Raw genomic sequence first — 144,179 nt, 5'->3', positions numbered from 1 at the left:
ACTTCTGGTGACTGTACAGTTTGAAATATTATTGTTTTCAAGTTTTATAAAAATGTAGAATTTTGTTTTAATGTTTTTAAGCTATGTTGTCAGCACACAGAACATGTCATTGTCGTTTTGGAGGGAAAGGGCATATGTCATTAATAGAACGTCTCTAAAGCTGGATTGATGTGGGGAAAACACCTTTTCCTTCTAGTTTTGAGAGACTTCCTCTTGGCTCCCAGGAGAAGGGATTCCCTGACTTTGACACACATGGCCATCTTAGCACAAAAGCCTTGTGGTATAGAAAAACAAATTCATTTTTATGTGCTCTTCTCCCTTTCTGTCTTTCAGCATAGACTTAACTCCCTTAAGCCCAGACATCTGTTGGGACCTGACCCCCAGTCATTGGTTACCAGTGTGTCAGGCAATCTGGACTTGCCAGTGATGCCACTGAGATGGCACCTGTCAGAAGAGCAGTGGTTCCATCTGTAAATTGTGGATCTTCAGAGAAATTCTGCAATTTTCATTTCACTTCCTGAAAGTCAAGGTCGGCTTGTGAAAAGCTGTTAAACAACATGCTGAATGTGAAATGTCAACCCTCACTCTAAACTTTTCCTGTTCAGAGCATCGAATGAAGACTTCAATGAGTTTTGTAGTGGCTTTCTGATTTTTGGCAATCTGTCGAAGAAGGGCGTTTGAAAGTTGTTGTATACTGTTAACAATTGTCTGCCCATGTCCTGTCTGAAATACCATGACTGTTTATGGAAAGCATCTTTAATAAAGCTGGATGCGCCGGGCACGGTGGCTCAAGCCTGTAATCCCAGCACTTTGGGAGGCCGAGGCAGGTGGATCACATGGTCAAGAGATCGAGACCATCCTGGTCAACATGGTGAAACCCCGTCTCTACTAAAAATACAAAAAATTAGCTGGGCATGGTGTCGCATGCCTGTAATCCCAGCTACTCAGGAGGCTGAGGCAGGAGAATTGCCTGAACCCAGGAGGCGGAGGTTGCGGTGAGCCGAGATCGCGCCATTGCACTCCAGCCTGGGTAACAAGAGCAAAACTCCGTCTCAAAAAAAAAAAAAAGCTGGATACAGTTTGGCTTGGAAAAAAAGAAAATGAATGCGAATGTATTCTCCAAGAAGAGCCATGTCCTAAAAGAAAAAAAAAAAGCAGCTATTTATTGCAATGCAAGACTTCAAAATGTAGTTAATGGTTATGAAAGTTAGCTCTTACGGACTTCCTTTGTGTAATTGCCCATCATCTACCCTGAAATATGCATTTTCATATGTCAAACTTTCATTTTAGTTTTGTTTATTGTTTTTAGTTTTTTCTCGCAATTTTAAATTGCCAGCATTATTTTTTACAATTCCCTATGCTATGTAGTTTATCTTTGCATCATTTCCAATACTGGAAGTATACATTTTGTAAAGATGTTTAGTGAGTTCTAATTTATTGTATGCATTTTTTACAAATTTGACCTCACAAAAGTGCATTATTGCAAAATTAACTTTGTGTGTAAGCATTGTGCGTAACATAAAAGTGTTAAAACTTCCTCAACAAATGATGACATGTCCTTTTTGTACATCTACTTTTGTGAAAGGTAAAATTTCTCAAGATCTCAGCTCTTGGAGTGATTGCATGAGCAATCACTGTGGTTTTGGGTCCATCTCGTCAAAAGACTTAGGTTGTCCCTACAATATTTCAGATGACTGAAGTTACACGAGCTATTTTTTTATAAATATGGTTCATCTGCTCATAACTGTCATACTCATGTGATTGTCATTAGTGCACCTGAGTGCTTGTGCTTGCAAAAATATGTATCTTACTATTGCCTATTTTATTGTGTAAAGTGCCCTATTCTGTAGTGCTTTTATGTTTCTCAAATAAATCTCCTGTTACAAAAGTAAATAATTATCTTTTAAATAATTTTGAAATTCTTTTTTCAGAATTATCTTTTTGGGATTTTGATCTTTCAAGATTTTTGGATTGTGTCTTTGGGATTATGACTGGCTCCCACATGCTCCACTTCTTCCTTCTTGTCTTTGAGCTTCCTGTCCCTTAGATCATGTCCTTCTAGTTTGGGGAATATTTTTTAAGAAGGAATATTTCTGGCTTTTCAAACAAGGACATTCTTGCCACATGTCTGTCTAGTGCATGTTACCTCTTGGTTCCATATGATCATAGGATTCTGCACAAGGAGAAAAAGGTGTAAACAACAGATATCTCCCAGCTCTCCTCTGATGAGTAACTAGAGCTGGGGCAAAGGCAGATGAGGATGCAACACCAATACTGTAGGAGAGCCACAATGAGGTGGGAGGAACTGGTGGAGAAGGCCTGGTGCTTTCTCTTAGCTGAATGCATCCTCAAGATGGTGGCTGCAAGGCAGCCATAGGGGAAGCAGACAAGGAGGAAGGGGACGATGACAGTGCCCACAATGGCAGACAGCTGCCTCATGCATGTGGTGTCTGCACAGACCAGGCACTTACTTTAGGCATGTCACAGAAGAAGTGGTAGGTTTCATTGGGCCATGGAATGGAAGGTGTCAGATCAGAATAGTCAAAAACAGTGACAACAGGAATTCCAGCCTTAAAGGACCCAAAATCATCTGCCCACAGGGCTACCCACTTGCGATGAGATTATAACTGAATGGATGACAAATAGTCATATACCTGTCATAGGCCATGACAGCAAGCAAGACACACTCAGATCCTCTCAAAAGGATGACAAAGAGCATCTGAGTTCCATAGCCAGGGAGAGAGATAAGTATCTTCCCCATGGAAAGGATGCTAGCCAGTGTTGCAGGAGAAATGTTGGTGGAGTAGCCAATTTCCAACATAGTCAATGCCAACAACAACAAAAAAGTACATTGGAATATGAAGGAAGTCATCTTGTCAGACTGTGGGCTCAGTGGTGAAGTTTCCAACAAGGCTTCCTAGGTACAACATCAAGGCTGCAATTATAAAGGAAGCCACCTCCAGGTCTGTTGAAAAGGAGAAGAAGTGGAAGTGTACCACTCCCCTCTGATTTTCGTCTTCCATTAGACCTGGTACACGGAAAAAAAAAAATCATAGGCATTACTCTCCTGTGTCACTGAGCCTGAGCAGGTTCAGATATGTTAAAAACACAGTATGCAACCACTGCGTACGTATCCTCATTGCTTCCTTCGGAGTTCAGTCAATGTTCTGCCACTCCCACGGCTTAATCTACTGGCCATGTGACCTTGGAGAAGTTATGAACATCAGCATTCTTTGTGAAAACATGGGAAGAGTGTAACACCCATCTCAGAGTCCTAGGGAAAATGAAATGAGATTTTATGTATCCAAGTGCTAAGCCCAGTGCCAGACATGCAGTAGGTTCTCAACAAGTGTCTTCTGTTTTTATTCTTTGGTCTTCATTCCTTTTTTTTTTTTTCATAGCAAACTCCTGATCATTCTCATGCCTCTTCATTACTATGATTATTCCACCATCCAGCTTAAAATATATACAGCTTAAAAGTATAGATTTCTGGCTGGGCACGATGGCACACTCCTGTAATCCCAGCACTTCGGGAGGCCGAGGTGGGCAATCACCTGAGGTCAGGAGTTCAAGATCGGCCTGGCCAACATAGTGAAATCCCGTCTCTGCTAAAAATACAAAAATTAATTGTGTGCGGTGGCACATGCCTGTAATCTCAGCTACTCCGGAAGCTGAGACAATCGCTTGAACCCAAGAGGCGGAGGTTGCAGTGAGCCAAGACCACACCACTGTGCTCCAGTCCGGGTGACACAGCGAGATTCTGTCGCAAAAAAAAAAAAAAAAAGGTATGATTTCCACAAACAGCATGTGATTCTCATATCAAACCCAGAGGAAAGAAAGCACAGATGTTTCCTTTGTTCATCTTACAAATGTGGGAACCGGAAGCCCAGCAAAATTAAATAACTCATGCTGTTATCCTTCCTCTTCTTGAAACCCAGAATTTTGGTATTATATTTTTTCCTTGAAACTTCAACAATCCTGTTTGTTTTGTGTTGTGCGCTCTTATTTTACTTTATATGTCGACCTTCATTTCTGTTATGGTGTCCAACCTAGGAAGGATTTTCATCCCCTCACGTACAGCTCATCCCCTCAACAACCCAACTTATCACACTCTTAGATTAATCTTTCTTAAACACTTGTTAATTTGCATTACTCCATTCCAACCATAAGTTTAAAAACTAAAGGGACCTCTTCTTCTTATGGTATCACATTCGAATATTACAGGCTGATTCAAAAAACATTTTTATAAATGAAAGTAGCACAACTTCCTGCGAGTATAACTTCAGGAAATAGCTTAATGAGCATGCTTCACTGTCCCATCCCACCCACCACACATTTGTTGATTTTTTTTTTCTTTTTTTGAGACAGGGTTTTACTCTGTCATTGCAACCTCCGCTTCCTGGGTTCAAGCGATTCTCCCACCTTAGCCTCCTGAGTAGCTGGGACTACAGGTACATGCCACCATGCCTGGCTAATTTTTGTATTTGTTGGTAGAGATGGGGTTTCGCCATGTTGGCCAGGCTAGTCTCAAATTCCTGACCTCAAGGGATATGCCCGCCTTGGCCTCCCAAAGTGCTGATTACAGGCATGAATCACTGTCAATTTTTTTAAATGTTATTGAGTTTCAATTGGCTGCAAGGTAGATTTTTCATGTGCACACAAACATTTCTCTATGTTATGGCTGACCTTTCCAATTTGGTTCAAATGGCCAAGGGCAGCAGCCTATGGAGTGACGTTTGCATTGATCTTTTCAGGGGATACTCAGCGAGAGGCTGCGCCATGCCAAAAAAACACTATTCTGCTAAAATTGAAGGATGGGAGTCAAAAAATGCAAATTAAAACATTCAACCACCATTTTGTTTAAGTGAGCCAAGATTTTTGTTGTTTTTTTGGGGGGAGGTGGGGGCTAGAAGGGACTTTTTATTGAAGGGCGGGGCTCCGGCGTCTGATGACAGCTACAGCTGGATCTCGTGTAACACCCATTTCTCCATCAGCTTCACCTTGTACTTGGGCTTGAACTTGGCTCTCTCTCCAGGCTAGATCATATTCCTCCTCTGGAAGCTCTTGAACCGGTCTCCAAAGATGTTTGCTGCCCTCGGGCTTCAGGGTCCCGAGCGAGTCGGTCAGCTCCGACCTGAGCTGTAGGTCCCTGTCTGGGTGCCTAGCACGTGATCCGCCCCAGCCTTCGGGGCTGGTCCGTCTGGGCCTCCGGCCGCCGCAGCAGCTCCGCCAGCCTCAGGGCCACCTGGGCCTTGATCAGGCGCAGCCGGAACAGCTCCTGGTGCCGGAGCCAGGCCGCCCGCAACGCGGCCTGCTGTGCACGCAGCCTCCTCCCACCGCGGCTGCTGCTGCTCGGTCTTCCTCGTGGGCCGCTGGGAGCAGGGTCTGGTGGTCTTCAAAGGACCGGCTGCAGGAAGCTCCGGCAGGCGCCACCTCCAGGGCGGGGGCCTGGGACCGCTTAGTGTGCAGGCGTGGTGGCCGCTTCACTCCTTTCTTCTTGGTCTGCTCCAGGAAAAGCGCATCCTGGCCAACCAACGGCCTGGCCAGCGGTGTTGTCTGGGGCGCGGAGGTCGTAGAAGGGCCGCTCCACGGTGTCCTGGGGCCCGAGCTTGGCCGTGGTGGCTGCAGGAGAGTTGAGGAGTTGGGCCTGGGCCCTGCGGGACTCCCCGGGGCAGCTCGCCCTGCTTGGCCAGCTTCTCCCAGAGCTGCTCCTTCCGCCTGAGCTTCTTGGCGTTGGGGACCTGGTGGGCGAGGACACCTTTGGGGGCAGGGACTTTGGATGTGTGAGGATGAGGTCAACCCGAAGGGGTTTCTTGAAAAGCAGTGACTTCTTCTGGACTTTGGTTCTCTTCTTAGCCCTTTTTCCTGGGAGCCAGTGTCCATTAAGAAGCGTTTTTCATTCGGGACCTCTGACAACTAGCCACGCTCATGCGCTCCTGCAGCCGCACATCTTCCAGGAACTGGTCAACCTCCAGCCCCAGCGAATCCTGAGCGAGCTGCTGCCAGCCGCACTTATTTCTTGGGCCTCGCCACTACTGCCTCAGTGCTCGGTCCACTGAAGTGGGCCACAGCCCCAGGAAGCCACAATCGTCATCACTTTTCGAGCTTACTTCCCACCAGCGCCACCGCCTCCCACCACCGTCTTGTCAAAGGAAGAATCTAACCCTAAGTGAGCCAAGTTTTAATATTGTGTCTTGTTTTGGTTGTTTTTTAATAATGATCCTCAGTGCCGGTGAAGTTGAGGTGAAAGGAGCAGTTGCAAGGTGCCTGGTGGGGAGATGAAAGGTTATGATTTTCTTCAAAAGTTGTCTAACAAAAATTTCCTGAAGTTTTTGATACCGAGCAAATAATCTTACCTACAACTACCACTTAGTCTTTCCTTCCTCCCTATTTAATTCCTCATAGTAAGTGATCCAATGTAGTTTATATCTATCTATCCAAAAACATGGGGCATGGATAGCTGTGCTGAAAGTGAGGTTGAATTGGATCAGTAGCTCTCAACATCCTCTGCAACATAGGAATTGCACAGTGTTTTCCCCATGATCCGCACTGTAGTAGTGATAGGACTATAAAGGGTTAGCTAAGATGATATACACTGTACATGCATATTTCATTCAATGCCCACAACTACTCTACGGCGCGGGAAGAACAGCCCTATTACCCCAATCTTAAGGGTCAGGAAACCGAGGCTTTAAAGGGTTTATTAACTTACTCAAACACACAAATGCAGTGAGTAGCTGAGACAAGGTTGGAATCTATATCTGCCTGAATTCAGACCTGCTCTTTTTTTTTTAAGCTATTTTTTCTAATTTATTCTTTTTTATTTCAAATAGTTTTGGGGTACAAGTGGTTTTTGGTTACACGGATGAGTTCTTTAGCAGTGAATTCTGAGATTTTAATGAACCCATCAGCCAAGAAGTGTGCACTGTGCCAAATATGTAGTCTTTTATCCTTCACGTCCCTCCCAACCTCCACCCTACCCCAGGTCTCCAAAGTGCACTAAATCACTCTGTATGTCTTTGAGTCCTCATAGTTTAGCTCCCACTTACAAGTGAAAATATATGGTATTTGGTTTTCCATTCCTGAGTTACTTCACTTATTATAATGGCCTCTAGTTCCATCTGAGTTGCTGCAAAAGACATTATTTCATTCCTTTTTATGGCTGAGTCATATTCCATAGTGCCTATATACCACATTTTATTTATCCACTGGTTGGTTGATGGGCACTTTGCTTGGTTCCACATCTTTGCAATTGCAAATTGGGCTGCAAAAAACATGCATGTGCATGTACCTTATTCATATAATGACTTCTTTTCCTTTGGGTAGACACCCAGTAGTGGGATTGCATGAATGAATGGTGGATCTACTTTTAGTTTTATTAGGAATCTCCATACTGTTTTCCACAGTGGTTGTACTAATTTACATTCCCACCAGCAGTGTAAAAGTGTTCCCTTTCACCACACCCATGCTACCACCTATTGGGTTTTTGTTTTTTGGTTTGGAGTTTTCTGTTTGTTTGTTTGTTTGTTTTTGAGACAGTCTTGCTCTGAGGCACAATCTTGGCTCACTGCCACCTCTGACTCTTGGGCTCAAGCAGTTCTTCCACCTAAGCCTCTCAAGTAGCTGGGACCACAGCTGCACACCATCACACCCAGCTAATTTTTTGTATTTTTGGTAGAGACAGAGTTCTACCATGTTGCCCATGCTGGTCTCAAACTCCTGGGTTCAAGTGATTTTCCTGCCTTGGTCTCCCAAAGTCCTGGGATTACAGGTGTGAGCCACTGAACCCCACCTACATCTATTGGTTTTTTTGCCTTTTTAATCACAGCCATTCTTGCAGGAGTAAGGTGGTGTCTCATCATGGTTTTAATTTGCATTTTCCTGATGACTCATGATGTTGAGCATTTTTTTTTGTATGTTTCTTGGCTGATTGTATATCTTCTTTTGAGAAATGTCTATTCATCTCCTTTGCTCACTTTTTAATGAGCTTATTTGTGGTTTTTTTTTCTTGCTGATTTGTTTGAGTTCTTTATAGATTCTTCATATTAGTCCTTTGTCAGATGCGTAGTTTGCAAATATTTTTACCCACTCTGTGGGTTGTCTGTTTACTATGCTGATAATTTCTTTTGCTGTGAAGAAGCTTTTTAGGTTTAATTACAAACCTACTCTTTTCATTGTTTTTCTTTATTGCCTCAAACTCCATGCTTTGAAAATTATCCTGCCTAATCATTTATTTTAAACAGCAAAATAAGAAAGTAATAATAATAAGTAAAGCATGTGCAGTATAACCTTATCTCAGAGAAATGTATGACTAATACTAGGGCTTTTGAAATATTAAAATTACCTTGAAAAACCCGTAATAATCTTGAAGGCCCTTTGAGATTTGGAATTCCAAAGTGGCAACCACTAAATGACTTCTAAAACTTCTCTTAATTCTATGATTTCATGAGTGACTTTGAAGAAGAGGAAGATGAAGAAGAGCTCTAGATGATCTCTCATTTCTCCAAGGAATGTTGGAAGAAAAATCATCTCCCCAGATCATTTTTTCTCTCTTGAGACGAGTCTCAACTCTGTCACCCAGGCTGAAGTACAATGGTGCAATCTTGGCTCACTACAACCTCCACCTGCCAGGTCCAAGCTATTCCTTTTTTTATTTTTAATTATACTTTAAGTCCTGGGGTACATGTGCAGAATGTGCAGGGTTGTTACATAGGTATACATGTGCCATGGTGGTTTGCTGCACCAATCAACCTGTCATCTACATTAGGTATTTCTCTTAACGCTATCCCGCCCATAGCCCCCCACTCCCCAACCAGTCCTGGTGTGTGATGTTCTCCTTCCTGTGTTCATGTGTTCTCATTGTTCAACTCCCACTTATGAGTGAGAAGATGTGGTGTTTGGTTTTCTGTTCTTGTGTTACTTTGCTGAGAATGATGGTTTCCAGCTTCATTCAAAGAACATGAACTCATCCTTTTTTATGGCTGCATAGTATTCCATGGTGTATATGTGCCACATTTTCTTTATCCAGCCTTTCACTGATGGGCATTTGGATTGGTTCCAAGTCTTTGCTGTTGTGAACAGTGCTGCAATAAACATACATGTGCATGCATTTTATAGTACATGCAATACGTGTGCATGCGTTTTATAGTACAATGATTTATAATCCTTTGAGTATATACCCAGTAATGGGATTGCTGGGTCAAGTGGTATTTCTGGTTCTAGATCCTTGAGCAATCACCACACTGTCTTCCACAATGGTTGAACTGATTTACACTCCCATCAACAGTGTAAAAGCGTTCCTATTTCTCCACATCCTCTCTAGCATCTGTTGTTTCCTGACTTTTTAATATTTGCCATTCTAACTGGCATGAGATGCTGTCTCATTGTAGTTTTGATTCGCATTTCTCTAATGACCAGTGATGGTGATCTTTTTTTCATGTATTTCTTGGCCACATAAATGTATTCTTTTGAGAAGTGTCTGTTTATATCCTTGGCCCACTTTTTGATGGGTTGTTTGTTTCTTTCTTGTAAATTTGTTTAAGTTCTTTGTAAATTCTGGATATTAGCCCTTTGTCAGATGGATAGATTGAAAAAATTTTCTCCCATTCTGTAGGTTGCCTGTTCACTCTGATGATAGCTTTTGCTGTGCAGAAGCATCACGCTACCTGACTTCAAACTATACTACAAGCTATTCTTGTGTCTGAGCCTCCCAAGTAGCTGGGATTACAGGCGTGTACCACCACACCCAGCTAATTTTTTTGTATTTTTTAGTAGAAATGGGGTTTTGCTGTTGGCCAGGCTGGTCTCGAACTCCTGTCCTCAAGTGATCTACCCACGTCAGCCTCCCAAAGTGCTGGGATTATACATGTGAGCCACCACACCCAGCCCTCCCCCAATGTTTTACATGAAACATTAGTATTCACTAATTTTTAACAAACATTTATTGAGAGACCACTGTCAGGATCTGAATGATTCAATAGATAATACTCAAGTGGATGACGGATTAAAAGTCCTATTTTAAATATGTTAAATGTGAGATCCTTATTCATGACCCAAATAGAGATATCAGGTAGATAAGTGTCTGTATAAGTTTGGAGTTCAGGAGCAAGGTTACACTGGCTGGAGATCAGCATGTGAGAATTATCAGCATACTTAAAGCCAAGCAACTAAATAATAACACTACAAAAATATGTCAATAGAAAACAGGACCTGGGACCAAGACCCAGCTTGTGTAGAAATTAGGGAAATACAAGTTGGCAAAGCAAATTAAGAACTATCAGACAGGATTAAAATTAGTAGGACAATATGCTAATTATCCTGATCTGATCACTATATATTCTATGTATTGAAGCATCACTACGTACCCTATGAATGAGTACAATTATTATTCGTCAATTAAAAAAGAAAAGAAAAATTTGGAGGACACTATTTCCCAGAAACAAAGACAGTAGAAAATAATGTGGAATATGGCAAAAAAAAAAAAAAAAAAAAAAAAAGAATGCTGCATGTGGAAATTTTTTAAAATTAATTTTAGATAAATAAAATGAATACAATAATTTTTCTTTCCCCCAACTGACCTCATCATTGAACTCATGAACAAGTTATTAAAAAAAGCATTCCTAGGGGAGATGTACCCATGGAATAATCCTGATGCAATGTTAACTCTTAGACTACATTTAATCATGTTGATTTTTGCTTTCCAAGTGACCTCAGTCATCTCAGGAGACCAGCAATGACTTGTTAGGCAGGTTAGTTACAAATGTCATTATTTGATGATAATTTCAAGTCTGAATACCAGTGCAACTTTAAAAGTAAGTTTCAAGCTACAGAGATGTGATAAGCCCAGATGTTATCTTGTACAAAGAAGAAAGAAGCAAGATGGAATATAACTCAAGAGTTAATCTGAAAGAATTCCAGTCTGGTTTAAGAAGCATTTCAACGAAGTTCCCTCAATCAGTGAGATATGTGATCTAGCAGTGGTCTGCATATCAGCCCAGTGATCCTCTGAGGACAGGTAAGACCTTGAGGCGGGCCCTTGGGGTCCACAAAGGATCCCAGTAAATCTGCAATGAACTGTAGTCCACTTGAGCTCAGCAAATGGTCAGAATCTCCTCCCAGACTCCAGATTTTAGAATATTAGAAAAATCCCTTGTCAATTACTAAGTTAGGAACAGAAGCGAAAAGTGGAGCTTTACACAGAAAGAGTCGAAGTCAAGTTCCTACTCAGAACCGGTATTTTATACCAGACAACTTAAGGGAAACTCAAGAATACATACTGTGAAATTGTTGCTCCTCAAACTGATGAAAGGCAAAGAGAAAGGGCTGTTTAAAATGATCCAGGGAGCACACTCTAGTCCAGATTAAATGAGCTCAACACTAACCAGTTCTGAAATGCAGAGATGTGAGTACTTTCAAGGAGTCCTCCACTTTAAAAAAAATATTCATCATTTCAATTTCAAATTTAAAGATACTGAAAACTTAGCAAATATCTATTCTGCTATAAAAGGAATTACTAGAAGTTTCCTTCACATAGGAGCCCCCTTATGCCTTAAAAATAATTGTAATTAGTTGCCATTCTTCAATGGCATTATTGCAACAAGAGAGATATGTCTGTGTTCCCCTAGCTTGTTTTCCTTTTATGACAGCAGTACCCTGAACTTGTATTATGTGTGTATGTATGTATATATATATATGTGTGTGTATGTGTGTGTGTATACATTCTATATATACACACACGTATCTGTATATATTTTCACTGCAACCTCCAACTTCTAGGTTTAAGCACTTCTGCCTCAGCCTCCCACGTAGCTGGGATTACAAGCATGTGCTACCATGCCCAGCTAAATTTTTTTGTATTTTTAGTAGAGACGGGGTTTTATTATGTTGGCCAGGCTGGTCTCAAACTCCTGACCCCAGGTGATCTGCCTGCCTCAGCCTCCCAAAGTGCTGGGATTACAGGCGTGAGTCACTGCACCCAGCCCTATATTTTCTTTTTTGGAGACAGAGTCTTACTTTGTCATCCAGGCTACAGTTCAGTGACACAAACACGGCTCACTGTGCAGCCTCAACCTCCTGGGCTCAAAAGATCCCCCTGCCTCAACCTCCAGAATCGTTGAGACCGCAGGCACATGCCACAACACCCAGCTATTTTTTTAGATTTTGTGTAGAGATGAGATCTCACTGTGTGGCCCAGGCAGGTCTTGAACTCCTGGCCTCAAGCAATCCTCCAGCCTCAACCTCCCAAAGTGCTGGGATTACAGGTATGAGCCATAATATCTGGCCTGACTTGTATTATTTTTATTACTATCTCTCTCATTCAATTTTGAGCTTTTTGAACCTTAACATCTTTCATTTTATACACTTCTTTCTTTTCCCAGAGACTAGAGCTATGCCTTATATAGAGCAGGCCCTTAATAATGTGTGTAAAAGGAATTTCTTTAAATCAATATTGTTGATTAAATGAATAAGTAGTAAGAGAGGAAGAAAATGAGGAACAAAAAGGAAAGAAAGAGACTACAAATTAAAGCGCTGAGCACTGCCTCTGTAATGCTCTGAGGAATGCCTGTGGCACATCATTTTACAGTGATAAAGTTTGTTGATAAAGTACAATTAGAATTAAAGAATTTTGTCCCTCTAAGGCAACTATCATTCAGCCTTGCACATACTGCATTGCTCAGTGATTTACAGTTTGCTTTAATAATAGAAACAGATTCGCTTTCAGATCAACCTAGGAATTAAGTCCTACTCTGCCATTTACTAGCTGGGCAAGTTCATTAAACTCTGAAGCCTCAATTTCTTCGTCTGAAAAAAAAAAAAAACTGTAAACAATGAAGATACCTATTGCACAGAACTGAAGGTCCACTTTAAACGAAGATGCCTGTAAAATAATTAGCACTGTGCACAGATCTTGGAGTACTAAGGCTGCCTTTGGAGTGCACAGCACCCAATAAATGTTAGTCATTATTATTGCAGTAGGAGTACAACAGTCTTTCTTGAATGTCTGACTGTTTCATATAATATACTCACAGTTCACTTACAAAAGTATATCACATTGCACCATGTTCAATAGCCTATATGCTACCATTGATGTTTTTTCTTTTTCCCCCCAAATAATACGCTACCATTGTTGACCTTCAAAAACAAATTTCATATGATCCAACATATTTCATACAATTTTGGCTCTCTTTCTTTTGAGATGCTGCTGCCAAAAATACTTACATGAATTTCTTCCAGGAAGTTCTCATGAGAATATCATCAGACATATAAAAAATGTTATTCAAGGATGTCTTTTGGGTGGGCGCAGTGGCTCACGCCTGTAATCCCAGCACTTTGGGAGGCCAAGACAGGAGGATTGCCTGAGCCCAGGAGTTTGAGATCAGCCTGGCCAACATGGCAAGGCCACCATCTCTAAAAAAATTTTTTTAATTAGCCAAGCATGGTGGCATGCACCTGTGGTTGTACCTATTCGAGAGGTTGAGGCAGGATGATTGCTTAAGCCCAGGAGGTTGAGGCTTCAGTCAGTCATGTTTGTGCCACTGCGCTCCAGCTTTAGTGACAGAGAACTTCTCTCACACACACAAAAAAAGAGTGTTTTCTAAGAGCAAAATATGTCTTTTGTTTGAGTACCTCTGATACTGGAACATTTTCTTTGAATAGATATCCACAGATCTTCCCTGACTCTGCTACAGCCATATAAGTATCTTCAGAAGCCACAAATACCTACTGTCTGAGCTGGGCTTTTGCCCTGTGAATTATGGTTATAACTTTGTTCTTCCTTCTCTGTTCATCCCACAATCAAAAATCCCCAAGTTAAGACTTTATTTTCTTCTCAGGTGTGTCCAAATTTGTGCCAATTGACCTAAATGTAGGTCAATTCAGCCATAAAGATATACCTAAAGTCAGTACATTTTATAAACTATCTTTTTTGTTTGTTTGTTTGTTTTGCATTTCCTTATTTATATAAAGTACCTTTTAACAATAACTAGTTTGTTAAAAGTTTAGCATCATATGTTTAGCATCAACAGTTTAGCATCATATGAATGAATAGCAAGCATTCTGGGCCATCTTTTGAAAGTTGTGTCTAGTTGTCTTCTTTGCAATAAAAAAAAATGCACTTCCATATTATTCTAATTAGTAGATTAAAGAGTTGTCATTCTTCACCCTACTAAAAGAGAGATTCTGAAGTATAAGGTAACATCGTTGACTAGGAGTAGAGTCAGATGTGATATGAAACCTGTCCCAGAAATTATTAGATAGACCTGCCAGGTGTTCTACACATTCAACATTTTTTTCAATCTTGGGATAGATAATGAATAAAGGAATCAATGAATCTCTATACTTTACTGAGTAAGTAATACACACAGGCATTTTACTAGGTTCTTTCATGGACAATATTTCATGAACATTCACCTCACAACAACATTGTAAAGTAGTGAGGTGTTACTCTGAGCAAATAGGATCTTAGAGAGGGCAAGTGACCTCACAAGACTGCAAAACTAGTAAGTGACAAAGCTGAAATTTGAATACACTTCATTTAATTTCAACGTAGCCTACTTTCCTGGAAACATCATTTCCCCCAAATTATATGTTTTTTAAAATATATTCATTCCCCTAAAATTTGGTTGTATAACCAAAGAGGAAGTTATATAGACTTAGTTAAACAGCCACTCAAACTGAAGTTCCTTGCAAACTACCTTTTCTCTCTGTGATTAAATATCGTCTGCAAATTTAAATTGAGAGAAACTGACAAGAAGTGCCAGGGGTACAAAGGTGTGGCAAACAAAACCAGAATAAGGGGAATTCTAGCTGACAATCTTGTCCCTTGACTCCATAAAGTAGATGGCATTTCATTTATATTTGGATCTCCTAGAGCACTTTGTATATTTAAATGATGGATTAAAAATTGACCCCATGGTGCAGTCGCGGATAAGTCAAGCAGTCTCTTTGGAAAAGATGGATCCAGGTGACCTGGCAGAGCTCTGACTCTGATCATCTGTGACTTCTGGGGCAACCAGTCAACTTGTATAGGGATTACATGAAGGACAAAGAACTTATGGAGTCATGTTCTTAGGTGCATGATGGTAAGACAATAAACTATTTTTCCAAAGACTAGCTGTCTGCTGGGAGTTTTTCTCTGGACCATACTTGTTTAGTAGTTGGCTAGTACTTTAATTTTTTTTTTTTTTTTTTTTTTTTTTTTTTTTTTTTTTTTTTGGCGTAATAAGGGAGGAGCTATTCCAAGTCATGATTTGAGACTTGGGGACTTTGGGAAATTGTATTTTCAATTGAGGATTAGCCAGTCTATGGTCTAAATTAACATCTAAGATTTTTTAACTTAAGTAATCTAATTAGCATGAGAGACAATTTACATTTTTAAGAACTTTGTGATCAGCCACAAGAAATTTCTTGAAAATCTTATGCTTTTATTCCCCTAAATCATGCAAATCTCCCCACTATCCTATATCATCTCCATGTTTGTTTTGATATGAAATCATTCTCCAAATTTTTTCAAGTTAAAATAGACCTTTTAAAAAAAAGCTGTGTCATATTGATCCTGGAAGTTCACTTTCTCCCAAAGCACAGCTTTGTACCCTCTAGATTCTAGAATGTACATATTCTAGTATACAAAGCAAGCATGGATCCAAATACCTGCCACCACCTGTCCAGATTTATGTAAAGACTGAAGTCAGAAAAGCATGCTGCTATTTGTCTCCATGATGCCCAACATTTGGTTCAACAGTTTAGCATCATATGAACGAATAGCAAGCATTCTGGGCCATCTTTTGAAAGTTGTGTCTAGTTGTCTTCTTTGCAATAAAAAAAATGCACTTCATACTATTCTAAGGTTGATATAGCTTCTAAATAGAGCCTAACTTACATCTATATCTTGTCACAATGGCAACAGCAACAATAACAAGCATCTTTTGTTTTTGCAATAAATTTTACTATAGACCTAAAAATGAAGATACTTCCTTTTTTTTTTTTTTTTTTTTTTTTTTTTTGGAGGGGAGGTTCTTTTAAGAACTACCTGGGGTAGGGTGGAAGGAAAGATCATAATATAGCGAGTAGAAAACTTTTTAATAAGGAAATTAAAGGCCAAGAGCAATGGCTCACGGCTGGCTGGTAATCCCAGCACTTTGGGAGGCCAAAGCAGTGGATCACTTGAGGTCAGGAGTTCGAGACCAGCCTGGCCAACATGGTGAAACCCTATCTCTACTAAAAATATAAAAATTATCTGGATATGGTGGCAGACACCTGTAATCACAGCTACGCAAGAGGCTGAGGCAGGAGAACTGCTCAAGCCTAGGAGGTGGAGGTTGCAGTGAGCAGAGATCGTGCCTCTGCACTCCAGCCTGGGTGACAGAGTGAGACTCCATCTCAGAAAAAAAAAAAAAAAGAAAGAAAGAAAAGAAAAGAAATTAAGAGATTGGCTAGACCAAATACTATAATGAATATTTTAGGGCTTGAATTTCTTATACAGCATTCTGGATTTCACAGTATTACTCAAGATTTGATTTTCCCTTCTCTTTTCTAAACCTCGTTATACAATAAAGCCAATGCAGACCCTGTACTGCATTGAGACACAAGTGCTTTGAGGAGATGAGGTTGATTTATGCCCAGAAGATAGGATGGACTTCACGAGTCTAAGGAAATTGAAAAGAACAAAAACAGAAGCCACCTATGAAACTTTTTATTTCTAGTGTCCTAATGAATTGAGTAATTCATTTTGTTTTGACTGTATAGGCTTGGTTTAGCTCCTAGCTACTGTCCTGGTTTTGGGACTAGACTCTAGAGCCACCAGAAGACAGTCACTTAAAACTGCAGGCACGTATGAAAACTCTTAGGCTATCGCACAGGACTTCAGGTCATGGGTCACAGAGGATTCTACCTTCTCTTTGTCCCCATTCCCTCTCTTGTGAAGAAATGAATCAAACCACTTTCCCTCCATCTCCACTCAAAACGTCACAGTTTTTAGCCAGACGTTTTCCCTCTGCTCCTTAGAAAAGAAAGAAAGGAAGTTCTTTCTGCTTCATTGCCAGGGGCAGCATTTACTAGATAGCCATAGTAATCACATATTGTAATTATGATTATAATTACATCTCTCAAGTCTGGAAATACTATAATCTAACATTTTTACCCCTAGATCTTAGATGCTCTTTTTCCAGTAGATCATCTAGAGTTCTGAATTGTAATCAATTAATAGCAAAGCTACTTAAGAGATACAAAGTATAGAGGGAGAAAGTAGGGTATAAACTAAGGTTAAGCAAACGAGCACTATAATCAAACAGACTGTTCAAACCCTGGCTCTCCCACTCTCTAGCTATGTGAATTCAGAAAAATTTAAAATCTCTTTAGTCTATGTATCTTCATCTGCTAAAAAGGGATGATGACAGTACACCCCTACTAACACAGTTTTATAGATTACGTGGGAAAATGCATAATAAAGCACTTTCACCATGCCTTGCACTTAGCATGAAATAAATGATAATTTGTCATAAGACAGAGGTTCAGCCCCCATCCTTGGGGAGCATAAAGTGTAATTGGGGACAGGACATGCAGATACAGTAAAAGACAGTTTATTAGCACTAAACTCATAATACTGAGCAACAGAAAACATCAGAGAAAGGAAAGAGAGTGACCTAGGGAGATTTCATAAGAGAATAACGTATCCTAGAATTTGAAAATTGGGGGGTAGGATTTGGATTAAGGAAAAGAGAGGAGACAGTATTTCTAGTTGGAAGGAGAATGGTAGTATATGAAGCAGGAAGGAGAATCTGAGTAAGAGGCTGGTGAGTAGACCATGTGGTCTATAACAGGGATATTTAAGCTCCTAGCAGGATTAGCCTAAAAAAGCCAGCTCCAAGAGGGACTGGGATATAGTAAGAAGACTGAAGGTCAACATTTAAGCAATAGGAAGGCACTGCGAATTCCTAAGCATATGAGCAACACGATAACAGAGAGCAGGATGGATTGCAGGGGAAGGCGAAGGGGGAGGAGAAGAGGGATGGGAGAATAGATAGCTGTCACAAGAATCCACGTGGAGGAAAGCAATGGAGAGAGCTGATTAAGGAAATGGGAAAGGACCAAAGCAACAGATATGAGAGACCCTGTGTAAGATGAACTATCAGTATGTATGGACAAATCAGATAAAGAAAAAAGTAAATCAATGAAATCTCTAGGTTTTGAGATATATTACAGAATTTATGAAGCAATTTCATAATGGGCCAGCAACACAATTTTCTTTAAATTACAGCATACATCTGCCAATACAATCCTAAAATTTTTAATTTTTAGTCTTATACAATTAATCGATACCCCATTTTATAACATTTTGTAAATTTGAACTTCAAATTTGCCTTATTCATTAATTTGTTTAGCAAACACTTCTTGGAAATCCTATATAGTAGGCACTGTGCTAGGCACTGGAATTAAAATAAAGATTGTCAGACCAGGTGCAGTGGCTCACACCTGTAATCCCAGCACTTTGGGAGGCAGAGGCTGGCGGATCACCTGAGGTCAGGAGTTCGAGACCAGCCTGACCAACGTAGTGAAACCCCGTCTGTACTAAAAATGCAAAATTTAGCCAGGCGTGGTGGCCAGCACCTGTAATTATAACTGTAATTATGTCTCTCAAGTCCAGAAATACTATAATCCAACGTTTTCAGCTATTTGGGAGGCTGAGGCATGAGAATCACTTGAACCTGGGAGGCAGAGGTTGCTGTGAGCCAAGATCGTGCAACTGCACTCCAGCCTGGGTGACAGAGCGAGACTCCACCTCAAAAAATAAAATAGATCATTAAAGTCCCTGCCACTGAGGACTTTTGCACTCTTTGGTACTTTGGAGGTGGGAGAGGAAAGAAGAGGAGGTGGCAAATGTGTAAATTATAATGTTATATAATCTGCTATAAAATGAAAATATGCACATCGTCCCTGAGGTTTCTCAGCAAGTGCCTGAACACTGAATGGAGAAGTTGGGAAAGCATCATATGAAACAAAAGATGGCTTGAGATTCATGTCATCTTTTCTCTTAGGTCCAATACTCTACCCATGGAAGGACTAAATAAAACTGCAAATATGCAGTTTTTCTTTCGTCCATTCTCACCTGACCCTGAGGTCCAGATGCTGATTTTTGTGGCCTTCCTGATGATGTATCTGACCAGCCTCAGTGGAAATGCTACAATTGCAGTCATTGTTCAGACCAATCATTCCCTCCACACCCCTATGTACTTTTTCCTGGCTAACCTGGCAGTTCTAGAAATCTTCTATACATCTTCCATTGCCCCATTGGCCTTGGCAAATCTTCTTTCAATGGGCAAAACTCCTATTTCCATCACGGGATGTGGCACCCAAATGTTCTTCTTTGTCTTCATGGGTGGGGCTGATTGTGTCCTGATAGCAGTCATGGCTTATGACCGGTTTATAGCTATCTGTCACCCACTGCAATACAGCCTCATCATGAGCTGCTCCTTGTGTGTGGAACTGCTAGTAGGCTCCCTTGTGCTGGGGTTCCTGCTGTCACTGCCACTCACCATTTTAATCTTCCATCTGCCATTCTGCCACAATGATGAGATCTACCACTTCTACTGTGACATGCCTGCAGTCATGCACCTAGCTTGTGCAGACACACGTGTTCACAAGACTGCTCTGTATATCATCAGCTTCATCGTCCTCAGCATCCCCCTCTCATTGATCTCCATCTCCTACGTCTTCATCGTGGTAGCCATTTTACGGATCCGGTCAGCAGAAGGGCGCCAGCGAGCCTTCTCTACCTGCTCTTCTCACATCTTAGTGGTCCTCCTGCAGTACGGCTGCACCAGCTTTATATACTTGTCCCCTAGTTCCAGCTACTCTTCTGAGACGGGCCAGGTGATATCTGTGGTCTACACATTTATCACTCCCATTTTAAACCCCTTGATATATAGTATGAGGAACAAGGAACTGAAAGATGCCCTAAGAAAAGCACTGAGAAAGTTCTGGGCAGGATGATCCTATGATTTACTTAAATTGGGACACTTTTAAGAGTGAAATGGGATGCTACTAATAGTTTTGCTGAAAGGACATACATAAGCCAAGAATGTCCTCAGCAAACTAAGACACGTGGTCCATTGTTTTGGGAACTCCAGAGGAAATGAATGCTACTGTCTTGTTGAAAATAAAGCTATATCACACAGTGCAACATGCTGTCCTGGGCATGGATGAAGAGAGAATAATCAACATTTATTGGAAAGCTACTATATGCTAGGTATTTTATGTGAATATCTCACCTAACCCATAGTAAGTATCATTGTCTTCATTGCACAGAAAATAAAACTAAACTCTTTCTGCTATAGGCCTGAGTGGTTGCTGTTGAAATGGGCAAGTTCATGAAACCTGGGAAAGTGGTGCTTGGTCCTGGCCTAATGCTACTCCTAACACAAAGCCATCATTGTGATGAATATTGTTGATGGCACCTCAGGTTGTCCCTATAGCCTGGTGGGTAGAATTGACCACTTTCCCTGCAAAGTGACAGCTACCATGGGCAAGAAGAAGATTGCCAAGAGGTCAAAGATCAAGTCAAGTCTTTGTGAAAGTTTATAACTACAATCACCTAATGCCCACAAGGTACTCTGTGGTTATCCCCTTGGACAAAACTGTCATCAATGGGAATGTCTTCAGAGACCCTGCTCTTAAATGCAAGGTCCAAGGGGAGTCCAAATTCTAAGAGGTACAAGACGGGCAACAGGCCAAGTGTGGTGGCTCATGCTTGTTATCCCAACACTTCAGGAGGCCGAGGCAGGCAGATCACCTGAGTTCAAGAGTTTGAGACCAGCCTGGCCAACATGGTGAAACCCCAACTCTACTAAAAATACAAAAATTAGCTGGGCGTGGTAGCAGGTGCCTGTAATCCCAGCTACTCAGGAGGCTGAGGCAGGAGAATCACTTGAACCCGGGAGGCATAGGTTGAAGTGGGCTGAGACTGCACCATTGCACTCCAACCTGGGCTACAAGAGCAAAACTCTGTCTTAAAAAAAAAATTTAAAAAAAGAAAACTAAAGCAGCTAACGAAAAACATATGGATGTTTATCACTATAAACTTCCCTTCTACTACTGCTTTTGCTGCATCCCGTAAGTTTTGGTGCATTCTGTTTTCATATTATCTCAAGATACTTTTTGCTAAGTTGTAATTTAATTTTCACTGGTCTCAATATATTATTCAACTCTCTTTTCATTTCCCATTTGACCCAGTATTTGTTCAATAGTATGTTATTTAGTTTCCACATATTTGTGAATTTTCACATTTTATTGCTGTTACTGATTTCTAGTTTGATTCCATTGTGTCACAAAAGATAAGTAGTGTAATTCATTATCTTCTTAAATATGTTAAGGCTTGTTTGGGGACCTAACATATAATCTATCCTGCAAAGGGTTCAATGTGTGCTTGAGAAGAATATGTGTTATATCTTTTTCTCTTAAGTTTTTTGTCTTTTAACTTTTATTTATAATTAAGAGAGATTTACCATCATCACTGTAGAGGTAAAATATACTGTATTTTCCAATATTTACCTTTACCAGTGAGTTTCATCTTTTTATTTTAACTTGAAAAATTCCCAATAGCACTTCTTTGTAAGGCAGATATGGTGATAAAATCCCTCAGCTTTTGATCATCTGAGGATGTCTTTATTTCTGTTTCATTTTTGACAGGCATATTTGCCAGATATAGTATAGTTGGTTGGTTTGTTTTTGTCTTTGTTTTTGTTTTCACATTATATATGTCATCCCATACTCTTCTGTCCTGCAAAGTTTTTGCTAAAAAAATCTGCTGATAGTCTCATGGAATTCCTTTGTACATAACAAGTCACTATTCTCTCGGTGCTTTCAAGATTCTCGTCATTTTTAACTGTTGGAAATTTGATTGTAATATATCTCAATGTAAGCCTTTTTTGATTCATTGTATTTGTAGTCCACTGGCTTCCTGGATCTGAATGTTTTATTCCCCAGCTTGGGAAATGTTTAGCCATTATTACTTTGAATAAGCTTACTATTCCTTTCTCTCTCACTTGTCCTTCAGGAACTTCCATAATGCATATATTGAATTGCTTGATGATATTCCATCAGTCCCTTAAGCTATCATCACTCTTTTTAATTCTTTTTACTTATCTGATTGGATGACTTCCGACTCTCCAATATTTACTAGTTTGGTAATCTTTACTTGCACATAACCTAGTCTTCTATGGAAACCCTCAATTAAAATTTTCATTTCAGTCATTATGGTCTTCAGTTCTATGGCTTCCCTTAGGCTTGTTGTTGTTGTTGTTGTATGTCCTATCACTTTGTTGAAGTTCTTACTTTGTTTATACATAGCTCTCCTATACCATCTTTTTGACCATTATTTTGAATTATCCTTTATTTCATATATATCTTATACACATCTTATATATCATCACATATCTTTTATTTCCAGAGACTTATTTTGGTCTTTCATTTGGAATGTATTTCCCTGTTTCTTCATTTTCCTTGATTCTTTGTGTTGGTTTCTGCACATTAAATAAAACAACCATCTCTCCCAGTCTTAAAAGCCTGGGAAAGTCACGACATTATGTGTGCAGTCGAGACTTTTCTAGGGAGTAATTGTAAGCTGGGTGTTTTTGCCTGCTCACTCTGCATTGAGCCAGAACGATTAGCTGCTGGAAGTACTCACACACTCTTTTAAAACCACTTCTTTTTCTCTGGCTATGAAGGATACATAAATGCTAAACCCCATCAGCTCCCAGAATTAGGTGATATAAGAGCCAGTTTTTTTTGGGTGGGAGCTGTAAAAGTTGTGCTCAATGTGTGGAAGAACTCCTTCCAGGGATAAGGTGGACACTTGATTTTAATGCTTTAGTAAGCCCGGGAAAGAAGACTCAGAAAGTGCTTTTAGCCTGGACAACATGGTGAAACCCCATCTTCACACAAAAAAATACAAAAATTAGCCAGCTGTAGTGGTGTGCACCTGTAGTCCCAGCTATTCAGGATGGGGAGGCTGAAGTGGGAGGATTTCTTGAACCCACAAGGTCGAGGCTGCAGTGAGCCAAGATTGTGCCACTGTACTCCATTCTAGGCAACAGAGAGAGACCCTGAGAAAGAAAAGAAAAGAGGAAGGAAGGGAAGGAAGGAAAAGAGTTGAGATGTTATTATGTCCTCCAGACCCTTTACTTCTCAGAGAGAATCTGGGAGTTTCGGATTCACTTGTAATTGCAAGGTATTGTGCCCAGGGTGAGGTTTGTGGCACAAGTGAATTTCAACTTTTCCCATACATTTTGATATTTCAGTTTTTCAGTGTGTAGGAGACTCTCAACTACTTTTTTTGTTTCTCTCAAAAGAAACTGATCTTGGTATAGCTGTTTACTCACGTGTCTGTGGAAAAAGCCAAAGTCAGAAGCACCTTATTCCACCATCTCATTGACATCATGCTTATGGATTTTGATTTTCAATAACATAACAATGACATAGAGCAAAGAAATAACATAATAATTAATTAATATTTTAATATAGGATGAATTAAAATATGGAGAGACTTTATGATTGTATTTAGAGGATTTACAATATAAATACACATCATGCTGGATGCATTAAGTAAACAATAGTATTTTGTCCACCCAAAAGAGCTTAACTCATGTAGAAACAATTTGAGTACATCTGATATATGAGCATGGTACAAATTTATGTGGAATACACAATAGATTAAAACAGAATATCCTCTATAATATTATAGATCTTTGGTTTTTGTTTTTAGTTTTTTAGATAGTCTCATTCTGTCCCCCTGGCTGGAGTGCCACAGCTCAATCTCAGCTTACTGCAAACTCCACTTCCTGGGTTCAAGCCATTCTTGTGCCTCAGAGTCCCAAGTAACTGGGATTACAGGCATGTGCCACCACACCCAACTAATTTTTTATTTTTAGTAGAGATGGGGTTTCACTATGTTGGTCAGGCTGGTCTCGAACTCCTAGCCTCAAGTAATCCACCCACCTAGGCCTCTCAAACTGCTGAGATTATAGGCATGAGCCACCATGCCCCACCTCTAGGCCATTCTATAGTGAATGATGTAGTAAAATTCTCAATTTCTATGGGATCAATTTTTTAGAGTCCACATATGAGAAAGATGATGTGCTATTTGTCTTTCTATGCCTGGCTTATTTTCCTTAACATAATGTCCCCCAGGTTCATACATGTTGTCACTAGATTTTCTTTTTATGGCAGACTAATAGTCCATTTTGTATATATACTCTTTATCCATTCATCCACTGATGGATACTTAGGTTGATTCCACATCTTGGCTTTTGTGAGTAGTGCCGTAATAATCACGGGAGTACAGATGTCTCCTCAACACACTAATTTCATTTCCTTTAGAAATATACCCAGTAGTGAAACTGCTGGAGCATATGATAGTTCTATTTTTAATTTTTTGAGGAACCTCTATTCTGTTTTCCATAATGGCTATAGTAATTTATATTCCCACCATGAGTTTGTAAATCTTCCTTTTTATATACATCTTCATCTTTTTTTTTTTATAATAGCCATTCTAAGGAGTGAGGTGATATCTCACTGTAGTTCTGATTTGCATTTAACTGATGGCTAGTGATGTTGAGCATTTTTTTTCATATATCTGTTGGCCATTTGTATGTCTCCTTTCGAGAAATGTCTATGCAGGTCTTTTGCCCATTTTTAAATTGGGTTGTTTTTTTGCTGTTGAGTTGTTTAAGTTCCTTATATTTTTTGGATATTAAGCCTTTATCAGATGTATACTTTGCAAATATATTCTCCCATTCTGTAGGTTGTGTCTTCACTCTTGAGCATTTCCTTTGCTATTTAGAAGCTTTTGTCATTTGCTGTGATCCTGTTTGTCTATTTTTGATTTTGTAGCCTGTGCTTTTGAGGTTTTTCTTTAAAAAAAATTCTTGTCCAGACCAAGGCCATGAAGATTTTCCCCTAGGCCTTCCTCTAATAACTTTATATCATCAGGACTAACATGGAACTCTTTAATCCATCTTGAGCTGACTTTTTATATGGTAAGAGATAAGGGTCAAATTTAATTCTTCTACATGTACATATTAAATTTTCCCAGCACCCATTGAAGAGAATATACTTTGCCCAAGGTGTGTTCTTGGCACCTTTGTTGGAAATCAGTTGGCTGCAAATCTGTGGATTTATTTCTGGGCCTCATTCTGTTCCATTGGTCATGTGTCTGTTTATGTCAGTACCATGCTGTTTTGGTTACTATAGTTTTGTAGTATATTTTGAAGTCAGGCAGTATGATGCCTTCAAAAACTTTGTCCTTTCTTCTCAGGGTTGATTGGGTTATTTGGAGCGTTTTGTGGTTCCATAAAAATTTTAGAATTGTTTTTATATTTCTATCAAGAATGTCATTGGTATTCTGATAGAAGTTGCACCGAATTGGTAGATTGCTTTAGGTAGTAGAGACATGTTAACAATATTAATTCATCCAGTCCATAAAAATAAATGGAATATCTTTCCATTTATTTGTGTCTTCTTCAATTTCTTTCATCAGTGTTTTATAGTTTTCATTGCAGAGATGTTTCACCTCTTTGGTTGAATTTATTCCTAAATATTTTATTTTGTGTAGCTATTATTATTAGAATTGTTTTCTAGATTTCTGTTTCAGATAGTTTTCCATTATCATGCAGAAATAATACTAATTTTTATATGTTTATTTTGTACCCCACAACTTTACTGAATTTATTAGTTCTAATAGTTTTTTGGTGGAGTCTTTAGGTTTTTGTGTATATAAGATCACATCATCTGCAAACACGTAAAATCTAACTTCTTTATTCCCACTTTGGATGACTTTTATTTCTTTCTTTTGCCAAACCGTTCCAGCTAAAACTTCCAGTACTATGTTGAATAGAAGTAATGAAAGTGAGAATCCTTGTCTTGTCTTATTCCAAAGCTTAAAGGAAAAGCTTTCAACTCTCCCCCCATTCAGTATGATGTTAGCTGTGGGTTTATCAAATATGGTCTTTATTGTGTTGAGCTATATGCTTTCTATACCTAATTTGTTGAGAGTTTTTATTAGTAATAGATGTTGGATTCTGTCAAATATTTTCAGGCATCTGTTGAATTGGCCATATGGATTTTATTGTTTGTTTTGTTACATTTATTGATTTGTATATATTGAACCATCCTTGCTCTCCTGGGATGTATCCCTTGATCATAATTCACTTGATCATAATGAATTTTTTTCACACCAATTCGTACTTTTATTTCTTATTCTTGAGGTTAGATTCTAAACCCTAAACATATCCAAACTAGCATTAGATCTACTTATCTATAGCCAGAGACAGCCTCCATCATGTTGTCCTTAGCAGCCAAGGTTATCAAAATGTCTTTTCCCCAGGAAGATCCAATAAGAAAAAAAAAAAAGAGAAATCTCTCTGATTAGGCTCCAACCATATCCCATCCTCCATAAAATTGACTGTATAGGCATGATGGAAACCAGAACATGTGATTTCCAAACAAGAAAAATCCTTCGAGGGAGGGGAAGAGGGGAGAGGAAGGATTCTGCCAGTGCCCAGAGTGAAATTGAGTAATATCAGTTCCACTCATCTTCACACATCTTCAGGTTACATGTTCGTGGAGTAGTTGAGGAACAAATCCATGGTTTGTGGAGTACTAATATACCTAGTGGTCTGCTGTATTACATTATGGCTTTCCCCAGCAGTTTCCAAAGCAGCCTGCAAGTCACTGGCAGAATTGGCTGTAATTGCAAGCAGGACTGCAGAGATTTCTCTCCAGAGTTATAGAAGGGATTGTTCCAGGCCTTATTATTTAAGGACTGGGTGCACCAGGTCTGAGTGTTCCAGGAGTGATTGCTCCAGGACTGGATATTCTGAGTCTGGTTGCTCCAGGGTGAATGCTCCAGGTCTGGTTGCTCCACATTGAAAGGTTCCCAGTTGTGTTCAGCAGGCATCCCTGGTGGTAGAAAGAGTAGAGGCTGGGGTAGGCAGGTGCTGAGGCCTTCTGAGTCACACCATTGCTATTCTTTAGTCAGTTGTTTTAATGCCACCTCTTATATTTCATTCTCTGGTTCTGGAACCAGGTCTTCACCTGTTTGTAGCTAAGGTTCAGGCTGTTGGAAATTCTTGCATCTGCTGAAGGCTGAGGTATTTCTGTCTCTGAAATATATCATTGAGTACACATAGCTGGGTAAACAAGAACACAGTTCTGGTCTTTTATTTCTTGACTGCGACCTTGTCTTCCTTTTTTGTGGTGCAATTATCTGCAGCAGTGGGTTGTTTGCCTTTGGGACTGGTGGAAAAATCAGGGCTGTCCTAAATAAGCAGATCCATGGAGGAAGGAAAAGGAGAGACAGTCTCTGTGTGAGGCATTTCAGCTGATGACATTTCCAAGGATCCACAATGATTTATTTTTAATGTGCTGGTGAATTTGTTTACCAGTATTTTGTTGAGGATTTTTGTATCTATTTTGATCAGGGTATTGGCCTGTAGTTTTTTGTTGTGTCCTCATCTGGTTTTATAATCAGGGTAATGTTGACTTAATAGAATGAATTTGAAAGAATTCCTTCCTCTTCAATTTTTTGAAATGGTTTCAGAAGAATTTTACTAATTCTTCTTTAAATGCTGGTTGAATTCAGCAGTAAGGCCATCGGGTCTTGGACTTTTTTAGATAGGAGACTTTTTATGACTGATTCAGTCTCCTTATTCCACATTGTTCTATTCAGAGTTTCTATTTTTTTATAGTTCAATCTTGGTAAGCTGTATGTGCTAAGAAATGTATCCATTTTTCTAGGTTATCTAATTTATTAGCATATAATTGTTGATAATATTCTCTTATAATTCTTTGTATTCTCTGGTATCAGGTGTAATTTCTCCTTTTTCGCTTCTGATTTTATTTGAATCTTCTCTCTTTTTCTTAGTCTAGCTAAAGGTTTGTCAATTTTGTTCATCTTTTCAGAAAACATCTTTTGTATTTTTTAGTCTCTATTTCATCATCTCTGCTGTGATGTTTACTATATACTTCCTTCTATTTATCTTTTTTCCTTCTACTCATTTTGTGTTTAGTTTGTTCTTTTCTAGTTCCTTGAGGTGCAACATTAGGATTATGCATATAGTTGTGATATATATAGATATAGATATTCAGCCACTTTGTGTTTTAATTGGATAATTTAATTCCTTTACATTCAGGTAATTATTGATAGGTAAGGACTTATTACTGCCATTTTGTTAATCATTTTCTAGTTTATGTTGCATACTTTTTATTTCTTCCTCTCTTACTGTCTTCCTTTGTCATTAAGTGTTTTTCCCTGGCAGTCTGTTTTGATTCCTTTTAATTTGTAGTGTATCAATTACAGGTTTTTGTTTTATGCCTACCATAAAGTTTACAAAAAACATATTTATAATATGTTATATTAAACAGATAACTTTGATTACTGATGTCACAATTTACATAATTTTATATTGCATATCCCTTAAAAAGTATTGTAGTTATTATTATTATTACTGTTTTGAGACAAGGTCTCACTCTGTTGCCCAGACTATAGAGCAGTGGCACAATCTTGGCTCACTGCAACTTCTGCCTCCCGAGCTCAAGCGATCCTGCCATCTCTCCTTCCTGAGTAGCTGGGACTACAGGCATGTGCCACCATGCCCAGCTAATTTTTATGTTTATTATTTTTAATACTTGTTTTCCCTTAATACTAAGGATGTAAGTAGTCCCTCCACCATTATATTATTAGAACATTCTGAATTTTATTATATACTTACTTTTACCAGTGAGTTTTGTACTTTTAGATGTTTTCATGTTACTCATTGGCATCCTTTTATTTCAGCTTGAAGAATTCCTTTTAACATTGTAAGGCAGGCCTAATGGTGATGAACTCCCTCAACTTTTGTTTGTTTGGGTAAGTATTTTCCTTCATTTCTGAAGGAGAGCTTTGCCAGATACACTATTGTTGGTTGACAAGGTTTTTTTTTTCCTTTAGTACTTTGAATATATCATCCTACTGTCTCCTGACCCACAAGGTTTCTGCTGAGAAGTCTGCTGCTAAGTGTATTGAAAAAGTCCCTTTTGTGTTATTTGTTATTTTCTCTTCCTGCTTTCAGCATCCTCTCTTTGACATTTACCTTTGACAATTCAATTATAATATGTCTTAGGATGGTCTTAGTTGGATTAAATTTGATTGGTGGCCTATGACTTCCCTGTACCTGGATATTTGTGTCTTTCTCCAGGTTTGGAAAGTCTTCTGCTATTATTTCTTTAAATAAGTTTTCTACTCCTTTGTCTTTCTCTACTTCGTCTTGAACTCCAATGACCCATACATTTGCTCTTTTGATGTTATCCTATGAATCCCATGAGCTTTTTTCATTATCATTATTTTTTGTTGTTTCTCCTCTGGCAGTATATTTTCAAATAACCTACCTTCAAGTTCACAGATTCTTTCCTCTGCTTGATTAATTCTGCTATTGATGCTCTCTTCATTATATTTTTCAGCTCCTAGATAACTATGGTTTTTTTTATGTTTTTTTTTTAACTGCAATATCTCTCTTAAATTTCTGATAAATTTTTGAATTGTTTCTCTGTGTTTTCTTGAAGTTCCCTTTAGGGTCAGTCACTGGCATCTCATTTTGTTTGGTGAGGTCAAATTTCCCTGCTTATTCTTGATGCTTGTAGATGTGCATCGATGTCTGTGTATTAGGTATTTATTCCAGTCTTTGCAGTCTGGCTTTCTTTGTGCCTGTTTCACTTCAATAGGCCTGTCTAGAAGAAGTTCCAGGTAGGCTGACTTGTGTTTCCGAAGCCTGGGAGTGTTGCAGCTACTTCAGCACTAGAGGGGGCCCTAAGCCCAGGTTCACCACAAGCTTTGCAAGGGCTTTGAGGTTGACAGCACCCCAGCCGGGATGGACCTGAGGAAGATTGAAGGAAGGTACCTAGGCTATATAGATAAGCTAGCCAGGGACCCAAGCCCAGAAGCCTGTCCCAGTGGCCTGGATAGACACCCCTCCCTGCAGTTCCCTGAACAGGCAGGACAATCCTCACATGCGGCAAGAAGGGCTGGAGCTGAGACTGGGCTCAGGGCTCCCCATGGAATCAGCAAACCCATCCCATTGGCTTAGATGGGTGAGGGGCCAGACTTGAAACTGGGTCTCAGAATCTGCTGGAAAGCCCATTGCAGAGGCTCAGCTGAATGGGTAACTCCTATGAGATATGGGCAAGTTTCCCTTTGGGAAGCAATTTCCCAGCAGCAAGCAGTATTAAGCCAGGACCACAGCTGAGGAGGGGTGGAGCTGAGCCACAGGGCAACTTTCAGGTCCACTGCCAAGACCAATGTTGGCAGGCAGAGAAGCCTTCCCTGCTGAGGCACTGGTGTGCATGATTCTTCCTGAACACCCTGGCAGATGGTTTTGGTGGTAGCCTCAAGGCCAGTAGGGGCTATCACCAAGCCCCCTGGGGAATGAGGCCATTTCCCCAGGCTTGAGTCTGGAAGCACAATTGATGGGTCTGTCAACTGGTTATGAGTATGCACTCTAAAAATCACCCTCCTAGGTCTTGGGCTCCATCACACTTCCACAACCTTCTACCTGAATCCTGAGGCTTCCACAAAGAGACTTGTCTGGATGGGTGAAGAATTCTTATTGTTGGGGGATAAAAGCAGGTGACCTCCTATATTACCATCTTGCTTGTAAGGCTGGTTGCCTTGCCGGGTGTTCAAACACGCCCATCTCCCTCCCTCGCTTGAAAATTACCTTATCAGAATATGCCCATCATCTAGCTCCGCCTTGGAAATCCCCTCTGCACTCAGCACTTAGCCCGCTCACTGGAAATCCCACCTACCTACCAATAGCAGCTCACCCCGTCCACATCCTGTTTCTCCAAATCCAATTGAACGCCTTCACTTCCTATAAAACCCCACTCCTGAGAGGAGTCAGGTGCAACTTCCCTGGCCCCTCCCCCTGGGACCACAGAACCTCGACCGGGAGCTGAATAAATTGGCATCTAATTTTCTTGTGCTGGCCTCAGTTTCCTCATTTTAACTGGGCAACAAACCTACAGAGAATAAACTTTACATTGCTGACATCGTTCCAACTCTGTAATCTATTTATCTGTCCAGAAAAATTTGCCATGATTAAAAGGTCTTTTGTTTGTCTTCAAGTAGGCTGTGGTGGTTCTATAAAATAGGTCCACAAATTATTTGATACTCCTCCTTTTACATAGTGGGGCCTAATTCCTCTCCCTTTCAGTGTGGGCTGTACTTACTAACTTATTTCTAGAATGTGACAGAAGTGACCGTGTGTGACTTCTGAGGGCGGTTCATAAAAGATATTGTGGCTTTAGCTTCTACCTCAGCTCATGCACTCTAAAAGAAGCTACCACATCCTGAGGACAATCAAGAAGCCCTATGAGATGTTAATGAAGCAATGTAGCAAGGAACTATGGTCTCCTATGAACAGCCTGGGAGGAACTGACACCTCTTGCCAACAGCCATGTAAGTGAACCATCTTGAGGACAGATCCTCCAATGCTAGTTAAGTCTTCAAGTGTCTGGAGCCCCAGCCAACATTCTGACTGCAATCTCCTCAAACACCCTGAGCCAGAACCACCTACCTAAGCTGCACCCAATTCCTGACCTCCAAAATCTATGTGAGATAATAAATTATTCTTGTTTTAAGTGCTTGCATTAGTCCATTTTCACACTGCTATAAATAACTGCCTGAGACTGGATAATTTATAAAGGAAAGAGCTTGAATTGATTCACTGTTCTGCATGGCTGGGCAGGCCTCAGGAAACTTAAAATTAAGGCAGAAGGCTAAGGGGGAAGCAAGGCGCCTTATTCACAAAGTGGTGGGAGAGAAAATTAACGCAGGATCAACTACCAAACACATAAAAACCATCAGATCTTGTGAGAACGCACTATTGTGAGAACAGCATAGGGGAGATCACCTCCATTATTCAATTACCTCCAGCTGTCCTCTGCTTTGACATGTGGGGATTATGGGGATTAAAATTCAAGACAAGATTTTGGGTGGGGACAGAGCTAAACCGTATCATTGCTAAATTTTAGGGTCGTTTTGTATGCAGCAATATATAACTAACAGCATGTTAGTGAACATAGCCCTAATTGTCTTGGAAGTTACTAAAATGCACACAGAAACCCTGGACATGGTTCACCTAGTAAATCTTCATTTTTCATCTCTAAGTAGCACATAAAACACAAACTCAAACTTTAAAATTTTTTCTCATTATACTACCAGAAATCACTTTGTATACCCCAAAGACTTATATATAACACATGCCATAAGCTAAAAATGGACTCCCCAAATATTTCCATGTCCTAATTCCCAGAAGCTGTGAATATATTATTTTACATGGTAAAAGGGATTTGACAGGTATAATTAAATTAAGAATTCTGAGATGGGGAAGATTATTCTGTATTATCCAAGTACACACAATGTTATCACAGGATCTTTGTAACAAGGAGTAGAAGAATGAGAGAGAAAAATATGACAACAAAAGCAGAGAGAGAAAGAGTTTGGAGGATGTATGCTGCTGGCTTTGAAAATGGAGGATGGGGCCACAAGAAAAAGAAACAGCAAGGTGGTGAAGCTAATTCAAAGGAGGATACAAGAAACTATGAACTATATAGAGTGAGGAAAAATGCTGGATTAAGACTCAAAAGTTAAATATAATGTTGGTTAATGACCTGTGTGGCAATAAAACTGTCTCCTTTGAGATTATCTATCACATCAAAATGAAATCATCTCCACTGGACAAAAATAATTTGCAACTTGTTAATCTTCTACAAATTAATATCTAACTACTGAGTCTGGGATCTCATTAATAATAAACATTAAGTCAAACAAGCTTACCTCTCCATAGAACTTTAAATGACCTTTACACAGCCTTGTTAGATAATGCTCTTATTACAACATTGCAAGGCATACAACAATTCCTTTTCCTTATTTCTAAGTTTTGTATAATTTTTCTAAACGAACATGTTCCCACTATTAGTTAGCAATAAACTACTCTAAAACTATGTGGCTGAAATGTACACATATATATATAGCCACATGCGGTGGCACATGCCTGCAGGTTTGGCTACTGGGGAGGCTGAGATGGGGGGATGGCTTAAGTCCAGGAGTTTGAGGTGGCAGTGGGCCGTGATTGCACCATTGCACTGCAGCTTGTCTCAAAAAACAACAAACAAACAAAACAAACAAACCTTGTGGCTTAAAACTACAATCACTTTATTATATATATCTATGTATCTATAAAATACTTTTATGGGCCAGGAATTTAGGAACAGCTTTGCTGAGTGATTCTTCTGCTCTCCGTAGCATGGAATGGAGTCACAATGTTTGGTTGATAGCTGAGCAGGTGTGGAGAGTCTGAGACAGCTTCATTCACATACCTGGTGTCTTGACTGGGATGATTAGGTAAGCTAAATACAGCTGGACCCGCCTTCCTCTTCATGTAATTTCAGGGTCTTTCCATATGATCTCTTCAGCAAAGCAGCTGGGTATTTTACATGTGCTTAAGACGGTCAGTCTTCTTAAAGGTGACTCGGAAGTGGCAGAGCATCTCCACTCCCATATCCCATTAGTCAAAGCAGTCATAGTCCAGTCCAGATTCAAGGAAAAGGGAACAGAGAGCCCACCTCTCAATGGGAGAAGTAGCAGGATGTGGTGGTTTGCACCTGCAATCCCAATTATTCAGGAGGCTGAGGCCAGGAGTTTGAGAACGGCCTGGGCAACATAGTGAGATCCTGCCTTTACAAAAATAAAAAATAAATAAGCTGGGTGTGCCTGCAGCCCCAGCCAGAAGGATGAGGCAGGAGGATCTCTTCAGCCCAGGGGTTTGAGGCTGCTGTGAACTACAATCACACCATTGCACTACAGCACTGCTACTCTAATCCTACTAGAGTGAGACCCCATCTCTGAAAAATAAATAACAAAAACCAATCGATTAATTATTAAATGGGAGAACTGTCAAAGAATTTGTGGCCATGTTTAGTCCATCAGAAATTTTGCCTTGTAAACAGTTACTTTCATTATATGGGTAATTCTTTTCCACTAAGATCTGTTGTACTAAGGGTTCCCATTACTTTCTAGGAGGTCTGTCATAACTTTTTCACTACATGAGAAATGACCCTGGGTGCAGCTCACTACTCTTTTCTCCCTCTATAACCATGCAAGCACTAATGGACAATGTAGGATTTCAAAATGTAGTCACCGAACTAGTAGCATCTGCATAATCTGGGAACCTGTTACAAATGCAAATTCTCAGGCCTGACTTCCCACCTACCGAATCTGAAACTCTGGGGTTGGGGCCCAGTAGCCTATGTTTTAACAAGCCATCTTGGCAATTCTAAATGTATGCTAAAGTTTGGAATCAGTGTTTTGGAGATGTAAGTCACTTGATGAAAATAACTGATACTAGTCTCACAAGAGAGTAAATTTTATGTCGTGCTTTTTTTACAATTAGAAAAGAAACAGGCCAGGTGTGGTGGCTCATGCCTGTAATGCCAGTACTTTGGGAGGCTGAGACAGGAGCATCACTTGAGACCAGGAGGTCGAAGCTCAGTGAGCTGTGATCATGCCACTGCACTCTAGCCCAAATGACAGAGACCTTGTCTGGCTACAAAAACAAAAACAAAAACAGTAAAACAGAAACAATGTATAGAGTCTGTAAATACTATACTGGCTTTATTTACAGCACTTTCAGAAATCACAGATAATGCCAAAGAAAGCTGGTGTGGTGGCTTTCTCTAACTGATGGCCTTCCTCAGCTGTCAATAACCTTTCCCATGTACTTGAAATGCAGGAAAGACTCCCGTTCTCCCACACACCATAGGGACACTTCCCGGAGACATCACACCTTATGTCTAACGAATCACTTGTGAAAAGAACTTGTACCTTGGCCGGGCGCGGTGGCTCAAGCCTGTAATCCCAGCACTTTGGGAGGCCGAGGCGGGTGGATCACGAGGTCGAGAGATCGAGACCATCCTGGTCAACATGGTGAAACCCCGTCTCTACTAAAAACACAAAAAATTAGCTGGGCATGGTGGCAGGTGCCTGTAGTCCCAGCTACTCAGGAGGCTGAGGCAGGAGAATTGCTTGAACCCAGGAGGCGGAGGTTGCGGTGAGCCGAGATCGTGCCATTGCACTCCAGCCTGGGTAACAAGAGCAAAACTCCGTCTCAAATAAAAAAAAAAAAAAAAAAAAAAAAAAAAAAAAAAAAAAAAAAAAAAAAACTTGTACCTTTTCCATCTTAATAATGGGCCTATTAAGTAACTAGATAGATAGATAGATAGATAGATATATTCTTTTTTGTTGTTGTTGTTTTTTTTAAGACAGAGTCTTGCTCTATCACCCAGGCTGGAGTTCGGTGGTGCAATCTCGGCTCACCACAATCTCCGCCTCCTGGGTTCAAGTGATTAGTGATTCTCCTGCCTCAACCTCCCAAGTAGCTAGGACTACAGGCATGTGCCACTATTGCCCAGCTAATTTTTGTATTTTTAGTAAAGACAGGGTTTCACTATGTTGGCCGGGCTGGTCTCAAACTCCTGACCTCCTGATCCACCCACCTCAGCCTCCCAAAGTGCTGGGATTACAGGCGTGAGCCACCATGCCTGGCCTAAAAATACATTATTCTTTTAAAAGGACTTTCAATCCCCCTTACAGACAGGTGTTGTGTAAGAGAAAATGGGAAATTTTGTTGATCCTGTCTATGACACCTTGTTTTCTCATCCTTTAATTCCTACTCTGCAGTACTTCTTTCTTTGTACTTTCTTTGAGTTTACTCTATAGTTCATTTATCTTCAGGCTTCCCGATCGTCCTCAGTCTCCCACGTTAACTGCAGGGACTACAGGAACAGGCGCACACCGCCAGCACCAGAAATAATGCAGAGCAGCCAATAAAAAAATTAGCCCAGCTAATTTTTGTTTTTGTAGAGATGCGGTTTCGCCATGTTGCCTAGGCTGGCCTGGAACTCCTGAGCTAATACAATCCACCCACCACAGCCTCCCAAAGTTCTGGGATTACACGTGTGAGCCACCACACACAGCCCCTATTTTCTTATATAAATACTGTTTTGGCAGTGTCCTAAAAGTTTTGATATATTAATACGTTTATCACTCCATTTTAAGTATTTTCTGCTTTCCATTATTTTCTCTTATTGATATTTCTGAAAATATAAGACTTTTTTCCTAGTCTGCTTCTACTATTGATATCTTACATAGTGACCAGAAAACATAACCTGCAAGATCAGGAATCAGCAAACCCTGCAAAGGGCCAAACAATAAATACGTTATACCTTACAGGCCACATGGGATCCATCATAACGATTCAACTCTGACTTTGTAACATTAAAGCAACCACAGACGATATGTAAATAAATGAGGTTGGCTGTATTGCAATAAAGCTTCCCTTACAAAAAGAGGTTGCTGGCCAGATTCAACTGTGAACCATAGTCTGCTAACCCTTGGTCTACATGGCACCAATTCTTTGGTAATTATTAAGATCTACTGTTACTTAGTACCTGATATTTTATAATGTTCCACGCATGCTTGAAAACCAATAAAACATCTTGTCCCTGGCCTGCTCCACTTCTTTAAAGTTCAGGCCTGGCCCATGTCCACATTTGATCTCAGCTGCCAGTTTTGCCACCTGCTATTGGGTGGTTGGAGGCACATTAGTTAATGTCGCTAATCCTCAGGTTCCTCAACTACAAAGTGAGAAAACAACAGTACCTACCTCATGGGAAGCACATAAGGAAGGATTCAATGAGATAATCCACATAAAGCACCTGGCAGAGTCCCCGGCGGCCTTCAATCGTCAGTAGTAGTGTTAGCATCATGAGGCAGGTGTAATTATAACCATTTTACAAGAAACTAAGGCTTACAGAGGTTTAGGTAAGTTGCCCAAAGTTTCCCAGCCAGTAGCAGCAGCTCCCACCCAGAACTTTTCTTTACAAATTCAACGTGTCTGCTACTCAAAATGATCCAGACACACTAACATTTAGGGAATTTACTGTATGCCATTCCGAAGCGAGGCTGCATTTTAAGACACCCGGGGAAGAAACGGATTGCGAAACCCATAAGAATTCATTCTGTGTGGTGCAAGTTTTGTCTGAAGGGAAAAAATACTGTTGCATGAGTTCAAACGGATAACAAACCATCTAACAGAATTCAGGAACCAGGGGGCCGAAGCTTCTAAGCAGGACACATTCCTCTCCGGGCTCGATCATGTAAGGAAGTGGCGTCACCCAGCGGCGCACCCGGCTCCGAAGACCCTGCTGCTGCGTGGCCCGCGACCCACGGCCGTGGTGCCCTTCAAGGCTCCGCAGCTCCTCGCGCCTGATGAGCCCAGCGCCTAAAAATACTACCCTAGTTAAACCTCCGGGAACCTGTATTCGGCATTTCAAAATAAATGGGCGCCATCATCACCTTGAGCCACATAAATCACAGCCCTGACCTGCTGTGAATTCAGCAGGCGACGAGCCGCTGAAAGTGGCGACGAGGTCCGCCCCTTTCGAAGACCAGCAACTTTCCTTTCTTTTTGCCCTGCAGAAGGCGCAGATCGTAACGGTGAGACCCCCGAGCAGCCCGAAGAGTCGGACTTTGGAGAAAACAGCCGGGGAATCTCCACGTCTCGCAGCCCAGGCTAAGCCCAGGAATCTTCAGAGCCATACCCTGTGACAATCACAAGGGTTTTCTCCGCCCCGCGGGTGACGGAGAACTCGTGACCGGCCCCTCAGCTCCGAGCCCAGCGCCGGGCGGGCCAGGAGAATGAGGGGGCGGAGTTGCAAGCCCTGATCGCCAGGCAGCCCACGACGGTAGCGCGTGCGCAGTCTCTCGCCACGGGACCTCCTTCCCGCCGCTGAGACTAGGAAGCGGGACACCAAATCTGTCCCCGCGCAGCCGCCGCCGCCGGGCGCAGAGCGGGGTGGCCGCCCTGCCTGAGGCGCGCCTGCGCACGTCCCCACGCACGCTCCGGCGTACGGCGGCGGCCAGGGGTCGCGAGCCGGTGGAGGACCCGCGCGCGGAGGAGCTCGAGGAGTCAGCGCTTCTTCCCTCCCTCCCCTACTCCCCTCCCCGCTCCCTGCCCCCCCCTCCCCAAGAATGTTCCGCTACGAGGTGAGCTGTTGCGACCGGAAGTGACCCCTCCCTCCCTTCCGCGCCCCTTTCTCTCACTTACCCTCCGCGCGCCCGTCCGGAGTTCTTAACGGGGCAAGGGGCGGGCTGAGGGAGTCCCAGGATCTAGAGGGGCCCGACTGGCCTGGGGTCGCGGGTCTAATCCTAGGGCTGGGAGCTGGCTTCAGGGGTCGAGACAGTCCCATTAGTTGCCGATGGGGAAAGTTGGCCTCCGTTTTAGGGTAGGGAGGGCCCGTTAAGTGCTGTAACCAACCAGACCACACCCCCGCCCCCACCCCTAGAGGAGCCGTGGAAGGTAGAGCGTGGCATCTACCCTGGAGCTTTTCTTAAGAGTCACTCGGGAATTCCCAGAGCCGAGTTTCCCGCCCTGGACCCGGAACCACCCCACCACCCACCCCCACTCAAATTACACTGACACACACCCTATTCATACAGGCTACCATCAGGTCAAGGGGTCCTGGGCTTGCCCTTGGACTAGGGCCCCAGCCCGTTTACTAAAGAGGGCTCCGAGTTGGGAGGGGGGCGTGTCCTGCTGAAGTTCCTTCGGGGCTAGTGCTGGGAGGCGTGGGTTTGGTGAAGGTCCCGAGAATGTAGCAATAGCAGCAGACACCACTGACCCTGTCACCAACTCACTTTATGACCTTGAGCGACTTCTAATCTCTGGACGTAGACTTTCTGGATTTGTAGCTTGAAAGAACTGATGTAAATGATCCTTAAGAATTTTTAATTTTGAAAAGCAGTGATTTGGTTAAGAAGATCATTGTGACCTGGAAGGGAGTACTGCTGGAAGTTGCCTCTGATAAGGAGGCAGTTGCATGCCTGATTTGCATGAGTCTGGAAGGGCTCGGGAGGATGAGAATAACACCCTTTGATCTCATCTGTCTTTTGTAAACAGGGTAGCAAAGAGGTAGCCTGGTGAGGTATATCACAAAAGTACCTACTGATAGAATATGGAATTCTGATTCTGAATTTTTGAAAATTGAGGACAGGTATACTTGATAGGAATGATCCAAGAACAAACTGAAAGGAAAACTTGGAGAATAAACCAGTTGAGTAAAATTGAAGTCGGGGGGGAAACAGAACACACCTAAGATGTGGTGACTTTGTTCGATAATCCATGTTTGCCTGCTTTGATCATCACAACTCTCTGCCATAGTTGGTATTGTCTTCGCATTGCAGTGTAAGAGACTGAGCCTTACAGCCTAGCACAGAGCCTTAGACACAATAGGTTCTTCAAAAGTATTTGACAAGTTAATTAGAAACTTTCTGAGTTGCCCATGTTCACACTGATTGAAAGAATGGAGCCAGAACTTGAACTTGCATCACAGCTTTCTAGAGTTCATTGAATTGTAGTTGAAGACCTAGCTTTCTGTTTAATCACTGAAGTTTAGGCCTATAGGAAAGATAAAAAGATGGAAAATGAAGACAAAGTTTTAAAAGGGACTAATAGTTGAAAAGATGGTACGAATATAATGAGAAAGATGAGAATTTTGCTGGAAAAGATACATAAAGATTCAAGAAAATAAAGGGTTTGTTATTAGTTGTCATCACTATTCCAACCAGTGATGTTAGGGAAGTTGTGTGCTTAATTTCTTGGTTGAGTTGAGCAACTGCTGTTGGTAGATTCTTAGAGAAGTGGAATGCTGTAGGGGGAGGCAAGAATTAAATGAAATAAGGAATAGGAAATAGAAAGTGAAAGAAAGATGATGAAATCTTCAAGTGTCAGGGAAATTGGGAAGTAGAAAAAAATGCCATCTTTACAAAAAGTCATAATGAAGCAATTATGTTCATCGAGAAGGTAAGATGAACATTTTTAGAACCTTTTTAAAATGAGAGTGTGAATTTCATAAATAACTAATGTCTTTTCTCTTTTTTTAGTCTTTGGAGGATTGTCCTCTGGATGAAGATGAAGATGCATTTCAGGGACTTGGAGAAGAAGATGAAGAAATTGATCAATTCAATGATGATACATTTGGGTCAGGTGCAGTTGGTAAGTGACATCTTTCTCTTATAATACCATCTTGGCCTCTTGCTGTTTTCAAGTGCTGTCTTTTAGAATTGCTTTATCTTAATAGAGGTAACTTCATTCACTACCTTGGCAAGATATTCTTCTGTTCCTCATCTTAGTCAGAATAGTTCATTCTTCACTGGAAGCAGCATCTACCCTGCTCCTTTGGGTCTCTTTTTGCCTCACCTATAAAATCAGGTATTCTGTAAGCCTTGCCCCTTCCAGCTATGTGATCTATCACTACAGGTTGTGCCTATGAGGGATTCAAATGTTTAGAGAAGTAAACATTTAAGAGAGATTTAAACTAATCCTAGATGAGAGGAATTTTTATTTGTATAACATATAACTTTCTTTTTTTTTTTTCTTTTCCCTGCCTCCCTCCAACTTGTATAACATATAACTTAAGGAAAACTAGTGTACTAGTAGAAAACTCAGACTCTAGTATGTGAGCATATGTGTTTTAAAATTTAGTCTATCACTGGTATATTATATAAGTTTGCAACTTATAGTATCTTCAACAAAATACAAAGCTTTTTATACCAAGAATTTTGGTGGAAGAAAGGCCTCATAGGTTAGAAAAGTATGCACAGATGAAATTTTGTCCATCCCTGGATATAGATACATATTTTTATTTATTTATTTATTTATTTTTTTTTTGAGATGGAGTCTTGCTCTGTCACCCAGGCTGGAGTGCAGTGGGGCAATCTTGGCTCACTGCAACCTCCACTTCCCAGGTTCAAGCAGTTCTGCCTCAGGCTCCCAAGTAGCTGGTATTATAGGCACCCACCACCACACCCAGCTAATTTTTGTATTTTTAGTAGAGACAGGGTTTTATCACATCAGCCAGGCTGGTCTCGAACTCCTGACCTTGTGATCTGCCTGCCTCAGCCTCTCATAGTGCTCGGATTACAGGCCTGAGCCACTGTGCCTAGTCTATAGATACATATTTTAAGAGCTGAAAAAAATTTAAACACTAAAAAGCCAAACTAAGCTTACAATCCACAGAGTTATAAACATCAAGATTGAAAATTTAGGAAGCAAGCTTATATGATAAAGTTTAAGGAAACATGTTACTTAGAACAGGTGTAAAACAAGTAGAGTAATAAGTTAAAATTTAAACTTTTAAACTATATATATAAATTTTTTTTTTTTGAGGCAGAGTCTTGCTATGTCACCTAAAAGCTGGAGTGCAGTAGTATGATCTCTGCTCACTGCAGCCTCTGCCTCCTCAGTTCAAGCAGTTCTCCTGCCCCAGCCTCCCAAGTAGCTGAGAATACAGGCACCTAGCTAATTTTTGTATATTTAATAGAGATGGGGTTTTGCCCTTTTGGCTAGGGTGATCACGAACTCCTGATCTCAAGTGATCCCGCCTCGGCCTCCCCACGTGCTGGGATTAGAGGTATGAGCCACTGCACCTGGCCGAAACTATATTTTTAAGCAACTGAATAGGTAAGAGTCAATGCAGATATGTTTGCTTAGACTTGGTGCTGAGTGCAGCAGTAACAGTGTTTATGTTCAAATGTATAAATATGTATGATTCCTTTGGACTTGCAGCACTTTTGTCTGTGCAAGAAAACTCCAAGTTAAGTCATAAGGGAGAAGAGGAAAGTTAGCAATAGTTGGTAAACCCAAGATATTAAGTATCAAAAACAAATAAGAGGCTTTAAAGTATTATAATGGGCACTGGTTTTGCAGGGACCTAATAAATTTATTAAAGCTTATACTGAGTTGAATAAACTAGCAAAAATAAAGACGTTTTAATATTGTCAGTCATTTGTAAAATTCAGTAAGTAAAACTTTGTCGTGATTAGAAGCAGCGAGAAAAGTGTTGAAAGTAGAAGCTAGATTCGTATGGAAGGGAATCAAAGACCTTTTGGATTATACTCATGGGTTAGGAGAAGAGTTTGTCCAGAAGTAATCATGATCCAAGATGCTATTCTCTCTCCATGGAGATCACAGGCAAAGAGATGTAGAGTAGAATTAAAAAAGCAGGAAACTGATGTGAATTGCAAATTATATTTGGAAGATAGTTTAGTGACAACCAGTAGAACACAGTAAGCTATTTGTGGTGGATCAAGCCCATGGCTCCCCAGCACTTTGAGAGGCCAAGGCAGGAGGATCATTTAAGGCCAGGAGTTCAAGACCATCCTGGACAACATAGTAAGACTCTTTTGCCTTTTGCCACAAAAGTTTTTTTGAAAAATAGCCAAGTATGGTGGTATGTGCCACTTAGGAGACTGAGGCAGGAAGATCCCTTGAGCCCAGGAGTTCAGGGGTACAGCAGCTATGATGGTGCCACTGCACTCCAGCCTGGGTAACAGAGCGAGACCTTGTCTCTAAAAAATTAATTATCAAATAATTTAAAAACAGAATACCGTAGAAGCTACCAACATGTGGTCGTGTTACCATTTTTTTTAACACGTTCCTCAATATTAAAATGAATTAACCAGAATTGATTTATAAACATTATTAAAATGAGGCAGAATAGTATCACATTCTTAGTTTTCGACCTGGACAAAAGAGGAGTCATGCCTTCTCATTGACTTCCAGAGTGCTGTGGACAGTCTTTTTTCCTGAGTTTCTATTTTTTCTCATAAGATGGGGATAACATTGCCTTAAAAGGATGTTAGAGTGTGCAAAACTATATTTTATATGATGGGAAAGAAGAAAAGTGCACACATGCTGAAAAGCCATTAGTTTTGCACAGTAAACGAACAGATGGTACAAAGTAAAGGCAGTGAAATGGCATATGATTAGCCCACTTTGTACCTTAGGGCCAAAGGATAATTAGAAAGGACTTCCACCAAGGAAGTTTATAATGGAGAAAAGATTTCCAAAGGTGCGCCCTTTCCCTTGAGAGTATAATGTACTTGAATTGCAAAGTGAAGATCTTAATTCCTCATAACTGCTTGGTATAAATACTATAAAAAGAAAATTGTTTTCCAAGTCAACCTGTGACTTCTTTGGTACTCCTCTGCAGTTTGACATAAGCTGGTATAGAGAGTTTAAATCAGGAGATGAAATGTCAGATCTTTGACATTTGTTTTGATTTTATGATTTTTAATTCATATAGTAGGCATCTTGAATACCTGCTAGTACAGTGGACATTTTAGGTCACTAGCTACAAATGGTGATCGTCCCTTAAGAAACTGGTTACTGTCTTCTGCATGAAAAAATGTTTGGATCATCGTAGAGCAATAAATAGTGTTGCGGTAATCCCAACTCATTCTCTAAAAATAAAAGCTTACACTTACATGGTGCTTATTATGTGCTAGGCACCAATCTAAATGTTTTACATATATTGTTAATCCTCACAGCAACCTTGTGAGATAGGTACTATTATTATCCTCATTTTAACAAATGAGGAAGAGTGATGGGTTGAATAACTATAAATACAATTACTGTAAACTACCAGTAATGTTAAAATAGTTGTTGGGGAGTCTTTGGAAATCTGCTGCCTCCACTTGGAAGGAATCACCCTTCTTTCTACCTCCCTTTTATTGACAGCTACTATAGTCTTTAGAGATTGGGATTGTCTTAAAATTAAATTACTTCTACTTGCTTTTTATTTTGTTTTCTTTCAAAACCATCCCTGAGACAGGCTTCAGGGGTTGTTATTACAAGTTTAAGTTTATAGAAGCAACCAGAAATTCAGTAACCCACATCAGGGTATAGGTTAGTTCATTACTAAAGATAATCTCTTCCCTTCATTTCTCCGTTATTCTTTTGCCCACCTTTTATCATTTTGACCAGTAATGGGTTCAGGTCAAGTATTGGCATATCTAAGTAACTATATTTTTCAGTCATTTGAAAAAGATACGGTGTGAAATACTCTTTTATAGTAAGGGCATAAGATCTCTGAGATACTACTTTAGATAATTTTCATGATGATGGTATTTTATGGCATAGATTCTTTTGCTTACATGTTTGAAAATGTAACAGTCAATTCACCACAGATCTAGTCTCACAGGATATGGCTACTTAACCAATATTTTTAAAAATGTTATTATTAAGGAGAAATAGATTATCCATATTTGATAGAATTTGGTAAAGTTAGCAAGCATGACTGTGGGAAGTAGTGATGGAAAAGCATGCAAATTAGAGCTCTGCTGCATTAGAACCAATCCACTAACAAATGAACTTAAATTTGGGAAATAAATGTTTTTACAAATTCCTCAATTCTAGATGATAGATTCCCATTCTTATGACATTGCTAAGTTGGTAAAATTGCAAAAAACAATTTATCCTGTCTCAGCTTACTATTCCTTACCATGGTTTTTAATTACATTATTATTTAAATATTTTCTTTCAGATGACTAGTCATTTAGATTAATACTGTAATTTTCATTTAAAGTGCATTTTTTTCATTTTTTGGAACACAAACAGGGTATGCTTATCAGAGACCATCATCATAAAATGGCTACTTAAATTCTTTTCTGTAAGATGACAGTTTAAAGGAAGAGTGCTACCTGACTAGTCACTCAAGTAAGAGGAAGCTGTTGGGTGGGAAAGAAAATACCACATAATTAGAAAGAAGACCCGTGTCCCAGAGGCTTAACTAAGGATATTTTTATAGCTTTTGCCCACAAACTTTGTCCCAGTCATGGCAAAGTGATCCACAATTTAAGGAATCCCTTTACTGCAACTAGTAAATTCAGTCCACCTCAGTGCCCCCAAACTAGACAGTGTGTCCTATGATACCAAAATTAAACATTTGAAAGCCTCAGTTCCCTCACTCTTTGGATCACTAGTGTTATGTGACACGTTGTCGTATGGTTAAAAAATAGCAAAATTTAACTGTTACTATAGTCTGATTCTAAAAGAAAATTAGTCTATTTAAATAGTCACATAAAATGTTAAGATATGTTTGTTTATTACAGTGTTAATTATCATATTGGAAAATTGTAAATAATCCAAATGTTTACCGGTAAGGGATAAATTACATTATAGTTTAGCAATAAAATGAACTCTTATGTAGGTTTTAAAAAAAATGAGATAATATCAGTAGTTATACCTGTGTATGCATGCATGAAAATATGTCCAAGACATATTGCTTAAAAAAGAATCAAGTTAACATTATAAACTTAACAGCTTAAAAGTGTTTAAAACTTAACACAGCTATGGAATTACAGGGAGCTTTCACATAAAAGTATGAAAGTGTGTTTATGGTGTTTGAATTTTTTAACATGTATTTTGTTTGAAAGCAGAAAAAATAAAGTCTCTGTTTCTATGTTGGTTATAAAGGGAATTATCTGTTATCCCTGTCTGTTGAATTTTATAAAACATATAAAACATGTAACTAAAAAAAGAATGCTAGCCGGGCACGGTGGCTCAAGCCTGTATTCCCAGCACTTTGGGAGGCCGAGGCGGGTGGATCACGAGGTCAAGAGATCGAGACCATCCCGGTCAACATGGTGAAACCCCGTCTCTACTAAAAAAATACAAAAAATTAGCTGGGCATGGTGGCACGTGCCTGTAATCCCAGCTACTCAGGAGGCTGAGACAGGAGAATTGCCTGAACCCAGGAGGCGGAGGTTGCGGTGAGCCGAGATTGCGCCATTGCACTCCAGCCTGGGTAACAAGAGCGAAACTCCATCTCAAAAAAAAAAAAAAAAGAATGCCATATAACATATATAAAATAATACTTTTTATGGGTTAGAAAGTAGTTGTTTAGATGAGGTAAAGGGAAAAATGAAAGGATTATTTAGGAGTAGATCCAATGAGGAAGAAGAAGTTTCATATTTGAATACCTGAAAATAAAGTCCAATGCAGTGGCTTCCGCCTATAATCCTAGCAGTTTGGAAGGCCGTTGGGGGTGGATTGTTTGAGCCCAGGAGTTCAAGACCACTCTGGGCAACATAGGGAAACCCTGACTCTACAAGAAGTACAAAAATTAGCCTGGTGTGATAGTACACACCTGTAGTTCCAGTACTTGGAAGGCTGAGGTAGGGGGATTGCCTGAGCCCAGGAGGTCGAGACTACAGTGAGCCAGATCATGCCATTGCACTCCAGCCTGGATGACAGAGTGAGACCCTGTCTCAAAAAATAATAAAGGATACTGAAAGGAGCAAAACTGTGAGTATAGCTTTCATGATGGAAGCAGAATGGAATGATAAGATTGGAGAAAACTGGAGTAAGATGTAGTGGAAGTAAGGTCTAGCTCCAGAGTGGCTGATAGAGGATTCTGAAGATTGTAATCTGTATGTAATGGGATTCAAAAAAAAAAGATACCAACATGCCAAATGCAAAAACAACCTTAGTGTCAGTGCTACAGACTGTATCGTAGTGTGCGATAATAGCAGACATAGTTAAAAGAGGAACTACCCCTTCCTCTTGCTCAGCCTGTTTTCAGCACAGCAGCTAGAGTGATTCTTTTAAAAGTTAAGCCAAATGAAAACTTCCATTGGCTTCTAATTTCAAACATAGCAGCCCAAAATGAGCTTCCTCCACATGACTTTTTGACCTCATTTTCTTGTACTCTCCCCACCTTCCTCATTCCATTCCAAACACAGTCCTCCTTGCCTTTTTCAAAACCATCAATCGCGCTAACTCTCTTACACTTTAGAATCTTTGTTCAAGTGTCATCTTCTGAATGAGGCCTACCTCTGACCATCTATTTAAATTTCAATCTAGGCCGGGCGCGCTGGCTCAAGCCTGTAATCCCAGCACTTTGGGAGGCTGAGGCGGGTGGATCACGAGGTCAAGAGATCGAGACCATCCTGGTCAACATGGTGAAACCCTGTCTCTACTAAAAAGATACAAAAAATTAGCTAGGCATGGTGGCACGTGCCTGTAATCCCAGCTACTCAGGAGGCTGAGGCAGGAGGCGTAGGTTGCGGTGAGCCGAGATTGCGCCATTGCACTCCAGCCTGGGTAACAAGAGTGAAACTCCGTCTCAAAAAATAAATAAATAAATAAATAAAATAAAAATAAAATAAAATAAAATAAATTTCAATCTGCCTTTCTTCCTTTATATTCCTATAGCAATTTCATCTTAGAGTATAATATCTAATCATTATGCTATTGTCTGTTATCTCTCTCTTTCCTACTTGAATCAAAGTTTTATGAAGGCAGAATCTCTGTCTCTTTTTGCACATAGATATATCCCATGCATCTAAAACAGGGCTTGTAACATAATAAATGCTTACCAAATATTAATTGAGTGGAATGGATGGATTTCAAAAGCATGTAAAGAAGACGGCACTTATAATCTAAAAGAAAGTTGTATGCTAATGCTATGAGTTTTAACTTCTCTTTAAGTTTTTGCTTGAAATATCATAGAATCTCAAAATCAATAAGTAGTATATATATATATATATATATCTCCAATTTAGGAAACAGTTTCAGAATATGGTTTGGACATAATTGAAAATGTTTTAAGCTGTTAATCCACATGCTTGAATTTTATTCCTGGTATGATGTTATTTGCTTTTAATAGCAAAAAGCACACTTTATATGTCCCTTAGTTTAAACCTTATTTCTTGCTTCTAAGTGGAAACTTAACTTTCTACCTGTCTTCTGGAGTTATTCATTTGGTTAGCAGAAGAATTGTATAGACTAGGCACAGTAGCTCATGCCTATAATCCCAGCATTTTAGAAGGCCGAAGTGGGTGGATCATTTGAGGTCAGGAGTTCAAGACCAGCCTGGCCAACATGGTGAAACCCCACCTCTACTAAAATTACAAAAATTAGCCAGGCATGGTACCAGGCACCCATAGTCCCAGCTACTTGGGAAGCTGAGGCAGGAGAATCACTTGAACCTGGGAGGTGGAGGAGGCAATAAGCTGAGATCGCGCCACTTCACTGCAGCCTGGGTGACAGAGTGAGGCTCTGTCTTAAAAAAAAAAAAAAAAAAAGAAAAGAAAAAAGAAAGAAACAGAAACAGAATAATTGTGTAAAACTTTTTTGTACCGCTATAAACTGTTTCTTACATGAACTGCGTTAATTTATAGATGATGATTGGCAGGAAGCACATGAGCGCCTGGCTGAATTGGAAGAAAAGCTACCAGTGGCAGTTAATGAACAAACAGGCAATGGAGAGAGAGATGAAATGGATTTGTTGGGTGACCATGAGGAGAATCTGGCAGAAAGGCTCAGTAAGATGGTGATTGAAAATGAACTAGAAGATCCAGCTATCATGAGGGCAGTGCAGACCAGGCCAGTTTTACAAGTAAGTAAGTTACTCTGATTTGAGAACTGTAGCAGACTAAAAATTAAAGTGAAGTAGTGAACTTTGCCATTTTATTTTATCTACTCAAATGAGAGATTTTACATATGCCATAGAAAATTAATAACATATTTCCTGATGATAGCAGTTAAAATTGGCAAATAATGTATATTCTGGAGCACTGTAATTTCTTATTCTAAAGCAGCTTGAGGCTGTTTTGGAACCTTGCTCCCCAACAGCAGATAAGTCACTCAGAGAGTATACAACATTTCAGACTTTATATATATGTTTTCCTTTTTTGTTAGCCCCAACCAGGAAGTCTGAATTCCAGTATCTGGGATGGATCTGAAGTTCTGAGGCGAATCCGAGGACCGCTGCTTGCTCAGGTATTAAATACTTTCTCTTTATATAAAATTTCGAGTACCCAAAAATTTTAAGTTGGTTTCTGTTGTCATCTTTTCCTTACTTGAAGGGGTTTGTAGGTCTTTCATTTGCTAGAATTATGTTAACTACTGCATCCAGTACTTACCTATACCTTTCTTCAGCCTCCAGGGTAAAGTTTGCAAGGGAGCCATTAGAATTTAAATTTGTTAGTGTAATATTATGATTTGAATCACTTAAAAAGTCATTTCTGAGCCAGGCACAGTGGCTCATGCCTGTAATCCTAGCACTTTGGGTGGTTGAGGCAAGTGGATCATTTGAGGTCCGAAGTTCAACACTAGCCTGGCCAACAGGGCAAAACCCCATCTCAACTAAAAATGCAGAAATTAGCCAGGTGTGGTGGTGGGCGCCTGTAATCCCAGCTACTCAGGAGGTGGAAGCAGAAGAATCACTTGAATCTGGGAGGTAGAGGTTGCAGTGAGGCAAGATCACACCACCACACTCCAGCCTGGGCGATAAAGTGAGACTTTGTCTCAAAAAAAAAAAAAAAAAAAAAACAGCAACAGTCATTTCTATGCAAATCTATAGGGGTTGGGCATGGCAGAAGGGGTTAACTACAAAGGAACAATACAAAGAAATTTGGGGGGAATGATACAATTGTTCTCTCTCTATTTTTTTGAGACTGGGTCTTGCTCTGTCACCCAGGCTGGAGTGCAGTGGTACAATCATAGCTCTCTGTAACCTTGAACTCCCAGGCTCAAGTGATCCTCCCACCTTAGCCTCTTGAATAGCTGAGACTACAGGTGCATACCATCATGCCTGGCTAAGTTTTTTATTTCTGTACAGATGAAGTCTTGCTATGTTGCCCAGGCTACTCTCAAACTCCTGGCTTCAAGTGATCTTCCTACCTCAGCCTCCCAAAGTGCTGGGATTTCAGGCATGAGCTACTTACCAAACTCAGAGAACCATATACCAAAAAGTGAATTTTGCTGTATGTGAATTAAAAGTAAAAATTTTAAAAATAATTTCTTAAGGTATTCTTGGCATCTGTAGAGCTTACTAAAACATATCAAGTTAGTTAATTTCTATTTTATTTTACCATTTCTTCAATTAGGAAATGCCTACAGTTTCTGTATTAGAATATGCCTTGCCTCAGAGGCCCCCCCAGGGTCCAGAAGATGATCGGGACCTTTCTGAACGTGCATTACCAAGGCGGTCAACTTCACCTATCATTGGGAGTCCTCCTGTTAGAGCTGTCCCCATAGGCACCCCACCTAAGCAGATGGCTGTACCCAGCTTCACCCAACAGGTACCTCTCATTAACAGGCACCCAGCCCAGGATGTTGGGAATCTGGGCAAAATTATTGGGAAAATTGGTGATGTTGGGTGGAGGGTGGAAATTTTGGGTAGGCATTAGATTAGAAAGAAAAATAACTAGTTAGAGGAGAAATTAGTACAAATAAGAGACACATTCCCTGATACCCTTTGATGCTACTATTGCTGCTGCCATTTAATTGGGGGAGAAAAAAGGGTAGTTAGCCACATTTAGCACATATATCCTTTTTAAAGTGTTTTGCTGGCTCTCCAAAACATTGTCAGAGAGGTAACTGAAAGCTGGGGGGAGTGGGAACACACAGCTTTGTCCACATCCCTTTTTACCTTTAAGATATCCCTGCTTTCCCTAGAGCCTGTGCAGTCCTGTTCCATAGACTTTCCTCCACCTGAAACCAGCAGCTGAAAAGGAAGGCCAATTTGGAAGGTATGGGGGGAGGGTGGTGTTGGTATGGCCTAGTTAGGCTCAACATCCTATGAAATGGTGGAGTCACAATGTATCACAAAAGTGCTGAGCATGGCGGCCATATCACAGGGGCTTCAGAATAGGACTTAGTTAATCCTCCAGCTTTCTTATCATTCCTTCTCCCTTGGTGCTACCAAAATATATCCTCTTGGAGAGAATTTGCAAGTCAGAATATCTGCTGGTACCTCCCTCAGACAGCATGGAAGGGTGGGGATAACTGGAGAATTAGCTAAATCTTCCTGAGTTGTTACTGACACTTTTCTTGATTTGTGAGAGAAAGTGGCCTAAGGTTCTGTATTTGAACCTGTAGCCATGGCCATTTGCTTAGAAGTAGGGCTTTGCATTGAGTTCTGTGTCTCTACCAGTACTTGAGGGGAGGGAGTGTAGGTGGAAGAAAAACTGATTTCATTGAGTGTAGTTGTATATATGTTTGTCCTGATAGATTCTGTGTCCGAAGCCCGTCCATGTTCGGCCCCCAATGCCACCGCGTTATCCTGCTCCCTATGGTGAGAGGATGTCTCCAAACCAGCTCTGCAGTGTTTCGGTATGTCACTGTAAGCCTAACAAAAATGTGCAGTATGTATTTTCTGATCACTATTTGTATGATCACTGCCACTATTTAGATTTGCTGTTATCTCCAAAATTATACCTATTCTTCATAATCTCCTTACTTAAATTTCTGGATCTAACTGTCCCCAGGTCAGATGACTGTTGTTTCTTTCATCATCTCTTTTCCTATCTTTAAAAATCTAAACTCATTATGATCATCTGGTTCTCTACTGTTTCAGTCCCACATTCTACTGCTTTATTTTCATGTCACATGGTCATAGTGTTTTTATAATTTCTTTTATTATATTCCAGAGCTTGACTCTATAATTTGAGAGTTTTATATCCAAGTTTATACTGCATTTCTGCTGAGTTTCCTTATTATATTGATGTACCCCCTGTTTTATAGTATATTCTTTTTTGTGTTTTTTTACCTTAGAACTCTTCCCTCCTGGGTCACCCTTTTCCTCCAAGCGTTCCTCCTGTTCTCAGCCCCCTTCAGAGAGCACAGCTTCTTGGAGGAGCACAGGTAAGCCTGTGATTAGCCCTACCAATAAAGAACTCGCCTACTTTCCTAAAGTTTATTAGATGATAGCCCCGTTTTTCTGCTATTAATCACAACTATTTTTGCCTTTACTTTTTCAAACAAAGTTATTGATAGAAATGGTATTCACTTTTCTGTAGAGAAAAGCAGGGGGACCTGCTGATTGTCTGAATCTAAAATCTTGTTCCTCTTTGTAGCTACAGCCTGGACGGATGTCTCCCAGCCAGTTTGCACGGGTCCCTGGATTTGTTGGTAGTCCACTTGCTGCCATGAATCCCAAGTTGCTGCAAGGGCGAGTTGGGCAGATGCTTCCCCCAGCACCAGGCTTCCGTGCCTTCTTTAGTGCTCCACCCTCTGCTACACCACCTCCACAGCAGCACCCTCCTGGTCCAGGACCTCACCTGCAAAACCTAAGGTATGCAAAAATCAATGCTGCTGCTTATTGATTGTCAGCCACGTCTCCTGATTGTGGATGTGTAGTTTTGTAAGTCTCTTGATATTTGCTAATAAATTTTAAGATGTTATCAGATCCTCAAGTTAGCAAACACAGAAATGTTTGACAATCTCTCAGCTTTCTTGTGAATCACATTTTTCTCACATTACCAAAGGGTATAGAACCGAGAGATAGATGCTAAAAAGTCAGATAATCTTCATACTAGCTAAGTCGTTTGCTTTTATCCTCTGATTTTATAACAACAGGGGTTCGAGTTCCTGCTTCAGTGAAGTTGTATTTCATTACATATCGTATTGTAGCAGTCAGGATTTTTCAAGAGAAACACAAGAACCAGTAGAGGAAAGAGAGCAAGAATGTTCATGTGAGCAGATTTTATTTTAAGAAATTGGCTCATGTGATTGTAGAGGCTGACAAGTTCAAAATCCATAGGACAGACCAGCAGGCAAGAAACAGGTAAACACTCAAGTTGCAGTCTTGAATTTGAAATAAGTACGGCAGGTCAGCAGTCAAGACGCTCAAGCAGGACTTCTGTGTTCTAGTCTTGAGGCAGAATTCCTTCTTCTGGGAAACTTTAGTTTTTGTTCTTAAGGCCTTCAACTGACTAGATGAGGTCCACCCACATTATTAGGGGTAATCTCTTTTGTAAGGTAAACTGATTATAAATGTTAAACACATCTATACAAAATACCCTCACAGCAACATCTAAACAGTGTTTGACCAAATAACTGGGTATTAAGGCCTAGCCAAGTTGACATGGAATATTAACTGTCACACATGTATCTTTAATGACATTCCCACATAGTTGAAGCTGAGTACATTAAATCTACTTAGACGTCTGTTAAACAGTTAGAAGCAAAAAGAAAAAAAATTCTACTGCTCTGCTGCTAATTCACTCAGATTTCATGAACATCCTTTTAGATTTGGTCTTTGTGGAAAATATGTAACAATAGGACTATCTTTTGCTTCTAAAAGTTCTCCTTAGAATAGACTTTTTTTTTTTTTTTTTTTTGAGACAAAGTCTCACTCTGTCTCCCAGGCTGGAGTACAGTGATCCACGCAATCTCAGCTCACTACAAACCTCTGCCTCTCAGGCTCAAGTGATTCTACTGCCTCAGCCTCCCAAGTAGCTGGAACTACAGGCACCTGCTACCATGCCTAGCTAATTTTTGTATTTTTAGTAGAGACATGGTTTCACCATGTTGGCCAGGCTGGTGTCAAACTCCTGACCTCAAGTATTCCACCTGCCTTGGCCTCTCAGAGTACTGAGATTACAGATGTGAGCCACCGCAACTGGCCCAAATAGACTTTTGTAGTCCTTTAAGTTAACCTGTATGAAATTATCCTGTACTGACACATTCTTTAAAATTTTAAATCATTGGGATGACAAAACTGAGAACCTCTTTTACGTTTTTCTTAGATCTCAGGCTCCAATGTTTAGACCAGACACAACTCACCTTCATCCACAGCACCGTCGACTCTTGCATCAAAGACAGCAACAGAATAGAAAGTAAGTACTTATCTGACTCCTTTATGGCTTCTTAATTCAGCTTTTAATTTTGACAGTATAACAACATGCTATTTAGGTGTTTTTTTTAGTAAGTTTGCTTCATATCCATAAACCTGTATATATTATCCACATGTATAAATATGAAAAGCTTAATATTGAGTAAAGAAGCAAGGATCAGAATTACATGTACCATTTATGTAAAACTAAAAGGGATACAGAATAATACTGTGTAATATTTAAAGACAGATACACAAGTAGTAAAATTATAAAAACATTTCATGGAGAATACTTACCAAGGGCATAATAGTAGCCTCTATGAAGGAAGAAAAGCTGAAAACTGGATCTGGAAGGGTACAGCAGGAATGTGACTCTCAATGTAACACTGTGTTATTTTAATATTACTTTAAAATATTTGAAACAAATTTGACCAGACATATATTTTTTCTATTAGGTCTAGGTGATGGGTAAAGGGATATTTATTTTAGTATTTGCTGGGCTTTTTTCCTGCATTTGAAATATTTCATGATTTTCAGTGAGTTAAAAAAATGTATGTAGACTTCAGAGCCAAATCAGCCTGTGTTCAAATCCCTTAGTCCACCACTAGCTGTATGGCTTTGGACAAGTTATTTGATCTCTCTTGGCATCTGTTTGTTATCTTAAGTAGGGAAGAGAAGACTACCTACCTCACAGAGTTATTCTAAGGCTTATATAAAAGTATCTTAGCATATGGTAAGATACTCAGATCTTAGATTTATTTCTTGATTATTTATTGCGTAGCTCTTTCCTCTTAAATTCTATTAAGACGTGGTTCTTTTTCACTCCCCCTTTAAGAAAAGCAAAGGGGAATCTTTTTTTTTTTTCTTTTTTGTGAGACGGAGTCTTGCTCTTGTTGCTCAGGCTGGAGTGTAGTGGTGCAATCTCGGCTCACTGCAACCTCTGCCTCCTGAGTTCAAGTGATTACAGGTGGGTGCCCGGCTAATTTTTGTATTTTTAGTAGAGACAGGGTTTCACCACGTTGGCCAGGCTGGTCTTGAACTCCTGACCTCAAGTGATCTGCCCAACTCGGCCTCCCAAAGTGCTGGGATTATAGGCAGGAGCCACCGTGCCTGGCCAGGGAATCTTTTTTTATTTTTTATTTTTTTAAAAAAAAGGTGGCCTGGTTTATTCATCTGTTGTTAAAAATCGTAAGTAATTTGCCCACTTGGAGTGAATATGGTGTATGTTTTTCAGTCAGCATCGGAATCTCAATGGTGCAGGAGATAGAGGAAGTCACCGGAGCAGTCATCAAGATCATCTCCGAAAGGATCCATATGCCAATCTCATGTTGCAGAGGGAAAAGGATTGGGTCTCTAAAATCCAGATGATGCAACTGCAAAGCACTGATCCCTACCTGGATGATTTTTATTACCAGGTAAGTACTCTGCTAGTTTTGTGGATAATAGTTTTATCCCTTACACTGGTAAGGATACTCATTTAAATATTGGTACAATTAAATATTTGTAAAATTTTCTTTTGAGGTACTTAGTCTCTTGCACTATTCACTACAGTTTGCTTATATGCCTTTCACTAATATATAGAGGCTCTCAGACTAGTATTTTCAAATCCCTTTTGGCATCAATAATATGTGGTTTTGGTTAGGGGTAGGATTGCAACAGGATCTCTGTTGCCAGGCTGGAGTGCAGTGGTCCAATTATAGATCACTGCAGCCTCGAACTCTTGTTTGGGAGGCCCATTTGGGCAGATGACTTGAGGTCAGGTGTTCAAGACCAGCCTGGACAACATAGGCTCAAACAGTTTTTCCACCTCAGCCTCCTGAGTAGTTAGGACTATGGGTGTGTACCACTACACTAATTATTAATTTTTATTTTTGTTTTTAGATAGGGTCTTCCTCTGTCACCCAGGTTGAAGTGCCATACTGTGGCCTCAACCCCCTGGACTCAAGTGACCCTCCCACATCAGCCTCCCCAAAGGGCTGGGGTGGCCCGCGCCATCACACCCAGCTATTGTTTTTGTTTTTTGTAGACATGATGTCTCACCATGTTGCCTGAGCTGGTCTTGAACTCCTGGGCTGAAGTGATCCTCCCACCTCGGCCTCCTAAAGTACTGGAATTACAGGTGTGAGCCACCACGCCCAGCTCAATTTTTTACTTTTTGTAGAGACAGGGTCTCACCATGTTGCCAGGGCTGGTCTCAAACTTCTGGCCTCAACTGAGCATTTTGTCTGAGCTTCCCAAAGTGCTGGGATTAGATGCTTGAGTCTCACCCAGCCTGTTTTTTCAATTAAGAATATTGGCAGTCTAAAGAAATTTCCATTGGTGTTACCTAACTTGAAGGCTGGGCTTTTTTTTGGTAAAGTAAATTTGTAGCAATCTAACAAAATTAGAGATCAGTACATTTCTAGAGTTGAACTTTTGTTACTGTCACTGGTATAAATTATTTAATGGTAAAGAACAGCATGTTCTATGCTTGTGTTACAACTGAAATCATCTTCTCATGGTAGAATTACTTCGAAAAACTGGAGAAACTGTCAGCTGCTGAAGAAATACAACGTGATGGCCCTAAAAAGGAGCGCACCAAGCTTATCACCCCTCAGGTGGCCAAACTGGAGCACGCCTATAAGCCAGGTAAGGTCCTCATAGGAAAAAATGCCCATAATAAAAGCAATTTAAGAAGCTGCTGATGTGATTAAATATAGATATTTGTATAAGTGGAAGGATGTATAAAGATGTTTCAAAGTGATTTTAAAAGTATTGTTGTCCTTAATAAATACAAAAGTCAGCCTTTATTCAAGCCTGGACTGAATGATTTGACATGTGCCCTTTTAGATCCTTTTCTATTTGAGATTTCATGATTTTTTAAATGTATTATAATTTTCAGTACTCCTAAAATAAGTAACAGGGAAATACTTTAGATTTTTATTATGATAATTATTGCAGCAACAAAAAGAGAGAGAGAAAGGATAGATTTTAATAAGGGGTTGCTTTTGTCTTTTTTTTTTTTTTTTTTTTTTTTTTTCTGTTTTTGAGAAAAGATTCTTACTCTGTCGCCCAGGCAGGAGTGCATTGGCGCAGTCTCAGCTCGCTGCAACCTCCGCCTCCTAGGCTCAAACAATTCTCAGGTATCACCTTCCTGAGTAGCTGGGATTAAAGGTGTGCTGCCATATCCAGCTAATTTTTGTATTTTTAGTAGAGATATGGTTTTGCCATGTTGGCCAGGCTGGTCTCGGACTCCTGGCCTCAAGAGATCCACCTGCCTCTGCCTCCCAAAATGCTGGGATAACAGGTGTGAGTCACCACACCCGGCCTAAATAATACATTGACTTTTGTTGTAAATTATTAGATTATGAATAAAGGACAGAGGAAAGTAAAGATCTTTGAACACTGCCTGCCTGCATTGCTGACTTTTTATTTTGTTGGAACTTTTTTTTTTTTGTCTTTGCAGTACAATTTGAGGGCTCTTTGGGAAAGCTTACTGTTTCTAGTGTGAATAATCCCCGAAAAATGATTGATGCTGTTGTGACATCTCGGAGTGAGGATGATGTAAGTGTTAAACAATTGTCATTTAAGAATATCTGATTTGTGACCACTTCTTTTAGGGTCACCAAGGAATGAGATCAGGCATCATAGAGTTGTTTGTTGTCTAACGGGGCCTCCCACCTCGTCATGCATTCTAGTTTTCCAGAGATATGCTGCGATATTAACACTTTCATTTCTAGGGTAGCCAGGCAGAGATTAGGGTGGCAGGAGTCTTTGGACTGGGTAGCTCTGGCTGCAAACAGCATGTATTTACTACAGTTTGATGTTTAAAAAAATTATGATTTCCTATGTGTTTTAAGATTTTCAGAAAGAGGATCAGAAAAAAATAATTATGGGATACTAGGTTTAGTACCTAAGTGATGAAATAATCTATACAACCCCTGTGACACGAGTGTACCTGTGTAACATGTGCCCTATAACCTGCACTTGTACCTTTGAACCTAAAATTAAAGTTTAAAAACAAAAAAGATTGTTAAATTTCATATGATTTCTTTATCCAGATTACCCTTTGCCTGTCTATGAATGTAATTTGATAGTTTGTGGGTTGATTTAGTCAACTCTGATCTTTGTTCATAGGATTGTTTAAGATTATTAACTTTCAGAGAATCAATTATCTTCTCAAAGTATTGTCACAAATGAACCTACAGATGCACACTTGGCAAATTATTTTAACAGAGGTAAAGAATTTGCGTTCAAGAGTCTTGTCTTTTTTTAGGAGACGAAAGAAAAACAAGTTCGAGACAAGAGGAGAAAAACCCTTGTCATAATTGAGAAAGTAAGTTTTAGAATTTGTTGCTATAATTTGTTTCAAATATGGAACTGTCAGATGTATGTATACACTAAAACCAAAAGCGTGAGCAGTCAATCAGTATTCTTTGGTTTTAATTAATGAATATATTCCTGTAAGTGACTATTGTGTACCAGATCACTCTGAAAGGATTATGGTATGCTTCAACTGTTGGCATCATGGAAAGAGCACTGCAGTTGGAAGTATACTGGGTTTTTGTCGAAGCTTACTCAGCTAATAGCTGAATATCTTTGGGCAGGTCACCTTTCTAAGCCTGGTAAAACGGGAATAAAAATTACATAGTCCTACCTATGGATTAATTTAGTTCACAGATGTTTATTGGGTACTCCCTGGTTACAGGGCTTTCCTTTTCAAGAAGGATGCACAAGATGAAGTGACTATGCAAGACAGGACATCTTTCCTTTGAGTCTTTATAAGTGATAAGATTTCTAGAATCCAAACTTCTTTGGTGCTGAGGAAAATAATAGATACTGATAGTTGATTTGTGAAATGTCAATACCACATTGTAAGCCGTACATCATAGTGGTTAAAAGCATGGATTCTAGAACCAAGCTGTAAATCATGTCTTTTCCATTTCTGAGTCTGTAACTTAGGGTAAGTTATTTAACCATTCTATGCTGTCCTCAGTTTCTTTATCTGTAAAAACACAGATGATAGTAGTTTTCTCTTTGGATTGCTTTTTTTTTTTTGAGACGAAGTCTCACTCTGTCTCCCAGGCTAGAGTGCAGTGTGATGGTCTCAGCTCACTGCAACCTCTGCCTCCCAGGTTCAACCAATTCTCCTGCCTCAGCCTCCTGAGTAGCTGGGTTTACAGGCTTGGGCACCTTACCTGGCTAATTTTTTGTATTTTTAGTGGAGATGGGGTTTTCCCATGTTGGCCAGGCTGGTCACGGAAAGTATAATTATTTTACTATCTTTGCCTGCTAGAATAGAGGTCAGAGAGAGACAAAAAATGGTGGTTTCAGGATTTTTTTTATACTTTTAGGAATTTTCATATGGTTTTCTGCTTTTTTTTTTTTTTTTTTTTTTTTTTTGAGATGGAGTTTTGCTTGTTACCCAGGCTGGAGTGAAATGACGCGATCTTGGCTCACTGCAACCTCCACCTCCTAGATTCAAGCAATTCTCCTGCCTCAGCCTCCCGAGTAGCTGGGACTACAGGCGTGCACCACCACGCCCAGCTAATTTTTTTGTATTTTTAGTAGAGACGGGGTTTCACCATGTTGACCAGGATGGTCTCGATCTCTTGACCTCGTGATCCACCCGCCTTGGTCTCCCAAAGTGCTGGGATTATAGGTGTGAGCCACCGCGCCCGGCCTCTGCATTTAAAAAAAATAATGTCTGTCTTTCTATAATTTTCATTCTGTTGTCTTTACCTAGTAGTCCTAAACTGTGAAATTGTTTAATTAACACTCTGTGGTTCTGATCTAGCATGCTATGGCCTGTTTTCATCTCCCTTCTTAGACTTACAGTTTACTCCTTGATGTAGAGGACTATGAAAGACGTTATCTCCTAAGTCTAGAAGAAGAGCGACCTGCCCTAATGGATGAGAGAAAGCACAAAATTTGTAGCATGTATGACAACTTAAGGGGGAAATTGCCTGGACAAGAGAGGTAAGTAAGCATTGTACACTTTGAGGAAAACATTAAACTAACTGGACTCTTTCCTCTATAAAACTGGGCTTCATACATTTCTGCCTTTTAGGTACCTTTCCCTATCATCTCTATAAGCTCAGAATCTATCCTTTTAGCCTAACTCAAATGCCACTTCATTTAAAATATGAATGATCATTTCCAGTGAGGAAAGAAAAAAAAAACCTCTTTATCCTGAATTTATTCATTCAACAAATATATATTCAGCATCTGCTAGAGACAATGCTAGACACTAGAGATACAATGGGTAACATTATTGGGTTTTTGTTTTTGTGCTTAAAGATTGTACCTGATTTATGATTACTATTATCTTTAACCTTGTAATCTTTACGTATTTTTCCTTTATTACTAAGATCAGATGTACAAACATTTATACTTCCTGGTATTTCCTCAGAATATTTATATCCTGTTGAAACTATTCAGTCTTCCAATGAGGAATCCCTTTCCTACCCCATTATCTGCAAAAGAATCTTGCTAATGTTAAATGTTTCATAAATCCTAAATACTTATTTGTTGAATCAAGAGAACTAGGACTTCTGATAATTCCCTTTTCTTTTACTCATTCAAGAGAATTGCTGATCCTTCTAAGCCAGGACATACACAAAACCAAACATAACAATAAGCATTTTTCAACACACCTTATCTGGACTTGGGCTGACAGGGAACTGATTGAATGAATGGTTTATCCATAGACTGGAATGTTATACAGCCATTAAAATGTATGTAGTTGAAATACATTTATTGATATGGAAACAAGAAGTTTTTGAGTGAAAAAAATCAGGGTACAAAACCATATGAGTTCTATGGGCCCATTTTTTTAAGAAAGAAAAATTATGTAATACACAACAAAATATTGTTTAAAATGGTAACACTAACTCTTGAGTTGATGAATATTTTTATCTTTGCCCTTTTTTTTTTTAAGGTATTGTTCTGTTAACCATGTGGTGTTTGTGTGGTTACTTAAAAGCTAAGAAAGGAGGCTGGGCACTTTGGGAGGCTGAGGTGGGCAGATCATTGGAGGTCAGGAGTTCAGAGACCAGCCTGGCCAGCATGGTGAAACCCTGTCTCTACAAAAGTACAAAAATTAACTGGTTAGCTGGTCATGGTGATGGGCATCCATAATCCCAGCTGCTTGGGAGGCTGATGCGGGAGAATTGCTTGAATCCAGCAGGTGGAGGCTGCAGTGAGCCAAGATCGCACCACTGCACTCTACCCTGGGTGACAAAGTGAGACTGTCTCAAAAAAAAAAAAAGTGTTGGCCGGGCACGGTGGCTCAAGCATGTAATCCCAGCACTTTGGGAGGCCGAGGCGGGTGGATCACAAGGTCAAGAGATCGAGACCATCCTGGTCAACATGGTGAAACCCCATCTCTACTAAAAATACAAAAAAATTAGCTGGGCATGGTGGCGTGTGCCTGTAATCCCAGCTACTCAGGAGGCTGAGGCAGGAGAATTGCCTGAACCCAGGAGGCGGAGGTTGCGGTGAGCCGAGATGGCGCCATTGCACTCCAGCCTGGGTAACAAGAGCGAAACTCCGTCCCAAAAAAAAAAAAAGTTAAGGAAATTAATGCGTACAGTTTGGCCAAGTTTTTTTAAAGCATATAATTTGTAAAATGATGATTTTTCTACATTTGTAAAACCTGCAAATTTACTTTTTATTTGGTTGAGATTTGAAGTAATTCTTACTGTTTTATAGTACAAATTATTATAGAATGAAAACGAATGTAGTATATTCATTCAGTGACATCTAAGAGGAAACAATGAGGAATTCTTAATTGATCTTGCTAATTGACCTAAGTTGGCATTTTTCTTCCGTTGCAGGCCTAGCGATGACCACTTTGTACAGATCATGTGTATCCGAAAAGGGAAGAGAATGGTTGCCCGTATTCTTCCTTTCCTCTCCACAGAGCAAGCAGCTGACATTCTCATGACAACAGCCAGGAACCTCCCTTTCCTTATCAAGAAGGATGCACAAGATGAGGTGACCATGCAAGATGGGACATCTTTCCTTTGAGTCTTTATAAGTGATAAGATTTCTAGAATACAAACTTCTTTTCCCCTCCTCTTCCCTTTTGTAGTTTTGTCTAATCTTTGGCCGTGTGATTTGATTATTTAAAACAAAACCTTTAGTATTTCAGGCCTATATTTTTAATCCCATATTTGGTCAAACAGACTCTGTTTCTAAACATGAGAAAAGCAGCTCTTACTTGACATAGTTGTGAAGTTGTGGTCTGTATCAGAATTACTTGTGTAGATAATTCAGCTCCACCCCAAACTGCCAAATCAGAATTTACAGAAGGATTAGGGCTTTTGTATCTTTGTCTCCAGCTGAATCTGATGTTCACTGAAGTGTGAAAACTTCTAGTGTTGATTACTTGGCTAGATATAAAGTGTCATTCATTGGTCTGTTATCAGTAGCTTAACATTGGCCTGTAACTTAGTTAAATGGTATCCCACAGCAACTGAGCTAGCCTTTTTGTTTTTTTTTGGGGTTTTTTTTTTTTTTGAGACAGAGTTTTGCTCTATCACACAGGCATGAGTGCAAGTGCAATGGTGCGATCTCTGCTCACTGCAACATCCGTGTCCCAGGCTCAGGTGATTCTCCCACCTCAGCCTCCTGAGTAGCTGGGACTACAGGTGTGTGCCACCACATTTGGCTAATTTTTTTTTACTTTTTGTAGAGATGTGATTTTGCCATGTTGCCCAGGCTGGTCTCAAACTCCTAGACTTATGCAATCCTATCTTCTTGCCTTCGCCTCCCAAAGTGCTGGGATTACAGGCTTGAGCCACTGTGCTAGCCTGAGGCTAGCCCTTTAAATAATTTTTATCATGATCTAAACTAGGCTGGAATTTGAAACATGGCTATCATATATACAGGTTAATTCTTGGTTAGAGTTTATCTTTCCTTATCTTTGTCATAGCACACCTGAAAGATGATAAGAAGTTCAAAATAAGAAATTGATAAAAGTAGTACAAAGGATGAGTATTAGTGCAAGACTCAGAATAGTAAAATATATGGGAGTGAACCTGTTACAGACTACAAGTTGAGTAATAACCATCCGGGTAATAAGTCCCCAGAAAACACAGAATACCAGAATACCTTATAAATTGTATGCCATGAAAGGGAAATTCTTTCTTCATAGATCCTTGAAATGTTAGCATCTGCAGAAGAAGTGAACGAGAAGTTTAGGTCTTATTGGAAGGAGTGAAGTGGGTTGGGACAAGTATTTATTTAAAAGAGTTGGCTGGGCACAGTGGCTTATACCTATAATCCCAGCACTCTGGGAGGCTGAGGCAAGTGAATCACTTGAGGCCAAGAGTTTAAGACCAGCCTGGGCAACATGATGAAAACCTGTCTCTACTAAAAATAGAAAAAAACAAAAATGAGCTGGACAGAGTGGTGTGCACCTGTGGTCCTGGCTACTCAAAAAAAAAAAAAAAAAAGATTCCACAAATGAAAAATGATTAAATGATTTGGGAAAAGTTCCCGTATTTGAGGTTTGTCCTAGAAAATAGAAGACTAAACTAAAAAGTAACAGCTACCTTAGAGCATATAAATTGTAAACAGTGTAATGGACACTCACTCATAATCCTACTAGAGCTCTTCTGTGGAAACAAGTTTGGGAGAGCTTTATTTATTCAACAAATATTTGCTGAATAATTCTATGTGCCAGGCACATTTTACCTCCTAGAAATACAGCCCCTAGTTCTAGGTGCTAAAAGTTAAGAATACAAAAGTGCCTGCTTTCATGGAGCTTACCTGCTAGGGAGGAAAGCTTGGCTAAATACTGAGGCTGATTTTTACCTGTATGTTTTCAGGAGTAATAAACCACATCTCTAACTACCATTTTCTTGAAGTAATAGCTGGTTCTGTCTGAACATGAAATGTACACAATATCCTGGAATATCTTGTGCCAGAAAGCAAGGAAACTAATAGATTATTAGGGCTCTGTCTAAAGGATGCACAAACCAACTTCAAGGGGCTCATATTGTCCAAAAGTGGAATAATATTGATCAGAAAGAACAATTACAGCAGTAGATTGAAATATATCAAATATATTTAATGAGTTGATGTTAACCAAACATATATGGATCACCTTCGAAGACTTTTGGCCATCAACTCATTATTCAGAAAATTGGTAAATAAAGGAAAAGAAAGCATTTATCCTGCCTTTCCATTACAATCAAATGTCATGGTAATCAGACAGTTGATAATATAAAGTTACTCTTTGTAGAAGGATTTCAGCTAATACAAAATAAAAGATAAAATTAGAAGATAACTGTTTTTATAAGCCTCAATGGAAAAGTGGTCAATCTAGCCAGTGCTCATTACTGGCTGCTAAAAGCTTTAGATAAAAAGTGGATGGGGAACTTTACAGTGGGTGAAACAGCCTGGCAATACCTGAACCCACTGATGCACCCTTAACACATCACTAAGAGTGGGACAACCAAGCACTGTGTGCTTTAAAAAAAAAAAAAAAGGAAACAGAGTCTCCCTGTGTTGTCCAGGCTTGTCTCAAGCTCCTGGGCTTGGGCAGTCTTCCCATCTCTGCTTCCTAAAATGCAGGGATTACAGGCGTGAGCCACCATACCTAGCCTTTCTTGACATAATGCAATGGAAAATACACAGTTCTATCCATGAAGTTTTCCCAGATGTCCCTCCTACACCCCACTGAACCTGAATCAAATAAACCTGTTACTCTGTCGGTTTAGAAAGGAAACAAAGGATAGCAGAACTTGCTAAGTGACACTGCAGACATGCAGTTTGCCAAATTCAAACTATAGAACAAATGACCTCGTTTCTTTAACAGATAAATAGCAAGAGAAAAGGGCCAGTGGCAAAGGACCTGTTAGAGATATTTTTAAAACCTTACCAGGCAAATGCAATGTGTGGCTCTTGCTTGGATCATAATTAGCACAATAATGGTTCTAATACAAAGTTCAGCTGCTAAAAGATATTTTTAAAGGTATTTGGAGGAATTTGAATTTGGAGCGGATACTAGATGATATTTTTAACTTATTTCCTGAGAAATGGTCTATGAAAGAAATTATTGTTTATTAGGTATGATATTGTGAGAGAGTTTGTTAGAAATACAAACCAAAGGCCAGGTGTGGTGGCTCACGCCTGTAATCCCAGCACTGTGGGAGGCCAAGGGCAGCAGATCACCATGTCAGGAGTTCAAGACCAGCTGACCAACATGGTGAAACTGTCTCTACTAAAAATACAAAAGTTAGCCAAGTGTGGTGGTGTGCACCTGTAATCCCAGCTACTCAGGAGGTTGAGGCAGAAGAATCACTTGAACCCAGGAGGTGGAGGTTGCAGTGAGCCAGGATCGCACCACTGCACTCCAGCCTGGGCAACAGAGTGAGACTCCAACTCAGAAAAAAAAAGAAAGAAAGAAAATACAAACTGAAGTATTTTAAGATGAAATGATATAGGAGGAACATAGATTTAATGAGATTGGTAAAATGTTGATAATTTAGTTGATGTTGAAATTGGGTGGTGAGTACATGAATGTCATTATGCTGTTTTTTGTATTTTTGTGTAATAAAATGACCATAATAAAAGCTTTTTTTATTTATAGTAGTAGACCACAAAAAATATTTCCCCATTTGTGGGTGCCATTTAAAGTAAAACCCACCATCACTTTATACCATGGGCATCAGTTGTCTGGAAGCACTCTTCATTTCCTTTGATGCGTTACAACCTGGTTATTTATATTAATAGTTCTGTATTTCAACTTTCCAGTTAGCTACATGACAAAAAGAAAATGAATGTCTCGAAGGCTGGAATTCAACAGCCTTGGGTTCTGGCTCTAGCTGCTGGCTATATAACTCCAAACACTGAGTTTCTGATCATGTCACTTACCTAAAAATCTATAAAAATTGGCCAGTTATTTCTCTTCTTCCTCACTGAGCTTTTATTTAAAAAAAAAAAAAAAAAAAAAAAAAAAAAGGAAGGAAATACAGTTAAGTCTAAAAACACTTTTTTTGAGACAGGGTGGGTTTCACCGTGTCACGCAGGCTGGAATGCAGTGGTGCAATCATAGTTCAATGCAACCTTGAACTCCTGAGCTCAAGCAAACCTACCTACCACCTCAGCCTACTGAGTAGCTGGGGATTACAGGCAAAATCTTTTTATTCGTTGTAGAGATGAGGTCTCGCTACATTGTCCAGACTACTCTTGAACTGGCCTGAAGTGATCTTCTGCTTGGCCTTTATGTTAGAGTGCTTCTCACAGTATATTGAAATTGCCAATTAACCCATGTCTTCCCCACTATACTTTAGATCCCTGCAGTTCTGTGTCCTGTTTGCTATTTGTTCTTAGTCCATGGTGACTGGCACAGTGTAAGCATTTAAATATTTATGGAATGAATTAAAATATTGATGTTTTAGCATGACCCTTGGTACGTATTTGGAAGTGGTTTTTTTTACACCCTTGGTTCACACAAGGTATGGTGTTTCTAATGCAAATTAAGATGAAAAAGTTCTCAGTAGATAGCTTAGAATCCATTGTTAAGACTCTAGTCATATCTGCCAGACTTATGCTGTAAGTGTTGAGTATACAAGTGAGCATCCCTCCATCCATGCCCCGATGGAGGGTAACTGAGGTAACACATGCCAAGAGATAATGCTTTTATTTATTTTTTATAGGTGCTGCCATGCTTACTGAGTCCCTTCTCTCTCCTCCTCTATCATCTTCCATCAGTGACTATCACCAGCCTTTTGCAACAGCTAATGAACCTACCTCAAAGTGCAGCTACACCAGCACCCTCCAATCCTCACCTCACTGCTGTGCTCCAGAACAAGGTGATCTTGCCCTTTTATATCCTTGAACTTTGTAAAGTGTCTTTATTTGTGTTATAGATTAAAATACTGGCTGCTGTATCTCTAGCAATTTGTGAAAAAGGCTTCTTTTCAGTCAAGAGTTACATTGAGCTGCTAGTAAGAGGCTAGAAATAAGTGTTTGCAACAAAATAGGATTTTATGTGTCTAGTGTGAAACAAATTTGCTATAGTAGCTCCACAGAATCATCAGGGATCCAGGCTTTTTTACTGTTTCTCTTCTGCCATTCTTGGCAGTGGCTTCCATGTTCATTATCCTTCATGGTCCAAGATGGCTGTGGAATTCAAGACTCGGCTTTACGTCAGGAAGAAGGGTTGGGTGTGGAGGGCAAAAAGGTGTGGACCAGCTGTCCATCTTCCTTATTAAGGCCTTTTCCAGAAGTTCTAACCAAAAACTTCCACCTACTGTTAATGGCTAGGACATTGTTATATGGCCACACCTAACTGCAGGGAAGGCTGGAAAATATCTTTTAGTTCACAGCATTGTCATAACACATAAAATAACAGTTCTGATCAGGGGTAGGAAGGCATATTAGGTAGGCAATTAGCAGTCTCTGTCATAACACTATCAATAGTAGAATCTTCCATTTCATATTTTATTTGCATCAGTTTAAAGATTCAGAGATTCCTAAGGGAAATAATAAGAAAGAAAGAACATGAATTTTTAGTCTTTGCCTGCTACTGTCTAGCCTTGTGACTTTGGACAGATGATACCACATTGCTGAACCAGTTTCCTGGTCTGTAAAATGGAGGTGATGATGTAGACTTCATAGAGTTGTTCTGGTACTTCAATGAGATAACAGTTGTAAGCGGTTCAGTATAATGCCTGGTACATAGTAGTTACTCATTTAGGGCCAATCTATGTACAGTAGAGGTGAAAAAGTGGTCTCAAGGCCTTTTGCTCCTTTGCACCTGAAAACCTGCCAAAGCATGACACTAAAGGGCAGTTTATTAGAGGCAGAAGAGGTGACAGTGCCTCTGGGGACATAAGACAGGGTTCATTGGTGATCAGGAATGTGCCTTTCTGTTATTTGCTTTCTTAGTTTTAATTTTATTAAAGGCAGTAGTATTTTCTTTCTGAGAATAACATGAAAAGAGATTTTTTATTTTTAAATCAGGGTCTGCTCTGTCACCCAGGTCAGAGTACAGTGGCAGGATCTTGACTCACTGCAGTCTCTGCCTCCTAGACTCAAGCCATCCTCCCACCTCAGCATCCCAAGTAGCTGGTACTATAGGCACATGCCACCACACCCAATTAATTTGTGTAGTTTTTTGTAGAGATGAGGTTTCTCCATGTTGCCCAGGCTGGTCTCAAACTCCTGAGCTCAAGTAATTTACCCCCCTCAACCTCCCAAAATGTTGGGATTACAGGCATGAGCCACTGCAATCAGCCATAAAGGGAAATTTTGTGGAAAAGTAAGGTTACTATCCTCTGTGAGTGAACTTAGACAGTTGGGATGGAATCTCAAAGTACTGCCAGCCTTCCTTTTATGATCCATTTATAGCTATGATCATATCTTTAACCTAGACCTTCTTGTCCCTATTTGTATTTTCTTTTTTGAAATAGGATGTTACTCTGTCACCCAGGCTTCAGTGGGACATTCACAGCTTATTGCAGCCTTAACTTTCTGGACTCAAAGTGATCCTCCCACCTCAGCCTCTTGAGTAGCATGTGCCACCATGCCCGATTGACTTTTTTTTTTTTTTTTTTTTTTGAGACAGTTTCACTCTGTCACCCAGGCTGAAGTACAGGGGTGCCATCTTGGCTCACTGCAGCCTCTGCCTCCCAAGTTCAAGCAATTCTCCTGCCTCAGCCCCTCGAGTAGCTGGGATTAGAGGCACCTGCCACCATGCCTGGCTAATTTTTGTACTTTTAGCAGAGATGGGATTTCACCGTGTTGGCCAGCCTGGTCTCAAACTCCTGACCTCAGGTGATCCGCCTGCCTTAGCCTTCCAAAGTGCTGGGATTATAGGCATGAGTCACCGCACCTGGCCTCCAATTTATTTTTTATATTTTTTCCAGAGACCGGGTATCACTGTGTTACTCAGGCTGGTCTCAAACTTCTGGACTCAAGCAGTCCTGCCTCCACCTCCTAAAGTGCTAGGACTACAGGAGAGAGCCACCATGCGCAGCCCCCGTTCATATTTTTATCCTATGCCCTAAAGACTACAGTTCCTGATTTTACTGTCCACTAAATAAAACATATTTTTATATATTAGGTGGGTTTTTTGGGGGTTTTTTTGAGACAGAGTTTTACTCTTGTTGCCCAGGCTGGAGTGCAATGGCATGATCTCAGCTCACTGCAGCCTCTCTGCCTCCCGGGTTCAAGTGATTCTACTGCCTCAGCCTTTCGAGTAGCTGGGGATTACAGGTGTGTACCACCATGCCTGGCTAATTTTGTATTTTTAATAGAGGTGAGATTTCACCATGATGGCCAGGCTGGTTTTGAACTCATGACCTCAGGTGACCTACCCACCTTAACCTCCCAAAGTACTGGGATTAAAGGCATTAGCCACCACACCTGACCATTTTTATATATTTCATACTCTAAAGCATGTTGCTGAATTTTAATTGTAGATATTGTGTATATATACTTTTACCCTTTCTCTCTTTTTATATTTTAGATTTTTATTAACATCTTTATATTTCCAGATAAAGATGTGCTTTTTAATGAAAAGTTTCTCTTGCTGGGCGCGGTGGCTCAAGCCTGTAATCCCAGCACTTTGGGAGACCGAGGTGGGTGGATCACACGGTCAAGAGATCGAGACCATCCTGGTCAACATGGTGAAACCCCGTCTCTACTAAAAATACAAAACATTAGCTGGGCATGGTGGCGCATGCCTGTAATCCCAGCTACTCAGGAGGCTGAGGCAGGAGAATTGCCTGAACCCAGGAGGCGGAGGTTGCGGTGAGCCGAGATGGCGCCATTGCACTCCAGCCTGGGTAACAAGAGTGAAACTCCGTCTCAAAAAAAAAAAAAAAAAGTTTCTCTTTATACCATGATTATTTCAGTTGTCCTTATCTGCATATTTTCCTACAGTTAACACCTTGTTTCTTAATTCAAAATACCTTCCTTTATTTAATTCTTTTTCTTATTTTTTCCTTATTTTAATTTCTGTATCAAAGTTGGTCTTCATTGCTTTCCTTTTTAGCCTATTTTGGTTCCCATAAATAGAAGCAAGTGCAAATCCTACATTATCCATTGCAAGGAAGAATCATCTTTTAACCTCAGCATAGGGAACATAGAGGCATGTTGGACACCATGACTTTCCATTTCTGTTGGCTGTGCCTGGTCAGTGCTGTGCCAGAATAAAGCGTGGAGAGAGATGTAGCTTTTCAACTCATGCTTGTCTGATCTTTGCCTGGTTTCACAGAAAAGCACAGTAGTGAGGTCATACTGATTTAGAGCTATTCCCTATCTGATGCCAGGATCCCCTCAACAGTGGTGGAGGAGGTTTCAATGCAGTGTTAAGTTTGATTCCCTCTTTCTTCTCTCATAGTTTGGCCTATCGCTGCTCCTTGTCCTCCTGAGCCGTGGGGAAGACCTACAGAGTTCAGACCCTGCTACAGAATCAACGCGAAATAATCAGTGGTCAGTGTGGACTGTTTCTTCTCTTATTTTATGTTCTTTGAGGTAATCTTTTTAATTTTTTTCTCATTATTATTATGGGTTTTCCCTATCAGGACGGAGGTGATGTTTATGGCAACACGAGAACTTCTACGGATTCCCCAAGCAGCCCTGGCCAAGCCAATCTCTATACCTACAAACCTAGTGTCCCTCTTTTCTCGCTATGTTGACCAGCAGAAACTGAACTTGCTGGAGACAAAACTGCAGTAAGTTTGAAACAGGAGTTTCACATCTCACTAAAGTTGGCACTTTAGAAGTTATGGTTGGGAGGCTGGGTGTGGTGGCTCACATCTGTAATCCCAGCACTTTAGGAGACCCAGGAGGGTAGATGCTTGAGGCCAGGAGTTCCAGACCAGCCTTAACAACATGGTGAAACCCCATCTCTACTAAAAAATACAAAAGTTAGCCAGGTGTGGTGGCACATGTGTAATCCTAGCTATTCAAGAGGCTGAAGTATGAGAATCACTTGAACCCAGGAGGCAGAGATGGCAGTGAGCCGAGATCACACCACCGCACTTCAGCTTGGGCGACAGAGCCAGACTCTGTCTCAAAAAAATAAATAAATAAAAAGAAGTTATGATTGAGGTGGAGGGGGGGCAATAAAGCTGAATATAGTGGAAGACATTGGCTTTTTATTAACTATTGTGTATCTATTAGATATAAAACACTGAACTAGGTACAACAGGGCCTTCATAGAAGATGACTAAATGCTGAGGGTAGAGAAGTATCTCGGGTGTTTTGTTAGAAGTCTTACAAAGATGTAACTGTAATATGAAAGATTGCCTTCTGTTTCAGCTCCTTTATACAAACAGTTTTCCTTTCTCTCTTCTGTAACCCTAGGCTAGTTCAGGGGATACGATAGAAGATCTCCAGATGTGTCCTGTACCTCCTTTTGGCTGTCACCTGCACTGCTGCCATCACCAATGGAGTGTTTTTAATGAGGGAGGGAAGGTAGCTTATTTCCCCAAAGCAAAGTCTTATGGGATTGATTCCTGTTTACAGGGGTTGTCTCTAAATGTCAGATATTTCCCCACTGCTCTGTGAAATTTGGCTGGGTGATACTTCTGCTGGTTTCTTCTTTACCTTCTATGTTACAGTTCTGCATGTTCTACTTTTACTGAGTTCTTCTCAATTTCACATTTTCTTTGCCCTGGACACACAAATGTAATCTCTCCCTTTATCCCACCACTACTCCAGCTCAGAGTAGATTGTAGCCTGCCAAAGGATTCCTTCCCTCATCCTATTGAAGTTGTTTTCTCATTGCCCACTATTAATATGACTATAGGAGAGCCAGTTAAGTAGAAATCAAGATATACACACATGCGTAGATACACAAACACACCCCCCATACATGTATTTATGTGGTCTTCAGAGGGTCCTTAAACAATTTTAGATTGAAAAGTATTTAATTGTCTCATTACCTCTAAAAACACAAACCAGCTGATGTGTTTTAATCTGTTTCTGTTCTATCTTGTAATTAATTTGGTGGGTTTTACTTGTTTTAACATAAATAAAGAATATGCAGCACGTTTAATAAAGTCAGAACTCTTAATTGGCTTATGCCCAGGTCTAGGCTGAGAAGTCCTTTTTCTTCTTCCCACCTTTTTTTCCTTAGTTTCTCTCCACCTTCATGGAAACAGCACATGGTTATGCCTTTTTCCTGCTACAACTGCTGTGTACTTGAGCCTTTCCCCTCAAGTGCTTTCGAAGTCACCCAGGATGGTCCTCACTAGTAGCCTGCTTTGGCAGTGTGGCTTTCTGCACACTTGCCCTGTCTTCCTGAGACTACTTCAGCAAGCCATGCTTTACTTCTTTCTTCCCTAGTTTTATTTGCTGTCATGAATAGAACCTTCAAAATGTAACCATGGAAGCTAAGTTTGGCCTGCTTTGCTTTTTAGACTCCACACCATGGGCAGAACTGCTGTCCTTGCTGCTTCATCTCACCCAAGTCCCATTCCCAGGCAGCCAGGGGCCTAAGTTTGAATAACTGCAGGGCCAGCCTGCCATGATTCTTTCTCATTTACTCCTCTCTCATTCAGCAATCAACCAGACTAAGGGGTTTTGATCCCTAGTGATTACAGCCCTGAAGAAAATTAAATCTGAATTAATTTTACATGGCCTTCCTGATCTACTTTCTGCTGTTCTTACCTTTTCGAATGTAGTTGGGGGGTGGGGGGAATAGGTTATGATATTTAAAGAGAATAAACATTTTGCACATACATGTATTGTACAACAGTAAGATCCTCTGTTAAAACCAGCTGTCCTTGTTCTCCATCTCCATTTCTTCCCATGTTGTAGCCCCAGACTCCACCAGCTGTTCCCCTGACGTTACCTAGCTTCCCTCCACCGTTATCTACTGACCATTTCCACTACACGCCTTTCCTACCTTCCCTTCACAGCCAGTCAAGTGAATACTTGATTATTATCTCTTCCTTACTGTGCTTTATCTTTTTTGTTTGGTTCTAATTAATGAAAATAAAAGTTTCTAAATTTACATTTTTATAGGGTATTGTAAATAAAAACAAATTGTATACTTAAAAATGAGTGCCTGCATTTCTACTTTGTTACTTCTGAATATGATTTTTATGTGTTTCTAGCATATGTTAGATAGACTGGCAACCTTTTGATGTTGGGGATTAAAGATATTATTACCTATATTTTTACCTTTTTAATTTTGTTGCAAAGAAGACAGATAAATATCTTACTTTTATATAGTAACTTTTCTTTAAAAATCTAAGATTCTTTCAGTTTTCCTTTCCCCCCATTTTAACTGTAAGACAAAATTATAAATTGTAGTAGATAAAATTATAATTTGTAGTAGACAAAATTATACATTGAAATAGATAAACTATAGTTTGTCTTCTCCATCCTGCCCATCCCTAGGCATTGAGGAATCTGCACCTTTAAGCGACTCACATAGCTCAGTGAGGCATTCAGCTGCCTTCTTAGATAGTATTTGCTTAGTTCTGAACATATTGTATTTCAAAATTAATCTCTTCAAAGGAGATGAGAAAAATTTGGTCATTCTTTATAGTGAATTAATTTTCATTATTTCAGACTTGAGTATCATTTTTATTCTAAAATGCTCAAGATAAAAGATTCAGCAAACGTAGAGAAAAGCAAAAAAAAAAAAGTAGGATTTTGTTTTCAAGACAGTGTCACTGTCGCTCAGGCTGGAGTGAAGTGGCACAGTAGCCCAGTCACAACTCACTGCAGCCTTGACCTCCCAGGCTGAACCGATCCGCCTCAGCCTCCTAAGTAACTGGGACTACAGGTGTACACTGCCGCACCTTGCCCAGCTAATGTTTATACTTTACATTTGTAGAGTTGGGATCTCTCTGTGTTGCCCAGGCTGGTCTCGAACTCCCAGACTCAAGTGATCCTTCCACCTTGACCCCGCAAAATGCTGAGAGTACAGGTGTGAACCACTGCACTAAGCTTAAAGGGTTGTTTTTTTGTTTTGTTTTGTTTTTGTGTGTGTGACGAGTTTGTCTGTCACCTAGGTTACAGTTCAGTGACAATCACGGCTCACTGCAGCCTCTACCTCCCAGGATTAAGCAGTTCTCCCACTTCAGCTTCCCAAGTAGCTGGGACTACAGGTGGGTGCCGTCATGCCCAGCTAATTTTTTTTTTACTTTTAGTAAAGATGAGGTCTCACTATGTTGCCCAGGCTGGGCTCGAACCCCTGGGCTCAAGGGATTCTCCTGCCTTGGCTTCTCAAAGTGCTGGATTACAGGCATAAGCCACCAAAGTTTTAAATGATAAAGAGACAGGAGTTAATTTAACATTAGATGTGTGCCTAGTTACATAAAGCTTTTTTTTTTTTCCCCTCATGAGGACATGGGTTCCTTGAGGTTCAATAGTTTGTGGAGGTGACACAGCTAATAGGCTGCAGAGCAAGAGACTCATACAGAATATTAATTGCTGTAAGGAAATAAAATTATCTTCCAGTAGAAGATTTATTCACACCTTTTGACATGAAACAGCACAAGGTGTTATTAGCCCTGCTTTGTTAAACTGGCCTAAGGATGCCCCTACCTTCACAGAAGACTAGATTCCAAATGTCAGAAGTGAAGAAATCCCTACAGCCATACAGATCACGTAGGCCAGCCCTCACAATTTGAGGAAGCCAAATCTCAGAGAGCAGTGACTTGCCAAAGGTGCCACAGCTGGCTAGTGGTAAAGCCAAAAAAGAAAAATTCAGATGGGAGGCCAGACGCAGTGGCTTACACTTGTAATCCCAGCACTTTGGGAGGCTGAGGCAGGTGGATCACCTGGGGTCAGGAGTTCGAGACCAGCCTGACCAACACGGTGAAAACCCATCTTTACTAAAAATACAAAATTAGCTGGGCATGGTGGCGCACGCCTGTAATCCCAGCTACTTGGAAGGCTGAGGCAGAAGAATTGCTCAAACCCAGGAGGCAGAGATTGCAGTGAGCCGAGATCGCACCACTGCACTCCAGCCTGGGCAACAAAGCAAAATTCCGTCTCAAAAAAAAAAAAACCTCAGGCGTGTTTACTCTCTCATGCTCTTTACCAGGTGTCCCCAAACTACGGCCTGTGGGCTGCATGCGGCCCCCTGAGGCCATTTATCCGGCCCCCGCCACACTTCAGGAAGGGACACCTCTTTCATTGGTGGTCAGTGAGAGGAGCACAGTATGTGGCGGCCCTCCAACGGTCTGAGGGACAGTGAACTGGCCCCCTGTGTAAAAAGTTTGGGGACGCCTGCTCTTTACTATAGTTCTCCATCATAGTTTATTACTGGCCCTAGTCCAGATAATTTAGGTATTAGGTTTTTAAAAAGTCATTTGTGGGCCAGGCACAGTGGCTCACGCCTGTAATCCCAGCACTTTGGGAGGCCGAGGTGGGTGGAGCACGAGGTCAAGAGTTTGAGACCAGCCTGCCCAACATGGTGAAACCCCATATCTATTAAAGATACAAAAAATTAGCTGGACATGGTGGTGCGAGCCTGTAGTCCCAGCTACTCGGGAGGCTGAGGCAGGAGAATTGCTTGAATCCAGGAGGTAGAGGTTGCAGTGAGCCAGGATCGCGCCACTGCACTCCAGCCTGGTGCCTGGTGACAGAGTGAGACTCCGTCTCCAAAAAAAAAAAAAGTTGGCCGAATGCAGTGGCTCACATCTGTAATCCCAGCACTTTGGGAGGCCAAGATGGGTGGATCACCTGAGGTCAGGAGTTTGAGACCAGCCTGACCAACATGGAGAAACCCTGCCTCAAAAAAAAAAAAAGTCGCTTGTGACCAGGCACAGTGGCTCATGCCTGTAATCCCAACACTTTGGGAAGTCAAGGCGGGAGAATCACTTGAACCCAGTCGTTCAAGACCAGCCTGGGCAACATGGTAAAATCCCAGCTACAATTTTTTTTAAAATTTTTTAAAAAGTCATTTGTAAGCCTCAGAGTAACTAGTGAGGACAATATTAACTTCAAAAAAAATTAGGTGATGCACTAAAATAATTTACAGGAATATGGCAGAGTTGAAAACTGACATTAATGCATGTAATCTCCTTCTGTAATAAAAAGAAGATCCTGATAAATAATACATAGGTAATCAACCCTAATGGGTAATAGGTGACAGCCTTGTGAATAATAGTTCACAAAATAAAATGCAATGCAAGTGAATAATATTAAGAAGCTCATCCCCCACTGGTAATCGAAGTAAAAAGTAAATGTTTTTAACCTACCAAATTAATAAAAACTTTAAAAATAATGTTAGAATTTGACACTACCACTCACTGGTGGGGGTAAATGTCTACCTTTCTGGAAAGTACTTTCACGATGTGAAGCACTTCAAAGTATTCTTAGCCTTTGAACAATTACTTTGGCTTTAGAAATCTAAAGATAACAAAGCAATGGTACTTAGCACAGCTTTACTTATTTTTCTTTTTGGAAGACCAGTTCTTGCTCTGTTGCCCAGGTTTTACTGTAGTGAAGCAATCATAGCTCACTGCGGCCTTGAACTGGCCTCAGGGAATCCTCTCCCATCTGAGCTTCACAGGTCACCTTGCCCAGCTAATTATCTTATTTTTTGTAGACACAGGATCTTGCTCTGTTACCCAGGCTGGTCTCAAACTCCTGGGCTCAGGTGAGTCTCCTGCCTTGGCCTCCCAAATGATTCATTACAGGCATAAGCCATTTCACCCAGCCAGCTTTACTCATAATAGAAAAATTAGAAATTATCTATGTTCAACATTACAATAATGGTTAAGTAAACAGTGATGCATTTGTTGTGGATAATTAGAAAGGCAGAATATTGGACTAGGTGCAGTGGCTCGTGCTTGTAATCCCAGCCTTTGGGAGGGAAGACTTTGCAAGGCTTTGTCTCTGCAAAAAAAATTAAAGCTTAGCCCAGCATGGTGGCATGTGCCTGTACTCCCAGCTGCTCAGGAGGCTGAGGCAGGAGGGTTGCCTGAGCCCAGGAGTACAAGGCTGTAATGAGATCCAGCCTGGGAGACAAAGCAAGGTCATGCCTAAAAAAATTTTAAAAGGCAGAATATTTAATCATGGAAAATATTTTATATAGTAGGGTGAAAAACATATACGCTTTGAATCCAATTTTTAAGAAAAATGCATGTCTGATGAAAAAATAATATTGGAAAGTTATGTTTCTAAAGATTACTGGTATCTATCTGTAGGTAATGGGATTATGGAGAACTTTCTTTTTCTTTTGGCTTTTCAGTAATTTTCAGATTTTCTGCAGAGAAAATGTATTGCTTAGGTTTTTAGAAAAAAAAATTTTTAAAGAAAAAAATCATTTTTGAAGAATTTAGTTATATAGGAAAATAGTAAGAATATAATGTTAAGTCAAAAATAGGTTCTGTAATATGTACGTGACAATCTCTGTGGAGTAAAAAATATACGGGAGGCTGCGCATGGTGGCTCACGCCTGCAATCCTAGCACTTTGGGAGACTGAGGTGGGCAGATCACTTGAGGTGAGGAGTTCAAGCCCATTCTGGCCAATATGGCAAAACCTCGTCTCTACTAAAAATACAAAAATTAGCTGGCCATGGTGATGTGCATCTTTAATCACAGCTACTCAGGAGGCTGAGGCTAGGTAATAGCTTGAACCCAGGAGGTGAAGGTTGCAGTGAGCCAAGATTGTGCCACTGACCTCCAGCCTAGGCAACAGAGTGATACTCCATCTCAAAAAAAATAAATAAATAAAAATAAAATATATACACACACACACACTTTTTTACTTTGTGTGTGTGTGTGTGCACGCGTGTGTGTGTAAAGAGTGAAATCAAGGGTGACCAAATAGTGGTTTCCTTTAAGAGAAAGAGCTGTGGACGATTTTGTGTGCAGATGATTGTTCCTGATTTTTAAATTTTCCCAATTTGTCTTCATTGAGCATGTATTATAACCTTAAAAGGGAGATATTATCTTAATACTGCTAAACATAGTAGCTATTTCTGGTGAAAAAACTTGTTCTACCTTTTCAATGATTACAATTCTGACTGGCATGAGATGGTATCTTATTGTGGTTATTTGCATTTCTCTAATAACCAGTGATGATTAGCTTTTTTTCAAGTTTGTCCACATAAGTGTCTTCTTTTGAGAAGTGTCTTTTCAAAACAAACCAAAAAACCCACTTTTTTATGGGGTTGTTTTTCTTGTAATTTGTTCAAGTTCCTTGTAAATTCTGGGTATTAGATCTTTGTCAGATGGGTACACTGCAAAAATTTTCTCCCATTCTGTAGGTTGCCTGACAACTCTGATGCTAGTTTTTATTTGTTTGTTTGTTTTGTTTTGTTTTTTGCTGTACAGAAGCTCTTTAGTTTAATTCCATTCCATTTGTCAGTTTCGGCTTTTGTTGCCATTGCTTTGGTTGTTTTAATCATGAAGTCTTTGCCCATGCCTATGTCCTCAATGGTATTGCCTAGTTTTCTTCTAGAGTTTTTATGGTTTGGGGTTTTACATTTAAGTCTTCAATCCATCTGGAGATAATTTTTGTATAAGGTGTAAGGAAAAAGTCAGGAAACAATAGATGCTGGCAAGGCTGTGGAGAAATAGGAATGCTTTTACACTGTTGGTGGGAGTATAAATTAGTTCAACCATTGTGAAAGACAGTGCGGCAACTCCTCAAGAATCTAGAACCAGAAATACCATTTGACCCAGCAATGCCATTACTGGGTATATACCCAAAGGATTATAAATCATTCTACTATAAAGACACCTGCACACATATGTTTACTGCAGCACTATTTACAATAGCAAAGACTTGGAACCAACCCAAATACCCATCAATGATAGACTGGATAAAGAAAATGTGGCACATTTACACCATGGAATACTATGCAACCATAAATAAGAATGAGATCCTGTCCTTTGCAGGGACATGGATGAAGCTAGAAGCCATCATTCTCAGCAAACTGACACAGAAACAGAAAACTAAACACATGTTCTCACTCATAAGCAGGAGTTAAACAGTGAGAACTCATGGACACAAGGAGGGGAACAACACACACTGGGGCCTGTTGGGGGGTCGGGGGCAAGGGGAGGGAGAGCATTAGGACAAATACCTAGTGCATGCAGGGCTAAAACCTATGATGATGGGTACAGCAAACCATCATGGCAAATGTATACTTGTGTAACAAACCTGCACATTTTGCACATGTATCCTGGAACTCAAAGTAAAATAAAAAATAAATAAAATAAGTTCTACCAAGGCAAAAGTGTCTAATCTAGTTGTGCTTGATATAAGAGCCAATGAATTTGACTGCATAGCAAATGAATGTGCTGGAAGTCTGGAAAAGTCATCTGAAAGCAAGGCAATCATCTTGAGATGAGATCAGTTATTCTACAGTAAACATTTAAGATGATATACCAAGTGTGGGATCAAAGAACCGCTTTAACAAATCCCCAAACTATGGCTGTTAAATCACCCAAGTTGCCCTGCTAACCATTACAAAGGACAAGACATGACTTTCTGATTTTTTTTTTTTTTTTTTTTTTGAGACAGAGTCTTGCTTTGTTGCCCAGGATGGAGTGCAATGGCACAATCTCAGCTCACTGCAGCCTCTGCCTCCTGGGCTCAAGCAATTCTCCTGCCTCAGCTTCTTGAGTAACTGGGATTACAGGTGCCTACCACCATGCCCAGCTAATTTTTGCATTTTTAGTAAAGATGGGGTTTCACCATATTGGCCAGGCTGGTTTCAAACTTCTGACCTCAAGTGATCCTGCCTCAGCCTCCCAAAATGCTAGGATTACAGGCATGACCCACTGCACCTGGCCAATTTTCTGAATTTGACAGCCATCTACTTTTGGGGGGCAGTGAATTCCATTATGTGAGAAACAGAAGTAGGGAAATTGAAGGGGTCTTATACTTTTCCGCTTTTTCCAGTTATGCTTAAGTACATTTAATATTGTGGTCCCTGAGAACTTAGTAGGAAACAAGTCTTAGTCTGAGAATTCAGTATCTTGAAATCACCTAATAGCATTTTGACCTTCTTCTTGCATTAGAAGCACAGTTGTGAACAGACTGCATGTCTCATGACAGCCTTTGCTTTGCTTATTTTGCAAATGTTGCATGTAAGGCTGTTCTGAGGAGCTTGTTTATTATTCAACATGACTCTCCAAGCCCCCAATTTAACCAAGTTCATTCTTCAAAGCAATATTAACCAAAATCTGACTTGAGATACACAAAATATCTAGCATGGAGCTAGGTAATCAGTGACACATGTTCTTTGCCAGTTGGGAATATAAAATTTCTTCAATTGCTTAGATTGCACTAATCTAACAAATGAGAAACAAATCTGCATATAACTAACAAAAAGAAGGATCTCAAATTTGACCCCCCAGAAACACTACTGCTAACAGTTTAGTGTATTGTCCTCCAAGTGATTTCTGTGTGCAAATGCATACATAGATTATAGTTTTACTTTTTTTCTCTTAATACATTATGAGCATCTTTCTGCATTTGTATATGGAGAGCTACCCTGTTATTATTATTATTTTTTTTTGAGACAGGGTCTTGCTGTTGCCCAGGCTGGAGTGCAGTGATGTGATTATGTCTCACTAGAGCCCCAACCTCCTGGGCTCAAGGAATCCTCCACCTCAGCCTCCTGAATAGCTGGGACAACAGGTGTGCACTACCATGCCTAGCTAATTATTTTATTTTTTGCAAAGACAGGGTCTTGCTTGTTCGCCAGGCTGGTCTCAAACTCCTGGGCTCATTCAATCCTCCCATATTGGCCTCCCTAAGTGCTGGGATTACAGGCAGGAGCCACTGTACCTGGCCCCCTGTTCCTTTTGATGGTTGTATAGTATTCCACTATGTGCCATTGTGCCATCATTTATCTAATTGTTCTCCTATTAATAGAATTCCGTCTTCAAATACTTTTCATCATCACTGTCATTCATCCAACAGTGACAAAGGTAAACCCACAATGTCACATTTCTATAGCTATTTTATAGTGTACAAAGAACATATTCATATTCCAGTTTAGTCTTTTCTATAACCTTTTGAAATAGAATGGGCGACTATTAATTGTACAGTACCAAAACTAGATTAGCAAGACCTTCCAGCTGGTAAGGTCTAAAACTGGGATTTCAACCTTAAGTTTTGAGCTCCATTTCTAGTGTCTTGGCTGCAAGAAGGCTCCTATTCCTGGACCCATGCTTCAGAGGAGCAGCTGAAAAGCTGCAAGGCTTTAACATTGCATCTGCAAACTCTTCTGATTGGATTTCAGTGCCTTCATTTTCAGTAGGCAGGTTAAGCATTGTCTCTCAGCAATGTCAAAAAGGGAGCGATTCAGGCTGTAATCAGGATCAACTGCAATATACAAGGATCAGAGTCACAGTGATGCAGCTGTCAGGAATCTCTATGGCCGTTTGATGTAAACATCATCTAGGGAGGGGAAAAAAGAAAAAGACTCCTTGCTTCCACTCTTCCTCATTCCCAGTATTTTGAAATGCCCCCCCTTTTTTTTACATTAGATACATTGTCACAGTGATTGGTTTTTTTCATAAATTCACTGCATTAATATGGGAGCTTCACAAATGTGGAAAAGGTCTGTCTTAGTCACAGCTGTACTACAAAGCCCAGCACAGAATCAACATCTAGCAGGCATCCAACAAATACACCGTCATGAAGTAGTTTTGCTATTAAGAAACAAAGCTGGCCAGGTGCAGTGGGTCACACCTGTAATCCCAAGCACTTTGGGAGGCCAAGGTGGGCAGATCACTTGAGGTCAGGAGTTTCAGACTGCCCTGGTGAATATAGTGAAACCCTGTCTCTACTAAAAGTACAAAAATTAGCCAGGTGTGATGGCTCACACCTGTAGTCCCAGCTACTTGGGAGACTGGGGCAGGAGAATCATTTGAATCTGAGAGGCAGAGGCTGAAGTGAGCTGAGATCGCGCCACTGCACTCTAGCGTGGGTGACAGAGCAAGACTCCGTCCCAAAAACAAAAAGAAGAAGAAGAGGAAAACAAAGTTTAGCTGGGTGCAATAGCTTACCCCTGTAATCCCAGCACTTTGGGAGGTTGAGGCAGGAGGATCACTTGAGCCCAGGAGGTCAAGACCAGCCTGGGCAACATAATGAGACCCCCATCTCTACAAAAAACTTAAAATTAGTTAAGCATGGTGATGCATGCCTGTAGTCCCAACTACTTGTGAGGCTGAGGTGGGAGGATCATTTGAGCCCAGGAGGTTGAGGCTGCAGGGAGCTGTGATTGCTTCACTGCACTCCAGCTGACAAATGAGATCCTATCTTATAAAAACAAAAGAAGGGAGGGAGGGAGGGAGGGAAGGGGAGCAGAGGAGAGGGAGGAGGAAAGAATGCTGGGCACAGTGGCTCCAGTCTGTAATCCCAGCACTTTTGGTGGCTGAGGCATATGGATCATCTGAGGTTAGGAGTTTGAGACCAGCCTGCCAACATGGTGAAAACTCGTCTCTACTAAAAAGATAAAAATTAGCTGGGAAGAGTGGCAACACCTGTAATCCCAGCTACTCGGGAGGCTGAGGCAGGAGAATCACTTGAGCCTGGGAGGCAGACATTGCAGTGAGACAAGATCATGCTACTGCACTCCAGCCTGGGCGACAGAGGGAGACCCTGTCTCAAAAAAAAAAAAAAAAAAAAAAAAAAAAAGAGAGATTAAAAAAAGAAAGAAAGAAAGAAGCAAACAAACAGCTTAAAGATATCATTCAGAGAATAGAGCTCAATGTAATAAATTAGTCTGTGTGTACAAGACTCATTTCAAAATACATTTTCACTCATTTTATCACATCAACTCCTACATCAGAAACAATTTGATAATATAAGTCAGTTAAGCTCTTGTATGTCCCACATTCTCCAGATTCGGTGGTGACAAAGACAAACTAAACCCCTATTCTGGTACAGTTTGCATTCTGAGGGGGATACTTATTGATAAGTGCTAAGAAAAGAACGAAGTGATTCAAGTGGGGAAGGTATACTTGTACTGTAGACAAAGTAGCAAGGAAGGCCTCAATAAGCAGGTGACATTCAAGCAGACATCTGAATAATGAGAAGAGACGGATATGGAAAGGTCTAGGAAGAGCATCTCAAGCAAAATAAAGAAGGTAGCCAAGCCCCTGAGATGAAAATGAGTTTAGTTCAAGGAACCGCAGAAAGTCAATGTTGCTAGAGTGAACAGAGTGGGCAGAGAGTGACCACACAGAGTCTTGAAGGGATTTATTCTTATTGCAATGGGAAACTGTTGCAGAGTTTTAAGTAAAAAACACAAAACATCATATGACTTATAACTTTTAAAAATCACTGCTGTGCATGGTGGCTCATGCCTGTAATCCCAGCACGTTGGAAGGCTGAGGTGGGCGGATCACCTGAGGTCAAGAGTTCAAGACCAGCCTAGCCAACATGGTGAAAACCTGTCTCTACTAAAAATACAAAAATTAGCTGGGCATGGTGTTGGGCCCCTGTAGTTTCAGCTACTCAGGAGGCTGAGGCAGGAGAATTGTTTGAACCTGGGAGGCAGAGGCTGCAGTGAACTGAGATTACGCCACTGCACTCTAGCCTGGGCAACAAGAGTGAAGCTCTGTCTCAAAAAAAAAAAAAAAAAAAAAATCACTCTGCTGTATGGAGATAGAAATAGACAAAAGAAGGGAGCACTTATCAGAGGGCTTCATATTAGTATCACCAGTCACAAGTCTGGGCCTTTAAAAGGCAAAGTGAGGGAATAATTTTTTTAAACATAGATTTAGCAGCAAGCAAAAAATAAACATTCCACTTTAAAAATGGGCAAAGGACATGAACAGACACTTCTCAAAAGAAGACAGAAAAATGGCCAACAAACATGAAAAAATGCTCATCACTAATCATCAGAGAAATGCAAATCAAAACCACAATAAGGTAGTATCTCACACCAGTCAAAATGGCTATTATAAAAAAGTCAAAAATAACAGATGCTGGTGAGGCTGTAGTGAAAAGGGAATGCTTATATCTGCTGGTAAGAGTGTGAATTAGTTCAGCCACTGTAGAATACAGTTTGGAGGTTTCTCAAAGAACTTAAAACAGAATTACCATCTGACCCAGCAATTCCATTACTGGATATATACCCAAAGTAATATAAATCATTCTACCAAAAAGATACATACACACATATGTTCATTTCAGCACTATTCACAACAGCAAAGGCATGGAATCAACCTAGGTGCCCATCAATGACGGATTGGATAAAGAAAATGTGCTACATATACACCATGGAATACTACACAGCCATAAAAAAGAACAAAATTATATCCTTTGCAGGAACATGGATGCAGCTAGAGGCCATTGTCCTAAGTAAGTTAATAAAGGAAGAGAAAACCAAATACTCCATGTTCTTGCTTGTAAGTGGCAGCTAAACAATGGGTACACATGGATATAAAATGGGAACTATAGACATTGGGGACTTCCAAAAGTGGGGAGATGGCTGATAAACTACTGGATACTATGCTTGGCAGGGCATGATGACTCACACCTTTAATCCCAGCACTTTGGGAGGCCAAGGCGGGCAGATCACCTGAGTTCAGGAGTTTGAGATCAGCCTGTCCAACATGCTGAAACACCGTCTCTACTAAAAATACAAAAATTATCTGGGCGTGATGGCAGGTGCCTATAATCCCACCTACTCAGGAGGCTGAGGCAGGAGAATCACTTTGACCCAGGAAGTGGAGGTTGTGGTGAGCCAAGATTGCACCATTGCACTCCAGACCAGGCAACAAGAGCAAAAAATCTCTATCTCAAACAACAACGACAACAACAACAACAACAAAAACTATTGGATACTATGCTCACTACCTGGGTGACAGGATCATCTATACCCCAGACCTCAACATCACACAATACACTGTAACAAACCTGCATATGTGCCCTCTGAATCCAAAATGAAAGTTAGAAAAAAATAGATTTAAGACAACAGTTAGTTTTGGAAGTGTTCAAGGGAGTAGGATTGGGATAGGATGTAGAAAACTGGTCATTTTGTATTTCTTATGTTGAGTGTTGGATTGAGCAGTATTCATTTGACTATTATGCTTTGTAACTTTCACATATCATATGTATCCCGTGTATGTTATAGGATAAATTGTGTCCACCCCTAAAACTCTTTATGTTGACATCCTAACCCCCCTATACCCCAAAATGTCACTCTATTTGAAAATAGGTTCTTTAAAGAGTTAATTAAGTTAAAATGTAATAGGTTTGTGTTTGTAGGAAGTAAGAAAAGAAGAGAGAGAGAGCATGGACATGACGTGTCCAAGATTGCAGGGAGTGAGCGGCAGACAAAGAAAACCTGATTACAATCATTTTCCATCACTTCTCTATCCCACAAAGAATAAGTAAACATGTTGTGTGTGACTTCCAAAAATGCTCCCTAAGGGGAAGCCACTACACTTTTGTCCTCTTTCTTCCCTCTTCTTGCTGCTTGAAATGCAGTTGTAATGACTGAAGCTCTAGTGGCCACCTTGGGGCAAAAAGTAATAACAGAAATAACATCCAATGGAGGAGAAAGAAGTCTGTGTCTGGCCAGGCACGGTGGCTCAGGCCTGTGGATCCCAGCACCCGGGCTCCAGTGATCCAAAGCAGGCAGATCACTGGAGCCCAGGAGATCAGGACAAGCCTGAGTAACATCGCAAGACCCCATCTCTACTAAAAATAAAAAATTAAAATAAAATAAATAGCCATGAGACTGAGGTAGGAGGATCCCTTGAGACTGGGAGGTTGAAGCTGCAGTGAGCCAAGATCAAAACACTGCACTCCAGCCTGAGCCACAGAGTGAGAACCTGTCTCAAAAAGAAGAAAAAAAAAAATAGTCTGTGTCTTTGAAGACTTCAGTGAGCCACCATTCCAACCTTGAGCTTCCTATCCTGGGATTTCTTTCATGTGTGAAAATAAACTATTATGTGTTTAAATCAATGTAAATCGGGCCTCTGCAACTTCCAGATAAGCCTAATCTCAATTATTATGAAGGACTTTTTCAATCATTTGGTACAGGTTGAGCATCTCTAATCTGAAAACCTGAAATCCAAAATCCTCCAAAATTGGAAACTTTTTGAGTGCTGACATAATGATCAAAAGAATTGCTCATTGGAGCATTTCAGGTTTAGAATTTTCAGATTAGGGATGCTGAACCAGTAAGCACTGTATATATAACATAAATATTTCCAAATCCAAAAAATAAAAATCTGAAATTCTTCTGGTCCTGAGCCTTTTGGATAAGGGCTATTCAACCTGAATTAGAGTTCATTAAATGTTATCAGACACATTTTTTTAAATTTTATTTTATTTTGAGACCAGATCTCACTCTATCTCCGAGACTGGAGTACAGTGGCATGATCTCAGCTCACTGTAACCTCCACTTCCTGGGTTCAAGTCATCCTCTCACCTCACCCTCCCAAGAAGCTGGGACCATAGGCATGTGCCACCATGACTGGCTAATTTTTTTTTTTCTTTGAGATGCAGTCTCACTCTGTTGCCTAGGCTGGAGTGCAATGGTGTGATCTCAGCTCACTACAACCTCTGACTCCCGGGTCCAAGCGATTTTCCTCCCTCAGCCTCCTGAGTAGCTGAGATTACAGGTGCCTGCCACTGTACCCAGCTAATTTTTGTGGGGTTTTTTTTCCTTTTTTTTTTAAGTTGATCAAATTCAGATGGGATGACAATTTTTGTATTTTTAGTAGAGATGGGGTTTCACTATGTTGGCCAGGCTGGTCTCAAACTCTTGACTTCAGGTGATCTGCCTGCCTCGGTCTCCCAAAGTGCTGGGATTACAGGTGTGAGCCACTATGCCTGGCCTAATTTTTGTATTTTCAGTAGAGACACGGTTTCACCACGTTGGCCAGGCTGATCTTGAACTCCTGACCTTACCTGATCCACCCACCTCAGTTTCCCAAAGTGCTGGGATTACAAATGTGAGACACTGTGCCCAGCCTTGAATTTTAAGTTATTACAAATTCTAGGGAATTCTAGAAGCTCTAGCAGCCACCTTAGGGCAAAAGGTAATAATAGAAATAATATACAAAGTAGGAGGAAGAAGTCTGTGTCTGGCCAGGCATGGCAGCTCAGGCCTGTGGTCCCAGCACTTTCTCTGTGAATTGCAAAGCATGATTATCTGCTGTGAAACAGGAGCCTTTGTGTGACATTTGGTTTAATTTTGATCACAGAAAATATAGTACATGTTGACTTCTAACTTAACTATTTGAATTGTTTTGTTTGTTTGTTTCGAGGAGGTCTCACCCTGTTGCCCAGGCTGGAGTGCAGTGGTGTGATCTCAGCTCACTGTAGCCTCCATTTCCCTGGCTCAAGAGAGCCTCCCCCAGCCTCCTGGGTAGCTGGGACCACAGACGGGAGCTAAAACACCCAGCTAACTTTTTGTATATTTGGTAGAGATGAAGTTTTGCCATGTTACCCAGGCTGAGCTCAAATGATCTGCCCACCTCAGCCTCCCAAAATTCTGGGATTACAGGTGTGAGACATTACACCCGGCCCTTCAAATTGTTTGTTGTTTTTTGTTTTGTTTTGTTTTAAATAAGATTCCAAGGCACGAGTAATATCAGAGACTATGGCCCTATTCATATCTCTGTTTGAGTGTCGGCTTTACCTTTGCAAGTTACTTTATTCATGAATCTCAGTTTCCCTCCCTGTAAAAGGGGTGGTAGAACAAACGGGATTGTGATAAAAAAAAAAAAAATCAATGATATTTGTGAAAGTGCTTAACACTAAAAAAAAAAAAAAAAACTGGTATCCCTACATGATATGAATCCATTTGTACTTCATAAAGTCCCAGTATTTCCAGGTTTTTCTATGATATGTCTAATACTCTCAAGAAAGACATGTGGGTCCCCTTAGGGTTAGTTATGTTATGCTGGAAAGATAGTCTTGCATAATTAGTAATTATAGTCAGCATTTATTATTTACCATATGCCAGACACATTTCATGCATTTTTATTTACTCCTTCTCCCAAACCTTGAGAAACAGATGCTGTTAGTATGGTCATAGGAAACTGGTGAGAGGTTAAGTCAACAGACCAAGATTGCTTCACTTAGCCAAAACAGGATTTGAAGCAGGTCAAGTGGTATATCTATATAATGAAATACTTAGAGGAAACTTAAATGCATACCATTAAGTGAAAGAAGCCAATTTTTAAAAGGCTGCTTTTCAAACTACAGTAAGCCCTCCATATCTGTGAGTTCTGCCTCCATGAATTCAACCAATCAAAAATATTCTACCAAAAAGAGATGCTGTGTCTGTACTAAACATGTACAGACTTTTTTCTTGTCATTCCCTAAACAATACAGGATAACAACTTTTACATAGTATTTACATTGTATTGGGTATTAGATGTAATCTAGAGATAATTTAAAGTGTAAGAGAAGATGCATATAGATTATATGCAAATACTATACCATTTTGTATAACAGACTTGACCATCTGTGGATTTTGATATTTGCAGAGGATCTTGGAACCAATTACCCATGGATACTGAAGGACAACTGTATGTGTGTGATTCAAACTATGACATTCTGGAAAAGGCATAACTGTGGAGACAGTAGAAAGATCACTGGTTGCCAAGAGGTAAGGAAAAAGGAGGAACGAATAGGTGGAGCAGAGAGGTTTTTTAGGACAATAAAACTAATCTGTATGATACTATAATGCTGGATAAATGTCATTATACATTCTCAAAACCCACAGAATGTACAATGCCAAATAAATGCTAATGTAAACTATGGGCTTTGGGTGGATAATGATGTGTCAGTGTAGATTCATCAATTGTAACAGTTGTACCACTCTGGATGTTGATGGTAGGAGAGGCTGTGCATGGAACTCTCTGTAATTTCAGCTCAATTTTTCTGTGAATCTACAACTGCTCTAAAAAAATAGAGTCTATGTAAAAAAAAAAATCATGAAAGCAAAAATGTCCAATATATTGAGTTTGGGAGGTAAAACAGTATCAACTAAAGTGAGCAGTAAAACGTGAGATGGGAAAGCAAGATTAGGACCTGGTAGGGAAGGGCCTTAGATGGCAAAGTGAACTATCAGGATCTTATCTTATAGACCAGTGGGGTCATTGAGGATTACAGAGCGAGAAACTCAGGTGAAGAACAGATTAAGATTCTGGCCAGGCTTGGTAGCTCACGCTTTTAATGCCAGCACTTTGGGAGGCTGAGGTGGGCTTGAGCTTAGGAGTTCGAGACCAGCCTGGGCAACATGGCAAAAACCCATCTCTACAAAAAATACAAACATTAGCAGGGCATGGTGGCATGCAGCTGTGGTCTCAGCTACTTGGAAGGATGAGGCACATAAATCACTTGAACCCACAAGGCAGAGGTTGCAGTGAGCAAGATTGTGCCACTGCACTCCAGCCTGGGTAACAGAGAGAGACCCTGTCTCACAAAAAAAAATCCCTCTGGCAGTTGTGAGGAGAATTCTGGAAGATAGACTAGAAGCAAATAAATGAGTTTAAAAATGAGAAGAAAGCACAAGAATCTAGGCCAGTAAAGAAAGGGTGCATAAAAGATCACCCAGTCTTTGTTACTGACTGGGTATAGGGATGAGGACAATGACTTCATGAAAAAAATAAAATGCCAATTTGTTGTAATTATTTCACACATTAAGCATCAACTGAATCACTGTCTTGTGCCTGGTCCTATCAGTTATATCTCCAAATATATCTGGAATATATTCACTTCTTTCCATCCCTGTTTCCACCACATTCAACCAAGTCATCAATATTTTTCTTTTAAAAGATGGTAGAAGGCTGGGTATGGAGGCTCATGCCTCTAATCCCAACACTTTGGGAGGCCCAGGTGGGCGGATCATAAAGTCAGGAGTTCAAGACCAGCTTGACCAACATAGCGAAACCCTGTCTTGACTAAAAATACAAAAAAAATTAGCCAGGCGTGATGGTGGGCATCTGTAATTCCAGCTACTCAGGAGGCTGAGGCAGGAGAATCACTTGAACCTGGGAGGTGGAGATTGCAGTGAGCCAAAATGGCGCCACTGCACTCCAGCCCAGTGTGAGACTCCCATCTTAAAAACAAAAGATGGTAGAAATTTTCTCATTGCTGTCCCTCTCCACTCCTGTGATTCCACACATCAGCCAGTGATAATTTTAGACAAGAATTGAGGCCAGGCATGGTGGCTCCACTCCCAACACTTTAGGAGGCTGAGGTGGGAGGATTAGTTGAGGCCAAAAGTTTGAGAGCAGGCTGGGTAGCAAGACCCTGTCTCTACAAAAAGTAAAAATTATCTAGGCATGGTGGTACATGCCTGTAGCCCTAGTTATTTGGGAGGCTGAGGCAAGTGTGTTGCTTAAGCCTAGGAGTTTGCAGTGAACTATAATTATAACATTGTACTCTAGCCTAGATGACAGAGCAAGGCCCTGTCCAAAAAAAAAAGATGGACAGGGAGAGAGAAAGAAAGGTAGGAAGGGAGAGACAACAAGAAAGAGAGAGAGAGAGAGAGAGAGAGAGAGAGAGAGAGAGAGAGAGAGAGAGAAAGAAAAAGAAAAGGAAGGAAGGAAGGAAGGAAAGAAGAAAGGGGAAAAGAATGAATTGGGGTCACTTACTCTAATTCCTTCAATTGCTTCCTGTTGCGCTGAGAATAAAAGTCGAACTCCTTATGAGGTCTTATGGCCCTTTGGGATTTTCACTCTCCACGGCTTATGGACCCACCTCAGGTACTGCCTCTCTTTTCATCCTCAGGCCTTCACACAAAAATGACTGAGGAAAAAAGAAAAGAAAGGAAAAAGAAAAAGAATGACTGATTTGTTTACTTTGCTTTCTCCTCCCCAGTCCCTAGATGGCAGCTTAAACAGTTTAATCTCTCTTTGACAGGTTACACCTGTTATTCTTTCATAGCCTTCTTATCCTCCATATTACTGTACATATGTGAATAATTACTGTGTGTATTTTTTCACTACAAATACTGTGTATATCCCTAAGATTCTTTACATTTCACAAGGAGCCAGAGCCTATTTGTATATTCACTACTTTGTCCCCAAGACTTGGCTCAGGCCCGAAGATATATAATAGATAGTTGATAAATATTTGTTAAATAGATGAGTATGCTAGGTTGTGTGCCGTCATGGGGGAACCATGGATGAAATACATACAGATTATACATTAGAGAAATTGACCCTCTAGTAGGGGAGAGATGACTGAAATATAGATAATTATAAGGCAAGACAACATTACAGGAAACCCTGTGAGTCCTGAGGATGGGGCATACTTTTAGCCAAGAAAATTAGAGGAAATTCTGTGGAAGGATTCACTGGGCATTTAATGGAGGGAAAGCATACACAAAGGCATTAGTTTGAGAATGTGGAAAAAGATGTGTGGATCAATTTCACTGGAGCACAGAGTACACCAATGCAAAAGAGAGACACCAGGTGTGAGCCACCAGAGACCAGCCTGGCCAACGTGATGAAACCCCAACTGTACTAAAAATAAAAAAATTAGCCAGGCATGGTGCTGCACGCCTGTAATCCCAGCTACTCCGGAGGCTGAAGCAGGAAAATCACTTGAACCTGGAACTTGGGAGGCAGAGGTTGCAGTGAGCTGAGATTGAGCCACTGTACTCCAGCCTAGGTGACAGAACAAGACTCCGTCTCGAAAAAAAAAAAAAAAAAAAAAAAAAAAAAGAGCGAGGGCTAGAAAGGAGAGGTGATATCAGACTGTCATGGGCCTCATTTGCCAGGCCAAAAATTCTGGTCTGTATTCTGGAGGCAGTGTTGGGTAACAACAGTAGCTCAAACTAGTCTCTCAAAATCTTTTTTTAAAAAATACAATACAATAAAAAAAATAATACAGTAAACACCTATATACTTACCACACAGATTTAACAATTAACATTTTGGCATGGCATGTTTGCTTGATAGGTAGGTAGGTAGGAGGGTAGACAGACAGACAGACAGACAGACAGACAGATAGGTGTGTGTGTTTGCATTTCAAAGTATATATCTTTCCTTGGTGCTGTGTGTGTATGTGTGTGTGTGCATGCGCACATGCGTGTGTGAGACTGGGCCTCCCTCTGTCACCCAGGCTGGAGTACAGTGGCACAATCACAGCTCATTGCAGCCTCAGCCTCCTGGGCTTAATCAATCCTCCCACCTCGGCCTCCTAAGTAGCTGGGACTACAGGTGCATGCCACCATGCCCAGCTAATTTTGTTGTTTTGTTTTTGGTAGAGACAGAGGTTTAGCTATGTTGCTCAGATTGGTCTCTAATCTTTCTTTTTTGCTGAACCATTTTAAAGAGAGTTACAGATATCATAACTCTTCATTCCTATGTTTCTCCAAGTTGTAAAGATGTTTCCCCCTGTACAGCATACCATTTTTACAATGAACAAATGTAATAACTAACATCTAATATCAGTCCATTTTTAAATTTCCCCAATTGTCTTAAAAATGTCTAAAAGGCTGCTTTTCTAGAATCAGAATCCAGTCAAGCATTTGATTGTGTCTTTTTAAGTTTTTTCAAATTTAGAACAATCACCTTTGACCATTTTTTATGACATTGATTTTCCTTTATAGCTTATCTTCTATAAAGTAGTTGTCTTATAGAATGCTTCCGGTTCTTGATTTATCCGATTATCTACTTGGGGATATTGTTTAACTGGTTCCTCCAGCCCTTGTAAACTAGAGCTTAGATCCAAAGACTTGATTAGATTCATTTTCAATACTTTTGGCAAGAAAACACCATTAAGTGATACTGTATACTTCATGCTGCAGCACACTGGGAATCTCATAAAAATGTTGGTTGTCCAAGGGTTACTGATATTAAATTGGATAACTGAGTTAAGGTGGGGACTGCCAGATCTCCCTGTTGTAAAGGTACATTTCTCCTTTGTGATGGCAAGTAACCTGTGAGATGTGTTTGGCAACACAACTCACATGTTTGTAGCTATCTGCAGTTTATCAAACACATTCAAACACACTTAATCACAACCACCTTCCTGCGAGGTTTTATCCCTGTTTAACAGAAGTGAAAACTGAGACTGGAGTGCTTAAACAATTTTCTTTTCTTTCTTTTTTTTTTTTGAGACGGAGTTTTGCGCTTGTTACCCAGGCTGGAGTGCAATGGCGCGGTCTCAGCTCACTGCAACCTCCGCCTCCTGGGTTCAGGCAATTCTCCTGCCTCAGCCTCCTGAGTAGCTGGGATTACAGGCACGTGCCACCATGCCCAGCTAATTTTTTGTATTTTTAGTAGAGACGGGGTTTCACCATGTTGACCAGGATGGTCTCGATCTCTTGACCTCGTGATCCACCTGCCTTGGCCTCCCAAAGTGCTGGGATTACAGGCGTGAGCCACCGCGCCCAGCCTTAAACAATTTTCTGAAAGTCACAGAGCCAGTAAGTAGCAAAAGCAGGACTCAAGCCTAAATGGATTAACTCTAGTTTAGTTTAAAAAAAAAAATTAATCCCAAATAGCCTACATCTAACGGATTTTATTTTGCTCTACACATTCAGAGAAATTCACTAGTCATAAGCTATAGAAATGATGCCTGATAGTATAGAAATGATCCCTGATAGTAAAAATGGCAGATTTTTAAATTTAAATTTAAATTTTATTATTATTATTTTTTTGAGACAGAGTCTCACTGTCTTGCCAGGCTAAAGTGCAGTGGCGCTATCTTGGCTCACTGCAACATCTGCCTCCCAGGTTCAAGTGATTCTCCTGCCTCAGCCTCCCGAGTAGCTGGGACTACCAGTGGGCGCCACCACACCCAGCCAATTTTTGTATATTTAGTAGAGACGGGATTTCACCATGTTGGCCAGGATGGTCTCGATTGTTGACCTCGTGATCCACCCGCCTCAGCCTTCCAAAGTACTGGGATTACAGGCATGAGCCACTGCACCTGGCCCTAAAAATGGCAGATTTTTAAAGAGTATTCTCTCTCCAGAATTCAATAAATACTTCTCTTCTTTTGAAACCATTTTCTTAAAAAAGATACTTTAATTTATTGACACTGGGAAGCACACTGCCAAAGAAATTCAATTTCTTTTACAGTACTATCTAACAGCTATTTCTATTGCCTGTTCAAACTAGCAAAATGTAACAGATGCTGGATTCCCCAAAGTACAGCGCTTTGGGCTACATTTGCAACAATAGCTTACATTTAAATGTTACATTAGTTACTGGATTTGTAATCTTCACAAATGTGTGAATAGTCAGTTGATCAAAAATAACGATTTTCTGCTACAAGAGAACTCATAGCAGAAAATGTTCCCAACACAAAGATAATGTTTGAGATAATGGATATCTCAATTACACGGATTTGATCATCATACATTGAATACATATATCAAAATATCAGATGCATCCCTGGAAATACGTACAACTATATCAGTTTAAAGATACAAAAAAATAATTTTCTGTCCAAAGTTAAGCATATACAAGGCATCTATGATGCTAGAACCAAGCAAGGGCCTTTTGCCCTGGAAGAGACACATAAGTCAGTTCATCGCGAATCTACTTCTGAAGGGGACAGAATTAGTAGAGGCATATGACATTCCAGAATCAAAACACAAGGGGTGTGGAGCGACAAAGAGCAAACCAGGGAAGGATCGAGGGGACCACGGATCCAGGAAGGGACTGCAGAAGCTACTTCTGGACACCCCTGGAATCTGGGTCTCCAGCTTTGAGTTAGATGGGGGGGTACTTCAAGGGAGCCTCAGGCGTGGGCTGATTATCGAGAGTTATTCTGTCCGCCCGGTTCTTCCCAACAAGAAACTATGAAGGTCTTAATTCAGAAAAGGGAACACGACATCACACCCACGTCAAAAAAAAAAAGCTTTTAAGAGGCCGAGTCACTTTCACTTCCCACCAACTTCCCAAAGGCTGGAAGCATCGAACACGCCTCCAGCCGGTATTCTCGGATTTCATTGGTTGCCCCGGCCTGCCCCTCTCTTATTACTTCTCTCTCATTGGTCAGCAATGCCGCTTTCACAGCCAATTCTCAGAACCAATCATCTCCAACTATTGCCCCGCCTCTCCACCACGTGAGTGGCATAGGTGCCAACCAATAAAAAAAGAAAATGAGGATGCGAGGACGAGATTCCTTCCCTTTTTCCTCAACTCGTTCAGTAAATGGTACAAAAGGTGGAGCAGCTGATACCGTAAACCACCAATCCTCAAGGGCGGAAAAGGATGATGAGAAGAGTGATGGGAGGGGGTGACGTGGCAGTGACAGGAGCATAAACTGAAATGAGTGGCGGAAACACCAGCCAATCGGTGATCAGATTGTTCCGGCACCCCGCATTCTCCCGTCCTCCCTGAGAGCTGGAAACTTCAGGAAAGCACCAATGAGCTTCTTCATATGTCTGATTGGCTTTCATCTGAACCAATCAACGGTGGGTCTGGTGGACGCGTCCCACCCCAGGCTCTCACTGGGCGCTGTAAAATGACAGGCCCGAGAGAAATGCCAATGTCCGCGGGGTCTTCCGCAAGTGACATTCAGCGGCACCAATCGACGTCCTCCTTCCCGGCGGCCGAGCCCTCCTCCCCGCGGCTGGCCTGGCGGGGCGGGGACGCTGCGCAGCGGTGGCTGATGCGCTAGCCGTGTGGGGCGCTCCGGGCGGCGACGGCGGGTCTCGTAGGCGGTTCCGGTCCTGTATCTCCAGGCGGCGGTGGCTCATGGCGGCGACGGAGCTGAGAGGAGTGGTGGGGCCGGGCCCGGCAGCCATTGCAGCACTTGGCGGCGGCGGCGCCGGTCCCCCAGTGGTGGGAGCAGGCGGCGGCCGCGGAGACGCGGGGCCAGGCTCCGGGGCCGCGTCAGGGACGGTGGCCGCGGCGGCGACGGCAGGCCCGGGCCCCGGGGCCGGGGGAGTGGCGGCGGCTGGCTCGGCCCCTGTGCCGCCGACGGGGGGCTCGGGCGGCTCGGGCGCCGGGGGTTCGGGCTCGGCTCGAGAGGGCTGGCTCTTCAAATGGACCAATTATATCAAAGGCTACCAGCGGCGGTGGTTCGTGCTGAGCAACGGGCTCCTGAGCTACTACAGGTAACTGCTTCCGGGGCGCCGTCGCTCACCTTGCCTCCACCATCGCTGCCGACAGTCCCGGCGCCGTCATTCCCGCCTGCCGGCCCCGCAGCCAGGGTCGCCCCAGGCCCCTTTTCGTCATCTGTGCGGATTGACCCCGGGACCGGAGCCCACTGTCACGAAAGTGAAAAGCCCCTGGACGCACACCTCCCCTCCCCTCCTCTCGGGTTACCTACCCTTGGTGCCCTGTCTTTCTCTTGCTCCCGGCCTTTCCAATCAGCATTTGTTTGGAGAGTGTCTGTTCTTCCATTGTATTTCCACCAGCACACGGGTGCAATCATTAATTCTGCAAGCAAGGTACTGGTGTAGGTACTAAGGGAACACACACGAGCAGAGCAAACCCGAGACACTCCCCCCTAGGAACTTACAGTGGAAGTCCCAAGTTGTAGCTGTCAGTGCCCAGTCTCCAAAACTCAAGGTTATTCGTAGCTCTTGATGTGCCGGTCCTTGCTCCCTTCACATTCAGACACAAGGACGTCACACACGGTGGCTTTGGTATTCTGTCCCCTTTCTGCCTTGTCTCTTCCAAGACTTTGCCTACGCCCTCGCCTCCGGACAGCCCAGAATGGAGATGTGCACCCCAGTGCTGCTTTTATTTTTGCTTGTCCCACCTCCTCCCGTGGAAATGATTAAGTGTTTGGTCCAATATTTCTGTGATTTTCGGGTAGTTAGGATTAACTTTTATTAAAAGAAGGATCCATGTCTTTGGTATGATTACTTCTGTTCAACAAGGTTTATTTTGGACTGTTTAATATATATTTATGATGACTCGTAACCTGGCCATCACATAGCATACTTTTGGGCTAAAAAGGATAGAGGAGTTAAAGATAGGTGATTTGGGGATAGGGGGTAAACATTTCCTGAGGGCTGGACAATGTGTCTAGGTGTTTTATGTACAGTATTTCATTACAGTATTTTGTTCATTCCCAACAACAACCCTAAGAGTTGGGAAATATTCCCATCTTACTGATGAGGAAAACAGACTTAGCATGGGCAACTTTCTCAAGGTTTTGGAGGAGTTGGGATTTGAAATTACTTCTGTTCACACCAATCTAACCTAAAACTCAGGTTAGTGTTAAATGAATCAGTCGGTTACACAGATAACTGTTTATCAATAGCAAGTAATTTTATGGATCATGCTCACTGTGTGTATTTTATACAAAAAGTATAAAAGTCTTCCTTAAGGGATATTTTTCCTAATGATATTCCAATATTCCAATTGAAATTTTTTTTTTTTTTTTTTTTTCTGAAGAGCATCCTCTTTGAGACCCAAAACACTGATGCTGAGGAGTAGCTCACTCTATGTTTCTTTTCCTTTGCCAGGAATCATTCTGCTACCTGGAGAGTTAGGCTGAACAAGTCTTTCCATCAACTCCACTGTGTTGGCTTTTAGAGAATTTTGAGGGGAAATTGAAGGTGGAAGTTGGAGGTTGTTGGCAGGAACACATTCTCACCTGTCGTCTTAACAGTGGAAAATGCCTCACTGCTTAATCAACAGTTGTGAATAATTGTGTATTTCATTTGCATTACTGTATTCAGAATTGATTTTAATTATAACCCTTTTAAACTACTTATCCAGGACTATCAATTTAAACTTAAATTACAAGTCTAAAATTTTAATTTCCCCAGATTTTTCTCTCATTTAAGTTTATGTTTTCCCGTTATTATTCACCATCATTTTAATGTTTAATTGATTTATATCCTGACGTGGGTCTCAAGTCAATACTGATTTTGCATTTTCAAAAATTGTGTATCATTTCATGGCCTTCATATATGGTCATTTCTCATCCAAGTTCTTACCAGATCCACTTTCTAGGCCAATTGATTCTTTGATCAGTGCTAGTGTTGACCAGTAGTAATCTTAGACATTAATAACTTACATGTTGTCTTCAAGTATTTGTTATCCCTTCTAACTTCTCCCTTACAAGAGCTAGTGGTACCTGTCTGACTACAGATAAAACTCCTTCCAAAACATACCAACTACATATTGGGAAATATGTGATAGGCCTGCCCTAACCAACTTAGGTTGGTCCCACTCACAAACAAACCAAGCAGCAGGATCCAGAGAGTTATCAATCTGTGCACTACCCTCAAAATTACACTGAAATACTTCCTATCGAATATACTGGCAGTTTATTTTTTCCTACAGGGTTCTTCTGCTTCTCATCTTCCTGTGTAAACAACTATTTAGACAAGCTGTCATTCCTCCTGCTTTTCATACCTCCAAAACCTGCAGTTTCTTACGTATGCTGTTTCCAGCATACTGTTTTCCTTTTAAGTGGGATTGTGTACTTCCTAGACCCATCCTCTGATGAGCTGTTCTAATAGGCATTGGCAAACCACTTTCTTCTTTTTACCTATCCTGTGCTTACCTACCCAGTTACTTAGATGTCCCATTACTTAAAACCTTACATAGAATCATAGCTCTTCCAGAAACATTGTGACAGGCCATAGTATTAGTTTTCCTGGCTGGATTCTAGAGATTGAATTACTATTTCAGCTAGCCTTTTTTTTTTTTTTTTTAATTTTTTATTTTTATTTCTGTTTGTTCAGCTAGCCTTTTAAGGGAAGAACCTTCTGACCAGAAAATACCACCTAATATTGTAGTGCCTAAAGAACCTATCTTGTATCCTGAGATTCATGTCTTTCCAGCTTCTACACTAATTTATAATCACAGGTGTATCTGCCCAAACCCAAGAGCTCGGAGATCAAGCCTGTCTTACTCCCAGAGTTCCTTGATATTTTTTAAACTGCTACAGACCTTTTGTAATTTGAGAAACTTCCTTAGTTTACAATGATGACCCAGGCAGAAGAGATTCCTGAGAAGTGGTTTGTGAAAAGCTCCAGTAAGGAGGAATGTGGAAGAAAGTCCAAGTAGTACCCCTAGAGTAGAAAACATGGGTGAGCAGGCCTGTCAGCTGTGCATCTGTAATTCAGCCTGCATTATTCATAATGTAACTGAAGCTTGGGGGTGGGGAGGTAAGAACAGAAAAAACAAGGACTCATGTTACATTGTGGCAGGTGCAGGAGATAGAAAATGGCCCAGTCCATTGAGACCCCTCTGGCCTTCTCATACTAGTTCTGTGTTCATTTGAGAAAGGAAGAACAGTTCATGCAAGAAATTGAATAACAGCAAACCTGTCTTCCTAAGTGCAGTAAACAGACTTTTTCAAACATACCAAATCTTATGGGGTGTGTGCCATTTCTGGCATGCAGGAATTCTGGATGTGCCAGGTGTGTTGGCTGCTTGACTCCACTGAAAGGGAAATGGCTCTGCTTTGTACCGTGGCAGTTGGCAAAGGACTTTGATCTCTGTGTTCCAATTTGGACAGGGAAAACTGCAGTCTCAACATGCAGGTTCCTCGGCATAACCAGTGGGTGGTGGGGAAATGACAGTTTGTGCTAGGCACTCAACTGTGCTAGAATCTTGATATTTTATATGAATCTTGGTATTTTATGTGAAGTCTCATAGCTTGTTGTCACCAAGTAATGCTGTAAAGTTCAAAAGTTATTCTATTAATAGAACTGTCAGTCACTAGAGATTGGGAAAATTTTTACACCCAGTCCTCTGAGAACAGATCTGCTGAATCTTTCCTAGCTATTAATAGACAGCTTAGGAGTTCCCACCGGTCGAGTTTGGTGGATGTTAGGAATGAACGTATTCCTGAAAGATTAAAACACTTGGTGATTCCTTTTTACCTCCCCAGAAAGCTTGCTGTTCTTATTTCATATCATTTGAACCACAGCCAATATTTCATACTCGAAACATTTAAATGTGCTTTTTTACACTTCTGCAATATAATTCTAAGCATGGTGTAACAGTTCTCATTTGGGCTGAGTTATAGTCAGGAGTGAGACGGTTTGGCATATATAAAATGGAGCTATTCTTAGGAAATGAGACTGTTGTACAAGGTTATAGGGCAATTTATAACTTGCTAAGTAAAAGATAATTCCTGACTGCAAAAAGGCATGTGGCAACTTACTGAGATGATAGAAATGTTCTACATCTGGATTGTGGTAGTGGTTACACAGTTGGGTACATTTGTCAAAACTAATTCAGTTGTACCCTTAAAATTGGTGAATTAACATTGCATGTAGTTATACCTCAGTAAAGCCTATTTCTTTTTCTTTTTTTCTTTTTTCTTTTTTTTTTTTTGAGACAGAGTTTCACTCTTGTTGCCCAAGCTGGAGTACAGTGGCATGATCTTGGCTCTCTGCCTCCCGGGTTCCAGCGATTCTCCTGCCTCAGCCTCCCAAGTAGCTGGGTTTTCAGGCTAATTTTTTGTATTTTTAGTAGAAATAGGGTTTTACCATTTTAGCCAGGCTGATCCAGAACTCCTGACCTCAGGTGATCTGCCCACCTTGGCCTCCCAAAGTGCTGGGATTACAGGCGTGAACCACCGCGCCTGGCCTATAAAGCCTATTTCTAAAAAGCAAATGGTAAGAGGGATGACAAAGCAAAAAAGAAAAAAAAAAAAAAACTGACTCAGAAACAACACTTACAGTCTCTGAAAGGAAATCCCTACTGATTGTTTCTTGAATTTTAGGGAGCCGTTTGAGGGACTAGAACTTGCTGATTCCTAAGACTATCATATTTTCAGGGAGATCAGAGTTATGAAAAGAAATGGAATGTGATGAAGGATAAACCATTCATCAACTTTCTCCTTAACTTGTCTTTGTTTTGTTATTGTAGATCAAAGGCAGAAATGAGACATACCTGCCGTGGTACCATCAACCTCGCCACAGCCAACATCACTGTAGAGGACTCCTGCAACTTCATCATTTCCAATGGGGGCGCTCAGACCTACCATCTGAAAGCTAGCTCAGAAGTTGAGCGGCAGCGCTGGGTGACAGCCCTGGAACTGGCCAAGGCCAAAGCTGTGAAGATGCTGGCAGAATCAGGTCAGGAGCAAAGAACGCTATGCTATGCCTGGGGACCTTTCTGTTTACCCCTTTTATGCACACATTTTTTTTTTTTTTGTCATCATTATGCTGTGTCATTTGATTATCACCTATTTCCTAGATGTCTCAAGCATCTCTTCATCATGCAGTATTTCTGCTGGAGTGATGGTTCTCAACCAGTGTTGATTCTGCCTCCCCAGCGGACATTTGGCAATGTCTGGAGACATTTTTGGTTGTCACACCTGAAGGGAGGGAGGTGCTATGGCATCTAGAGAGTAGAGGCCTGGGATGCTGCTGAACCTACTATAATATACCAAACAGCTGCCAAAACAAATAATTATTTGGCCAAGGTTGAAAAATTCTGTACTAGAGACATAACAGTTTTTCTTTTGCCTTTAAGGCCAATCGATTCTCTTAAAATTTTGAGAAATAATTGTTTTATTGCTGGGTCAGTCTTAGGAGTATTACACCTCACAATTTGGATCTATTCATACTTTTTTCTCCTGATATCTTCTTACTTAACTCTTTGTTAGTTAAGTTGAAACAGTTTTAGTAGACTGCCAAAAACTGTGTATGTGATATTTTCTATGAAAAATCTTCATTTTGCTGTACTAGTTAACTAAAAAAAGCAATCAAGTTATGTGTTTATTGTGCTTCAAGGAAAATGGTAGGATTTTCCCCTGATATGTTGATAGTTTAATCATACTGAGCTTGTTTACCTAGAACGGACTGAGATGGTCACCTGCTGACTTTGTCTGTTATCTTATCCCCTGCCATTTCCTGTACAGTATTTAATGTCCATTAAGCAGTGAAAGAAGAATTTACTGCTTTGTAAATTTTTTGGTAGTAAGTTATATTTTGACTTTGTCTGTCTGTCTAGCAGAAAGCACAGGTCTTCTCTCACTCTTTTTTTTTCCTTTCTTGCTTTGATTTTAGTGCTGATGTTAGCTCCTCCAAAGGAAGTGACATTACTAGGAAAGCACTTTGCAGTTACAAAGTGTTGAGTACAGAAATGATAGTGAGAGGTACAACATAGCTTCTCTGCTTGACTTATTATTGGAGAGCTGTTTAAAGTAAGTTTTTGCATTGTTTTCGTGGTGGCTTTAGTCATGAAGTTTCTGAGCTCTCCTTCAGAAGACAAATTAATGGCCTTTTTTGTGATGTGGACTTTCTCTACAAAGACTGTGATTCTCAACTCGTTTAGTACAGATCCCATCAGTCACCTATCAGATGATAGTGGGTTTGCAATAATAGTTGGCTTGGACAAGATAGGAATCCTCAGGCCAGAGTTAAAGAGCTCAGTAATTAATTCCCTATTCCAAGAGCCTTTCAGCTTTTCCATCCTGTCCTGTAGTCAGTAGTTTTCAAACTTCAGTGTGTTTCAGTTACCTGGGCAGCTTACTAAAAAGGCAAGTTCCTGGGCTTTGCCTCACATCAGTTTAATCAAAATATCTACGGGTGGGCCTAAAGACTCTGCCCCTTTAAGAAGCAACTGGAGTGTTTGTTGTACAGGTGATCTGTGGACCACACTGTAGAGAAACCATCTGGTAATGGCAAGTTTTCAGTCAGTCAGAATGCACACAGCATGAGAAGTGTTGGTTTGTTTCTGGACAGTGTAGGTAGGGTTCCAAATCTCATTCCTAGTGCTGGAATCATATAACCTTTCTTTTCATTCCTACAGATGAGTCAGGAGATGAAGAGTCTGTCTCACAAACTGACAAGACTGAGCTGCAGAATACCCTTCGGACCCTCTCCAGCAAAGTAGAGGACTTGAGCACGTGCAATGACTTGATAGCTAAGCACGGCACAGCTCTGCAGCGTTCGCTCAGTGAGCTGGAGTCCCTGAAGTTGCCTGCTGAGAGCAATGAAAAGATCAAACAAGTCAACGAACGAGCCACACTCTTTAGGATAACATCCAATGCCATGATCAATGTGAGTGCAGATGGTGTCTGTGTTGCTTTTTGATTCATTCCCTCTTTGAAATGTAATTCTCCCCAAATGCCTAAAAGTTGTCATTGGTAAAGCACAGAACATTAGGACCTGCTTCACTGCTTAAGGGCTTTAAGTTACATTGTTTACTGCATGAAATAGAACAGGCTGCACAGATTGACTTTCATGCTCTGCCAAAGTGATCAGGAGGGTCTTTGCTTCAGCTGGAATCTAGAGTCCAAGGTTCCTGCACCAACTACTCTGCAACTACCAGGACAGCTGATCAGTATTAGCCGAGTCCCTTAATTTCTCTTGGTTGTGATTTTATTTATTTATTTTTGTCTCACTTCATCTGTTGGAACTAAAATATCTCCCTGAGTCCCTTCTACTGTCATGTTATTTGAGCTTTAAGTTGGAGTCATCTCTTTACTAATGCATTCAGGCATAAAGGGTGGTAAGTGGAGGCTAGATCAGGTACTGGTAAGAACCTTATAATACTAGTTATTTCCATCTTTAGTCCTTGAATTCAAGGATGATTTTGCTGATAAGACAAAATATTTAACTTTGGGCATCTTTCTTTAAAAAGAGTGGCAACACTTCAGCCTCCTTATGACTCCTAACTTGGGTGGCTATTGTTGGTTTGCAGAATATTTTAGGTGCTTGGGTGCAAGACTCTGAGTAAACAGAGCACCCATGGCATTACTGATGTATTGATAGGTATGAAATGAATACATGGTTTATGTAGTGCTGCTTTTCCTCTACTGATAAATGATTCTTGCGTGGCAGGTTTAGTTACCTTCTGCGTAAAAACACTCAAAGGCATTTCATAACTGTGAAGAATACTCTGTAAGAAAAGTTTTTTTTTTCCTAATTAAATGGGATGAAATTACCTCTCTAGTGCCAGATTTTGTTTTGTTTAGGGTGCTGTAGTAAGACATGTCTTCTGCTTTGAACTAGTTCAGTTCATGTCACCTCTAAACATTTAACCTCTTTCTTACTTAATAGAAAGTTTTGATAATCTTTATTTTAACATCATCATTTTTCTAAGGTGTTTAACACTTTGTTCAGTGCTCTGATTCACACAAAGTAAAAAGAAAAATTATATTATCCACTTAGGGACTGCAGGAAGATTATCTCCTGGGACAGACCAGTCAGCCAATCAGTATTAATGCTTGCTTTTCTGATGTCTGCTCGTGTCTTCCTAGCGACCGTGTGCCTGGTTTTCCAGTCCCCTTGTAATCAGGAAAACCTCATAAGTCATATAGTCAATTAAATAGTAAATAAGTATACTTTTTTTTTTCCTTGAGATGGAGTCGTGCTCTGTCACCCAGGCTAGAGTACTGTGGTGCGATCTTGGCTCACTGCAATTTCTGCCTCCTGGGTTCAAGCAATTCTCTTGCCTCAGCCTCACGAGTAGCTGGGACTATAGGCGCTCGCCACTACGCCCAGCTAAGTTTTTGTATTTTTAGTAGAGACAGGATTTCACTGCGTTAGCCAGGATGATCTCAATCTCCTGACCTCATGATCCTCCTGTCTTGGCCTCCCAAGGTGCTGGGATTACAGGTGTGAGCCACCATGACCTGCCTGTAAATATGTATACGTTTTAAAACAAATCAGCACAATGGTCTCCTAAGAGTGAATGCCACCTTTTGTCCAAATCAGGTGAACAGCCCACTTCATAATTTTTTTTCTACTCTGATATAAAAATTTTGCTAAGTAAAACACCCCTTTATAAAACTAAAACTTTAGTTTCAATTTTTCTCTTGAAAATGTACTCATCTTTGTTCCTTGGGGAAATTCTTCCTTAAGTTCTAAGTGTCCAGAGTTTGTGTTAAAGGGGATGATTTCTTGGCAGTCAGAGGTGAGTCCCGTTTTCATTCTTTACTCTCTTGCTGCACTGCCTATGCCCTTTTCCTAGCCAGTTATTGCTTAAAATACTCTTTTTATCCCTGTATTGTTTCCTTTGTACTACTAGATGATACTAGCAAGGCCTTAAGTATAATATGCATGTTAAAAATTAACATGCTAGAGCATCACAGCTCTGAATGGGCAAAGTTATATCAAACGAAGAGTGTATTTCTCTCAATTTCTTTTTTAAAAATTAATTTAATTTTTGATTCAAGTGGCACGTGTGCAGGTTTGTTGCATGGGTATATTGCATGATGCTGAGGTTTGGCTTCTAATGATCCCATTGCCCAAGTAGTGAATGTAGTACCCAAAGTAGTTTTTCAGGCTTTGGTGCTCTTCCTCCCCACTCTTGGAATCCTCGGTGTTTATTATTTCTGTCTTTGTGTTGGTGTATACCCAATATTTAACTCCCACTTATAAGTGAAAACACATTTTTTTTCCCTGTGTCTGCATTAATTCACTTAAGATATTGGCCTCCGCTACATTCATGTTCTGCAAAGGACATGATATTGTTGTTTTTTTTTTTTTTTGAGACGGAGTTTTGCTCTTGTTACCCAGGCTGGAGTGCAATGGCACGATCTCAGCTCACCGCAGCCTCCGCCTCCTGGGTTCAGGCAATTCTCCTGCCTCAGCCTCCTGAGTAGCTGGGATTACAGGCACGCACCACCATGCCCAGCTGATTTTTTTGTATTTTTAGTAGAGACGGGGTTTCACCATGTTGACCAGGATGGTCTCGATCTCTTGACCTCATGATCCACCTGCCTCGGCCTCCCAAAGTGCTGAGATTACAGACTTGAGCCACCGCGCCTGGCCGATATTGTTATTTTTTTGTGGCTGCTTTAGTTTCTTGACTGCTTAGGATACAGCTTTTCTAACTATCAAAGAGAATGTAACCAGGGAGGTAAATTTGACACTTTTAGTATATTCATCTGCCTTCTGTTGAACACGAGCTGTGTTCTGGGAACTGTGCTAGTGGATATCCCTGAGGGCAGATATGGCCCCTGGTCCTTAGAGAGATTGCTATTTAGTGAGGGGTGGAGAATTAAAGGGATCATTATTGACTACATTAAGTGACTTGACAGAAATGAGCACAGGCCACTGTGGTGTAGCACATTGGAAGTATTTGGCTCAGAGTAGGACATTTCTCTAATTTCCTCAACTAAATTCTGAAGGAGCAGTGAGAGTCTTCCTATGAAGAAAGGCAAGCTAGAGCTTGGGGCCTGGAGTCCCACTGCCTCCATGACCTGTCTATGGGGCAATCTGCATCCTGTCCAACAGCCTCCATGACCTATCTGTATAACTTGGGACAACCTGCATCCTCTGTGACCTCAATTCCTTATCTGTAAATGGTAATGATACTAGTAGATACTTCAAAGGCTTGTTGAAAGGCTTTTGTCAGATAATTGATGTAAAGTGCTTAGCAAAGTGCCTGACATAGGATTGTCTCTGGCAAATTTTAATTATAGTGAGTATTACTAAAAGGGAATGAGGCCAGGCCCAGTGGCTCACACCTGTAATCCCAACACTTTGTGAGGCCGAGTCAGGAGGATCACCTGAGGTCAGGAGTTCGAGACCAGCCTGGCCAACATGATGAAACCCCATCTCTACTAAAAGAAATACAAAAATCAGCCAGACATGGTGACTGAGGCACAAGAATCACTTGAACCCAGGAGGTAGAGGTTACAGTGAACCAAGATCCTGCCACTGTACTCTATAGCCTGGGCAACAAAGTAAGACCCTTGTCTCAAAAATAAATAAATACACAAATATTTAAAAAATAATAATAAAAGGGAATGAGGGGGAAACTTTGATCCAGGTAGTGTTGTGGCATCCTTCTCCCTGAAGTCTGGGAGCTGCTGGTAATTGACTGTTAGTCAAGCCAATAAATAGCTAGCATGAGGCTTGGGAGGAGTTAATTGTGGGATAGAGGAGTGTGTTCAGATCATACTAAATAAGCTTGATAGTAGTAGATTAGAAGATGAGACCAATTTTGATGCAGTCATAATTTTTGTCTTTTGTTTTTTTCTGAGATGGAGTCTCACTTTGTCACTCAGGCTGGAGTGCAATAGGGGATCTCAGCTCACTGCAGCCTCTACCTCCCAGGTGCAAGCAATTCTCCTGCCTCATCCTCCCAAGAAGCTGGGATTACAGGCGCATGCCACCACACTCAGCTAATTTTTGTATTTTTAGTAGAGATGGAGTTTCACCATCTTGGCCAGGCTGGTCTTGAACTCCTGACCTCATGATACACCTGCCTCAGCCTCCTAGAGTGCTGAGATTACAAATTTGAGCCACCACACCCAGCCCCCACTTTTTTTTTTAAATGGAGTCTCGCTGTGTTGCCCAGGCTGGCATGCAGTGGCGCGGTCTCAGCGCACTGCAACGTCCATCTCCCAGGTTCAAGCAGTTCTGCTCAGCCTCCTGAGTAGCTGGGATTACAGGCATGTGCCACCACACTCAACTTTTTATTTTTATTTTTATTTTTATTTTTTTGAGACAGAGTCTCGCTCTGTCACCCAGGCTAGGGTACAGTGAGCTGAGATTGCTCACTGTACTCTCTGCCTCCTGGGTTCAAGCGATTCTCCTGCCTCATCCTCCAAGTAGCTGGGACTGTAGGTGTGCACCACTATGCCTGGTTAATTTTTGTATTTTTAGTAGAGTCAGGGTTTCACTGTGTTGTCCAGGCTGGTCTTGAACACCTGACCTAAGGTGATCTGCCTGCCTCAGCCTCCCAAAGTGCTGGAATTAAAGGTGTGAGCCATTTTACTCAGGCTATTTTTTTATTTTTAATTTTTATACAGAGATGGGGTCTTGTATGTTGGTCAAGCTGGTCTCAAACTCTTGGCCTTAGGCACTCCTGTCTTGGTCTTCCAAAGTGTTAGGATTACATACATGAACTACTATGCCCAGCTTATAATTATAATAACTAACACCTTATTGAATGTTTATTGTGAGCCTAAGTGCATAAATGTAAAACAACAACTCTTTGAGGTAGTTATTCTATTATTATATTTGCTTATGGAAAAGGAAGATGAGGCACAGAGAGATTAAATAACCTGTCTATATTTGTACAGCTAGATAGTGGGATTGATCAGTGATTTGAGCCCCACCAGTCCAACTCCAGAGTGTGTACTCTACTGTTTCTGAGTATGAAAGGATGGAAAGACATGTACAGATTTTTTTTTAATGTTGTTAACAATCAATAGGACTTGATAACTGGATGTGAGGAAGGAAGCAAAAGTAAGAGAAAGATGCCCCTTAATTTTCTGGCTTGGATAACTGGGAGGGCCCTGAAACGAGTTGGGGAACATCAAAGGGAAAAGCACAGGAAAGTGATGAGGCTGGGTGTACCTTATACTTGTCATCCCTGGTGTGGATCACTTGAGCCTGGGAGTTGAAAGACTAGCCTGAGCAACATGGCAAAATCCCATTTCTGCGGAAACTACAAAAATTAGCTGGGCATCATGGCTCATGCCTGTAGTCCCAGCTGCATGGGAGGCTTAGGTAGGAGGATCACTTGCACTTGAGAGGTTGAGGCTGCAGTGAGCCACGATCATGCCACTGTACTCCAGCGTTAATGACAGAGCAAGACCATGTCTAAAAACAAATAAACAAACAGAAAGTGATGAGTTCACTTTAGAGTTCATTAATTTTGAAGTTATTTTGAGCCATCGAATAGGGAGTGGATATTCTATTCTGAATCTCATTGAGTGCTGGGCTAGAATTACTGATTGAGTAGCCAATAGCCTATAGCAATGGTTGAAACCATGGGAGTAGATATCCTGTTTACTTTTTAGCTTCTTTATAACAGGGAGTAGACTTTTAAGCTTACATTGCTTGCTTCCTTCCTTTATTTATTAAGCAAACTTTATCAGGTTCCTGTTATGTACAGAGCAACTAAATTTGGAGCTGGAGATCTATATATGAATAAGCTGTAAAATGTGTTTTTAAAATGCATATGGTCCATCTGGAGAGATAGAAAATCAGTCACGATACTACTGTGCATGTGTAAAATAGAAGTTTGTGCAAAGTGCAATGGATATGTAGAGAAGAGACTGGCTGCTTATGAGACTGATGGGGAAGTGTCACAGACAAAGTAACATTTGCCATAGATCTTAAAGAAAGATTTCCCTTTTCTTAGAAACAGGATAGGGATGAGCATTCTAGGTAGAGTCAATAGCATATGCTGAGGTAGGCAGGCCTGAAAGAACTCTGTGTCCAGGGCTGGGCACAGTGGTTCATGCCTGTAATCCCAACACTTTGGGAGGCCGAGGCGGGTGGATCACTTGAGTCCATGAGTTTGTTGCCAGCCTGGGTAACATGGCAAAACACCATCTCTACAAAAAATACAAAAAGTAGCCAGGCATGGTGGTACATACCTGTAGTCCCAGCTGCCAGGGGGGATGGGGCAGGGGTGGGTGGATGGGTACAGTGCTAGGTACACCTGCCTGACGAGGAGAATACAAAGCAGGTGATGGGTGTATTGTGAAGGGCCCTATATGTTCATAACCAGTAGTTAGTATTTGATCCTAATGTTAGTGGGGAGCCAGTGGAGGGACTTGATATAATCATATTTGTAATTTTTCTCTAAATCCCTTCTTTGATTTTTCAAGTAGGCTTCTAATTGTTTTCTTTTTAACCCTTCTTCCTGCACACTGAAGGCTTCTAATTTTTAAGGTCAGTTGTTTCTCTTAGTGACCAAAATAAAAACAAAATAGGTTTCCCCATACTTGGTCTACTTCAGTGTAGATACTCTGTTCTCAGTGTCTGAACTCCTCAGCTTTCAGTTACTTGAGTTTAGACAAGAATTTGTTGAAAGTAGTTATCCTGTGTGTGTTCTCCTCCTCCTTTCAGTCAGCAGTTCTCTTCCTTTGGTGCAGTTCACATACCGCTCTTTTTGATATTGCCACAAATACTTCGTCTAGGTTTACTGCTCACTTGGCATTTGTTTGGTTCTCATGACCAGGAAGGTTTAAAAGAACCATGACGGCCGGGCGCGGTGGCTCAAGCCTGTAATCCCAGCACTTTGGGAGGCCGAGGCGGGTGGATCACGACGTTGAGAGATCGAGACCATCCTGGTCAAATGGTGAAACCCCGTCTCTACTAAAAATACAAAAAACTAGCTGGGCGTGGTGGCGCGTGCCTGTAATCCCAGCTACTTAGGAGGCTGAGACAGGAGAGTTGCCTGAGCCCAGGAGGCAGAGGTTGCGGTGAGCCGAGATCGCGCCATTGCACTCCAGCCTGGGTAACAAGAGCGAAACTCCGTCTCAAAAAAAAAAAAAAAAAAAAAAAAAAAAGAACCATGACAACCATGTTTACTTTTTTTCTGGGTTAGACCTTGATTTCAGCATGGAGCTAGCTGTCCCTGATACCTTGGTATAAAAGGGAAAATCTTGCATTGTAATTTGCTGATTAAAAGTTACTGGAATAAAATTACTCAGTGGGCTTGCAGAAGCCTGAGGGGAAACTCTTTGACTGGTTGAGGTGACACAGTCAATGCTTTCTCCATACAGGCCTGCAGAGATTTCCTCATGTTAGCCCAGACCCATAGTAAAAAATGGCAAAAGTCACTACAGTATGAAAGAGACCAGCGTATCCGACTGGAAGAGACCCTTGAGCAGCTGGCGAAGCAGCATAATCACCTGGAGAGGGCCTTCCGAGGAGCCACAGTGCTGCCGGCAAACACTCCTGGCAGCGTGGGTTCTGGTAAAGGTAAGATGCTTAGTTCTCAGGTAGCCTGGTCTGAGGTGAGCCAAATGGTTTTCTGCAGTTGATAGAAGAACTCGAAACTCTCCATAGTCAATGACTGAGGTGAAATGGAGTTGGAACCATTGATTTATTCTAGATTTCCGCCGCTTTTTTTTTTTCTTTTTTTACCAGTTTTTTCTGTGTTTATGGTTAGTATTTAAAAGAACTTGCTATATCAGACATTTGGTAAAGATAACCAAAGCCAACAAATGGGGCTTTTCTTCTTGTAGATCAGTGCTGCTCTGGCAAAGGAGACATGAGTGATGAAGATGATGAGAATGAATTTTTTGACGCACCTGAGATCATCACCATGCCTGAAAATTTGGGTCACAAGTAAGTAATCCTTGATTATTGAAGAAAATAAACATATCTGGCCATCAAAAGGTTAGAAACATTTCAGTGAGAGAATTATCATTCTCAATACTCAATCTAGGCCCTTTTCTCCTTTTTTTTTTCTTTTTTATCTCGAGATCTGTTTGTAGAACGGGCCCTTTTTCTTAAGTAAGTGAACAAAGTGTCAGCTTTTTTACATGAACAAATTCTTCAGAATATTTAAATTCATTCATATTCTAAACATCGTCATTTGATCACCCATCAATAGGTTTATACAGTGCACTTGGCATTCTGCTTTGTAAAGAAATGTCCAGAACCAAACTCTAGTTCTGGTCTTTGTTCTAATTCTCCTGTGTTTCCCATCTGTACAGACGTACTGGCAGCAATATCAGTGGAGCCAGCAGTGACATCAGCCTTGATGAACAGGTAACTCTTATATGAGAGTTATCAGAGGTGAGGGACGTGGGTTATGTTTCCCAAGGATTTTTTTTTTTTTTTTTGGTGCTAAGAGAAACTGATTTTTTTTTTTCTTTTTTTAGCACGGGGGAAGGGAAGGTTATAAATACCGGGTTTTCTGTTCTTTGTGGGTGGCTGAATGGCTTTGTTTTTGCTCTCAGTACAAGCATCAGCTGGAGGAGACCAAAAAGGAAAAGAGAACCAGAATACCATACAAGCCAAACTATAGCCTCAATTTATGGAGCATCATGAAGAACTGCATTGGAAAAGAACTCTCTAAGATCCCCATGCCGGTAAGGTTCTTGCACACTGGGGCTGCTGCCAGTTCCTCTCAAGCCTCAGTGGGATGAGTGCTGATATGACAGCCCCACCCACTTGTGTGGCATTTTGTGGCATGGTCTTTTTTACCTTTATTGTCATAAAATTTTCCTTAAATTTAGCTGCTTTAATTTTGGCTCTGGATCTGATACGTTCCTAGATCACCTAGAATCAGATGTACATCTTCAGTAACAGTTATTTGTGAGCAAAGCCTATGCTAGATGTATTGGGATGATAAATACATCATACTTTCTGTTTTCAAGAAGCATGTGGTTTAAGAGAGACAGACATGAAAACAGGTAGAAAACATTATTTTCTGTGACAGTGTTATAGAAAATACTACACAGACAGAGGCTTAGGAAACACAGAAGCAAAAATCGTCCATTCAAACCGAAAGATGAGGACCATCTCTATGGCAAAGATGGTATTTGGGCTGACCTCCCTGCCCCGAGTCATGTCTTCCTCCAATCTGTCCACACTGTTGTGAAAGTAATTTTTGAAAAATGGCAAATGTAGACATGTCAGTCCTCAGCTTAAAATCCTTTACTGGAGCTTTGAGCATAGTCCAGATTCCTTAGTGGGCTTGATAACTTCCTCCCCATGGGCAAGGCTACACCCGTACACATCCTGAGTTCTAGTATAAGGATTACCTTCAGGCATCCTGTCTTTTCCTTCAGGGCATTTGTATACACTGCTCTTACTGCCTGGACTTTCGTCAGTTCCCTATCAATGCTTGCCACTTTTTTTCTGCTGTAGCTAATACCCTTTTCTTTAGGATGCAGCTATAATGTGTCTTTTTCAGCAAACTTCTTCCAGTGTATCCTGTCAGGTTGAAATGTCTCTCCTTTGTGTACCAACAAGTTCCACTGTTTATGTCTGGGCGTAGACAGTGTGTATCACTGCTTGTTCATTTCACAGGCATTTTCTGGGTGCCACTGTTTGGCTGGTGTTGCACTAGTTTTCAGTTAGATATAGAAGATAATAGGTTTAATTTATTAAAGAAACAAATTCATGGGGCCAGCTCTGGGGTAGGGAGGGCAAAAATAAAAAAAAACAATCAAATTCAAAAGATGTTAGTTTAAGCCAGGGATCCACACACTAAGGCCCTCAGGCCAACTCTGGCTACCATCTAAGAAGCATAATAGTTTGTGATGTGAAAATTAGATGAAATTAAAATGTTAACATCCATGAAGTTTTATAGGAACAGTGGTGATACTCTTTCACTTGCGTATCATCTGCGGCTGCTTTCATCCTGCAACAGCAGTGTTGAGTGCTTGTAACAGAGACCATATGGCCCTCAAAGCCTAAATATTTACTATCCAGCCCTTTGCAGAAAAAGCTGTCAACCTCTGCCTTAAACAAATGTTGGCTTAATTCATTATTATGTTCAAGCCCAGAAGTAGGTGGTCCAGGGCTAGTACCATACCCTGTGGTGTCAGGACCAGGCTTCTTTCTATCCTGGTGCTCTGCTGCCTGTGGCCTCAGTCCACCAGTCCAAAGTGGTTGCTCCAGCTTGAGTCATCAGAGCTTCATTCCAGCCAGCTGGAAAATGGAAAAAGAGGAAGGGCTCCACCTTTTAAGGGTGCTTCCTGGCTGGGTGCAGTGGATCATGCTTGTAATCCTAGCACTTTGGGAGGCTGAGGCAGGTGGATCACTTGAGGTTAGGAGTTCAAGACGAGCCTGGGAAAAATGGTGAAACCCTGTCTCTACTAAAAATACGAAAATTAACCAGGCATGGTGTTTTTCACACCTGTAGTTCCAGGTGCTTGGGAGGGTGACACAGGAGAATCACTTCTACCCAGTAGGCTGAGGATGCAGTGAGCTGAGAAGGTACCACTGCACTCCAGCCTGGGTGACAGAGCTACACTCTGTCTCAAAAAACAAAACAAATAAAACAAAACAAAACAAAACAAAACAAAAAACATGCTTCCTGGAAGTGGTATAGATCACTATCACTTAAATCTATGTGGCTAAAACTTAGCTATATGGCCACAGCTAGCTGGAAAAAAGGCTGGAAATGAAGACTTCTATTCTGGATGGCATGACCTTGTGAAAAATTACGGGTTTTACCAACTGTAGAAGAAGGGAAGAGTGGATAGTGGGGATGGCAAGTGGCTACAGGTTTTGTCCACAGCCAGCTACTTAGCATACAGAAATACAGAAAGCATTCTCCCTACCCTCCTGAAGCTGCGATCCAGTGTGTGGTTTCTTCATAGACTGTGTTCTTGTGATCAGGGACTACGTCTTGATGGTCTTTATATTCTTGATGCTTAGCCCTGTGCCTGGCATGTATAAATCATTCAGCAAATGTTGAAGTAATTAATTAAGTGGGTCTCAGAAAACAAATATGTTTATATATAAGTATGTAGGGATTTTTTGTACCTAGCCCAACACTAGGGAGGCTGAGGCAGGAGGATTGCTTGACCCCAGGACTTGAAGACCAGTCTGGGGGCGACATGAAAAGATCTTATCTCTACAAATAATAAAAAATTCAGCTGGGCACAGTGGCTCATGCCTGTAATCCTAGCCCTTTGGGAGGCCAAAGTGGGTGAATTACCTGAGCTCAGGAGTTCAAGACCAGCCTGGGCAACATGATGAAACCCTGTCTCTACTAAAATGCAAAAAACTAGTGGGGCATGGTGGTGTGTGCCTGTAGTCCCAGCTACCCAGGATGCTGTGGCATGAGAACGGCTTGAACCCTGGAATCAGAGGTTGCAGTAGTAGGAGATGGTGCCACTACATTCCAGCCTTGACAACAAAGTGAGACTCTGTCTCAAAAAATAATAATAATAGGCCGGGCGCGGTGACTCAAGCCTGTAATCCCAGCACTTTGGGAGGCCGAGGTGGGTGGATCACAAGGTCGAGAAATCGAGACCATCCTGGTCAACATGGTGAAACCCCATCTCTACTAAAAAATACAAAAAATTAGCTGGGCATGGTGGTGCATGCCTGTAATCCCAGCCACTCAGGAGGCTGAGGCAGGAGAATTGTCTGAACCCAGGAGGCGGAGGTTGCGGTGAGCCGCGATCGCGCCATTGCACTTCAGCCTGGGTAACAAGAGCGAAACTCCGTCTCAAAAAAAAACAAAAACAAAATAATAATAATGATAATAATAACAGCAATAAGTTAGCCAGGCATGGTGGTACGTGCCTGTAGTCCCAACTATTTGGGAGGCTGAGGTGGGAGGATCACTTGAACCCAGGAGGTTGAGGCTACGGTGAGCTATGATCGCACCCCTGCACTCCAGCCTGAGTGACAGAGTGAGACCCTGTCTCAAAAAAAAAAAAAAAAAAAAAAAGTTAAACTTCAGATAACAAAAGGCCCTGAGTGAGTGTTAGGATAAACCTAAAAAATTAAACATTTGTGGGGGCTTGAAAATAAACCCTACTTGCCTAGATTATTAGGTGCCTTGAAGGGAATAGTAGGAAAGCAGACTGGAAAGGCATGTCAGCAGTCTCAGAAATTTAGTTTCTGCTTAGAAATAGCTGGTGCCAGGTGTGGGGGCTCACGCCTATAATTCCAGCACTTTGGGATGCCAAGGCAGGCAGATCACTTGAGGTCAGGAGTTCGAGACTAGCCTGGCCAACATGATGAAACCCCGTCTCTACTAAAAATACAAAAATTAGCCGGATGTGGTGGTGTGGTGGTGCACACCTATAATCCTAGCTACTCAGGAGGCTGAGGCAGGAGAATTGTTTGAACCAGGAGGTGGAGGTTGCAGTGAGGTGAGATCACATCACTGCACTCCAGCCTGGACAACAGAGTGAGACTTCATCTCAAGAAAAAAGCAAGAGTTTCTGGTCTAGGTGACTTCTCTGTCCTCCTTTACCCAAGTTCCTTGTTGATACGTACAGTCCTGTACCTGTGTGCCCACAGATCAAGTCCTCACCCTTCCCCTACTCTGGGCTGTGACACAGGAAAACTAATCTTCCTAGGCAGTGTTTTTTCAGGCTTTCATGGCTGCTGGAGTCTGGCTGGGTTTCACTAATGCAAGACACTAGCAAGAGGTTATAGCCATGGGAAGTCTCTCCTTCTATGCCCTCTTGAGTGGTGCTCTGACAGCATTTATGTGGCTCTAGTTTTCACTGGACAGGCCTCCCCCACCTTGATGTTTTACATTCTCCTGATCCTCCTCTCTCTGACCTCCACCTCTGGGCTGTAGTAATATCAATGCTTCTCCCCATTTCTTCACCCTATCAGTGGTTATGGCTTCCTGCTGCTGCTAATCTCTGGGTTGTCTTTTTTTTTGGCTGCCCAATTCTTCATCAGCTGTGGAATTCCCTGCTTTCTTCCACTTTAAATATTCAGATTTATTTGTTTCCCTGCTTGGCTTTTTAGTAATAAAATCATCATTATAGCCAGGCTCAGTGGCTCAAGCCTGTAATCCCAGCACTTTGGGAGACCAGGGCGGGTGGATCACAAGGTCAAGAGATCGAGACCATCCTGGTCAACATGGTGAAACCCCATCTCTAATAAAAATACAAAACATTAGCTGGGCATGGTGGCATGTGCCTGTAATCCCAGCTACTCAGGAGGCTGAGGCAGGAGAATTGCTTGAACCCAGGAGGCAGAGGTTGCGGTGAGCCGAGATCGTGCCATTGCACTCCAGCCTGGGTAACTAGAGTGAAACTCTGTCTCAGAAAAAAGAAAATAAATAAATAAATAAAATAAAATCATCATTATAAAAAGTTTGTCACTTTTGGAGAAATGGGTTGTTGGTGGGCAAGGCTGTGTGTGTGTGAAAAGCAGTGACAGTTTAGCGATGTGCTGATTCTAGTCCCACACACTGCTGGTATGTCTAGTAGCCACCAGTGGAGTACACTGCCTGTCCCCAGTTTTCTGCAAAATGTATGGAAGTGTTACTTCATGTTGCCTGAAATTCTGCCATTGAGAGATTTTGTTGGGTGTAGTTTATAAGTTCCGTCGTTAAAGAGACTCGAGGATTAGGGCTTTATCAGCCTACCACCCCTCTGTGTGCATTCATGTCATCACACTCCTTGTCTCTCAGTGTAGAGAAGAGGACTCTGGTGTGGCACACTGTTTTGGTAGGTCCTGTTTCTCAAAGGATGAGTGTTCTAATGTTGGTCCTCTGGCTCTGTGTTCAATGGAAAAGGTTCACAGAGAAACATTTGGGATATTTCTCAGAGAAAAAGCAGGCTCTAGTTTATTAGTATCATCTTGAGGTAGGGTTTCGCTCTGCTGCCCAGGCTGGAGTACAGTGGCATGATCTTGGCTCACTGCAACCTCTGTCTCCTGGGCTCAAGCCATCATCACACCTCAGCCTTCCAAGTAGCTGGGACTACAGGTGCATGCCACCACACCCTGCTAAGTTTTGTATTTTTTGGAGATACGGGGTTTTGCCGTGTTGCCAAGGCTAGTCTCATACTCCTGAGCTCAAGCAATCCACTCACTTCAGCCTCCCAAAGTGCTGGGATTATAAGCATGAACCACCACTCCTGGCCAAGTTTATTACTTTTAAAATGTATGAATGCATAGAAACAAACGAAAAATGTTAATAGTGGTGATCTCATTTCAAGAAAATTTTTTCCTTGATACTTTGTTTTCAAAGGTTTTTACAGATAAAAATTATACGATGTTAATTTCACAACTGAGGGAGAATAGCGAATACTAGGGTAATATGTAGCTCAGAGATTGGTGGGTAGGAGGGTGAACAAAAATGCCAGAAAAGGTGGGATATCTGAAAGAAAAATGTTTTTGTTTCTTTAACTAAAGTGTTGCTTAAGACCAGAGCATTCACTAGAAAGGATTTTTTTTCTTTCTTCTTTTGTTATCTGGACTTAGAACTCAGGCCAATAATAGTTAGACTTGTTCATCTATATCGTTGATTAAATAGGCTTCATGGAGTAAAGCTTGATGGAAGCTGACTTGTTTCATAGCAAAGTTTTACATAGCAAAATCAATCAAAATGTCAAATAGTTGGCCAGGCATGGTGGCTCATGCCTGTAATCCCAGCACTTTGGGAGGCCGAGGCGAGCAGATCATGAGGTTAGGAGATTGAGACCATCCTGGCTAACACGGTGAAACCCCGTCTCTACTAAAAAATACTCAAAAAATTAGTCAGACGTGGTAGCACGCGCCTGTAGTCCCAGCTACTCTGGAGGCTGAGGCAGGAGAATCGCTTGACTCCTAGAGGTGAAGGTTGTGGTGAGCTGAGATTGCGCCACTGCACTCCAGCCTGAGTGACAGAGTGAGACTACGTGTTTCTCGCTATCTACCCCTCCACTCCCTAAAATAGTCAGCTTCTCTTGTTCACTTCTCTTTACCCAGTGGGTAGCAAAGGGTTTGGTACACATGGGTACTCCAAAAATATCTGTGGAATGAGTAAGTGAATAAATGAATGAATGAACATCTCCCCCAACAGCAGTCCCCAACCCTCCCCCTCCTACACACACACATACACACATAGGCTTGCTTCGTCCAGTACTTGTTTGCCCAAAGCTGACTTCAAAATTAGAAAGGTTAAGAGCATGCACAGCCCCCTCCCAATCCCCATCATAAGCACTTCACTTCCAGAAACACAATTATCCACCCTCAGAGAAGAAATCAGCATACTGGCCTGATGGAGAACTGAACTGAGACTTGGCAGTTGCTTTGTCCAGGGAGGAAGCTGACTTTTATAACTAGTCAGGATACCGCTGTACTTATAATTTACTACTGTTTTCTTTCATTCTTCAAGAATTTTAAATACCTGACTTCCTCTCTGGGTACTCTTGTGCTAAAATATGTTACATTTCTTTTTTTTTTTTTTTTTTTTTTTTTTTTCAATTTAACTTTATTTTGTTTGAGACAGAGTTTTGCTCTTGTTACCCAGGCTGAAGTGCAATGGCACGATCTTGGCTCACTGCAACCTCCGCCTCATGGGTTCAAGCAGTTCTGTCTCAGCCTCCCGAGTAGCTGAGACTACAGGCGTGTGCCACCATGCCCAGCTAATTTTTGTATTTTTAGTAGAGATGGGGTTTCACCATATTGACCAGGATGGTCTTGATCTCTTGACCTTGTAATCCACCCGCCTTGGCCTCCCAAAGTGCTGGGATTTTAGGCGTGAGCCATCGCGATGGCCACGTTTCTTTTTTTTTTTTTAACTTATTCATCCAACACCTATTTGATGATGGTCTTCTATGGGCCAGGCACTGATAGATCTTGGGTACATAGCACTCAACAGGAGACATGGTTTCCATCTCAAAGAGCTTACAGTTAGTGAAATGAAAACAGTGATTTCTGCCACTCAGCAGACATGAACAGTTGACAAGGAGAATGGGTTGCTTGTGGGTTAAAATTTAGAGCTGCTCAACTGAGCAGAGGCCTCTTTTCCCAGTGATTTATTTCCTCAACTGTAAAAAAATTAAAAACCGTCTCTTATAGATGTGTGGGCAGAGTTTTTATGTCTGTTCTTTTCCTTGCAGGTGAACTTTAATGAGCCCTTGTCCATGCTTCAGCGCCTTACTGAAGATCTGGAATACCATGAGCTGTTAGACCGAGCTGCAAAATGTGAGAATTCTCTAGAACAGCTTTGTTATGTTGCAGCTTTCACCGTGTCCTCCTACTCCACTACTGTCTTCCGCACCAGTAAGCCATTCAACCCACTGCTTGGAGAGACCTTTGAGCTGGACCGATTAGAGGAGAATGGGTACCGATCTCTCTGTGAGCAGGTAAAGGAACCTCAGGACCATAACAAATTTCCTTTCTGAAAAAAGAGATGATTTTTGTTTAACGGGGTCTTAACGTTTGTGGAAATTCTAGTCCCTGTCATCTCAGGTTTCATTCTTTTTCTTCAGAACTTCAGCATTGGAGACCCTGAAGGTTCTGGGATTGCCTTCTGTTGTGGATGTAAAAATGTCAAGTGTGAATTTTGGGTGTTTCTCACCAATTTATAGGCAGTATCTTTTCCTTCTCCTTTCTGCCCTCTTAATTTGAACTTGATTTCTTCAAGGTGAGTCATCATCCCCCTGCTGCTGCACACCATGCTGAGTCCAAAAATGGCTGGACATTGCGTCAGGAAATCAAAATCACCAGCAAGTTTCGAGGCAAATACCTCTCCATTATGCCCCTCGGTAAGACTACCATCTTTGTCAGAATTAATGCTCCTGGAATGAAAGGTTTTCTGGCATGGTGGAGGAGGTCACTGGCTCTCGAGTCAGGAGACAGGAGGTCTGATTTGGGCACTGACCCTCACTAACTACTTGGGGCAGGTATTTAACTCTTCAGCTATCAAATGAGTGTGGAGGCTAGAACCTCTTTAAGGAGCCATCTAGTCATGAATTCTTATCCTCTTAGCTATGTTTAATGCATCTTTAAGTACTATTGAGAACACAAATTCTAGCATGCATTTGAAAAAAATTCTGTCTTTTAACTGCTGGTGTTTTCCTCCTTACTGTAGCAAGCAGGTTCTCTGTGTAAGTCAGAACTTAGATTGCAAGGTTAGGTTTCTCAGCTAATCCCTACCCTTTCTTTTCTCCTTCCTCCCTTTCTCTTCCTCTACCTGATGGGTTAGGTATCATTTATGTAATGGCTGAATTCTAGGTAAGTGAAACTTTATTTTTAAAAGATCTTATTTGGGGACAGGCACAGTGACTCAGGCCTGTAATCCTAGCACTTTGGGAGGTCAAGACAGACAGATTGCCTCAGCTCAAGAGTTCAAGAGCAGCCTGGGCAACATGGTGAAACCCCATCTCTACTAAGAATACAAAAAGTTAGCTGGGCGTAGGGGCACGCATCTGTAGTCTCAGCTACTCGCAAAGCTGAGGCACCAGAATTGTTTAAACCTGGGAGGCGGAGGTTGCAATGAGCCAAGATCGTGCCATGGTACTGCAGCCTTGGCTATAGGGTGAAACTCTGTCTCAAAAACAAAACAAAACAAAACAAAGACTATTATTGTATTGCAAGTTAATTTTGTTTCAGGATCAGTCCTGGAAATGGAATCCTAATGTGCAGTGTTAGAGATCCTATACCTTAGAAGAAATCTGATTATTCAAAAAGTGTAGTAGAGTTTCTCACTGGCTTCTTGAACTAGAGCAACCATGTTTGGCCTGTGTACTGAAGAGTAAAAGCTGCTCTAGAGAAAGAGATCAAAGCACAAAGCAGTTAGAGAAACCAAGTAGGTCCCAAAAGACAGAGCTGACAATAATTCCCTGAGCTCCTGGTGGCCTTCCATTTCCAGGGTCTAGTCTTTCACGAGCCATAGCTACAGTTCTTAAATATTGCAATATAGGCTGCTTCTTTAATGAATTCACCCTCACTCAGAAACAAAATGCAGCAAACATAGTGCAAACTAGAAATTAGCCAGAAAAAAAAATCCATAAATGTTTTGTAACATATGTAAAGGGAGAAAATAAACTGCAGTGTTACCTCTAATTTCATGATTAATATTCAGAAGGTCCTTAAATGAAAAGGATACCAAGTGATACATCAGTATTGATCTTTACCAGGGACCTTTAAAGAGCTTCTACATGCTTGTCTTTGCAGCTAACAAATTCAGAAGTATTAGATTAAGAGTAGTAAATTCCTGGGATGTTCACCTTTGATTTGCAGAATTTGGGTGTCAGTGGCCATATTGCAGTGTGACATTTCACCATGGAGAACGGTTTCAGAGCCCCCTTGAGGATCTCGAAGGGGATGCATTATATTTCATTCCATGTATGGTTATGTATAGTCAGCCCTCCATACCTGGGTATCCTCCATTCATGGATTCAGCCAACCTTGGATTGAAAATACTGGAGGCTGGGCATAATGGCTCATGCCTGTAATCCCAGCACTTTGGGAGGCCAAGGCAGGCAGATCACCTGAGGTGAGGTCAGGAGTTCGAGACCAGACTGGCCAACATGGTGAAACCCTGTCTCTACTAAAAATTAGCCAGGCACAGTGGTGGGCACCTGTAATTCCAGCTACTCGGGAGGCTGAGGCAGGAGAATTGCTTGAAGCCAGGAGATGGGGGTTGCTAGCTGAGAGTATGCCATTTCACTTCAGCCTGGGCAACAAGAGCAGAACTCCAGATCAAAAAAAAAAAAAAAAGAAAAAAGAAAAGAAAATACTTGGGGTGGGGTGGGGTGGGGGGAATAATAAAAAATAATGATACAAAAAAAGACCAGAAAAAATAGTATAATACCTATTTATATAGCAACTTACATTGTATTATAATTAATCTAGAGATAATTTAAAGTATACAAGGGAGAGGATGCGTGTAGGTTATATGCAGATACTCTGTGCCATTTTATATAAGTGAATTGACCAGATTGTGGTATTTGCAGGGTGTTCTGGAACCAACGCCCCACGAATACCAAGGGAAGACTATTCATTTAAAAGATAACAATAAACCTCACTAATGAAATACTGTACATTTTCTTTATAATTTGACTAATCTAAATTTCTTTGAGGAATTAATAACTATATGAACAAAGTACATATAGTTCTTTTAAAATTAAAACATTGCTCTTAGGGAAACTTCATTTTAAAAATAAAAGAAAAACAAAATTAAAAAGGAAAAAATTGGTAGCATTTGCATTCCAATGGTTATTTAAGAATTTGGATCACCCGGATATGTTAAGTTCCTCCACATACTAGCTACTTAACTGAGTACTTGCCATGTGGTGGGTGTGTTTCTCAGAGTTTGGGAAATGTAAGTGAACAAAACAAAAATCCTGTTCTTCATGGGGAGATTGGAAAGAATTGACTTAGTGATAGGAAGCTGAATATAGAAATCTAAAGAATGGAATTTCTAGACGTTTGCCCTGGGGATGGCTGTATTTAACATTTTTTGGGTCAGTGACTTGGAAGGCGAATGATGCAGTGAAATTTTTACATTTGTAATGGCACTCAATTCTCAGAGAGAAAATTGTTGTTAAGCCAGTAGATATAACTGAAGAAAAATATATGGACAGAGTTGTGAGTGAGTGAGCCGATAGATGACTGCAGTGTATTCAGCATAAAGTAATGCACCTAGGGAAAAGTAGTTCAAACTTTTATGTTGATAATTAAAGTAGCATTTGTTGAGTGCTCATTATGGGTCAGGCATTGATATAAGTGCTTTTCACGCATTAGCTCATTCAGGCCCAACAATAATTCTATAAGATAGACACCTTTATTGCCATTTTTTAAACAAAGAAAACTAAGCATAGATAGGTTAGGTTGTCAGGGTCAACTTAACCAGCTAGTATGTGAGCTGAGTTGAGGCAATCTGGCTTCAGGGACCACTGTCATTACCACTAGGCTCTACTGAAAAGGAGAGACTACAAGCCAGGCGTCCCCAAACTACGCATGCGGCCCCCTGAGGCCATTTATCCGACCCCCGCCACACTTCAGGAAGGGGCATCTCTTCCATTGGTGGTCAGTGAGAGGAGCACAGTATGTGGCGGCCCTCCAACGGTCTGAGGGACAGTGAACTGGCCCCCTGTGTAAAAAGTTTGGGGACGCCTGCTACAAGCCATCAGTTATAGTTACAGCACAAAAGGACACTGAAGACATCAGCCAAGTATTCTCACTGAGGTCTGAGAAGACAAGGCAGTTTTAAGGTTATTTGGTAGCAGGACAACTTTGTACAAAATTATGGTTCTGTTAACTCTACTTTGAAAGAGTCATAGCCATGACTAGAGAAAATCAAATACAGAGCAATGAAAGTGCCTAAAGATATTTGGAGGCAGTGGCAATGTGTTTGAGTCTCCCTATAAAATAGGCTAAAAATTTCAGAAACTTTGCCGTTTAGAAAAAAGAATGCTTCTAGAAAATATAACTGATGTTTGCAAAATAATGAAGACTATCCTAAGGGGCAAATGTGAATTTCTTCGTCAAATTCTAGGATATGGAAACTAGCTGGTATGCTTGAAGTTTAAAAAGATGCATTTATTTATTTATTTTTATTTTTTTATTTTGAGACAGAGTCTCGCTCTGTCACCCAGGCTGGAGTTCAGTGGCACAATCTCTGCTCATTGCAACCTCCGCCTTCCTAGACTCAAGAGTTGTCCTGCCTCAGCTTCCCAAGTAGCTTGGATTACAGGTGCCCCCCACCACACCTGGCTAAGTTTTGTATTTTTAGTAGAGGCGGGGTTTCACCATGTTGGCCAGGCTGGTGTTAAACTCTTAATCTCAAGTGATCTACCTGCCTTGGTCTCCCAAAGTGCTGATATTACTGGCATGAGGCACCACCATGCCTGGCAAGATACATTTAAATAAGACTGTTGGCCCAGATGCAGTGGATCATGCCTGTAATCTCAACACTTTGGGAGGCCAAGGCAGGAGGATCACTTGGGCCCAAGAGTCTGATACCAACCTGGGCAACACAGGGAGACTCCATCTCTTAAAAAAAAAAAAAAGTTACTGCTTTGACAGTCTTTTCGTTTCAGCATTTTTCATGTATCATCCCACTGCCTTCTGGCCTCCATGACTTCTTTTTCTTTTTGTCCTTTTTCCAGTTTTTTTCCCTTCTATTTATTTATTTATTTATTTATTTTTGAGACAGAGTCTCACACTGTCACCTGGGGCTGGAGTGCAGTGGCGTGATCTCAGCTTACTGCAACTCCCGACTCCTGGGTTCAAGCAATTCTCCTGCCTTAGCCTCCCAAGTAGCTGGTATTACAGGTTCTCACCACCACGCCCAGCTAATTTTTGTTGTTGTTGTATTGTTGGTAGAGATGGGGTTTCACTATGTTGGCCAGGCTGGTCTCAAACTCCTGACCTCTTGATCCACCTGCCTTGGCCTCCCAAAGTACTGGGATTACAGGCATGAACCACTGCGTCTGACCTATTTTATCTTATTTTTTTGAGATGGAGTCTCACTCTGTAATCCAGGCTGGAGTGCAGTGACGTGATCTGGTCTCACTGCAGCCTCTTGCTCCTGGATTCACCCGATTCTCCTGCCTCAGCCTCCTGAGTAGCTGGGACTACAGACGTGGACCGCCACGCCTGGATAATTTTTTATATTTTTAGTAGAAATGGGGTTTCTCCATGTTGACCAGGCTGGTCTTGATCTCCTGGCCTCAGGTGATCCACCTGCCTCGGCTTCCCAAGTTCTGGTATTAACAGGCGTGAGCCACCATGCCTGGCCTCCAGTTATTTAATTGTAAAACACACATAACATAAAATTTAGCACCTTAGCCATTCTTAATTGTACTGGTCAGTGGTATTAAATACATAATGTTGTGCAACCATCACCACCCTCTGTCTAATTTTTTTTTTTTTTTTAATTTGAGACCAAGTCTTGCTCACTGTCTCACCCAGGCTGGAGTACAGTGGCATGATCTCAGCTCTCTGCAACCTCCACCTCCCAGGTTCTAGTGATTCTCAAACTTCAGCCTCCCAAGTTGCTGGGATCACAGGCACCCACCACCACACCTGACTAATTTTTGTGGTTTTTTTAGTAGAGATGGGTTTTCACGATGTTGGCAAGGCTGGTCTCGAACTCCTGACCTCAAGTGATCTGCCCACCTTGGCCCCCCAAAGTGCTGGGATTACAGGCATGAGCCACCGCACCTGGCCAAAAGATAAAATTTCTATTCTCCCTCCCCAAACCCTGGCACCCACCATTCTACTTTCTATCTCTATTTTAACTACTTTAAGTACCTCCTATAAATGGAATCATAGCAGTTTTTGTCTCTTTGTTACCGGCTTGTTTCACCTAATGTAATGTCATCAAGGTTCATCTATGTTGTAGCTAATGTCAGAATTTCCTTTCATTTTAAGGCTGAATAATATTTATCCCATTGAGTGTATGTACTACATTTTGCTTGCCCATGCCTCTCTTGATGGACTCTTGGGTTGCTTTCATGTTTTAGCTATTGTGAGTAATACTGCTGTGAACATAGATGTACAAATATCCTTTCATCTTTTTGCCTAAAGTCTTAAGAAAAAGAATGTTTAAAGACAAATATCTTTTTAAGACCCTGCTTTCAGTTGTTTGTAATATATATCCAGAAATGGAATTGCTGGATCACATGGCAATTATATTTTTAATTTTTTGAGCAAACTACCATACTGTCTTCGAGAGTGGCTATACATTCCCACCAGCAGTACACAAAGGTACCAGTTACTCCATATCCTTGCCAACACTTAAAAAATGTATCATAGCTATCCTAATAGATGTGAAGTAGTATGTTATTATCGTTTGACATGCAAAGGACTTGAATAGGTATTTCTCCAAAGATATACAAATCATAAAGATTCATCCATGAACCTTTTTTTTAGAGCACATAAAAAAGTGTTGTTGAGCACATTTTTGTGTACTTATTTATCATTTATATATCTTTGGAGAAATATCTATTCAAGTTCTTCGACTTTTTTTTTTTTTTTTTTTTTTTGAGATGGAGTCTCACATTATCACCCAGTCTGGAGTGCAGTGGTATGATTTCGGCTCACTGGAACCTCTGCCTGTTGGGTTCAGGTGATTCTCCTGCCTCAGCCTCCAGAATAGCTGGGATTACAGGCATCCTGCACCACACCTGGCTAATTTTTTGTATTTTTAGTAGAAACGGGGTTTCACCGTGTTGTTCAGGCTGGTCTTGAACTCCTGACCTGAAGTGATCCACATACCTTGGCCTCCCAAAGTGCTGGGATTGCAGGCCTGAGCCACCACACCCGGCCCTTCTTTGCCCATTTTTAAATTGATTTTTTTGTTGTTGAGTTTTAGGAGTTCTCTGTATATTCTAGATATTAATCCCTTATCAGATATATGATTTGCAAATATTTTCTCCCATTCTAGAGGCTGCTTTTTTACTCTGTTGCTATTGTTCTTATTGCAAAAAATTTTTTAATGTTCAGGAGGTCTATGTTGTCTTGTTGTTGTCTCTGCTTTTGGTATCATATCCAAGAAATTATTGCCAAACCCAATGTTGTGAAGGTTTTGCTCTATGTTTTTTTCTAAGAGTTTTATAGTTTTAGATCTTACATTTAGATCTTTCATCTATTTTGAATTATTTTATACATGGTATTAGATAAAGGTCCAACTTCATTCTTTTGCCCGTGGATCCATTTGTTCAGAAGAGTGTCCTGTCTCCATTGAGTGGTCTTAGTACCCTTGCCAAAAATCACTTGACCATATATGAAGGGTTTGTTTCTGGACTCTTTCTGTTCCACTGGCCTATGTGTCTGTCTTTATGTCTGTACCACACTTTTTAGATTACTGTAACTTTGTATTAAGGATCAAAATCAGGAAGTTTGAGTCTTCCAGCTTTGTTCTTTCTCAAGATGATTTTGGCTATTTGTGGTCCCTTGAGATTCTATGTGAATTTTAGGATAGGTTTTTCTATTTCTGCAGAAAACATCTTGGGATTTGGATAGAGATTTCATTGAATCTGTAGATTGCTTTGGGTGGCATTGACAACCTTTAACAGTGTTGAGTCTTCCAATCTGTGAGCATAAGATATGTTTCCATTTATTAAGTCTTCACTTTAATCTTTTTCAGCAATGTTTTACCATTTTTACTACCTTAAGTTAATTCCTAAGTGTTTGTTCTTTTTGATGTTGTTATAAGTGAAATTGTTCTTAATATCCTTTTCAGATTATTTATTGTTGATGATAATAGAAATGCACTTAATTTTTGTGTGTTGACTTTATACCCTGTTACTTTGTTGAATTCATTTATTCTATCAGGATTTCTTTCTTTCTTTTTTTTTTTTTTTTTTTTGGTGGAATTCTTAGCATGTTCATATATGAGATTATATCATCTGCAAACACAACTTTATCTCTTCCTTTCCATCCTTTCCATCTTGGATGCCTTTTATTTCTTTTTCTTCCCTAATTGCCCTGGCTAGAACTTCCAGTACTGTGTTGAATAGAAGTGGTGAAAGTGGGCATCCTTGCCTTGTTCTTGATCTTAGAAGAAAATCTTTAAGTGTTTCACCATTGAGTATGATATTTGCTGTGGGGTTTTCATATGTGGCTTTTATTATGGTGAGGTTTTTTCCTTGTATTTCTAGCTCATTGAATGTTTTTATTCTGAAAGGACATTGAATTCTTTTTCTGCATCAATTGAGATGATCATGTGTGTTTTCACCCTTCATTCTGTTAATATGGTGTATTACATTGATCAGTTTTTATATGTTCAATCATCCTTGCATTCCAGGGATAAATCCCACTTGGTCATGGTGTGTGCTGCTGAATTCAATTTCCTAGTTCTTTATTGAGGATTTTTACGTCACTCTTCATAAGGGATATGATAATGGTCTGTAGCTTTGGTTTTTTTATAGTGTCTTTGTCTGGCTTTCGTGTCAGGGAATGCTGGTCTCATAGAATGAGATGGTAGTGGAAAAGGTATTAGTTAAGAGATTTAGGCCAGGTGCAGTGGCTCATGCTTGTAATCCTAGTACTTTGTGAGGCTGAGGTGGGAGGATTGCCTGAGCCCAGGAGTTCAAGACCAGTTTAGGCAACATAGTGGGACCCTGTCTCTACAAAAACTAAAAAAAATTTAGCTGGGTGTTGTGCATATGCCTGTAGTCCCAGCTACTTGGGAGGCTGAGGTGGGAGGATCACTTGAGCCCAGGAGATCAAGGCTTCAGTGAATTGCAATTGCACCATTGCACTCCACTCTGGGTGACAAAGTGAGATCCTGTCTCAAAACAAAACAAAACAAAAAGGGCTGGGTGCAGTGGGTCACGCCTGTAATTCCAGCACTTTGGGAGGCCAAGGTGGGCAGATCACCTGAGGTCAGAAGTTCGAGACTACCCTGGCCAACATGGTGAAACCCTGTCTGTTAAAAATACAAAAATTACCTGGATGTGATGGCAGGTGCCTGTAACCCCAGCTACTCAGGAGGCTGAGGCAGGAGAATTGCTTGAACCCAGGAGGTGGAGGTTGCAGTGAGCTGAGATTGTGCCACTGCACTCCAACCTGGGTGACAGAGCAAGGCTCCAGCTCAAAGAAAGAAAGAAAAAACCACAGAGATTTAGGATATGTTTAGGTGGAACAAATATTTCAAAGGCATTTGTGAAGATTAAATGAAATAATTCATAAGAGACCATAGAACTGCACCTGGTACACAGCAAGTGTTCTCAGCAGAGTTGCTATTATTATGATGATTAATGTCATTACCTTCATTGTTGTTATCCTCATCTGCCAACTACCAAGGCTACTTTAATTTTTTGTATAAGAAACATGTCTAAAAAAGGGTGGGGCTTGGTGGCTCACACCTGTAATCCCAGCACTTTGGGAGACCAAGGTGGGTGGATCACCTGAGATTGGGAGTTTGAGACCAGCCTGGCCAACATGGTGAAATCCTGTCTCTACTAAAAATACAAAAATTGCCGGGCGCGGTGGCTCACGCCTGTAATCCCAGCACTTTGGGGACCGAGGCGGGTGGATCACAAGGTCAAGAGATCGAGACCATCCTGGTCAACATGGTGAAACCCCGTCTCTACTAAAAATACAAAAATTATCTGGGCATGGTGGCGCATGCCTGTAGTCCCAGCTACTAGGGAGGCTGAGGCAGGAGAATTGCTTGAACCCAGGAGGTGGAGGTTGCAGTGAGCCGAGATCGCGCCATTGCCCTCCAGCCTGGGTAACAGGAGTGAAACTCCATCTCAAAAAAAAAAAAAAAAGTACAAAAATTAGCTGGGTGCAATGGCAGGTGCCTGTAACCCCAGCTCCTCCAGAGGCTGAGGCAGATTTGCTTGAACCCAGGAGGGCAGAGTTACGTTTATTGGTGTACATTTCCTAGTTTGGGTGAGTTGTTTTTATCAACGGTTACAGAGAGAACTTAGGGTTATACTTTTACTGGAATCAACTTTTTTTTATAATTTTTATTTTGTATTTTATATTTTGGAGACAGAGACTCCCTCTGTCGCCCAGGTTGGAGTACAGTGGCATGGTCTTGGCTCACTGCAGCTTCCACCTCCTAGGTTCAAGTGATTCTCCCCCATCAGCCTTCCAAGTAGCTGGGAGTACAGGCACATGCCACCACATCCAGCTATTTTTTTGTATTTTTAGTAGAGATGGGGTTTCACCATGTTGGCCAGGCGGGTCTTGAACTCCTGACCTCAAGTGATCTGCCTACCTCTGCTTCCCAAAGTGCTTGGATTATAGGGGTGAGCCACTGTGCCCAGCCTGGAATTGACTATTATTAACTATGTATCTTTTTAAATTTTTGATTACTTTGAATCCTCAATTATCTCTGCTGTGAAACCACTGATTTTGGTATTCATTGGAGATTGACTCATAGGAACAAAAGTCACTATATGTTTCAAACATTTTATTAGGCAAATAAACAGACTTTTACTGCACAACAGGGTGGGTTATCCCAAGTTTACAGATGATAAAACCAAGGCCTTTGAAACATTCAGAGTGTGATACTGTAATGCAGTTCTGGCACTAACCACCCAGAGTTCCCACAGACTCCCTAAGTTAAGGGCACAGTACCCAACAAGATTGCCCTTGCTTCAGACGCCAGCAACAAGTTGGAGGCCCTAGGCCACCTGCACTTCTGATAACTGGCTGTAAGTTCAGGAGTTCCCACAACCACCTCAGGTTTGATAATTCATTAGAATGACTCAGAACTCAGGAAAGTACTCTACTTATCATTACAGTTTTATTATTCAGGGTACAAATCAGGACCAGCCAAATGAAGGAACTCATAGGGTGAAGTCTGGGAGGGTTCCGAACACAGAGCTTTGTACCATGTCACCATGGAGTCAGAGTATATCACCCTCCTGGCACATTGATATATTCACCAACCAGGAAATTCCACTGAGCTTTGGTGTCCAGAGATTTTAGTGGGGTTTCATTATTTAGGCTTGATTGTAGGATTGAATTCAATATCCCAGACCCCATTTTTCCCTGGAGGTCAGGAAGTTGAACCAATATCAGGTGACTCAAAACCCTTTCTCTAATCACATGGTGAAGCCTAGCTTGTTCTCATCCTGAGTTATCTCATTAGCATTAGCTGTCTGGGGCCCACCATGAGTCACCTCATTAGTATAAAATTGTCACCAAAAAAAAAAATTGTCAAGGCCCACCATAAACAACAGAGATACTCCTGTCACTTGGGAAATTATAAGGGTTTAAATGTCCCCTCCCAGGAACCATGGACAAAGACAAGAAATATTCTTCATGATACAACAGAGTGTCATACATCTGATGAGGGCTCGAGCCAGGAGTGAATCCAGTTCTGTCTGATTTCAAAGCCCCAGCTCTATCCACTATTCCATTTTTGCTGTTAAGGGCCTTAGATAAATGATTTGTTTAAGGTCACACAGCTAGTACCTAACAATAGAGCCTGGCCCCAGTACACACTACCAATGTGCTCCTTCCATAATGCAGTTACTTCCATAATGCATGTTGGGGCACATTTGACTTGTTTCTGTAAGTTTTGCAGTTGTGTTGTAGAACACAGTGCCCTAGCTAAGGTGTTTCAGTTGCCAGTGTTTGTCATTATTTAGTTATATTTTATTTATAGATTTTTTAAAGTCAACTGAGAAAAATTTAGTCAATACTTCCAACATTTAAGAAAGTTGGGCTGGGCGTGGTGGCTCAAGCCTGTAATCCCAGCACTTTGGGAGGCTGAGGCGGGTGGATCACAAGGTCAAGAGATCGAGACCATCCTGGTCAACATGGTGAAACCCCGTCTCTACTAAAAATACAAAAAATCCGGCTGGGCGTGGTGGCTCACGCCTGTAATCCAAGCACTTTGGAGGCCAAGGCGGGCGGATCACCTGAGGTCGAGAGTTCAAGAGCAGCCTGACCAACATAGTGAAACCCCATCTTAAAAAAAATAATAATAAATAAACAATTTTTAAAAAAGTAAAAATACAAAAAATTAGCTGGGCATGGTGGCACGTGCCTGTAATCCCAGCTACTCAGGAGGCTGAGGCAGGAGAATTGCCTGAACCCAGGAGGCAGAGGTTGCGGTGAGCCGAGATCGCGCCATTGCACTCCAGCCTGGGTAACAAGAGCGAAATTCTGTCTCAAAAAAAAAAAAGAAAGTTTAAGTCCTTTTTGATTTATTGTTTTATTTTTAAAAGTAAGAAATATCAATAGAAGGTAATTAATTACTGTTTTGAAACTGCATGGTGCTATTTTTCTGAACATTTGGCTTAATTTGTGTACCTCTTTCTGCTTCCAGGTACCATTCATTGTATTTTCCATGCAACTGGGCACCACTACACTTGGAAGAAAGTTACCACAACTGTACACAACATTATTGTGGGCAAGTTGTGGATAGATCAGGTGAGGAAATGTACCCAAAGTGCATCTGCAGTTTAAAAGAATACCTCTTTAGGTATATTTTTGCGGTATTTAGGACATGTGAACTGATCCCCATAATGTTGTTACTGATTCATCAGTTTCTCCTAAGGAATTTCTCTCAGGCAGCAGCCCTACCTCTACCTTTCCAAGTTTCTGTACCACAAATTATTGTTTATAAATTACCAAATTATAACATTCATCAATGAATACTCTGCTAGGACCGTGTTGGGTGCTACAGCAGGTACAAAAAACAAATGTGTCCCCAATTCTTAATCTTTTCATTATTCATCAAACATTTATTGTCAGGCAGTATGCTAGGTCCTGGGGGTACAAAATCTGATGAGATGTCCCTCAAGAAGTTATTATATCATTGGAGATACATGAAAAATATGTAGGTTGAAAAGTGTGTAGCAACATACACTAATACAAAAGATGCCTTATGATAGCATCTAATTAATTGTCAGTTCGCTCTTAAGACAATTGTTGCAGTAAATTTAGAAAAGAGAGGGAATGGAATACTGTCTTCTGAGCAGTCAGGAAAGGCTTCACAGTAGATGTGGCATTAAGCTAAATCTTAAAGTGCGGTTTGGGATGCAGAAGACAGAAAGAAGGGAAAAATGGGCCAGGCATGTTGGCTTACGCCTGTAATCCCAACACCTTGGGACGCCAAGGTGGGATGATCACTTGAGCACAGGAGTTTGAGACCAGCCTGGGCAACATAGTGAGACCTCGTCCCTACAAAAAATTTAAAAATAATTTTTTTGTTTGTTTGTTTTTTGGTTTTTTTTGTTTGTTTTTTGTTTGTTTTTTTTTGAGACGGAGTTTCGCTCTTGTTGCCTAGGCTGGAGTGCAATGGCGCGATCTCGGCTCACTGCAACTTCCGCCTCCTGGGTTCAGGCAATTCTCCTGCCTCAGCCTCCTGAGTAGCTGGGATTACAGGCACATGCCACCATGCCCAGCTAATTTTTTGTATTTTTAGTAGAGACGGGGTTTCACCATGTTGACCAGGATGGTCTTGATCTCTTGACCTCATGATCCACCCGCCTCGGCCTCCCAAAGTGCTGGGATTACAGGCTTGAGCCACTGCATCCGGCTAAAAATAATTTTTTTAATTAAATAAAAAAAGGAAAGGAGGGAAAATGAAATGAATAAAGTATAGAAAGGGCCACCATATATAATCTGAAATTATGAGTATTTTGATTTAAGCAGAAGAGTTCATAAAAGGTACTAGTGAGGGATTGGTTTGGAAAGATAAATTTTCCTATGAATTTCAGCATATGTGCTGAAGGTCAAATCATGCCATCTAACATATGAGATACAATTCAGAACAAAACAAGAGGTCACTTGGTCTTGATCTCAACCTAGAAAAGCAAGATTACATAGGGATTCCGTAGCATTCCCAAAGCTGGCTAAAATCTGAATCTTAAACGAGGGATTGCTAGAATGTAAGATTGAAAAGTAAAGAATTATGAACCATGGGTTTGGCAGATATTGAATTTATTCAGTCTTAATAAAGTTAATCTATGAAATTTTTTCATTTTACAGTCTGGTGAAATTGATATTGTGAATCACAAGACAGGAGACAAGTGTAATCTTAAATTTGTTCCTTATAGCTACTTCTCTCGGGATGTAGCAAGAAAGGTAAGGGAAGCCGAAATTTAAATTGTTTCACTTAGCATGTACCTCTTAGAAAGCCTACTCCTTTAGAACTGGAATGTATATATATGTGGGGGAGTGTGGGTTTGTGTACATTATATATAGTGTGTGTGTACACAAAATGATTCAAAAAAAGTAGAGGTGAAAGGCTGGCATGTGGCTCACACCTGTAATCCCAACACTTTGGGAGGCCAAGGCCATGGATCGCCTGAGGTCAGGAGTTCAAGACCAGCCTGGTCAACATGGTTAAACCCCATCTCTACTAAAAAGACAAAAATTAGCCAGATGTGGTGGCATGTGCCTGTAATCCCAGCTACTTGGGAGGCTGAGGCAGGAGAATCGCTTGAACATGGGAGATGGAGGACGCAGTGAACCTTGCACCATTGCACTCCAGCCTGGGTGACAGAGCAAGACTCCGTCTCAAAAAAAAAAAAAAAAATGTAGAGGTGAAGGAGTAAGTCAGCAAGAAAGACTATATTGCATTCCTAAACCAATTCCGTCTTTTTTCTGGGAATGACAATAAGTGAGGAAGTGAAAGTGTCAAGAGCAATGAGAGACTGAAAATGGGAAACACAGAGGAAGGACTAATAAAAGGTTGCAAGAAAAAGGGATTTGATCCCTGAGAAGTTTGAGGGGGAGTTGTGTGATACAATGATTTGTGCCACGAGTTTCTGTGGGAGACTGAAGAATAGCTGGGGATTTAAATCTGTTTGTGGGTCTCTATGAATTTCTGGAGAGAAGAAAATATAATTCTAAGTACCAGTCAGATACTTTTCCTACTTGTATCTTTGATACAAAAATCCCTGGGAAAGGTAGTGAACGGAGGGGACGGAGAGCAGGGAGGAAGTGGGGATAATGGGTACAAAAAAAATAGAAAGAATAAAATCTAGCATTTGCTAGCACAACAGGGTGACTGTAGTAAAAAATAATTTAATTATATTTTAAAATAACTAAAAGTATGATTGAATTTTTTGCAACACAAAGGATAAATGCAAATTATAAATATATATACCTACTATGTACTCACAAAAATAAAAAGTTTACCAAAAATTCTTGTATAACAAAAAATGATAATGAAATCCCCAAGTCATGGCTCAGTTATTCAAGTAGCAGAAAAAAAAATACAACAAAATAATTTGAGGTCAGGCATGGTGGCTCATGCCTATAATCCTAACACTTTGGGAGGTGGAAGTTAGAGGATTGCGTGAGCCAAGGAGTTCAAGACCTGCCTGGGCAACATAGCAAGACCCTTTCTCTACCAAAATAAATAAATAAATAAATAATTAGCCAGATTTGGTAGAACATGCCTGTAGTCCCAGCTGCTCAAGTGGTTGAGGTGAGATATCATATGAGCCCAAGAGTGGAGGCCACAGTGAGCTATGATTGCATCAATATACTCCAGCCTGGGCACAGAGCAAGATCCCATCTCTAATAATGATAATAATAATAATTTGGTGGCCGGGCGCGGTGGCTCAAGCCTGTAATCCCAGCACTATGGGAGGCCGAGGCGGGTGGATCACAAGGTCGAGAGATCGAGACCAACCCGGTCAACATGGTGAAACCCCGTCTCTACTAAAAATACAAAAAATTAGCTGGGCATGGTGGCATGTGCCTGTAATCCCAGCTACTCAGGAGGCTGAGGCAGGAGAATTGCCTGAACCCAGGAGGCGGAGGTTGCGGTGAGCCGAGATCACGCCATTGCACTCCAGCCTGGGTAACAAGAGCGAAACTCCGTCTCAACAAAATAATAATAATAATAATAATAATAATAATTTGGATGACTCCATGGTGTTTGGTATAACAGGATCTAACCAGCATTTATCCTAGGACTTCCAGTATAGTCAGGTAAGCTAATCCACAGTGAATGCTATATAGCCACGCCCTGTTCTCCACCCTTGCAGGTGACAGGGGAAGTGACAGATCCGTCAGGAAAAGTCCACTTTACCCTTCTGGGGACATGGGATGAGAAAATGGAATGTTTCAAAGTACAGCCAGTCATTGGGGAAAATGGGGGTGATGCTCGACAGAGAGGCCATGAAGCAGAGGAAAGCAGGGTCATGCTATGGAAAAGGAATCCTTTACCGTGAGTAGCAGCATGCATGGTGCCCAGATACCACTTTGACCTTGACTGTGGAGCAATATTGAAGGGATTTCTGCCTGCCCTCCCACTTAATTATGTGAGGAATTGAACTAGAGAAATCGAGACCTTTGGAGAGATTAACAGAAGGTTGTTATTTTATGATTTGAGTTGTAGCATGCTTGTTTCAAGGAAGTTCAAACCAAACCACATCTGACAAAAAATATTTTGTGCTTTCTAAAGGTCCCTTTGATTGTGATTCAGAAGGATATTTTTCTACTATTTGGAGCAAAACTATTCAAAAGTGTCTAGAGGAGTAAGGTGCCTACCACCTGTTAACAATTTAGCCTAAAGGCCCATGAGCAACCCAGGGCAGTGGCTCTTGCCTGTAATCCCAGCACTTTGGGAGGCCAAGGCAGGTAGATCACTTGTGATCAGGAGTTTGAAACCAGCCTGGCCAACATGGCAAAATCCTGTCTCTACTAAAAATACAAAAACTAGCCACATATGATAGAACACGTCCATAATCCCAGCTATTGGGAGGCCTAAGGAATGAGGATGACTCGAGCCCAGGAGTCTGAGGTTGCAGGAGCTGAGATCATGCCATTGCACCCCAGCCTGGGCAACAAAGGGAGACTGTTAAAAAAAAAGATGGCCGGGTGCGGTGGCTCACGCCTGTAATCCCAGCACTTTGGGGGGCCGAGGCAGGTGGATCACGAGGTCAAGGGATCGAGACCATCCTGGTCAACATGGTGAAACCCCATCTCTACTAAAAATACAAAAAATTAGCTGGGCGTGGTGGCACGTGCCTGTAATCCCAGCTACTCAGGAGGCTGAGGCAGGAGAATTGCCTGAACCCGGGAGGCGGAGGTTGCGGTGAGCCGAGATTGTGCCATTGCACTCCAGCCTGGGTAACGAGCGAAACTCCGTCTCAAAAAAAAAAAAAAAAGAAGAAAGAAAGAAGGAAAAGGCCCAGCAGAACAGAAAGATCCCTGAGACAATGTACAGGACTTTGAAAAGAAGGTGGAGGTCACTTATTTCCTGTCATCATCTAATACAGTCAGTTTGTAGTATTAGCCAGGATTATCCCAGAGAGAGATTAAAAAGAAAACTAAGGAAACAAGGGAGAGGAATTTTCATTCAGTAGAATGTCTCCTTCTAATGAATGTAGATAATTTCAGCTCGGCACCACACAACACCAGAAGACTACAGAACTGAGTGATGCTGGGGAGGGGGTGGGAAGCGATCCAGTTTCTCTCTTTTAGTTAGGGCAGCATGACATAGTCCTAGATCCTTTTTACAGGTCCTGTTGTTGTAGAACAGCCTTGGTGATGTGCCCTTGGCAGTGTACTTAGTTGTTGCTCCTTAAATAGGGTCTGGGCTCTGGCATTACCATTTATTTTTCTTATCTTCTGCTTTTAGGAAGAATGCAGAAAACATGTACTACTTCTCAGAGCTTGCTCTGACTCTGAATGCTTGGGAAAGTGGCACTGCCCCCACAGACAGCCGGCTACGACCTGATCAGAGACTGATGGAAAATGGGCGCTGGGATGAGGCAAATGCGGAGAAGCAGCGCCTGGAGGAAAAACAAAGACTTTCCAGAAAGAAGAGAGAAGCGGAAGCTATGAAAGCCACAGAGGACGGTAATGAACTTGCCTTCTACTCTTCTTTCTGGATGCATGGAGAATGCTAGCACTAATTTTTTTCTTTCCTCTCTTTACCTTTTAGGCACGCCATATGATCCCTATAAGGCACTGTGGTTTGAGCGGAAGAAGGACCCTGTTACCAAGGAGTTAACCCATATTTATAGGGGAGAATACTGGGATTGTAAAGAAAAACAGGACTGGAGCTCATGCCCGGACATTTTCTGAAGTGCAGTAACAAAAAAGAGGAGCATCTAATGGAGAAGAGGACAGAGGATGTGTGGGAAGCTGTCAGTTGTGACTCTCTTACCAAGTGCTTTCCTCAAGTTTGTCTCTCTTGACCAATCATTTTTTCCAAATCAATCACCAGAAGCAGACACCAGTGGTGGTGATTGGCTGGTTGCCTTAGCTGATTGAAACTGAAATCGACATACGAGATACTATGTCTGTAAGGGAGAGGTTTAGTGGCCGAAGGTTAGTGTTATTCCACATCCGCAAAGTCAAGTATTCTTGGCTCTTCTTTCTCCCTCTGCCCCCACTTAAGATGATGTCACTCACCCTCCCCTTGTAGTATCCTGCTCAGCCAAGATCTGCCTAAGATTATGATTCAGGGGCATTTTGGTGCTGTTCAGAGCAAGAGCCGAATTTAGAAGTTCCCTTAAAAAGAAACACATAAGACTTACCAATGGAGGCACCGTGAATGGTTGCAGCGGAGCTTAGGTATAACATCGCCAAGTGTGTTCACACACAGGGTCGGTTTATTGGAGTGTCCACGCGGAGATAACTTCGATACTGGAACACCTGTGAGAGAGATTGTTCTATAGGGCTGGAATATTCAGATTTACATTCTCGGAAGTTTCTGTTTTTACTTGCATCAAACAACTCTCTCTTGTTCTCCGTCATCTTTAATAGCAACTGGAGACCATTTTCGTGGTTGGTAAGAGGGGTACATTCTCCTCACAAAGGGGTTTTATGGATTTCCTCAGGCGGAGAGCTTCTGAGAACACAGGCAGGATGGAAAAAGACTACTAGCCACTTTTGCTTTCCCAAGCCCCTCAGTGCCATCCTTCATTGTCTTTCTGGCTTCTCGTCTTTGGCACAGTAACATTTTGGGTCTGTGCCCCATTGTGGAGCAAAACATTGCCTGTCCCATTCTGATAGACTTCAGAATTTGAGAGGAGAAGTTAATCCGGAACAAAAGTTTTCACCATCTCAAGCCCCGTGGACTGGAGCCACCTCTGGAATAATGTGTTAAATATCTGTATATTATATATATGTAGAGAAAAATCTAAATTTTTTTGTTTGATTTTCTTCCTTCCCATTAAGAATCCTGGTTTTGATATCCCTTGTCTCCCTGAGACTCTCCTGACACGTGTTGATCTGGATGGCACTCTGCTCTCCACCATTTATGGGCAGAGGGATTCAAAACCTGAGCAGGATCATGTCTGGCAGTTACTAAACAGGGACTTTGTCCATGGTTTGTATCATGGGGTGCCTACTGCTGTCTAAACTCTGCTCTCCTAATTAGCTGACTCTTGAAAATGAAATCCTAACCTCTTTCCTGCCTCCTTTCTTTCTCCTTTTAGGAAGAGTATGGCTAGAAAGTCCGGAGGACAACTTCCAGTTTAATTCTGCTTCTGTCCGGCACATAGGCTAAATCCCAAAAGAACTTCCTTCCTAGGATGTGGGGCTAAAAGCACCGTCATGTGGGGTGGATCAGAGAATTGCTCCTGTTGGGCCTGGCTTCCTTCTCTGTTTGTTCTGTATTTGTTTTAGTTGTCTTGTTGAGAAATAGAACCCCTGTGCAACCCACCCTTGGTTGAGGATCACAAATTGAGGTGCCTTCCTTGTATGCTTTTTGTTTGTATTTTTCATTTTTGTTCCTTAACTGCTGAGCCTCAGCCAGCGTGGGTCCTGGGGGAAATATCATTCCAAGGGAAGCCATCCCTCCGGGGAAATTGGATTTATACTGGGTAAATTAGTACTTTTATTCCTTCCCCCATCCCTTCCTAGTTGTGATAAACATGGGAGAGGAGCGACTTCGACTGCTGGGGAATTTCCTCCTAAGAACCTTATTCCCCAACTGAGCAAGGGGTTCTATCAGGGCTTCTTTCAAGGAGGCTCATAAAAGCAGTGACCTCATCAGGGGCTTTGGGTAGAGTGGAAATTCCCCAACTAAATTGGACTTCTCTGCTTTATCCCCTTTTCTTCCTTCACCATCTGCACTACATTTCTGGCTTGATCCCCAATCAGATTCCCACTAATGGAAGAAGTTTAGAATCTTTCAGGTGGAATAAAGTCACGTGAGAACAAAACACAACTATATATATTTTCAGTTTTTTTTGCCTTATTGCTTTTTTTCAAAAAAAAAACTACTAAATTAAATAATTTTTTTAAAGTCATATTGTTTGTCTGATTCACTTCTACTGCTGCTAGGCAGGAAGTGGTGGGGGGGAGGGGAAGGAGAACTGGTCCAATGGTAATTTGTTCTGCTCAAGAATCAGAGAGTCCAGAAGCCCTGGTCTTCATGAGAAATGGAAGGAAAAGCTGTTCACCACCACTCTGGAGGGCCATGAGCAGAGGAGGAGTTTTAACAACCCCTGCTGCTTAAATTAACAGTCGTCAACATCCCACCTTGGTACAGAGGAATAGTTTTTAGTGTTTTTCGATAACTGGGCCTGCTTCACTTCAAAAATAAAAATTTTCCCTGTAAGTTTAATTTCTCTTGCCCATTTAGATTCTCAGATTGTTGGCTGTTTAGGAATTCAAATTGTTTTTTGTTTTGAGACAGAGTCACTCTGTCACCCAGGCTGGAGTGCAGTGGCATGACCTTAGCTCACTGCAACATCTGCCTCCTGGGCTTAAGTGATTCTTCCCACCTCAGCTCTGCAAGTAGCTGGGATCACAGGTGCATGTAACCAGACCTGGCTAATTTTTGAATTTTTAGTAGAGACAGGGTTTTGCCATGTTACCCAGGCTGGTCTCTAACTCCTGGGTTCAAGCAGTCCACCAGCCTCTGCCTCCCAAAGTTCTGGGATTACAGGTGTGAGCCACTGTGCTTGGCCTCAAATTCTGTTTTTTGAATCAAGCAATTGAGTTTTTGATTTGAAAACTTTTGAGAAAACTAATGACAGTGAACATGCTTTGTCCAAGTTTTTACTGGAACGTTCAGGTTCAAAGTGGGGATAGGTTACTTTGCCAAGTAACCTATGGTCATGGTGGGGGCTCAGATCAAAGCAAGCACAATTCCTGCCCAGGCGAGGAGGGACCTCACATTTACTGAGCTCAGCCTTCATGTACAGGGTGCTGAAATAGGAACCCTGGCCATTCTCTGGCTTACACATAAACCATTCTAAGAGGAAAATGTTACAATCATTTTGAAGATGAAGAAAATTAAGTATATTTACTTAAGGTCACGTGGTTGGTCTATTAGTCACAGTGTTGGAATTCAAGGCTGGATTGAGTTTGTGACCTCTACAATCCAGTGCTCTGGGAGAAACTGGGTTGGAAGGCAGCTGATAATTATTTTCCTCCTAGATTATATCACATCATACGTAAATGCACATTTCCATTTCCAGAGCTAATTAATGTTGATAGCATTATTTCTTTTAAGGCTCTACCTGAAGAAAGGAGCATCCCTGAAATTTAGCCTACAGGCTCCTTGATTGATCAAGGCCCTCGTGTCTACAAAGTTGGCTCTGATGTCAGGGATGATTTTCTAGCCTGGTTCTTGGGAAGGCCACTTAAGTATTCAAGTCATTTGCCTGATTCCCATTGGCTGGATTTGATATGAAGTTTCAGCAAAGATTTTTTTCTGGCAAGCTAAGGAAACACTGCAGTAGACCCCTGACATTTGTGACAGCTGCATCCTGTAATCTTGAATACTACCATGGCATACAGTTTCCTGCATTAGGGACAATCAAATGTAGATGAAACATTTAATCCCCCATTGAATCCTTTATTATTTTTATGTATTATGTTTTTAAGATGGAGGTCTCACTATATTGCCCAGGCTGGTCTTGAACTCGTGGGCTTAAGGGATCCTCTCACCTTGGCCTCCTAAAGTTCTGAGATTATAAGTGTGAGCCTCCATTCCCAGCCCCTCACTGAGTCTTTTAATGTGACGTGATAAGCTGAAAATTGTGACTCAGCAAAATAAATTATTACATTTGTCAGAGACCTCTGAATTTGCACAAAAATGTTAAACCTATACATTTCAAGAGTCTACTTTCAGCAAGATAATTGAGAACCAACCTACAGTATTGTCCTAAAAGGAGGTATAGAAAATCTTTGGAATTTATTCATTATAGTTTATTTTGTGCAATTCTAAGATAGTTATCAACATTTAGAACTTGCTTCTAAAAGTTTATAAAACTTATGGCACACTTTGGGAGGCTGAGGTGGGTGGATCACTTGAGGTCAGGAATTCAAGACCAACCTGGCCAACGTGGTGAAAACCCGTCTCTACTAAAAATACAAAAATTAGCCGGGCACAGTGGCAGACGCCTGTAATCCCAGCTACTTGGGAGGCTGAGATGAGAGAATTGCTTGAACCTGAGAGGTGAAGGTTGCAGTGAGCTGAGACCACACAGTTGCACTCCAGCCTGGGCAACAGAGTGAAGGGAAAAAAAAAAAAGCCTTTACCCAGTACTTTATGGTACCCAGTGGAAAGCATCCCAAGCCTTTCATGGTGCTCCCTTCCAAAGCTCATAATTTGTCATTAAACTCCTTAGGCTTTCCTCCATACCATCTTTTTAAATAAAGTGTTCATTATTTTGCTCACATTGATCTCTCAGAGGAAGGAGATAGGGTAGCCAGACGAGACTTCTTTAAAGGCAAGAAACTGAAGGTCTCAGATCTTCTAGAAAGAGTATTGCAGACGTCACATCTTCTGAGCTTGACCAGGCGACATTCCAGGTTACTAAAGAACGAGCTGGTCCTGAGATATGACTAGAGATTTTTTAAATTAATTATTAATTCCACATTTACTCCAACCTGTTATGTAACATACACTGGGGATACAAAGAGCAAGAAACACCATAAACAGGCAATTAGACAATCCAGGTTTTTTTTGTTTTAAGATGGAGTTTTGCTTTTGTTGCCCAGGCTGGAGTGCAATGGTGCAATCTCGGCTCACCGCAACCTCTGCCTCCAGGATTCAAGCAGTTCTCCTGCCTCAGCCTCCCAAGTAGCTGGGATCACAGGCCTGTGCCACCACACCTGGCTAATTTTGTATTTTTATTAGAGACAAGGTTTTCTCCATGTTGGTCAGGCTGATCTTGAACTCCCAACCTCAGGTGATCCTCCCGCCTGGGCCTCTCAAAGTGCTGGGATTACAGTCATGAGCCATTGTGCCTGGCCAACAATTCAGTTTTATAAGTGGTATAAAGCATTATAGGGAACAACTCGTCTGTAGTAAATTAGGAGGGAGGGGATAGAGACATGTCTGGGAAGACTTCTAGAACTAGGAGAATGTATGTGATCTGAGAGTTGCAGGTTACATAGGGGTTAAGAGAAGGGCAATGTCATAAATGCCGCATGGAGGAAGATGAAATGCAAGGCCAAAGCATTCTGAGTTTGGATGACTGCACGAACAGCTTGAGTTTAGGGTCAAAGAGAGCTCTGAGATATGCTGCTGGACGAGGGTTAGCCCCAAGTTGTGGAAGCCTTTACCTACCCTATAGAGAAGCCATGTAGCTCCTGCCTGCAATCCTAACATTTTGAGAGACCAAGGCAGGAGGATCCCTGAAGTCCAGGAGTTCGAGATCAGCCTGGGTAACATGGTGAAACCCTGGTTTCTGTATATATTTGGAGGGGGGAAAAAGCCTGTTCTTTTTTGTTTGTTTGTTTTGTTTTGTTTTGTTTTAGATGTAGTCTTGCTTTGTCACCCAGGCTCCCAGGCTGGAGTGCAGTGGCGCTATCTAGGCTCACTGCAACCTGTAATCCCAGCACTTTGGGAGGCCTAGGCTGGTCGATCACCTGAGGTCAGGAGTTCTACCAGCCTGGACAACATGGCGAAACCCCGTCTCTACTGAAAATACAAAATTTAGCGCGGCATGGTGGCTTGTGCCTGTAGTCCCAGCTACTGGGGAGGCTGAGGTAGGAAAATCGCTTGAACCCAGGAGCAGGAGGTTGCAATAAGCTGAGATCGTGCCACTCCAGCCTAGCGACAGAGAGAGACTCTGTTAAAAAAAAAAAAAAAAAAATAGCAGAGCATGGTGGTGGGCGCCTGTATTCCCAGCTACTTGGGAGGCTGGGGCAAGAGAATTGCTTGAACCCGGGAGGCAGAGGTTGCAGTGAGCTGAGATTGCGCCACTGCACTCCAGCCTGGGCTACAGAGTGAGAACCGGTCTCAAAAACAAAACAAAAAAGAGATTGGAGAGGAGATGAAGACGAGAAATGAGGGATTCCAGAAATGATGAAATAGAATGAAAGCATTTCATGGCTTTCCCATAAATGGAGAACAGAGGGAAGGAATTCTTAGTTTTCTGACTTAGGAAACTCAGATGGAAGGGGGTGGTAAGATAAGCAAGTTTAGAAGGAAAGATAGGTTCATTTTTGGTATTTTTTAGAGACAGGGTCTCACTCGGTTGCCTAGGTCAGAGTGTAGTGGCATGCTTATGGCTCGCTACAGCCTACAACTTATGAGTTCAAGCAGTCCTCCTGCCTCAGCCTCTCTAGTAGCTGGAAGTACAGGTGTGGACCACTATGCCCAGCTAATTTTTTTTTTTTTTTTTGAGACGGAGTTTCACTCTTGTTGCCCAGGCTGGCGTGCAATGGCTCAATCTCGGCTCACTGCAACCTCTGCTTTCTGGGTTCAAGCGATTCTCCTGCCTCAGCCTCCTGAGTAGCTGGGATTACAGGCATGCACCACAATGCCCAGCTAATTTTGTATTTTTAGTAGAGATGGGATTTCTCCATGTTGGTCAGGCTGGTCTTGAACTCCTGACCTCAGGTGATCCGCCGACCCAAAGTGCTAGGATTACAGCCGTGAGCCACCTTGCCCGGCCCTAATTTTTTCATTTTTTGTAGAAACGGGTTCTCACCATGTTGCCCTGTATGGTCTCTAGCTCTTGGCCTCAAGCAAATTCTCCCATCTTGGCCTTCCAAAGTGCCAGGATTACAGGTGTGAGCCACCGTGCCCAGCAGGTTCATTTTCAGACATGCTTCATAGGAGGTGCCTGCTCAGAGGCCATAAGCAATTTTTAAAAATAGGTCTTAACATGTGACAGTGGCATTTTTGTAAGAACTGAGGAATGTGAGAGAGCTTGTCGTAAAATCAACTGGTCAACTTTTAAAAAAAAACATATAATACCTTGACCCCAACTGCAGAGATTCTAATTCAATTAGGGGCTAGGGCAATTTTAGGCAGACACACACACACACACACACACACACACACTTGCCCTAGCCCTAATTGAATTAGAATTAAAATAACACCTGTTGTTTATTATTGTTTTTGTTTTTGTTTTTTGAGGCAGTTTCGCTCGTTTGTTTGTTTTTTT

At 41.2% G+C, this 144,179-nt stretch overlaps 3 protein-coding genes and 2 pseudogenes across 5 annotated transcripts; 3 read left to right on the top strand and 2 right to left on the bottom strand.

Annotated features, from left to right (window-relative positions):
- Positions 1-5,256: 5,256 nt before the first annotated feature.
- On the bottom strand, positions 5,257-8,203 carry LOC101051961 (ribosome biogenesis protein NOP53 pseudogene; annotated as a pseudogene).
- Positions 8,204-19,047: 10,844 nt separating this feature from the next.
- On the top strand, positions 19,048-19,986 carry LOC101051639 (olfactory receptor 10V1). Its single transcript, XM_003920458.3, has one exon. It carries the CDS (start codon positions 19,048-19,050, stop codon positions 19,984-19,986), a length of 939 nt encoding a protein of 312 aa, XP_003920507.3.
- Positions 19,987-26,585: 6,599 nt separating this feature from the next.
- Positions 26,586-28,550, bottom strand: LOC101051313 (homeobox protein NANOG pseudogene; annotated as a pseudogene).
- Positions 28,551-37,968: 9,418 nt separating this feature from the next.
- Positions 37,969-88,085, top strand: PATL1 (PAT1 homolog 1, processing body mRNA decay factor). Of its 3 annotated transcripts, none has more exons than XM_003920172.4 (19): positions 37,969-38,128; positions 40,025-40,136; positions 48,107-48,324; positions 48,627-48,707; positions 49,817-50,011; positions 50,943-51,044; positions 51,486-51,575; positions 51,788-52,005; positions 53,462-53,551; positions 54,782-54,962; positions 56,052-56,175; positions 56,993-57,090; positions 57,803-57,862; positions 59,357-59,505; positions 61,365-61,524; positions 66,198-66,353; positions 69,890-69,981; positions 70,074-70,223; positions 70,858-72,558. In XM_003920172.4, the coding sequence occupies exons 1-19, from the start codon at positions 38,114-38,116 to the stop codon at positions 70,877-70,879; spliced, it is 2,313 nt and encodes a 770-aa protein (XP_003920221.1). In that variant the 5' UTR covers positions 37,969-38,113; the 3' UTR covers positions 70,880-72,558. The 3 variants fall into 3 exon arrangements, with proteins under 3 accessions (XP_003920221.1, XP_074257621.1, XP_074257622.1); XM_074401520.1 differs by lacking the exon at positions 70,858-72,558 and adding an exon at positions 87,944-88,085 and having other exon boundaries at positions 38,009-38,128; XM_074401521.1 differs by lacking the exons at positions 37,969-38,128; positions 70,858-72,558 and adding exons at positions 38,257-39,944; positions 87,944-88,085.
- Positions 88,086-94,999: 6,914 nt separating this feature from the next.
- Positions 95,000-139,076, top strand: OSBP (oxysterol binding protein). Its single transcript, XM_039471046.2, has 14 exons — positions 95,000-95,487; positions 100,220-100,428; positions 102,110-102,360; positions 109,779-109,977; positions 110,244-110,346; positions 110,718-110,772; positions 110,964-111,095; positions 118,545-118,790; positions 119,072-119,192; positions 131,177-131,280; positions 132,844-132,939; positions 134,856-135,037; positions 136,454-136,674; positions 136,760-139,076. Exons 1-14 carry the CDS (start codon positions 95,126-95,128, stop codon positions 136,900-136,902), a joined length of 2,424 nt encoding a protein of 807 aa, XP_039326980.1. The 5' UTR covers positions 95,000-95,125; the 3' UTR covers positions 136,903-139,076.
- Positions 139,077-144,179: the final 5,103 nt, after the last annotated feature.

The sequence above is a fragment of the Saimiri boliviensis genome, chromosome 6, assembly GCF_048565385.1.
Source record: "Saimiri boliviensis isolate mSaiBol1 chromosome 6, mSaiBol1.pri, whole genome shotgun sequence".
NCBI lineage: Eukaryota > Metazoa > Chordata > Mammalia > Primates > Cebidae > Saimiri > Saimiri boliviensis.
This window is presented reverse-complemented; position numbering and strand designations above follow the sequence as displayed.

What these genes read in the sequence shown, in the direction of transcription:
- PATL1 (XM_074401520.1), top strand. An exon ending in ATTTGGGTCAGGTGCAGTTG is followed by an intron (nt 40,137 to 48,106) that starts GTAAGTGACATC and finishes GTTAATTTATAG; the next exon opens with ATGATGATTGGCAGGAAGCA. An exon ending in TGGATGATTTTTATTACCAG is followed by an intron (nt 54,963 to 56,051) that starts GTAAGTACTCTG and finishes TTCTCATGGTAG; the next exon opens with AATTACTTCGAAAAACTGGA.
- LOC101051639 (XM_003920458.3), top strand. Translation starts at nt 19,048, where the DNA reads ATGGAAGGACTAAATAAAACTGCAAATATGCAGTTTTTCTTTCGTCCA.
- OSBP (XM_039471046.2), top strand. Translation starts at nt 95,126, where the DNA reads ATGGCGGCGACGGAGCTGAGAGGAGTGGTGGGGCCGGGCCCGGCAGCC. An exon ending in TGGAAAAGGAATCCTTTACC is followed by an intron (nt 135,038 to 136,453) that starts GTGAGTAGCAGC and finishes TTCTGCTTTTAG; the next exon opens with GAAGAATGCAGAAAACATGT. An exon ending in TATGAAAGCCACAGAGGACG is followed by an intron (nt 136,675 to 136,759) that starts GTAATGAACTTG and finishes TTTACCTTTTAG; the next exon opens with GCACGCCATATGATCCCTAT.